At 53.6% G+C, this 125,211-nt stretch overlaps 4 protein-coding genes across 9 annotated transcripts; 3 read left to right on the top strand and 1 right to left on the bottom strand.

The window, feature by feature from the left end:
- The first annotated feature begins 3,699 nt into the window (after positions 1-3,699).
- On the top strand, positions 3,700-53,413 carry PLA2G6 (phospholipase A2 group VI). Of its 6 annotated transcripts, XM_078147329.1 has the most exons (19): positions 3,800-3,970; positions 16,540-16,587; positions 16,706-16,959; positions 29,670-29,885; positions 31,069-31,252; positions 35,589-35,776; positions 37,317-37,413; positions 37,886-38,068; positions 41,598-41,706; positions 42,217-42,258; positions 42,838-42,984; positions 46,415-46,493; positions 46,576-46,739; positions 47,258-47,408; positions 49,224-49,360; positions 49,682-49,836; positions 51,512-51,679; positions 52,059-52,132; positions 52,360-53,413. In XM_078147329.1, the coding sequence occupies exons 3-19, from the start codon at positions 16,751-16,753 to the stop codon at positions 52,502-52,504; spliced, it is 2,448 nt and encodes an 815-aa protein (XP_078003455.1). In that variant the 5' UTR covers positions 3,800-3,970; positions 16,540-16,587; positions 16,706-16,750; the 3' UTR covers positions 52,505-53,413. The 6 variants fall into 6 exon arrangements, with proteins under 6 accessions (XP_078003456.1, XP_078003459.1, XP_078003455.1 ...); XM_078147327.1 differs by lacking the exon at positions 16,540-16,587; XM_078147325.1 differs by having other exon boundaries at positions 16,540-16,959.
- A 1,189-nt stretch (positions 53,414-54,602) lies between these two features.
- On the top strand, positions 54,603-74,057 carry BAIAP2L2 (BAR/IMD domain containing adaptor protein 2 like 2). The gene is made up of 14 exons (XM_020982589.2): positions 54,603-54,796; positions 56,606-56,681; positions 57,725-57,811; positions 58,699-58,760; positions 63,324-63,395; positions 64,163-64,279; positions 66,034-66,180; positions 68,925-69,077; positions 69,394-69,532; positions 70,291-70,507; positions 70,988-71,056; positions 71,336-71,555; positions 73,202-73,245; positions 73,598-74,057. Exons 1-14 carry the CDS (start codon positions 54,746-54,748, stop codon positions 73,671-73,673), a joined length of 1,530 nt encoding a protein of 509 aa, XP_020838248.2. The 5' UTR covers positions 54,603-54,745; the 3' UTR covers positions 73,674-74,057.
- A 3,982-nt stretch (positions 74,058-78,039) lies between these two features.
- SLC16A8 (solute carrier family 16 member 8) lies at positions 78,040-81,464 on the top strand. The gene is made up of 4 exons (XM_020982308.1): positions 78,040-78,256; positions 79,081-79,224; positions 79,784-80,626; positions 81,115-81,464. Exons 1-4 carry the CDS (start codon positions 78,040-78,042, stop codon positions 81,462-81,464), a joined length of 1,554 nt encoding a protein of 517 aa, XP_020837967.1.
- A 4,939-nt stretch (positions 81,465-86,403) lies between these two features.
- PICK1 (protein interacting with PRKCA 1) lies at positions 86,404-106,439 on the bottom strand. The gene is made up of 13 exons (XM_020982581.1): positions 106,002-106,439; positions 104,385-104,473; positions 100,263-100,374; positions 97,843-97,971; positions 96,622-96,688; positions 95,629-95,718; positions 93,335-93,388; positions 92,092-92,154; positions 91,658-91,791; positions 90,361-90,453; positions 89,736-89,786; positions 89,022-89,166; positions 86,404-88,609 (listed from the first exon to the last, which is right to left on the bottom strand). The coding sequence occupies exons 1-13, from the start codon at positions 106,422-106,424 to the stop codon at positions 88,350-88,352; spliced, it is 1,710 nt and encodes a 569-aa protein (XP_020838240.1). The 5' UTR covers positions 106,425-106,439; the 3' UTR covers positions 86,404-88,349.
- Positions 106,440-125,211: the final 18,772 nt, after the last annotated feature.

The following is a 125,211-nucleotide window of genomic DNA, read 5'->3' as shown; positions in this document are numbered from 1 at the left end:
CACATATTTAGACTAATCTGAAATATTTCCTGGTTTGTGACTTTATAGTTCAGGCAATTCCACATTTATGGATATAGGACCAGACCACAGTGCCAAATTTCACTTACTTGGCATATATCAACTATGGGAAAACAGATACTTTCTTTTCTAGAGATAAAAAAATAACTTTTTGTAAATAATCTCCCATTGTTTGAAGGGCAGGTAATTTTTTTTACTGGTCTTGATAGAAAGCACAAGACTTTCCAATTCCTTAAAAATTGTTAATAATAATAATAAACAATAAAATAATAACAAATAATAAAGTAAATATAAAAATAAAAATTTTAATAAATAACTAACATTTACATAGCATCATGTGTAGAATATAGAGTATAGTGTATATATGTATACATGTCACATGTGTATACATAATGTGAATATATCTCTTCTAGCTCCAAATCTAATCCCATAATCCCCTTTTCATATAAAGATATTGACACTAATTTGAGGAGAGATTCAGTATTAATATCCAGCTGGGGATCTGGCAGGGAGGGCTCCTGGAGGAGGTGGTTTCTGACCTGAGCCTTGAAAGAGGATAGCAAGCATGCTGTCCAGATCTGAAGGAAATTTGGCAAAGCAAAGACACAGGGAAGGAAGCAATAACTTAGGGAATGTCGAATGAGAAAAGAGGAATGATGAACAAGTCTGAAAAAATAATTATTATCATAGCTAACATTTACATAGAGCTTTACAAATATGATCTCATTTGATCCCCACAATGGTCCTGGGGAACCATTATTATTATCACTCCCATGCAACTACTATTATTCCCATTTTACAGATGAAGAAACTGAGTCAGGCAGAGGTTAAGTGACTTGCCCAGGGTCGCACAGGTAGGAAGCTCAGAGGAAAAATTCCTCAATTATGCCTTCACCAAAATTTTCAATGCTCCCATCGATCCAAATAATTATAATTTATAGTACTTAAAGGTTTGCAAGCCTCTCTACAGACATTATCTCATCAAAGCCCAAAATAAACCTGTGGACTACAGGTCTTTATCTGCAAGGGATGAAACTACGGCAAAGGTGGAGTGAATTACCCAAGGTCATACAGCTACTAAGTGTCAGAGCCAGGATTTGAGCCCAGGTTTAAGTTTGAACCTAGGTTTCTGTTGACTCCAAACCCAGTGCTTTTCCCACTATGGCAGGCTGCCCCTAGGAGTAACATGTTGGAGCTAGCTTGCTGCTTCATGCTTACACTGCAACATTCCTTTAACCTTATCAGCATGTGGCTCAGAGTTTGATTTCAGGTCATGGTGGTGTGCAAAATAGTGCAAATCGATTTGATAGATAGGACAAGAGCCATTTCTGATCTGCCAATGCAGTTCCAAAACTATTTTGGGTGATTATAGGGTTTAGAGCTGAATGAGATGTCAGGGAACAGGACCAGCTCCCTCACTTGGTAAATTTTTGATAAATCTATAAATTTAATAAATAAAAAGCTAATGCCCAGAAGGGAGGGAGTGACCGACTTAGACCTGGAAGAGACCCTGAGAGGCAGCTTGTCCAACTTTTCATTTTACAGATGAAGAAACTGAGTGAGGCCTAGGGATGTATAGCAACTTGCCCAAGGTCACACAGGTAGTAAGCAATATAGAAGCAGGATCTGAACCCAGGTACTTGAACTCCAAATCCAGAGTTCTTACCCCTGGACCTATGGACCTGCCTCTGTGGTCCCATTTGGTTGTGACATTCTAGGATCTTGTGACCTCCCAGTCTTGCCAACCTCTTCCAAATACTCTCTGATGTGGAGAGCAGGAGAGTTCAGGATGGCCCAGAGTCAGGGCATGAACACACAGAGCTGGAGCGCCAGCTATGTGAGCCCTGGAGCTGAAAAGGTCAGAAGTGGAGTGGCTTGGAAGACAGAAATAGGGTCAGAACAGGAAGGGGTCACAGGCAAGTGTGAGGGGGGTAGCAAGGTCAGACTGCCAGGACGTGGTGGGTCTGTAGGTAGACACAGCTGTGGGGCCCGGGACCGCTCTCTAGAGGATGGGGTGATGGGGGCTGTGCTCCAGGGAGTCAAGAAACATTGGAGTTCCTCCAGCAGGTCGGAACACCTGAGATCGGAGTCTAGTTAGGAAGACAAAGTCATTCAAACTGGAAGCCACCAGATGGCTTGCTTCCTCCCCCTGGTGGCTGGACACTAGGTGAACTTCTCTCTGGCCAGTCCCCACTCTGCTGCCTCCCCTTACAGCGACAGCGTCCTGGTGTCCCCCAGAGGAGTCTCCCCACTGAGGACTTCGCATACCAAGGTCCCAGGTGCTCCCAGAAGGATCCTCCCGCCCGCCCCCCAAAAAAGAGTTACATTGTAGTCCTACCTCTAGCTGCTTCCTCAGGACACACTTTGGGGTTCATAATGCACGTTACAGCTCTGCCACCCTCTAGTTCCTATGGGAACTTTCCCACCATTGCTGCCCTGTGTCACTCAGAGGATTATAGATTTAGGACTAGAAGTCCAACCCCTCTATTTTACAGATAAAAACATCTCTGCCTTCTGGCCTTCCTTTAGCCCCAGCTACAGTCTGACCCGCGGGAAGAAGCCTCCCCGCCCCCCCCCCGGCTTTACTGCCAGCTCCTTTCCCGTGTTGAGGGGATCACCGTTGTACGTGGGTTTTTTTCGTTGTCGCCCCATTACTCCGCGAGCTCCTTGGGAGAAGGGACGGTCTTCTGCCTTTCTTTCTACCTTCAGTCCTTTGCCTAGTGATCGCCCCGAGCAGGTGATTAAGAAAGGCTCATTGACTACCCTCAGCCGGCCTGTCTTTCCAAGGCAGGCTCCCCTGCTCTGAGAAGCACCTGTCCCTCGGACGTGGCTCATGCCCAGAGCTGCCCTCCTAGCTCTGACCTCCTTTCCCAGCGGTACCCCCACATCTGCATCCACCTGCTGGCCGCAGTCCCCTCCCTCCCCCCAGCGCCTGTAGCTCCTCGAGCCAGTCTTTGTCTTTCTCCTCAATCCGTTCCTCTTCCTGACCTCCTCATTCTGGTCAACTGACCACCTTGAAATCCAGGGGTCACCTTTGACTTACTGGCTTTCCTTAGACCCACACCTAATGCCCTGCCCGTTGCATTTCTGCAATACCTCTTGCATCATCTGCTTCTCACCACTGATTCTGCTGCTTATCATCCATGAGACCTTGGACAAGTCACTTCCCTCCTTGGGCCTCAGTTTCCCTCTCTGTAAAATGAGGGGCTTGGTCTAGATGGCCTCTGAGGTCCCTTCCGGCTCTAAGTCTATGATGAGCTCTCAAATCTCAAGAAATGAAATGCAGTCCGCATCTTTTCACCTAATCAAATGCTCTAGTCAGATGAAATCTAATTGGCTTCTGTAGTCAGTCAACAAATATCTATCAGCTGTGTGACCCTGGGTCAACTACTTCAACTTCTCTGTGCCTCAGTTTCCCCATTTGTAAAATGGCCTCTAAGGTCTCTTTAATATTTAAATCTATGCTCCTATAGGAAACTCTTCTCTCGAGCAGCTCAGCTTCTTCCCTCCAACTTTTAGTCTTGGAAGAATGTCTGGATCTGGGGCTGGGGCGGGAAGAGAGGGGGGACCTCAAGAGGTATCCTGTCCCTTTAAGAGGGCGAGGCCTACTGCCCCTCATCAACTAGTCGATTCCCAGGCCCTCATCCCCGCCTCTTCCGCCCTGCACTGACGTGACCGCCCCTTTTCCGGTCACCGCCTGCCTTCCCTCCTCCCTCCCCGCGCTGATTAGGCGGTTACAAAAATTAAAAAAAAAAAAAAGACTCCAGACCACCCCTTCCGGCAGTCCGCTCCCTACTCCTCGTGCCCGAGTCACCAGGCTTCAGGAATCTGCAGAGGGGGAGGCGGGGCGGGGAGGGGCCTGTTTTGATTGGCGGAGGAAGGCGCGGACCCCGTCACGTGAGAGTGAGCGCGTTTTGTTTGCGGAAGTGGAAGGTCGTGAGCCAGGGAGGAGGTGAGTCAGGGCCCGGGCCAGACCGGCCCGCCCCCGCCCGCCGCTCCCGGGCCCTGGGAGGGAGGGACCGAGGAGGCCCGAGCCCGGCCCTGCCCCCAGGCCCGCGTCCTTAAATCACTCGGACCCCGCCCCCCCGCCTCTGTCCCCTCCCCTTCCGCCCTCCTGCCCTTTCCACCCCTCCCCCTCCCTCCCCCTTCCTCACAGCCCCTTCCCACTTCCATCCCCCTTCCCCACCTCTCACCCTTCCCTTTTATCCCTCTCCCCTTTCCATCCCTTTCTCCTCCATCCCCCTCCATCTTCCTCCCTTTCACCCCCCTTTCCCACATTCCTCTCCCTCTCCATCCCTCTTTCCCACCCTGTCTCCCTTCCCCTTCATCCCTCTCCCCTCCTCCTTCATCCCCCTCCATCCTCTCCCCTTTCCATCCCTCTCCCCCTACCTTCCCACCATCCCCCGCTCCTTTCCCCTTCCCCTTATTCCCCTCTTCCCTTCCATCACTGAGAAGACCCTGCCCAGCCTCCTGCCCTTCACACCACCAGCCCCCACCCTTGTAAAATGAGGGACTGGACTGAATGACTTTCCTATCTCAAGGTCCCTTCCAACTCCAAATCCATGATCCAAACCCTGGGCCTCATCCTTCCAGCCTCTTCTGCACTCCTGTCCTGGGCTGATCTCGCTCATCCTACCTGTATGTCTCTTCTCCTCCATCCCAGGCCTGACTCCTCACCCCACCCATCACTCCCAGCTTTCATCTCCTCCCAGATCTCCGACAGTTTCAGGCCCATGTCTTTTCACCAGTCAACAGGTATTAGGTGCCTGCTATATGCTAGGGACAGAAAAACAGAAACAGTCTTTGCCCTCAAGGAACTTAGCTTCTTATACATGTGTATAGAGACATGTACATATCAATAAGCATTTATTTATATTTTGTTTAGTATTTTATTTTTCCCCAATTACAATTAACAACAATTTTTAACACTAGTTTTTTTTGAAATTTCAGTTCCAAATTCTCTCCCTTCCTCCCTCCCCAGCCCCCTCATTGAGAAGGCAAGCAATTTGATATAGGTTATCCATGTGTAGTCATGCAAAACACTTCCATAACAGTCATGTTGTGAAAGAAAATCACACATACACACACACACACACAAACTTCAAGATAAATAAGAAAGTAAAAAAGTCTGCTTCAGTCTATGTTCAGATGTCATCAGTTCTTTCTCTGGGGATGGATAGCATTTTTCATCATGAGTTCTTAAAGACATCTTAAAGACATCTTAAATGTCTTAAATCATTGTGTTGATGAGAATAGCTAAGTTATTCATAGCTGATCATCTTACAATATTGCTGTTAACTTTGTACACAGTACATTTCACTTTGCATCTGTTTCCAGGTTTTTCTGAGAGCATTCTGCTCATCATTTCTTATAGCACAATAATATTCCATCACATTACCACAGCTTGTTCAGTCATTCCCCAATTGGTGGACATCCTCTCAATTTCCAGTTCTTTGCCACCAGAAAAGAACTGCTCTAAATATTTTTGTACATACGTGTCTTTTTCCTTTTTGTTTTTTATCTCTTTGGGATATAGACCTAGTAGTGGTATTGCTATAGCAAAGGACATGCACAGTTTTATAGTCCTTTGGGCATAGTGCTAAATTGCTCTACAGAGTGGTTGAAACAGTTCACAACTCCACCAACAGTGCATTTATGTCCCACATCCCCTCCAAAATTTGTTATTTTCCTTTTCTGTCCTGTTAGCCCATCTAATAGGTATGAGGTAGTACCTCAGAATTGTGTTTTAATTTATGTTTTTCCAGCTTAGAATACCTCCTCTGAAAACTGTTTATATCTTTTGATCATTTATCAACTGGAGAGTGGCTCTTATTTTTATAAATTTGTCTCGATTTTCTTTACGTGAGAAATGAGGCCTTTATCAGAGAAATTTGATTCAACATTTTTTTTTCCACAGTTAAGATTACTAACTGTATTTCCCTCCATCCTATTCCCCCCCACACATGTTTATTCTGTTCTCTCTCTCCTTTCACCCTGCCCCTCCTCAAAGGTGTTTTGTTTTTGACTGCTCCCTCCTCAAATCTACCCTTTCTTCTATCACTCCCCCTCCAAGTCCCCTTCCCCTCCTACTTTCCTGTAGGGTAAGATGGATTTCTATACACAGTTGAATGTGTATGTTATTTCCTCTTTGAGCCAATTCTGATGAGACTAAGGTTCACTCACTCCCTCTCACCTCCCCCATCTCTCCACTGTAAAAGCTTTTTCTTGCCTCTTTTATGTGAGATAATTTACCATATTCTACCTTTACCTTTCACCCAGTGCATTCCACTTTCACCCCTTTAATTTTATTTTTTAGGCTGTCATCCCTTCATATTCAACTTAACACCTGTGACCTCTGTCTCTGTATACTTCTTCTAATTGCCGTAATAATGAGAAAGTTCTTATGAGTTACAAGTATCATCTTCCCATGTAGGAATGTAAACACTTCTACTTTATTAAGTGCCTTATGATTTCTCTTTCCAGTTTCCCTTTTTATTCTTCTCGAGTCTTGCATTTGAAAGTTAAATTTTCTATTCAGCTTTGGTCTTGTCATCAAAAATGCTTGAAAACCCTCTATTTCATTGAATATCCATTTTTCCCCTGAAGGATTACACCCACTCTTGTTGAGTAGGTGATTCTTCATTGTAATCCTAGCTCCTTTGCCCTCTGGAATATCATATTCCAAGCCCTCTGATTCTTTAATGTAGAAGCTGCTAAATCTTGTGTTACCCTGATTGTCTCCACAATACTTGAATTGTTTCTTTCTGTCTGCTTGCAATATTTTCTCCTTGACCTGGGAGCTCTGGAACTTAGCTATATTTCTGGGAGTTTTCATTTTGGGATCTCTTTCAGGAGGTGGTCAGTGGATTCTTTCAATTTCTATTTTACCCTCTGGTACTAGAATATCAGGACAGTTTTCCTTGATAATTTCTTGAAAGATGATATCTGGGCTTTCTTTTTGATCATGGCATTCAGGTAGTCCAAAAAATTTTAAATTATCTTTCTTGGATCTATTTTGCAGGTCAATTATTTTTCCAGTGAGATATTTCACATTGTCTTCTATTTTTTTTTCATTCTTTTGGTTTTGTTTTATTGTTTCTTGATTTCTCATAAAGTCATTAGCTTCCATTTGCTTCCATTCTAATTTTTAAGGAATTATTTTCTTTAGTGAGCTTTTAGTACCTCCTTTTCCATTTGGCCATTTCTGGTTTTTAAGGCATTCTTCTCCTCATTGGCTTTTTGGACCTCTTTTACCATTTGGCCTAGTCTGTTTTTTAAGTTGTTATTTTCTTCAGCATTTTTTTTGTGTGTGTCTCCTTTACCAAGCTGTTGGCTCTTTTCTCATGATTTTCTTGCATTACTTTCATTTCTCTTCCCAGTTTTTACTGTATCTCTTTTTTTGATTTTCAGAATCCTTTTTGAGCCCTTCCATGTCTTGAAACCAATTCATATTTTTTCTTGGAGGCTTTGGTTATGTTGAGTATGTATTTTGATCTCTCTTGTCACCATAGTAACTTTCTATGGTCAGAATTTTTTCCTGTTGTTTGCTCATTTTTCCAGTCTATTTCTTGACTTTTAACTCTTTGTTAAAGAGTTTCCAGGGTGCAGGGCATGCTGTCCCAAGCTTCAGGGAGTTGTTTGGTGTGGCTGTTTTCAGAGATACTTCTAGGGACCTGTAAGTTTTCAGTTCTTCCAAGGTGGGATGATCTAAGGAGAGGTGCTGTACTCCCACAGCCTTCTTGTCAACCCTACTTTCTGTCCTTTCCCTCCCTCCCAGCCCAGTCCATGATGTTTCTGTCCCTCCTTTCATCTTTCATCTTCCCTCAATTCCTTCCTACTCCTTATTCTCCATTTGCAGTCCCTGACTAGGGTTCTCCATCTCTGTTCCCATAGCCTGGGGAAAGCGCCCTGGAGATGGTTTTGGTGACTGGTGAGGCCGGGCAGCCTTGCTGGGAGGGGGACGTGGAGCGGTGTCTCTTGGGGCGGGCCTCCTTAGGGCCTCTTGCCGCTGACCTGGGATCACGTCCTGTTCCTCAGGCTCCAAGGTGCTAGTTAGGAGGGTTCCTTAGGTAATGCTACCTGGGTTGCGCTTACCTCTGAGCAGTCACCCATGGGCTCCTTGCTGTTTGGTGGCTTTTTACTTTCTAAGGTGATAGGGAATTGTCTTCTGTGTGCCGTCAGCAGTTCTGAGGGAGACAAGTCAGTGTCCTGGGAAGGGACTTTTCTTCCCGGTCATCAGGATGGTATAACTGAGGCATCTGAAAAGAAGGTGTGGAAGCCTGCGAACTGAGGGCTCGGGGAGAGCCGTGAAAGGGAAGGACACGGGGTTCCTTCTAATGGGCAGCAAGGAGGGAGGGCTGGTTTTGTCATTCCTAGGCTCCCAGGATTTCTATGTAGAGTTGAAAGGGCCCCAAGAGACCTTATCTGGTCCAGTCTCTTCAGATGACAGAGTTGGAAACCAAAGTTTTAAGACTTAGAATCACTGGCACTGAAGTGAAGGGGACCTCATCTATCCAGTCTCTGCCCAAGCCCTTTAAAGTTTGCTAAGCACTTTTCCAGAGAGCATCTTTCTGATCCTCACAAGAACGCTGTGAGGTAGCTGCTGTCATTATCCCCATTTCACAGACGAGGGACTGAGGCAGACAGGCGAAGTGACTTGCTCGGGGTCCCACAGCTAGTCAGTGTCTGAGGCAGGACTTGAACTCAGGTCTTCCTGACTCCAAGCTCGGCACTGTGCCGCCTAGCTGCCTCTGTGTGAACCCCACCACAGCAGCCTAGACCAGCGGCACCTGGCCAAGGGCTCACTCCCTGAATTAGCAGTCTGCACCCCACTGTGTGTCTGCCCCCGCTCAGTGCGCTGGCCGAGGCGGAAGGACGTCTTAGGGTACCAGTACTTTCTGCAGTCTCGACCTGGCTCATTTGAAGGGCTGGCCAAGGCTCCTCTTTGAAAAGCTCTGGGAATGCAAAGAGCCGAGGGCATCCGGCCGTCCGCAGGCCCTGCTGTCAAGGAACAAAGGCAGGTGCCTGGATCTCCCCGATGGGAGGAGACGAGTCACGGGAGGACCGGCCGGCGTCCCGCTCCTCCTCGGGAATTAGCGTGAGGGGCGCTGGCTCCGAGTGCCCGCGGAGGGCGTCTGCAGGGCCCAGCCTCGGGGAGGCCCTTGGGAGCCAAGAGGGACGGGGACACCCGCGCTCTCGTGTCCCTTGGTGGTGGCCGCCCATCACAGGTTAGACTCTCTGGAGGGTCCGGTCCAAAATAGAGAAGTCACTGAGCCGCGTGCGTTTCTCTCCAGGGGAGCGGAGGCTCGTTGAGGGCCAGGCGCTGCTTCATTTTGTCCGTGTCCCCCCAGCACCTGTCTCAGGGCCCAGCACATCGCGGGTGCCGGTGGAACTGGATGTAATCCGTGGTTTGATGGGGAGGCAGCAAGGGTGTTGAAGTTGGAGGCGGGGGGCTCGGGTCACCACCCAGGGGCGGCCATCTGCTAGCTGTTTCTCGGGGCCGCAGTTTCCTCATCTCTAACATGCTCGTCTCTTGGGCCCTTCCAGCAGTCCGCCCCATGACTGGGTGGGCGGGGTGGAGAGGAGGAGTTCCTGCAGAGGAGCGGTTTGTGGAGGCTTGGGGGTCGGAGGGGGAGGGGGACACTTTGAAGTGGACGGCCTTGAAGGAGAAGCAGGTTGGGTCAGTTTAAGACAAAGACGGGGCGGAGTTTAAAGGAAAGTGAAAACGGTGCCATGAGGGAGGGAGACAAGGAACTGATGCTCTAACTGGGGACACAGAAGCAGCGCACTTGAAACAGTTGGGGTTCAGGCCCTGCCTCTCCCCTGGGGACCATCACTTCTCCGGCCGTCAGTTTCCTCATCTCTAAAATAAGGGGATTGGGCCAGTCCGCCGCCACAAGGCAGATTGCCAGGCTTCTGGGACCTTCGAGAGTGGCTATTGCCGACATGTCCATCCCCTGGTGGCCAGCTGGGTGCTGGAGGAGGCCCCTGGGCCCATAATGCTCTGCCTGTCCCCCAGCTCAAGCCGAAAGCCTCCCAGCTCCTCAGGATGTGCCAGACTGTGGACTTCACTGATAGCCTTCCAGGGTCCCAGGTAATTTCTGCATCAGGATGAAGCTTTGGAGCAGGATTTTGGGTTTCCCTCTGGGCCTCAGTTTGCTCCTCTGTGAAATGGAGGGAAGGTGTTAGACTCTGTGGTCTCTTCACAGCTCTAAGTCTAGGATGCTGTGATTCCTTCCAGTGGAAGAGAATGATAATAATTCAGTTCAAGTCAACGAGCGTTTATTAAGCACCTGCTGTGTGTTGGCTAACCGTGGACAGAATGAGGGCTTGTGCTGCGAAATCCCAGAGGTGAACGCCCTTACTGACCGGGCGGCCCTGAAGGTGCCCCTTCCTCTCTCGGCCTCCGCTTCCTCATCTGTGGACCTGCCAGCCTCTGAGGGCCCTCCCAGTCTGAATCTATGATCTGCAGTACTTTGCTAGTCTGGGAATGCCAAGATCAAAGCAACAGCCCAGAGAGAGTGGGGGGGGAGGAGGCAGGCGGCCCTGAGGTCTCAGCTGTGTCAGAAAGTCCTCATCTGGTCCTTAAACAGCCCCGGGAGGAAAGGAGTCCCGTTAGGGGTGTCCTAGTTTGACAGATGAGGGACACTGAGAGATCAGGCGACTTGCCCAAAGGTCACACAGGGTCTGAGGCAGGGTTTTAACCCTGGTCTTCTGACCCCAGCTCCTGCTGGCCAGCCTGTGAGGATAAAGAGGAAAATCTTGTGGCGTACACAGACCATCTGTGAGGAGGGAGGACAGAGGGAGAGAGGGGAAAAGAGAGAGAGCCAGACAGATGGAGAGAGAGAGAGACAGAGGGAGGGAGAGGATGAGAGAGCGGGAGAGTGAGAAAGAGAAAAGGGGGAGAATGAGAGAGAGGGAGAAGTGGGGGAAGGAGTGTGGACTGGGCTAGGGAGGGCTCTCCGAGGCCTGGCTGTGTGTGCGAGCTCTCTGCACTCCCAGCGTCGCCCGGTCACCCAAGGCTTCGTCGGCAGATCTGATCTGCGGTCTGGACAGCCAACTCTGCCTGCTGCCGGATCTGCTTAGGAGATTGCTGCTGCGCAGCTGGCCGTGAGGAGGCCATCCGTGTGATATTCTGTTGTGTGAGGCAGGGGCATGTTAGGTCAGGATTCCCAAGGGGCTGCTTAGGCATTAGGCCTCCCGGCATTATGCATGCGGCTTCCATTTGACCTGGTATCTGCTTCCCGTCCTGGGCTCCTGTGTAATCTTGTCCTGCCCGTACCAGGCAGCTGTCGCCTCACTCTGGAGGTCACAGGGCTGAAGTCTGCTGAGCTGGGGGGACGCTGGAGGACGTCCAGCCCGATGCTCTCATTTTGTGGAAGAGGAAACCAAATCCCAGCCCAGGTCCTCCTGACCCAGAATGGAGGGCCGTTGCCAGCTGATCCCACTGCTTGGGCTTTGTAGGGGGGTGACCAGGAGGCTTTTAACAGGATTAATTTGATACAGGTCCAAGACTCTTGAGAGCTAAGCATTTCCATTGTGAAGGCTTGCAAAGCCCTTTACAAATATTTCGTTTGATCCTCACCATAGCTCTGGGAGGGAATAAGCATCATTCCCACTTTACAGGTGAGGAAACTGAGGCAAACAGGTGAAGTGACTTGCCCAGGGTCACCCATCAGAACTTAAACACCAGAAGCATCAGGAGTGACCATTTGCGTTCTAAATGGATCACAGACTTTATCAAAGACCAATTTGTAAAAACTCTCTTTGCCTTTTGGGCAAACGTGGTGTCCCATGGACCAAGTCCAGCCTGCGTGGAGCTGTTCCTGGGCTGTTGGGCGAAGCAAGATGCCCTGCTGAAGATCTAGCAGCAGAGCCAGGGCCAGAGCCATGTCTGCATCGATAGATGGAATTCCAAGTGGAGGAAATCCCCTTTTCCCATGCAGGTCGGCACCCTCTCTGCCTTGGAGAGTTTCCCAGAGCCCCAAGAAGCCAAGTGACTGGCCGTGGGTTCCCCAGCCAGGCAGGATGACTGTCTGGGTCAAAAGCCAGACTGGCCTTCAGTCTAACGATCTCGCAGACCTCCTCTGACCCAGACATCAACTGCCTCTCAGTCAGAGTTGAACAGAATCAAATGACTGAAACTGAGAAAATTCACCAAGTGACAGTCCAAAGGTGTCTCAAGATGATGTCTGGGGCACACAGAAAACTCCCTGAGCTGTGGACCTCTGGGGGACATCAGGAGTTTTTCTTCCCAGACTGAATTTTTAGCACAGAATTGTCCAAAAGGACGGTTTCTCCCCAAACAGCTAATGTCATTATAGACGGTATTAAAAGAACAAGGAATTCCTTTGTACTTGGCCCTAGTCAGACGTGTGAAAGGACGTAGTTGGACTCTGGGGCCCCTCTCAGACCTGACATCCCCTGTTCTGGGGCCCCTTCCAGCTATGACATTCCCCTGTTCTAAGGCCCTCCCAGCTGTGACATCCCCTGTTCTAAGGCCCTCCCAGCTCTGACATTCCCTATTCTAAGGCCCCTCCCAGCCCTGACATTCCTTGCTCTGAGGCCTTTCCCAGTTGTGACATTCCATGATCTAAAATCCCTCCCACTTTAGCCCTTCCCCAACTCAGGCATTCTAAGCTCTGAGGTTCTCCTCAGGTCCAATAATCTGTGATTCTATAAGATACTTTCCTGGCCGTTGCGTTCAACTTTTAAAAGGGTAATCAGCCTACTACAGCATGTCTGGAAGAGGCTGGCCAGGAGGATGAAGGGAGCCAGGGCCTCTGAGGGCACTGCCAATGTTTCCACTGGAGAAGGGAAGCCTTGTTGGGATGTGAGGGCCATCCTCACATGTGTGAAGGGCTTGGGCTTGTCTGGTCTCTCCAGGAGGCAGAAGGGAGGCCGGTGGATAAGAAGTCAGAGTGTGGCAGATTTTCACTCCCTGTAAAGACTCACTTCCTTAACCACTGGATTTATGCGAGGTACTAGACCACCTAATGAGGCAGTACGCTCGCGTGGGGGGGTCAGGGGAGGCTTCCTGGGGATGGGGGTGGGGGGGAAGGGTCTGAGGTGATCCTTGAAGAAAAGGATGAAGGGACAAAAGGAAGGTTCCTCGAGGGAGGGAAGAGGAGGGGGCAAGTCTACTTTGTGCAGGGGATTGAGCAAAGATGTGGCAACAGGAGAGGGTGGGACGAGTCAGGGAACTGGTGGTGGTCTGGGCTGGCTGGAGTGTAGATCGCATGAGAAGGCTGGGCCCATGGTCTGGAGCCATATTGTGGAAGTCCTTGAATGCTGGGTTGAGTAGCCATTTCCTCTTTGTTATAAAGGTTTAAGGAGGAGGAGGAGGATCTGTTACCTTCTCTATAGGTGGGGGAGCACCTGGGGGAGGTGATGGCCTCTACTGAGCCTGGGGCCTTGTGGGTGCTCCATGAATGATTGATTGCACCACCATGGAAGGGGTCTGTACCCCCCCCACCTCCTCCAGAGCTCCAGCCGAAGTCTCTGGCTCAGTCCCAGCCAAGCTCCATCCATTGTCTTCCTACTTATCATCTGTGAATGGCTCCCTGATTCAGGGGCAGGGGATTGGCCTTAGTCACAGTGACAGGGTGGGAGCTTCCCAAGCATCCGGCCTCAGCGTCGGGAGCCCACAGCTTGGACCCAAGAGTAGACTTGTCATCATCCCCATCATGTGCTCTCAACCTTCGTGAAAAAGCCTTCACTAAGTGTTAGTCTGCAGACCAGGCAGTCTTGGTCCAAAGCCGACCAGACCAGCATGAACATACCCCTAGAACGCAGGCAGCGAAGGGGCACAGGATAGAGACAAAGCAGGCTGTGACTAGGTAAACTGAAGTCATGGTGTTCATTCCAGGCCAAAGATCAGAGAAGTTCAAGGTGGGGAGAATGATGAAAGGTATCCTCTTACCTGGACAGAAATTGGGGGCAGTTATTATCACAACTGTCAGCAATAACTCCTCTAGGGTTTTGCTTTTCAAGCTTTCCACTCCATACCCTCACCAGGTAAGGTTATGGTTACCCCCGTTTTACAAAAAAGGAAACCGAAGCTCAGAAATAGGAAATGACTAGCTTGCAAATGGTAGGTTCCTTATACACACACCTGGGGCAGCTAGGTTGCACAGTGGATAGAGCTCTGGCCTTGGAGTCAGGAGGACCTGAGTTCAAATCTGGCCTCAGACACTTGACACTTAACTAGCCTTGTGACCCTGGGCAAGTCACTTAATCCTGATTGCCTCACCAAAAAGCAACCACAACAAAAATTAACCCTTACACACATACCCCCCCCCTTCCTTTTTGGTCAGAGAAGGAGCAGTATCTTTGGAGGGCGATGCCTTTCCCAATCCCTTCTACCCTGAGGAGGCCATGGCTGTGTGCCAGCCCTGGCTGGGGCCCAGCTGAGGCCCTGCTGTTACCACTTCCCTCAGTGTACAGAGGTCTCAGTGTTTGTCAGAGCAGAGGGAGCCTGGACCTGGCCTCTGGTTCACATTTCACCTGCAAACTTTCTGATGAAGACAGCCCCTTCAGCAGAAGCCACCTGCCCCTTCCCAGTGCGGCCAGGGTCTCAGTTATCGGCAGAAACAGGGTGAGATGAAGACAAGGCCCCAGGGGAAGCGCTCAGCTTCTTTGGGGGGTGGGGTGGGAAGAACCAGCAAACAGGACTTCACTTTCCCTTTTCTTCTCCGTGGAGGTGGGTGGAGGTGGCGGGACTCCTCGGGGACTGCAGGAAGGATGTCTGAAGTCACCTGCGCTAACCAGAGAGCTCCTCCAGTCCTGGCGTCTTCCAGGTGCCTGGGACCATGCCTTATGGAAAGTGAGGTCCGGGGATGGAAGTTGCCCTAGGTCATTCAGCATGGAGGGTTACAGAGCCAGGCCTAGCACTGCACTCTCCTGATTCACGTGCTTCCCCTATGCCGCCCCACCTCCCAGTCCCCCAAGAGCCCTAATATAAGAATCAGAGCTGGTAGGGCGAGCGTGGGCCGTGGGTCATCTGTCGGGCGACTTACCCATTCCGGCTGGTGAAAAACTGAGATTGGTGCTTGTCTGATTGGTGAGCCAAGACCCCCCTGAGACGGTATGTAACAGCTTCAGAAGACAGGGAGGCATATCATTGCATCTTAGGCTTGGCACCCCAGAGGAGATCTGAGAAGCAAGGTGCCTGACCTCCCATCCTCGTTTTGTGGATGAGAAGGGCTGAAGGACTTTACTGAGGTCACTCAGGCAGTAAGGGAGCTGGCTGGTGTTGGAGTGTGAGGTTCTGCCCTGCGTAGGGTAATGTCATTGAATAAACTTTGCCCTCCCTTTTCCAACAGTAAAGGCTCCTTCCTGTGGCACTTCTCATTCTGTCCACTTAATCCTTCACCCCAGGGTTTGAGGGTCTCAACACAGGAGTGCCCGGGGCCTTCGCGCCTTGTTGGTCCCATAGGAAACCGAGCAGAGTGGCAGGATGTTTTTTAAAGAGACTCATGAAATGTCAGAGCTGGATAGAACTTTAGAGATGATCTCATCCATTTTCTAGATGAGGAAATGGAGGCTGAGAGAGGGCAGATAACCCAGCCAGTCAGGCCCAGCTCCTCCCCAGCGCCTGCAGCCCAGAATCCCTTTGGAGGGGAGGATGCTTCACAGAAGCGGTCTGACTTTAGGAGGTCCTAGGCCTCAGTGGCTGTATGTGCAGTAGTGGCCACTCAGTCCCGACTGGGGACAAGTCATGGTCAGGCCATGGGAGGCCATGGGAAGGATGAGGCCAGCAGGATGGCGCTTTGGAAGGCATTGGTCCTTGTCTTGTGAAGCCAGTAGGCAGAGTTCTTGATGCCCCAGGGACTCCGTTCCTTCCTCTTTAGAAGAGGGCAGGTAGACTTGATTGGCAGTGTGGTCAATGGAGACAGACCACTGGGCTGGGAGTCGGAGGACCTGGTCTCAGGCCTGGTTCTTAACTAGCTGTGTGACCTTGGGTCAGTCACTGCCTTCTCTAGGTCTGTTTACCCATCTGTAAAATGGGAATTAAAATCAAATGGGGACAAGAATTCCTGCATGACTATATGTGGTGTATATGTAGGGCTTTGTAAACCACAGAATACTACGATCCTGAAGGCCAGGGAGCAAATGTCTGCCCGCCCCTCACATTGTTGGAGCCCCTTTCCCCAGGAATTCACTTCCTTGTGGCTTTTAGTATATCTACAACAGAGGGTAAAGCCCGTTTGTCCCTGTTGGAGAAACTGAGGCATAGGATGGGCAGTTGACTGGGTTCCCTTCAAACACTCTGTTCGTGACAGAGCCAGGAGTGGACTGCTGGAGTCCTGGGGCCCTCTTGCCCCCGCCAGCCTGTGCCAACCTCCCTTTCAGTGAGAGCCCTCTCGGGGACCTTGCCGAAGCTCTTTTGCCAGCCTACCTCTCAAGGGCACTTCTCTTTCCTCTCCGTCCTTTTCAGTGCCCTTCTTGGGGGCCTCGCTGACGCTTCTTGTGCCAACCTTTCTCTCAATGCTGTTTCTCTTTTCTCTCCCTCCTTTTCAGTGCCTTCTTGGGGACCTTGCTGAAGCTTTGGAGGACTCTGAGCCCCAAGTTGGTGGCAGAAGCCCTGGTGGGGAGGAAGAGGGACATCCAGGCAGAAGGCCGCAGCACTTGGTGAGGTGGGATGGGGGACCAAGCCCAGCTGACCGCAGACCCCGTTTTCTTCCAGACGGAGGGAGAAGAAAGCAAGAGCAACACCCCCAGCCCTGGGAAGATGCAGTTCTTCGGCCGCCTGGTCAGCACAATTAGCAATGTCACCAACTTGTTTTCCAACCCCTTTCGGGTGAAAGAAGTACCTGTAGCTGACTACAGAGCCTGCGTCCAGCTCAGGGAAGAAGGCCAGTTGATTTTGTTCAAAAACAGCAGTCATCGCACCTGGGACTGCCTGCTAGTGAACCCCAGGTCCCCGCAGAATGGATTCCGGTGGGTGGTAGGCCCCGGCGCTTCTTTTCCTTTACTCCTGATGGTGGTGGCCATAGGGGAATGTGGTCGGTTCGGAGACCACCGCTCAGCTAAGAAACAGAGCTTGGAAAGTCTTACAGGGTCACAGATTTAGAACTAGAAAGGGGCCACGTAGTATGGCCTCCTCATTGGACAGTTTAGGAAACTGAGGCCCAGGGACAAGGTCACACAGTGGTAGGACTAGGATTTGAAACCAGTCCTTTGAACTGAATCCATTGGTCTTCCTGCCGTACCACATTCCCATGTGCTGGGCCCGAGAGGCGGTGTGAGCCGTGGAGGGGAGAACAGTACATTGGGGATCAAGAGACACTTTGGTTCCAATCTCAGTTCTTTCTGGCCCTCTGAGATACTGCAGTCCAAGCTCTCTTCTCCTCCACGGTGGTGGCTGCCAAATCATGTGTGATCCAGGCGGTGGCTCTTCTGTCCGTGAATTCTTGTGGGTGTTTGGGGGGTTATTCTCCCTCTTTTGGGCATCCCTGGTCTCATAATAGTGCTTTATCTTTTTTTCTGTTACCTCATTCTTCCAGCCTTACTTCCTGGGACGTCACGTTAGGGTCAGGCATCGCTTACATTTTGGCTGTTATGGGCTTGTACGGTCTTGGCCTCCCTTGCCTGGGGTTGAGAGGCTTGGGCTAGGGACCGCAGACTTCGTTAGGCCGTGTGCAGCGAGGCTGTGGTCTGATAGCTGAACGCTCCAGTCTGAATCCAGGCCACCTGGCCTCAGACTTGCCCCTGCACTGAGCTCCAGGAAACAGTTGCTGGCCCTTGCCCCTGTTGGCAGGTGTGGACGGTTCTGCAGGTGCAGAGTGAGGCTTCTCCAAACTCTGGGCTGGAGGCCGAGGTCATGATCGTGTGCTGGGGTCAGAGATAAAGCACTTGTGTCTCGTGCCTAGGACCCGAGTCCCTGATCCCTTCTCTTCTGACCCCAGCCCATGCCTGTTCACGGTCTCCGTCCCGGTCACTTGCCTGTGGGTTGCTGTGTGACCGTGGCCCAGGTCAGGCGGCTTGCTCGCTGTTCCACATACACCGCGTTCCATCTCTCCCCTCCGTATCTTTGCATAGGCTGTCCCTTATGCCTGGAGTACACTCCCTCCTCACTGCCCCATCACAGAATCCCTCCTTGTGTTCCAAGCTCAACTCAGGGCCTCCTACCTGAGGCCTTTCCTGTGGATGTCAGTGAGTCCTGTGACCTCAAACTCAGGTGGCGTGTCTGCTCTGTGTCGTAGCCCAAATTTCTTCTGCTACCACTGTGTTTGTCTTTGCAAAGACCTGTTTACCTGATGGCCTGTTACTCTGGCTGAACCAGGATTGCATCCTCGGGTCTGGAGGTCCATAAGCAGCCTATTGCTCTCCCCTCCCCCATTCCCTTGTATTTACTGCGTGCACATCTTGTGATGCAGTCAGTGTAAGCTCCTCAGGGACAGGGAGGGTTTCATTTTTGCCCAGCACAGTGCCTGGTGTGTGGTAGGCTTTTTGTGTGTGTGTGCAGTAGGCTTTTCATGAATGCTTGTGGATGGTTTACTGGGTGTTTGAGCCCCATCATGACGTGGTGGATTGCCCAGATGGCCGGCCTCCGAGTCAGCGAGACCTGGATTTGAATCACCACCTGTGACATGTGTGACTATCACTTCTCAATGTCCTGACAGCTTTCTGAGTTGCAGGCAGGTTGCGCGTCTGTATCAGTGCAGGGTATTTCTCCCTACTCGTGACATTGCAGATCCGGACTGAAAAAGAAACATGCCAGGCCCCATAACTAGCTTTGAGGTGGGGCTGCTAAGAGGAGCGCAAGCCCCCAAGCCCACCATCTGCCCTCCGTCTCCTGGGCACGGGGGCCCGGCTGTGGCGCAGCTGTAAGTGGAAGGTCGTTTGAGGATGGACACTCGAGTGTTTGCAGGTGCCCCAGTAACCACTGCTGCCAAACAGGAAACAGGATTTAGAGTTTGAATTTCCTGGGTAGCTGTGACAGGTCCTAGAATTCTCACTGTCGCGTCGAGTGACATTGCTGGAACCGGGACTGCTTCTGTTTCTTCAGGCTTTTAGGTCTGCAAAGCCCCCTTCTCACCGCAGCCCAGATTATAGATTGGGAGACTGAGGCTCGGACTAGAGAAAGCAGCTCTCCAGGGTCACGCGCCTGGCAAGTGTCAGAGTCAGGCCTCTCCAGATTCCTAGTTCAGGGCTCTCTGTGATGCCACGCTGCCTTCCTCCTCATGACGCTGCTCATTCACGAATGGCCAACAGTAATGATAGCTCACAGATCTACATGCTCTGCCTCTGTGATCCCATCTGATCCTCACAACACCCTGTGAGGCTGGTGCGGTCATTATCACCATTGTATCATTGAGGAAACCTTGAGGCTCGGGGTAATGGAAAGACTGCTGGGCTTAGATAAGGGAGATGCCTGGACCCTAGCCCTTATTCTGGCACTTACTATTGTGTGCCCATGAGCCAGACTTTTGGGGATACCAGCCCTGCCCGCTGCCTCATTGCTGCAGAATCCTTGACAGCCACCTCAGGTCTCTTCAGTGACAGGGGAATCCCTAATGGGGTTGGATGTGACACATTTTAACAATTCCTTCTTTTAAAAATTTTATAATTTTTTTTTGTTTCTACATTGCCACAATTTCTCCCAGGATCTCTTTCCCTCCTCCTCTTACAGAGAGCCATACCATATAACAAACTATATATTTTTTAAATTTTTTATATCTATCTTATCTATCTATCTGTATACCCCTTATCTATCTATATGTATATCTATTTTATGTGTATATATATATATATATATATATATATAGAGAGAGAGAGAGAGAGAGAGAGAGAGAGAGAGATTTTAAATATTTTTTAAAAGAAAACTAAAGAAGTCTAAGAGGAAAACAGTCAGCAGAGCCAGTCAGTGCTTCCCCAAAGTCTGAACACGCCCGCCCTCTTTGGTAGCTGTGGATCGCCCAGCCAGCTCTGTGGAGGAGATTGTTGGGCGGGGGGAGGGAGTCTCTCTCATTTCTTTCTTTGGGCCAAGCTTGAAGCGCTGTGTCATTTTGCAGCATTCGCTTTCAGTCGTTTTGCTTGTGGTGGGTCTTCCCGTTTGTGTGGTTTTAGTTGTGTGTGTTGTTTTCTTGGCTCTCCTGACTTCACTTGGTGTCAGTTCATACAAGTCTTCTGGTGCTTCTCTGTAGTTATCATTTGCCTTTCCATTCACAAACCACTGTATGCTGAGCTGCTCCCTAGGCAGTTACGTGGGGGCTTCCAATTCCTTCTTTATCGTGGTATCAGAAGTCCACAGGCTCTTAGAGATGGAAGGGACTCCCGAGGGTGTCAGGTCCAGCAGTTCTCAAACTTGTTGATCTCAGGACCCCTTTATATACTTAAAAATTATTGAGGACCTCCCATCCCAAAGAGCATTTCTTTACATGGGCCGTATCTGTTGATATTTACCACATTAGAAATAAAAGTGCCTTAGTGTTATTATGGAAAGAGTTTTGGCCTCAAGGACCCATAAAAGGATGTCAAGGATCCCTCCTGTAGTGTCTTCCCCTGTCTGCCCCCTTCCTTGCTGAGGGGGATGTGGGCACAGAGCAGGCAAAGGTGTAAGACTGCAGAATACGGAGGATGATGGGCAGTCCTGCAGACGAGGGGTCAGAAGGGCAGCTTCTGGCCCTGCTTTGGCCACCGACTCACCCATTCTGTGCCCATGGCCCACATCACAGAGCCCCTCAAAGTCTCACTTCTCCCCTCTGCTCAGCCCAGACTCCTCCCAGCATGCCCTCAAACATGCCTCTGGGACCGGGGGCTGTCCCCTGCAAAGTGGTCACTGTGGGAGGCTCTGCATGCCCTTGCTCTGTACCTTGGCGTCTCAGAGCTGCAAAGGGGCACGCTGCCAGAGCATGTCTGAGGTGGCAGAGACCTGAACCCAAGGCCTCCTGGCTCTCTTCAGTGGCATAGTAGTGGCTGGGGTGGATTTTCAGAACTAGTTAGAACTTAGTCAGCACCAAGTCTGTTAATTTGGTGAAAGGTCCTAAAGAAACACCCCCAGTGGGGCCGGGATTAGCAATCACAGGTGATCCCCTTGGGGGAATACCGGAGAAGAGTAGGAGAGCGTGGGGGTGTGGGAAAGTGTGAAAGTGAGACCATGCAGTCCCTAGGCTTTCCTTGTTCCTCCTGTGACCCTTCCTCCTGTGAAGGGCTGTCTCAGAGAGGACCTTGGGTAGATATTGGCAGCAAAGGTTGGCCTTCTGAGGGGGTGGCCTCGAGAGCCCTGCCACATTCTAAGGTCTGTCCCAGCTCCAGATTTCTTCAATTCTGCCTTGACGGGGATAACACCCACGAATATTCACTTAATAGTTGTTGAATGAATGACACGTTTGTTAACTCAGCCTCATCATCACTTTATAGCCACATCTCAGATCTTCTCTTCTGATTTAGAGGAAGGCAGAGAGATGTTTTTGTCCCTGCTCAGTTTTAATTTTTACCAGTAGATCATCCAGTCTAATGGAGGAGACAGCATGCCAACAGCCATGTTCAAACAAGATTTAGAGATGGGATAAATTGGAGAAAATCGGCAGAGGGAGAGCCCTGGAATGCAGGGGGATGGGAATGGAGGAGAGGGGGAGGTGAGAAGAAGAGCATTCTGAGCCTGGGGGACAGCCAAGAAAAGGGTCTGGAGCTGGGAGACGGAGGAGCAACGAAACCGTGTCACCGGATTGTAGGGCACGTGTGGGTGAATGAGGTGTGAGGAGACTGGGGGTGGGGGGACGGAGGGCTTTGGAAGCTGACCAGAGCAGGGGCCAGCGGGAGCCACTGGGCTTTAGTGGGGAGGGGCTGACGTGGCTGGACCTGTGTTTTAGGGAAGTCACTTTGGTGACCCAGTGGTCAATGGGCTGGAGTGGGGGGAGACTTGAGGAAGACTGACTCGTGGCCCACTTAAAAAGTTTGCGCGTTTATAAAAACAAAACAAAATGAGGAGAAATCACTAATATGGTGGCTGACAAAGGTCCTCGCAGGCTAGAACGTTGGTCTGAGTTCAGTCAGGGGGGAATGGAAAGCCCTGGGCTTAGGTTCCAAGAGTCAGTCCCAGCACAGATTGGGGGAGATGTGATGGCCCAACAGTTCTTGCCCAAAGATCTGGGGGGGGGGGTGCCACCTCCCGAATGGCCGCCCAGCCTCCAGGCTCTTGCCTCCACCCAGGTGCTGAACTGCTGTTCCCGTGCCCAGGTCTAAGCATGCCCCACCCTGGTGGTGCTGTGGCCATCTCATGTGAAAGGCCGTGGTGACCTTCTCCAGGCAGAGGCCCCGCTGCTGCCCCACACACGCTCTGTATGCCAACCAGACTGGCCTGCCCACTTCCCTCAGGCCTGGGATACTATCCCTCCTCCCTTCTTCCTTTTGGAACCCCAGCTCAAGAGAGGCGCCTCTATGGAGCTTTTCCAGTCACTGAACATTGATTCTGTATTTATCCTGTATTTACCTGCCTGTGAACACATGGGATCCTCCTGGCAGAATAGGAGCCTCCTTAGGGCAGGGCCCACCTTATTGTATTGTCTTCCCAGCACCTAGACCAGGAACAGGGAACCTGCAGCCTCGAGGCCCTGACCTGGGCACACTAAGGAAGCCAGTTTGGATGTCATGAAAAGTTTCTTACACGTAGTAGGTGCTTATCAATGAATACTGATTGATTGATTGATTGATTGATTGATGTGATGTGGCAGGCCAAAAACCCATGGGATTGTAGACTGCTGAGCAGCCAGAGAGCAGAAGGTGACAGCCCCCTGGCCTCTGCCCTGATCAGGCCACAGCCGGGTGTCCTGCTAACTTCTGAGCACCATGTTTGAGGAAGAATATTGCCAGATTGGACCATATCCAAAGGAGGGTTGTTCAAGGGAATGTAAAAACATTCCATATGTGGCTCAGATGAAGGAGCTGGGCAAGTCTGATCCGAGGAAAAGAAGATGGGGGACATGAGAGGAGACTTCAGATATTCGGAGGGCCATCCCATTGTGGAAGGATTGGTGTGGGTTTCCTTTTCTTAATCTTAGAAAATGCGAGGAGTTGGACATCGCAGTGTGGCCTCTTTCCCCTCCATGTAAAGGAAAGTTTCCTAATGATTAGAATGACCTAGAATAATCTGTTCTAATGGCTTTCTGTTGCAATGGTCTCTTCTCTGTCCTCATCTTTCTCGACCTCTCTACATCTCTGGACACTGTCAATCCCCTTCTGTCCTTCCCGGGTTTTTGTGACCCTGTCCTGGTTCTCTTTCTCCCTGTCAATCCCCATCCTTCTGAATCTTTGCCCATCACCTTCCTTGCCCAGCCCCTGTGGGTGAATGTCCCCTAGCACTCTGTCCTTTTTCCTCTCCCTCTGGTGTCTCGGTGATCTGACCAGCTCCTGTGGGTTCGGCTATGCAGCTGACTCTCAAACTAGCTATTTCCCCCTCCTGAGCCTTCCTTCCAGAGCACCTCATCTCTGGGTGCCCGGCATCTCCACATAAATGTTTCATAGGCTTCTCAGACTGGGGCCCAGCCCTCCTCCCAACTTGCTGTTGGGTCAAAGAGTGCTGGTGCATTCTTGAACTGACGCACCCCTCTTTACTTCCGCTCAAGACCCATGACCGGTCAGTTGCCCTAGCCCATCTCTTTCACCTCCAGACTATTCTCAGACCTTTCCGTATTCTCTTCTCCCCTCACTCTACCTGAGCCTCCATAGTCCAAGGCTATCACAGGAGACTTTTAATTGGTCTTCTGAAATAATCCAGTCTCTCCTCCTCACACTTGCCAAATTGAAAATCCTTGTTTTGTATTTTATTTCTTTATTGACACAGTTTATGATCTCTTCTTCCCAAACCCTCACTCCCAATCAAATGGTTTTTAAAATGTCAAATTCATCTTCCTGAAGCTCAAGTCTGCCCAGGTCACTCCTCTGCCCAGGAAGCTTTAGGGACTCCCCATTGCCCTCAGGAGCAAATACAAACTCATTTGTTTGGTATTTAAAGCCCTTCATGATTTGGCTGCCCTGGCCGACTGCACCCATCGGAGCTGCTGTCCGCACTGGCTGGGAGAGTTGATCAGGACTCTTTAGGGGTGACCAGCTAGCAGTGCAGGCAGGCCGGACCCATCCGGTGGAGGCGCAGCTCACGGAGCTCCTGTTCTGTTCTTTAGGGCTGAGAAGTGATGGGTCTTGGACCTCTGGAGCTGCTGCTATTAACCTTGGGCCTATTTTAAATGTGAATTATGGGGGTGTGGTGGTAGGAGGAAGGGATAAGCCTTCCCCATGATAGCTCTGGTATTTTCTCTTATCTTAGGTTGGGGGTGGAAACAAATGGGGACAGAACTGATGTGAGCTGGGTGGGGCTGCACTCTCTAGCTTGGGCTTGGAATATGACAGCAGATGGCCAAGGAACCTTGGTTCTTGCAGCCTGGGCCATGGGCTGGGGCTGTTTGCATTAAGATAATGCATTAAGATAATGTGTTCCTGATGTGAATTAATAATTAACTTCCAATATTTGATAAGAGCAGACAGTACCTCACTGACATCTCATCAAAATACAGTTCAATGCCACTGATGATTTTTAAGCGCCTTTTTGGGGTGTGGGGCACTGTGCAAGGCAGAGTTTAGGGAAGAAAGAGCCCTGTCCTCAAGGACCTTCCAGTCTGGACTCAGAACTCAGAACACATCAACCTCAGATAACTTCCTAGCTGTGTGACCCTGGGCAAGTCACTTAACCCTGTTTTCCTCAGTTTCCTTATCTGAAAAATGAGCTGGAAAAGGAAATGGAAAACTCTTTCAGTGTCTTTGCCGAGAAAACTCCAAATGGGGTCATGGACATGACTGAAAAAACAACTGAACTGAATGAACCCTGTGTCAGGCCCTAGAGACACAAAGACAAAGCAGAAAGAATGCCTGTCCTCAAGGAGCCTTCCTTCTGTTGGGGAGACAGTGTGAACACATGCACTCAGTAATGTGCACAATTGCTCCGGGTTGCACAGAAAAGCACGTTAGTCACTGGAAGCAGCAGCAGCAGCGTTCTTCCCAGGATCACCACAGAAGAGTTTGGAAGATGGCTAAGGCCAAGGACTGGACCCAGTGGCCCAACGGCCTTTTTGCTGTTGCCCAGTGGGCAGAGTCAGAGACCGATGGATTTGGCTGGCATAGCGCTCCAGAGGCACACCAGGCTGCCGCCCCACCACACACCAGCGAGCACAGAGAAATCCCTTCCCAGGCCATCCCACATTTCCTTCCCGATCACCAGTGGGGTTGAAGTGAATCCAGGCATTTTCATGTAGAAGCCTCCCTCCAGATCTCTGGGGAAGGGCAGAGCATTCCCCGATTGTCCTAGCTCTCACCCCTAGGACACCTTATGTGCTTCTAGCATGCTGGCTCTACATTACTTCTGTTTGCCTTTGTCCATGTTTTATCCTCATTCTAGGCTGTCTTACTGGAAAGAGCAAAATGGGGGGCACAGAGAGCTGGCCTCATGTCCCTGTTCTGACGTTCTAATAACGCCGTGGTTCTGGGCCATTCCTTAGCTGTGCTGAATTGCTGTCCACATCTGTAAGATGGAGATGACAGTCCGGAAAGCCCTTGGTATGATGCAGACGTTGATTTAGTAGGAGTTGAAATATGACTGATTCTTGGGGAAAAATATATCAAACACGTTATTAAAGGGGTGGCTCACGAAGGAAGTGGCGATCGCTCACCGAGAGCCAGTGTGACTTGGTCAGGAATTGGTCACAGCAGATGAGCCTCGTCGCCTTTTCTGACAGGTCACGGGGCACTGTGGTTGCCATATATGTCTGTGTCTGCATCGGGGAGGGGCCAGTGGAAAGACCACCTCCTCTGAGCTGGGTGCACCTGAAGTCAGGAAGACCTGAGTTCAAATCCAGCCTCAGGCACTTATTAGCTGTATGACCCCTGTGCAAGTTGCTTACCTCTGTCTACCTCAGTTTCCTCTTCAGTAAAATGGGAGTAAAAATAGCTTCTCCCTTGTAGAGTTGTTCTGAGGATAAAATGAAATGTTTGTAAAGTGCTCAGCACAGAGCCTGGCACGTAGTAGGTGCTCTATAAATGGCAGCTATCATTATTATTATTATTACTGTTAAGTCTGTTTGGGGTACTCCATTTTAAGAGACCCACTAACAACTGAGGAGCTTTCCTGGGACAGACACTAGAGTGAGAAACGGCAGGGGAGAGTAGCCAGGACCTTGTCATTTCTCGTAACACCTCTGGGCTGTCAGGGCTGGGCAAGCGCCTTCCTGTCTCAGAACTCTAGGCAGCTCTCTGAGACTCCAGATTGCCAAGAAGGGGCTGGCTACCTGCGCTGACAGAGGGAGTTCTCCCGGGAATGCCCTGTAGCTGTGAAACCCCAGGTCCACTCCCCTTCTCCTGCCTCAGAGTGAGCTCTCTCGGGGCAGCAGCTTCCTTTTGGCTTGTACATGGCAGTCCCCAGTTTACAGACAGAGGGTGTCCTGTGAGTTCATATTGAAAAGCTGTGGAAGTCTTAGCTGAGCACAGGGCCAGAAGAGCCAGTGTCTTCATTCAGGATTGACCTGCTGGCCCACGTCAGTGGTCGTTGTTGGGGAAGAATAGATTCTCCTGGTTAGGTTTCTAGGCTAGTCCATCCATCTCAGGTCTCTGAAGCCATTCCACCTATCCCTGACCACCTTTTAAAATGTTTCCATGAGCAAAAGACATTGTGTTCCCAGGGATCTTAGGCACCCATCTCCTCCCCAGATCAGAGATGGACTGCAAATTTCCGTAGCCCCAGTCCCAGGCTCTGAGTGCCGTTAGGAGCATAGAAGGTCCTGGTTCTCCCAGGCTTATCTCTATGTTTGAGAAGGTGTCTCCAGAGATGAAGCTCAGTCTCCGAGGCATTTGAATTGGGGGAAACACACGTGAAATTGGGATGAAGCGGGGGAAGAAGTGGACTTGCAATTAGCCTGTCTTGTCCATTTATAGGTCAAGAGATCACCTCTGTTGAGCTTGTGGTCAGCTCAAACCCCAGATCTTTTCCACCTTTTCTTCCCTGGTTTGCATGTTGGATATTCTCAGAGTTCCTGGTATTACAGACTGATGAAGGCAGTGCCACAGGATAGAGTCAGGACTCCTGACTCAGGAGAGCCGGCCATGGGTCCATCCAGCTCCTTCATTCTGCTCCCTCTCTCAGCCTCTCACGGGGGACAGACAAGCCCGTCCCTCTAGCTCACGTCCACCACCGGTGGAGAACAAGGCTTCTTCCTTCTGGTGGCATGGGGGAAGGGCAGGAAAGGAAAGTGGGAATGAGGAAATGGACTCCAAAGGCCCTCCATCAGCCTGTCTTGGTCAATATTCCAAAATCTCTGGTTTTGTAGGATCAGTCTCTCCTCTCCAGTGCAGGCCAGCGGGAAGTCCCCTGTACCTTCATGGACGGTGTTCCTGATAGCTGTGGCTCTCTGGTGATGACTTAGCTCAGCTGGTCCTTAGAGAATGACCCACAGGGCTTTGCCAGGTCCATGCAGCCAGAAGGACCTGCCAGAGGTTCTACCTCCAGGACCCAATCCCTGCCATGTTGTTACATTGAGGCCTAGGAGGAATTCGAGATGAGATAAGCACCACATCTCTTTAATCTTGGCCTTTCCTGCCCTTCCTCATGTCACCAGAAGGAAGGAGGAGCCCTCCAGGAAGCAGAAGGTTAGCCATAAACATTTATTAAGCACCTACTACATACTGTGCGCTATGCTAAGTGTGTGTGTGTAGGGGATACAGACAAGAAAAAGACAGCCTGCCCGCAGGGAGCTTCCCACACAGAAGGAAGCTAAAAAAGGCAGAAGGTGCCCGGCCCAGGGAGGGCCTGTCCACCCCAAAGTGTACAGCTGGCTGGAAATGAGAGGGCACTTTGTTGGGCACCATGGCTCGCCAGCCTGGCAGGGGGCCTTGGGAAGGGCAAACCCACAAATGGTGGAAGTGGGGGAAGATGCACCTGCTTGTTTTACACTGAAATGAAGGATGGTTTAAAATAGAGTCGCTCATGCCAGGAGAGGAGGGACACAGGGCCCTTCCTGGCCTCTGCGCTTCCTCATTGACCTTCACCAACAGCCCCCGCCTGTGTTCCCCACCTCAGTCACACAGGGATGTTTACTCTACAGATGCTATTCCTCTGCTGCTTTTGAATGAGGGTTAGGGTTAGTATCGAGTACGTGAGGCTTTCCCGAGCCGCCTCCTGATTGTGCGTCCTGCCGTTTGCTGGGTCCTGAGCTGGTCTCCCTGGAAGGGACCAGGCAGGGCATCCTTAGCCTTTGGTGGGGGGATGGGGTGGGAAGCTGGACCAAGTTTGAATGATCACCCCCGGTCCTCTGGAGAAGTGGGGCTTTGGTGATTGGGATGGAATTCCTGGATGCTGTAGTGAATGCTGAGATGGAGAGGAACAGGGTTTATATGAATTTAATGAGGGATTCTACCTTCTTTTTAATCTCATCAAAAGTAAAGTTGTTTTCATTGCTTTTTATGGTTCATGAGGCTCTTATTGCATTCCAGCCCCAAACCCAAATCACTGGGTTGGCCCAAGCTAGGCCTGGCCCAGAATGGCACCCCACCGAGTCTCAGTCAGTCATGTTTGTGAAGTCCACTGTGCCTCCTTGCATGGGATTTGGGACACTCTCTCTGTTCACTGACCACACCTGGCACGTTTGTACATCGATATCTGAGGCCAGGCTTCCATCTTGGATTTGTCTCCTGTGAATCCTCGGTCCCTCTTTTTGCTGTATTTCCTCTACCATCTCCAGCTTGTCAGATCTCCAGGGGAGTTTTTGCCCTCCCCTGCTTCTTCAGTCGAAGGCCCCTTTAATGGACTCCAGCATGTCTATCCTGGTCCTTGTCCTTGTCGGTAATTCTCTGTCCCTTGTCTTCAGGCCACAATTCAGAAACACAAAGCCCTCTGGCAGACGCCATCTTCTCCACTAACTTGTTACTTTCCAAATCAGTGTTTTCCTTTCTTCCTTCCTTCCTGGAGATGGCCATAGAGAGACTGCTGGGCCACCACAATTCCGTGGCGTTGGGGCTCGGGCCCGGGGGCCTCATCGTCCTCAGCGATGCTTCTTTGGTCCTTTCTGGCACTCTCGTTGGTTCCCACCCAGATCAGTCCAAGTGGGCAGTGGGAGGCTTTCCTGGGAAGGAGCACCCAGCCTCTGGTCTCATTAGTTTTGGAAACTCCCAGAAGAGGAGCATCCCTCTACAATGCAGGCTAGCACCTTCTCTGCAGTTTATAGTCTCACTGTTGCCTGGGATAGCTAGGCCAGGGTCACAGAGCCAGTACAGGTCAGAGGCAGGATTTGAACTCAGGTCCACAGGCTCCAACTCTTTTATCCCATACTACCAAGTTGTCTCTTATATATGGTCAAGAGTCCCCTGGGCTTAACCTGTGCAGCAGATGGAAACATGGGGTACACAGTGAAGCCCTGCCATGTCAGACCTCTCCTGCTTTCCCCTTGCCGTGATGTCCCTTTCCTGGAGGGCTGGCCCTTGTCCACACCAAGCTTTAGGGGTTCCAAGGAGGGCATGGAGATAGACTGGTCAGATGGGCAGGAGGAGAAGCGGACCAGAGCCGGAGCGACTCGGGGGGGGCACTCCTTAGTGACTCAGCAGAGAGCGGACTCCATAGAGCAGCAGTGACCAGGCTCCTTCGTCATCCTTTCTCTGTCCCCGTTCCCCAGACTCTTCCAGCTGGACACGGAGGCCGATGCCATGGTGAACTTTCAGCAGTTTTTCTTGGTGCTGCCACCCTTTTATGAGAGCTCGGCCCGGGTGCTGCAAGTCGACATCCTGCAGCAGCTGACTGACTGCATCCGCAGTCACCCCAGCTGGTCCATGGCCCACGTGGCTGTGGAGCTGGGCATCCGAGAGTGCTTTCACCACGCCCAAGTCATCAGGTGAGGAGCTGGGAAGGGAGCCCGAGGGCCCGGGGGGGGAGGGGCCGCAGCCTTGGCAATCTCTGGAGACTCTCTTCCCACTCCGCTTCCTCCAGGGGGAGTGTCCCTGTGGAGCTAAGGGAAGGAAGGCAGGTGACAAAAAGCCCCAGTGAGCATGCCCAAAGAAGTCCTAATCCCCTGCTTGACCGAGATGGTGGATCAGCTTGGCCAGGCCTGGGTTGTCCCTCCCACGTAGGGACTTGAGCTAAACTGTGAGCTGAAACCCAGACAAACACCACTGATTGTTTAGCCTCAAAAAGAGAAACCTCAGACCGGGGGGGGGGGCAGTAGGGAGCCCCCAGTGGGCAGAAAGGAGCAGGTGACATCACGATGACCATCTTCTAGCACTGGGAAGGCCGTCCTGAGGAGGAGGGCTGGAGGTTGTCTTGTTCGGCCCTGGAGGGGAGAACCAGGGACAATAGAAGAGGGAAATGCAGAGAGTCTGATCTCATGTCAGCCTGAGAAAACCTTTCCTCCCACTTAGAGGGGGCCGAAAGTAGCCTGGAGTACCTTGGGAGGAAGAAGGGAGGGAGGGAGGAAAAGAAGGGAGGGAGGGAGAAAGGAAAGGAAGGGAGGGAGGGAGAAAGGAAAGGAAGGGAGGGAGGGAGGGGAGGGAGGGAGGAAGGAAGGAAAGGAGGGAGAGAGGGAGGAAGGGAGGGAGGGAGGAATGAAGAGGAGGGAGGGAGGAAGGAAAGGAGGGAGGGAGGAAGGCTCTTTGGTGGTGTAGCTTTAAGACTCACAAAATGTTCTGCCCCCACACACTGGAGCTCTCCAGCCAAATCCCTGAGGACCGTTTGGTGGGGGTGTTGTAGAATGGATTTGGGGTGACAGAGTGGGGTTGGGGAGGCAAGGCCCAGATGCCTTCTGGGGCCCTTTCCAACTCAGAGTCAGTGCTTCTTTGAACTGAGAGTGAGAAGTTGTTTTTTTTTTAAAGCAAATTGCGATCCAAACTTGGGTTTAGAAAAATCTGTTAAGTGTTTGGAATTGAGGCTTTGTGTTTTTCTGAGACAGTTGGCCCAGAGCCTTCAAAAGCCTCCCAGTTGCCCCGCGGCCAGCAGATACTGTGTTAGGCTTGAGGTTGTCTCGTCTCCGCCCGTCCCTTGCATTGCACCCACTCATGCCCCTTCTCTGGCCTCTTCTGCAGTTGTGCCAACAGCACAGAGAACGAGGAGGGGTGCACCCCCTTGCACCTGGCCTGCCGAAAGGGTGATGGGGAGAGCTTGGTGGAGCTAGTCCAGTATTGCCACGCCCACGTGGACGTCACGGACAACAATGGGGAGACCGCCTTCCACTACGCCGTGCAGGGGGACAATCCGCAGGTGCTTCAGGTGAGGACAGCAGAGGCCTCCCAGGGCCCCGGGACTGGGCTCGCCTCCTTGGTTCTTCTCTGTGCTTTGCTGGCTCCGTGCTGGCCCTCGGGCTTTGGCATTCCCAGCCCTGTGCCTCATTCTTGGGGTACCCAGATCAGTTTGTGATCCCTAAGCCTCTCGCTAAAGAGCTCTGGCTGCTTCTAAAACCACTCATCTGTACCAGCCCTGAGAGGAAATGTGAAGGTTCTGCTGGCCTTCTGATCTTAACCAGTCTGGGATGGGGCATGGGCCCTTGCTTATCTCCTGTCAGGGTTTGGGCCAGGAAGGTTGTAAAGAACGCCTGTCTCTTTAATTGTGTTCCCTTGGGACGTTCCGGAAGGAAAGGGGACCTGGGGACAAAGTAGGGCCTGACAGATTTAGGGCAGTTATTTGTAAGCCGGCCTTGAACCTCACGTTACAGCCAAATCCAGCCCCAGACAGTGAGGGGTCAGTTTGTAAGAAGGCAAGTGAGGAAGAGCTGCTGGTCTGCAGGGGTGGTAGGGACACCTTCAGAGGGCGCTGCCCACATCAGTAGAATCACAGGGGGTCTGCATATGCACACATGCAGATGTAGAAGACACACAGGCGCGTGTAAGAAAAAAGCAGGCTCGCAGACAACTAGCCCTGGAAGGATATTCCAGGTGTCATCGGGTCCCCCATCCCCTCGTTTCCAGGGCAGAGTGAAGCCAATTAGTGCCTGACGGGTGGGGGGCTGCAGATCTCCAGGGAAGCCGATGCCCTTTTTCTGCAGTCTGCTTAGTTCCCTGAGTGTTACTGAGCTCCAATGAGTGCTGAAGCTGTAGCATCTTGCCAATGGTCACGGGTTCACAAGTAGCGGAGTCAGTGCCCGTAAGGGATGTAGGCTCAGAAAAGAAAACGGCTGGTCGTCTGGCACAAGAGAGGGGCCGCGGGAGCTGCGTTCAAGCGTGTCAGTGCTACCGATGTCGTGGTTGAAGTCCTAGGCCTTTGATATGTTGGGCGGATCCATTATGGAGGATTCATGAGTGGGCATAGACAAGAATCATCAAGGGTAGAAGATGTGAACCAGGGGGAGAAGGGGAAGGATCCTTGGAAGGATTCACAGCCTATAGCCCACCCCGAGGTGGGCGGACAGCGTGGGGAAGGGTCTTAAACCACCTCACGTGAAGAACTTCTGAACTAAGTAGGCCTGTTTAGTTTAGAGACTTCCTGGAGGCATCTGGACAAAGAATTCTGCCAACTTTAATGGGCTACATCAATGGCGGTAATATCATTACTGTCGGAGGATTGTAGAGCAGGGAGGTGAGAAACCACTATGACTGAGGCAGCGTCATCCACTTTTAGACAGCTTCTGTTTTATCAGGGAAGTTTCTTCTTATATAGAACCGAAGCATTTGATCCCGTTTTTATCCTCTGGGGCCAAGCAGGGAAAAAAACCAAACCAACCCCCTGGAGAGCCCTTTCAGAACTGATACCAGACTGCTAAAGACTCTCTGTTCACAGCCATTCACCTAATTTCAGATTCACCTCAACATCCCATCGTATTGTGTAGCCCCCCTCTCTCTATGAAACTTATCAAACGTTTTGCCAGAATTTGGGTAAACTCTGTGTCTTTTGAGTTCCCCTGATCCACCATTCTGCTCACCCATTCATGAAAGGGAAGGCCTGTTCTTGACAGAGTCCCGCTGGCCCTTTGGGATCACTGCTTCCCTTTTTAGCTGTTCACCCACCATCCCTTTAATTAGTAATTACATGATAGCATTTTGCCAGGAATAGAAATCAAGCTCACTGGCCTATGGTTTATGGACTCTATTCTACTCCTTTGTTTTGGTAATTGGGACAGCATCCAGCCAGCCAGCCAGCCATCATTCCATCCATCCATCCATCTGTCTACCCATCCATCTGTCTATCCATCCATCCATCCACCCATCTGTCCATCCATCCGTCCGTCCGTCTGTCCATCCATCCATCAATCCATCCATCTATCCATCCGTCCATCCATCTGTCCATCCATCCATCCGTCATCCATCCATCCATCCATCATCTGTCCATCCATCCATCCATCCGTCATCCATCCATCCATCCGTCTGTCATCTGTCCGTTCCATCCATCTCCATCTGTCATCATCTGTCCATCCATCCATCCGTCATCCATCCATCCATCCATCCGTCATCTGTCCATCCATCCATCCATCCATCTGTCCATCCGTTCACCCATCCGTCCATCTATCCATCTGTCCATCATTGATCTATCCATTGTTCTCCAGTTCCTTTTCTCCCTTCGAGGATCACTGATGGCATCTCAGTTCTTTTAGTCTTAAGAAAGTAATCACTCCCTTGGGCCAGGAGACCTGCATTTGTCCCGGGGAGTGTGGTAATCTTTTATCACTGTCTTCGTTATCTTGGGTATTTGTTCTGCCCTCTGCGGTTCAAACATCATTCTCCTTGGAAAAGAAAGCAAACAGAGACCCGAGCAGCTTTGCCTTCTATTCCCAAGCCCATCCCAAAGGGCAGCAGATGCTTCTGTCCCTTTGTCTAGTCTTCGCTTTTCTCTAGGGTGGCTTCAGCCGGCCTTTTTGTGGACCTCGCGTCCCTGCTGGCCTTGGCTCATTTGGCGCGTAGGCCCTCCCAACGCTGATCTGATGGCCGGGTGGTGCCAGGCTGCTGTGGTCGTCCTCCGTCACCCGCTTTTGCTTCCACCCTCTGTGTGGCTTTTTAAAATCTCGGGTGGTTGGTGGGAATCCTGCGCGTCCACATCCGTCTCTTTGGACGGGTCCTCTTTTCCTTTCTCGTCAGAATTGTTTTCTGGTGCGTCCAGCAGTTGATTCTTGATGGCTTTTCGTGCCCTCCTCATCTTGGGCTGACTTCTTCTGTAGGGTTTGCGTCCTCTCCTACCGCTCCTTCCTCTGAATCCTTTGAGATCTTCCTCCCCTCCACCCCCAGCTCCCAAAAGGAGGACTTGCTTTTCCCAGAGTTTCCATCATTTCCACTCCCAGCAGCCTGTTCCCCCCTGACGATAAGAATCAGATTTAGATGAGAATTTCTTCGTGGGGTTCTTCTGCCTTTCAAAGGATGAAAGTATCACGAAGGTAAGTCAAGGAGAGTCAAGCTTCTCAGAAACGGCCTGGATGATGGAAATTTCCCATCGCTCCCGCACTCTCCAGCTTCTGTGCCCCCCTCCTGTCCAGGCAGTCTCTAGTCTATGTCAGTGACACTGTGCCCAGCATGCTTGCCCCCCCCCCCACACAGCCTTCCCGGCTTCTTCGTGCACAGTGTGAGCCTTGGCGGTGCTCGAGTCGGAGTCCCTCGGTCATCGTCCTGGGGGGGATGAGGAATTCATAAATGCCTGTGTTTACTTAGAACTTTCACGTTGGCAAGAGTACAGTATTCCCCCTTCCCCTCCTCCCACCAACACACACACACACACACATAGGTACACACACATTTATACACACACTCACATAGATACACACTCATTCACACACACTCACATATACATACACACTCACATACACTTGCATGCGTGCACACACACTCACATAGGTACACACATTTACACACACTCACATACATACACATTCACACACACATATACATACGCACTCACACTTGCACACGCACACACACTCACACAGGGTACACACATTTACACACACCCTCACATAGACACGCACACATATACATACACACTCACACATGCACATGCACAACACACTCATACACACTCTCACTCAAACACTCACATAGGTACACACACATTTACACACACACTCACATAGATACACACTCATTCACACACACTCACACATATACATACACACTCACGCTTGCATGCACGCACACTCACACATACACACACTCACATAGGTACACACACATTTACACACACTCTCGTAGATACACTCACACAGTTACATATACGCACTCACATAGACACACTCACACATATATATACACACTCACATACACTCACACGCACACACACACACACACATTCACACACATACATACACACTCACACACGCACACTCACCCCATCTGCCAATGCGTCTACTGTAAGATCCCTGCCATACTGAGGCAGAGAGGGGGTGGAGTCACTTGCCCATGGTCATGCCAGAACTCAGACCCAGGCCATCTCTGTCGCCAGCCCATGACAGTCTTACAGCTGTCCAGCTTCCCTAGCTTCCTTCTCCCTCCTGGGCCCTTCCTAGATAAAGATGGGCGGCTGGCAGCTGGAGCCGGGGCAGGAGGCAAGCGCGGGCTGTGCCGTGACGGCCTTCGGGTCTTTGTCTCTTCTGTTCCCCGGCTGTGCCCTGGCTGATCCTCGGATATACCAGCTCCTGGGGAAGAACCCTTCGGCAGGACTGAACCACGTCAGCAATCGCGGCCAGACGCCGCTCCACCTGGCCTGCCAGCTGGGCAAACCGGACATGGTCCGCGTGCTGCTGCTCTGCAATGCCCGCTGCAACATTGTGGGTCAGCACGGCTACCCCATCCACACGGCCATGAAGTTCTGCCAGCGGGGGTAAGGAGGGGCCCCTTCTGGGCAGAGCCAGGGTCCTCCCAGGCCCCCTGGGAGGCCAGGGATGCAGGGAGATTATCCCCATCGTACAGCTGACCAGGCAGCACTTTCCTCAGAACAACCCCGAGAGGTAGAGGGACCGAGATGATTTTCCTTTGATCACCAAGGAAACTGAATCTCAGAGACGTGAAGTGACTTGTCCTTGGGCTCCTAGGACCAGAAACAGAACTGACTAGAGTCACAGGACCTGGGTTCAAATCCTGCCTCTGAGACCTCGGACAGGTCCCTTCATCTCTGTGTGCCTCATTTTCCTCATCTCTAAAATGAGAGTCAGGCCCCTTCCGGTGCTAGGATCCTGGGAATAAGCTGTAGAGCGGCATTCGCAGCAAGGTGTCCCAGATCCTGTTCAGCTCTCTTCCTCACAATGTCCTGTCTCTAATCTGGAACAGGATTCAGTTCAGCAGGACTCTGTTGGGCATCTCCATTGAGCATGCCTGCATGATGTGAAGTGCCACGGGCATGTACAGACAGGCTGGTGTGGCATGACCTACCTCAGAAGGGGAAGACCCGGAGGTGATGTGGGTGGGCCTCTGAGCAACAGAGTGGGAGACTGAGGCCCAGAGCAGGACAGTGGCCTGTCCAGTGTTGCCCAGCTCTATTCAGATGGAGGCCAGACAGAGGGGATTCCTGCATTGGGCCCCCGGCTGGCCAGGACAGTCTCTGAGGTCCCCCCAGTGCTGTGATTCTGAGCAGATGGGATGGGGGCTGGACCGTGAAATAGCAGAGAACAGTGGATGACCAGGCACAGAAAGTAGTCAGTGACACAGAACACAAACCCGCTGTTTAGAGCACGCAGTAGCTAAGGATGCCCCCGGCTTCTTGGAAGGGCATTGGAAACAGTAGGACTTGAGGTGAGCTCGGAAGGCCTAGGAGCCAGAGAAGCCTGAGTTCAAATTGAGCCTAATTGTGTGACCTCGAGCAAGTCACTTCGCCTCTGTCCACCTCAGTTTCCTCATCTGTAAAATGGGGATAGTAACAGCACCTGCCTCCTGAGGTTGTGCAGCTCAGATGAAATCTTTGTGGAGTGCTTAGCACACTACCTGGCATACTTCCCTTTGCCTGGGAAGCCCTGAGCATGGATCCTGTTTACCCTTCAGTGCCCACTAACCAGAGGATGGAGGTGGGGTAGGGGTGTGAGACGGGCATAGACTTGGGACAAGGCATCCAGGTGCCTTGGGCAAGGTTGGAGAACTGTCCACTGTAGGCCGCGAGCTTTCACTGTCACATACAGCCTGCCGTAACGCCATGGAAACCAGAATTTTCTGGCGTGAAATGATGAACATTTGTAAAAAGTCACATTTACAGATGTCTCCCCTGAGTTCCCACCCACCCCGACACACTGCCTGCTCTCCTGGCCCCACTGGCTCAGGACTGCGGGGGCTGCGAAGCAGCAGAGCCCCTGCTCTGTGTACCCAGGGCCCCCGTCCCCAGCACCCACTCACTGTCCCCTTCCTCCCCTCCTGGGGGCCCACTCTCTCCCCAGGTGCGCTGAGGTGATCATCAACATGGACGGCAGCCAGATCCACAGCAAGGACCCCCGATATGGAGGCAGCCCTCTCCACTGGGCCAAGAACGCAGAGGTGGGTGGGAGCAGGGGGCAGGGGGAGGCATGGAGAGGGTCCGGCCGTTTGCCCCACCCGAGGACTCCCAGCAGGGTGTGATGGGGGGAGCCTGGCCCTGCTCTCTGCTGTGATTGCCCACGTGGGCCTTGCCCAGACACCCCTTTCTGTTGGTAGAGTTCCATGTCCCTCGGTCAGAGGGGGAAGAAGGGGAAGGATGGGAGAGGAGTGGGGGCATCTGGCTTGCTCGGCAGGAAGGGTGGTGCCTTGGAGGAGCCCGCTGTTCCTGAATGGGCCGCTCTCCCCACGAGGGCACTGCCGGGGACGGCTGGGGAGCAGGGCGGCCTAGGGCTGAGAGCTTGGCAACCCATGGCATGGAACAAGGAAGGCAGGGGAAGGCGTCACCCCTGCCCCTGCTCCCTGGAGACATCCGGGCCCCTGGGTGGCCGTGGGGGCACCGTGGCCCTACCCCCTCCTCTCTGTCCCCCTACAGATGGCTCGGATGCTGCTGAGCCGGGGCTGTGACGTGAACAGCGTCAGCAGCTCGGGGGACACGGCCTTGCACATCGCAGTGATGCGGGACCGCTTCGACTGCGTCATGGTGATGCTGACCCATGGAGCCAATGCCGGGGCCCCCGGGGAGCACAGCAACACACCGCTGCATCTGGCCATGCTGGTGAGGCCGCCAGGCTGCCAGGCCTTTCCCTCGGGCCGGTCACTGAGCGTTCAGCCTGGGGGAAAGAGCTTTGAATCTCGGGTCTGCCCCGGGCCAGCTGGGGGCCCCCAGGGTCGTTGTGGGGAAGGTTCAGGGCCAGCTTGCGGGAGTGCTTTCTGTCCTGCCGGTCGCTCTGGGCAGGGCAGCTCGCAGGGCCTGGTGCGGGGATGGATAGAAGCAGAGACGGCGCTTTGGAGCCAGAAGGTCCCATTGTTCTCGAGGAGGAAACTGAGGCTCAGGGGTGGGGGCGGGGATTGGAAGACCTGGGTTCGAGTCCTGATTTGGTCGTTTAGCCCCCTGCGCTTGGCAGACCTTGGAATGTGTCTGTACCTCATCAATGCAGTGAAACGAAGGGGTCCCCCTCCGTCAGGGAGCCCTGAAGGCCCGGGAAGCTGTCAGCCCCCGGATTCCTGTGCTGCCCACTGCCGGCTGGTCAGCAAACCAGGACCGGAGCCCCGTTCCCCTGACCACGACTTCATCCAGCGTCCTCTCTCCCTCCCCGTTCTAGACGGGACCTTTTCCCCCAGCAGCCTTACACTCTAGTGGGAGAGAGGCCACACGTGTAGGAGAGAGACCTGTGATAAGGACTTAGGAGGGGTGAGGCCGCAAAGCCTTCTCCCCAGAGGCCGGATTGGCTGACTGCCTTGGCTGGGGCCCAGAGGAGGAGAGTGGCACAGTCCCCAGTTACACAGTGGAGTGGGAGAGAAGGCCCACCCATAATAAACAGTGAAGGAGGTGGGGCGGTGGGGCGTAATGGGTAGAGCACCAGCCTGACCCGAGTAGGACACCTGCATCTCAGTCGAGAGGCCAAAGTCTAGCCTGGCCTTGGAATTGGAAAAGCTGGACTGCAGAGCCCTGTGCCTGCCGTCGCTGCTGGGAGCCCCAGCCTTCTCACCCGGAAACCTCACAGGGTGATTGCAAGTGACAGATGGAAAGATAAAAAAGGCATGTGCAGCTTGAAACCTTTTAGGCGATGCCACTTTGGTTTGTCCAGATTCTTCTGCCACTGATTGGCAGTGAGGCTTCAGGCCTCTGTGGATTTCCTCATCTCTAAAATCAAGGAGCTTAGCCTGGTCTCCAAGGTCCTTTCCAGTTCAGAAGTTACAGTGCATTTGTGTATAAGCTAACATGGGAACACAGCTAGACCTCCCAAGCGTTTCCAGATATGATAATAAGGTGCCAATCATTCATGCCACTCAGATGAGTCCAAAAGGTGTTAAAAAAGAAGGCGTTTCATCTGCCCCATCTCTGGCCCAGCTGCCTGCTCCCTTCCTTTTCCCCCTTCTCCTCTCCTTCCCTGTCTTCAGGTTGGAAGGATGAGAAACTCATGAGACTGAAGTCTACAAAGTCATAATGGGTTTGAGAAAGGCAGATTCAGTCTTTTTTCATCTCAAGAATTAGGTCAGACCCAAAATGTGGATGAATAAAGGGAGCTGGGAGTTCTCCCAGCAGATGGCCACCATTTTGAGGTCATCACCCCCATGGAGCGGCACTGGCTGAAATGATGACAAGAGCATTGAGTGTTGAGCTGGCATGTTGAGGGTGTTTGAGCTGGGAAGGGCCTTGGAGTCCTAGAATGTAGAATGTTAGGGCTGGGAAGAACTCTATAAATTGCCTAGGCCAACCCCGTTGTTTTATGGAGAGTCATCATAACAACACGTAAGTCCTTCTCTGATGCCTCATCATCCATGACCCTGGGTTTTCAAGAAGCTATGCCAATTGAGTACAAATACTGGTAGGTCCTACTAAGCTAGAAAGGCATGGGCCAGTGACAGATTCTGTATCTTGTCCCAGTGACCTCATATGGGAAAAACCAAGTCCTAGGTGGGCTGTGTGGTGATCAATTTTTCAGCCATAGTAATTTTCCAAGACTAGCTACTAAGTTGCAGAAGACTAGCTACTAAGGCCAGCAAACCACGTCCTACACTAAGTCGCAGTTCCTCCAAGTACGACAGTAATCATGTGCTTACTTTTGGAGAGCTCTATGAAGTTTACAGAGCAGTCTCCTCGTAGCAGTCCTCTGAGCTAGAGAGCATATTTGGAATCGTCCCCATTTTAAAGAGGAAGCTGACCCAGAGGGGAAGTGATGTGGCTGCGTTGACATCTCTTAGAGAGGCAGAGCTGATGCCATCACCTCAGACCAATGAGGTCCGCATTCAGTCTGGGAGCAGATCTGTGTTGGATTCTCAAGGGAAGTGTGGGTGTTTGAGGTCACCAGCAGAGGTTGGCGTTAGGGAGGACAGTTAGCTGGTGGCCCAGGAGTAGGACGGATCCTGGGGCTCGTTGGGGCTGTCCTGTCATGGTCTTGCTCTTGGCCATCCAGGCTACTGTACGAGACCCGTGACTGGACCAGCCTCCTCCCTCTTGCTCTAGGTCCCAGGAAGTGATGGGCACACCCTGGGTTCTAGAAGAAATCTAGAGTGAGGGAGTGGAGGGTCAATTCTTCCCATCTCTAGGCTTCAGGTTTGTTTTCTTGACCTTGAAAATGTCCCACGATGCTGAGGAAGGAGACTTCAGAAGGCAGGGATGGCCCAGCTGGGGTAGGGAGCAAGGATAACAAACATTTTAGGCTCTTTCCTTCTACCTCTTCCCCTTGCCCAGGGTTAATAATGAGAGCTCACATTTATAAAGTGTAAGGTTTGCAAAGCACTGTATCTGTAGTCATTTGACCCTCACAACAACCCTGCCCTGTAGGTGCTATTATGACCCCCATTTTACAGATGAGAAAATTGAGGCTGAGAAGGGGTAAGTGACTTGACCAGGGTCACCTGTCTGGGGCAGGACCTGAACTTGGATCTTCCTGTCTCAAGGCCCAGTGCTTTGCCCACTGTGGGACCCGGCCACCTCAAAGCGAGGGCTTTCTGTGGGTCCCTCGACCAAAGGCTCCACGTAGAGTTGCTGTTGGGGGCCTTGCCAGAGCCCCGTAACTGCTGTCCTGGGAGAAGCACGGATGTATGGACTCCCAGAGTGGGACGGGCCGTCCACGGCCACCAAGTCTGACCTATCCCTGAAGCAAGGGTCATACCTCCATGACATCCCTGACAGGTGTCCCTGCCCACAGGGAGCTTGCTATCTATCTGGGAGGGTGCAGCAGGCCCAGGAGGCTGCAGACCCGGGGCCTTGAAGAGCTCTAAGGAGGGAGAGAAGGCTTTCGACCAGGGAGGATCGGAGAAGATGACCCCTGGGGAAAGCTGGGGCAAAGCCAAGTGCCTGAGGGGAGCTCAGATGCCTTCAGAGCTGCCACCAAGTCGTGGGAGAGCTTTGCTCGTGTGGACGTTCTTCCTCATACCGTCTCCATCTCACTTCCATCCACGTGCCTGCCTAGTATTCCTGGGGGGTAGAGGAAATGGGCCGAGGCCCCTTCCCCCTGACAGCCCCTCAGGTCCCCCCAGGGTCCAGTGGCTCCTCTGCTGGGGAGATTCCCCCCTCCGAGCCTAGAAGGGGGCGCAGGAGGCCATCCCCTTCTTGAGCCACCCCCCCTTCCTTACAGAAAGACAACATAGAGATGGTCAAGGCCCTCATCGTCTTTGGTGCCGAGGTGGACACCCCGAATGACTTTGGAGAGACGCCTGCCATGATTGCGTCGAGGATCCACAAAGGTGGGTGCTCATCACCCAAGGGGAGGAGGAGGAGGGCGTGCCCGGAGCCACTGGTGGCTGTGGCCTGGGGGGGCTCCCTCTGGGGCAAAGCCTTCCTGTTCTCCCGGCCTCCCTGCAGGCTCATTCCTTCCCTCAGCAAGCAGATTAGGTACCTAGTATGTGCCAGGCATTCTGCTAAGTGCAGGGGGCGCAGGAGAGCAAAAACAGTGCCTGCCCTCGGGAGCCTCCAGTCTGAGGGTGGAGGCAGCAGTACAGATGTCCATCTGTCAGCCCAAAAGCACCGACTGAAAGAGTCAATCCAAAATGTATAATGAGAAGCCAAGTAGGGAGGGAGACATGCCTCCCCGCCCCCCAGGGCTCCCCAGAGGCCCGTCCTCTCTCGAGCAGGCTGACCCTTAGGGGAACTGCCCAGGCCCTGGTGGCATGCATATGAGTGCTGAGCCCCCGGGGCCACACAAGCCATGACCAACCCATCACACGTACACTTCTCTCTCCACCCACTTACATTAGATGGTCAAGATTCCAGGTCAGAGAGAGACCACAGGATTCAGGGTGACTATGGGTAGGAACCTGAGAGGGTGTGGGGGGTGTGTGGGGGTGGGTGGGTGGGTGTGACAGAGATTGGTTGCTCCCTTTTTGTGATGTGGCCTCCACTTTCCTTATCTGTAAAATGGGACAAACAGACCTTCCCTCACCTGGGAGCCTTAGGGATGAACTCTTCTGACTCTGGAAGGAGCTATGGGATTCAGGGGCTTTGAGAACAGCAGGAAGAAGGAGCCTGGGGGACCACAGGTCATCTCTCTGCTCTGTCACTCGGCTTGAGGGGAGAGGTGGCATTCCCAGAGGGACTGAGTGGGGAAAGTTGCCCGTTGTGGCCCTGCCCAGGTTCTGCCGCTGGCCCCTTGTGGTCACTCTGGCAGCTCCTGTGGCCAGGCTCTTCAGGCTGGGAGTCTTGAGACGGCCCATGATGCCCATGGAGCTGCTGGGGTCAGGCCCCCTGGTTCTCACTCCCCCCCCCCACCACAAACCCAGGAGGCCAGGGTCTGGGGCGGGGGATGCGGTGTGGAACAAGCCTCTCACTTGCCCATTGTCTCGATGCTGCTCGACCTCCCGGCCCTGAACCGTGAGCAGTGGTCACCAGGAATTCGCTCTTGGCTCTGCTGAAAACCATAGGGGCTGACCACCTCACAGCCCCTGGGGCGCCCCTGGAGGTCTCGCAGCCTTCCACCTCCTCCCAAGACAGACCACCTCCCCCACGGATGCCGATGCGCGAGATAGGTAGGCCTCTCCTCCCTCCATCTGCTCTCTCTCCTTTCCTTCTCCACAATTTCTCCAGGTGGCTCCAGGGTCAGCCAGCCTAAGGCAGAAGGAGCCAGAACGGTCTCTGAGGTGGAGGGAGTGGGGTGCCTCCTGGGGGTGGAGGCCTAGGGCCGAATCCCCATGGGATGTGGTGCCCTGGCCTGACACCCACAGGAAGAGAGCTTCCTGGATGCTCCTGGGGTGGACGGGCAAGGAGGGCGGTGCTGGGGCCCCCGATGTCCTTACCAGAGGAGGCAGGAGGAGCGCCTCCTCTGAGGCCAGACCCGGTGGATGCTGCTTCGGGCTGGAATCCCAACCCAAACCTCCGAGCAGAGCCCGCCTGGGGGCCAGGGGCTGCCTCAGCCGAGCTCTCCCTTGGCTTCTTGTAGGGGCATTCTGACTCTTTGGGCGGCCACTGCCATTTGGCACCTGTAGGGGATCTGGGCCTGCCTTGGGGCCTGGGGCAGCACGGGGTCATGGAGTCACAGGGCTTCTCGGTTCTTTGCCTTCAGGGCAGTCTGAGGCCAGCCCTTCCTTCCCCTGTGCCTCAGTTTCCTCCTCTGTAGAAGCAGGAGGCTGAACTAAGTCATCTCTAGTGTGTTGTAGTTGTAAGTCCTTTGACATCCCTGGTCCCAGGCTCATTTGAGAGATGTCCCAGGTTCTAGCTCAGTCTAAGGAACCCTTGAGGGAGTTAGCCCATTTGACCTGGCCCAGGAGGAGGGCTGACCAGAGCTGACCCTGGCTCCTGAGAGCCCCAATGGAGGCATCAGCTGAGATGGACCCAGCACGTAGTCAGTGACCGCAGGCCTGGACAAGCCACACTTACAAGTCCGTCTCCTCTCGTCCTTCACGCCCTGCCTAGAACTGCCCCCACACACCCTTTTTTGTCTCTTGCTTTCACAGGCAGCCACTAAGCCAGGCCGGATGGCCACCCTGCCCCCAGAGGGGTCTGGGGCCCAGCTGCGGACTGGTAACATCCGGGCATAGAGAGGCTGGGAGGCCAATCATGTCATAGGATTAGCTCTAGCACGCACATCCCACCCTACCCCTCCCTCTCCTTCTTTCTTTCCTTCTTTCTCCTCCCTTCTCTCTGTCTCTTCTCTCTCCTCTCCTCTCCTCTTCTCTTTTCTCTGTCTCTGTCTCTGTCTCTCCCTTCCTCCATCTCTCCTTCCCTCCCTCCTTCTCTCTGTCTCTATCTCTCCCTTCCTCCCTTCCTCCCTCCTTCTCTCTGTCTGTATGTCTGTCTCCCTCTTTCTCTCCTACACACACACACACACACACACACGTATACACACACACACATATGTACACACACACACACACACACATGCCCCTCCCTCTTCCCTTCATTCTGCCAAATTTGAAGTCAGAGCATCAAGTTGAAAATGTTGACTCTACTCCTTTTTGTGACCTTGACCAAGTCTTTCAGCCCCTCTAGGCCTTAATTTCCTCTGTAAAAAGAAAGTGTTGGGGGGCAGCTAGGTGGCGCAGTGGATAGAGCACCGGCCCTGGATTCAGGAGCACCTGAGTTCAAATCTGGCCTCTGACACATAACATTCACTGGCTGTGTGGCCCTGGGCAAGTCACTTAACCCTGATGCCTTACCATAGAAAAAAAAAAGTGTTGGCCTTGATCTAAGTTCCCTTATGGCTCTAAATCCTGTGCTCCTAGCTGTCAGCCAGCCCTGTGCTCCCCCTCACTCTCCTCCCTCTTCCTCCTTCCCTTTCCTTCCTTCTGCCTCTTCTTCCTCTCTCCCCCTTCCTCCTCCCCCTTTCCCCCTCCCTTTCCCCCTCCCTCTTTCCTTTCCCTTCACCTCCCTCCTCCCATCCTTCCTACCCCTTTCCCTCCTCTCTCTTCCCCATCCCTCTTCCCCTTCCCCTTTTTCCTCTCTCCCTCCTCCTCCCACATCTCCAGCCTCACAGGTTCTTCTGAGCTTTATCTCACTTTCTCCTGGTGCTCAGCCCCTGGGCCTGCTCCAGGTCCTCCTGGCCAGGATGGAGGAGCCACCTCCTGTTTTCTCCCAAGGGCACTCACTTCTGGGCGCCAGGGTTCGACTGAGGGAATGGCCTGCTTGCTGGGCTCTGGGGGGCTGGGGACGCTGGAGCTAACCACGCAGAGGGGCTGATGCTGCTGTTTGTGTCCATAGAATGAAGCTGATGGCAATCACCAATGCTCTGGGGCTCTTTACAAAGATACAGCTTGTGGTCTGGGCTTGAACCCCAGCCTTACTGCTCTGGCCAAGTGGGAAATGAGTGGAGCCAGGTGTGGGTCCAAGAGGCAGACGAGGGAAGATTAGGATACCAAGGACAGTAGGACAGATCCCCCTGGACAGTGGTCAGCAGAAGGCAGGGGGCATCCTCTCCGCTGTCCCGCTGCCCCTGTGGGAGGGCCGCATGGCTCCAGAGCAACCTTGGTGGGGCAGGGGCTGTGGTAGCAATGGGAGGATGAGCCAGGGCCCGGCAAGGGGTGTGGGGGGGAAGCTTCTGTGTTACTCCGTCCTCCCTAAATAGTAGGAAGAGTTGGGAGGCCAGCAGCGAGCTCCCCTCTGGGGTCCCAGCAGCAAGCTCCCCCAGGGGGCCCCTGGGCGCAGGAAGCCCCATGTTGGAGAGCAGCCTCTGACACCCACTGGCCAGATCAGGCTGGCCAAGCTGTCACACTGCTGAGGCAAAGGTCTGGGGCTTTCATACTGGAAGTTCTCCACACTGATTAAATCTGAATCCAGACCCCAAAATATGCCCTGTTCAGCAGTGGGGAGACAGAGGAAGAACCACGTGGTCCCTGCACTTAGAGGCTGCTGTAGGGAATGCAGCAGATGAGCTGCAGAGAAGGTGGGATGTGAGTGGAGCAAGACCCAGCCTGGGGCAGTGACAGGTCAGGCAACTCTGGATTTTCAAGTCCCTCCCCGCCTCTGTGCCTTGAGAGGCATTGTGGGCCTAGGACACAGGGAGCTGGCCTTGGAGTCAGAAAGACCTGGCTTTAAACCCTGCTTCAGGCCTTAGTAGCCAGGTGACTTTGGGCACATCATTCATCTCTCTGGTTCTCAGTTTCCTAATCTGTAAAAGGCAAGGTCCTGTCCAGCTCCAAACCTAGAGTCCTGTGACTCAGCCGTTTCTGAGGTCACTGCCAACTCAGAATCCCACAGACCTAGAGGTGGACGGGGGAGGGGCTTTTTCCGAGCCTCTTTGCTTTGCCCCTCCTATCTTCGTAGAGCGCTGTTGGCCTCTGGGATTGGCCAGCTACCGTGTCCTGAGGGCTCGCGGAGCCCACGCCCCCCATTTTACAGATGGGGAGCTTAAGGCCCACGCAGGTAAAGTGGCTCATATAGGCAGGAGGCCCCCAAGAGAGCCATAGGCGACCTGCCCTCCCTGGCGGGCTGACCCCTGACCTCCGACCCTTTGTGCCCTCCCAGAGCTGCAGGACTTTGTCCACCTCTCAAGGTCCCGGAAGCCCAACTTCATCATGAGCTCTCTGAGGGATGAGCGGAGAACGTAAGTGTGGGGCAGAGTGGGTCCTGGAGGGAGGCTGGGCCTGGGGCTCAGGCTCCCTCTCATTTCCGCCTCTCCCCTCAAGCCACGACCACCTGCTGTGTCTGGACGGAGGAGGAGTGAAGGGCCTCATCCTCATTCAGCTGCTCATGGCCATCGAGAAGGTCGCGGGCATCCCCACCAAGGACCTCTTTGACTGGGTGGCCGGGACCAGCACAGGCGGGATCCTGGCCCTCGCCATCCAGCATGGTGAGGGGGGTGCCGGGGAGGGAGCAGGGGCCCCTCCGGGGTGATGCAGTCCGGGCTCAGCTCAGTGGGATTCCGCTGCACCAACGGCCAGCAATCGCAGGAGCGTGTGCAGCGCCGCTACAGCCAGGGGAGCATGCTGGGTGCTGGGCTACAGAGACCCGGGAGAGAGGCTTCGGATGGCATGGGCCTCGCTGACTCACCCACTGGAGCCGATAGAGGGGGAGACTCGGCCGTGTAGGACTTAGTGAATGAGGCCCACAGAGAGGGGGGGAGCTGCCCAGGGTCACGCAGCTAGCCAGTGGTCACGGTGGGTCTGGAGTCCGGGACTTCCTGCCTCTGCACTCGGCTCACCACGCGGCCTCTCACCCCGGGGAGGATGCCTCCCCCGCAGCCCCAGTCAGTTCCCTCATCGCCCCACACCCTGGCGGTCTGCCCGTCTTTCAGAGTCGGGCCTGGCTCGGCCCTGCCTGGGCCCTGCCTGAGCAGCGGCTGCTGACCTTCTCGGCCTCTTGTCCCAGGCAAGTCCATGACCTACATGCGCGGCCTGTACTTCCGCATGAAGGACGAGGTGTTCCGCGGCTCCAGACCATACGAGTCGGCGCCGCTGGAGGAGTTCCTAAAGAGAGAGTTTGGGGAGCACACCAAGATGACGGACATCAAGAGACCCAAGTAAGGCCCACCCCCCGCTGGGTGCCATCGCCTGTGGCCCGCCCGGCCGGGCTGCATGGGCCTGGGAGCTGTATCAAGGCCCCAGAATCTGCCGTGGTGCTCCCCGGCCTCCAGCTCGCATTCACTAACTCCGTCCTCAAACCTTGGCCTCAGAAGAATGAAAGGGGGGAGGGAACAAGCCTTATTGAGCACCTATTGTGTGCCAGCACTGTGCTCCGTGCTTTACACATGTCATCTCTGATCTTCACGGCAGCCTCCAAGGAGGAAACTGACACAGACATGGAGTGCCTTGCCCAGGGGCACACAGCTAGTCAGTAGCGTCTGGGGCTGGATTTGAACTCGGGTCTTTCTGACTCCAGACCCAGATCTTTATCCACTGTACCCCACTAGGAGGTACTAGCTCTCAAGCTGGAAGGGACCTCAGAGGCCATCTTGTCCACCCCCTCCCATTTTACTGGGTGAGGAAACTGAGGCACAGACAGATGAGGTGACTTGATGAGGGTCACACAGTGAGGAATCTGTTATTTTCTTACTGATTGGCCTCAAAGCTGCCTCCCTGTGATGGTTTCTTTTGTTTGTTTGTTTTTGTTTTTTTAATGAGGCAGTTGGGGTTAAGTGACTTGCCCAGAGTCACACAGCTAGTGAGTGTTATGTGTCTGAGGTCAGATTTGAACTCAGGTGCTCCTGACTCCAGGGCCGGTGCTCTATCCACTGCGCCATCTAGCTGCCTCCCCTGTGATGTTAATAGAGGTCTTTTCATGATCGCTCAGTGCCACTTCATCCGTGGAATTCAGCATGGCAGCCTGGTTTCTGTGAGGGCTACAGGCTTGCTAGGGGCTAGGCTTGTGCTGCCTCGGTTCTAGGGAAGTCTGGGGCCCTCCCTGAACGCCTGATCTCAGAAGTCCCCTGGGCTCAATTCAAACCCACTGCCCTGAGCTGGAGCTGAACAGGTTAGGGGACGAGGAAGGAAGCTCAGTGGGATCATGTAGGTCCGCACAGGGCCAGGACGTCCCTCTTGAGACACATTTATTGGGAGAGTCTGCACAAGGCACTGTGCAAAGCCAGCAGAGCCAGAGTGCTTGCCCTCCAGAAGCTTCTGATCTGCTTGGAAAGACAGAAGACCTTGGGCAAGTAATTTCTTCTTTTTGGGCCTAGGTTATCTCATCATGAAAATGAGAGTGTTAAATAAGAATTTATAATTCCCTCAATTCTGATTTTTTTTTAGATTTTTTTTGTGGGGGGTGTGGCAAGGCAGTGGGGTTAAGTGACTTGCCCAGGGTCACACAGCTAGTAGGTGTTATGTGTCTGAGGCCGTATTTGAACTCAGGTCCTTCTGAATCCAGGGCTGGTGCTCTATCCACTGCACCTAGCTGCCACCTCCTCAATTCTGACATCCCCTGTTCTAAGGCCCCTCCCAGCTCTGACATCCCCTGTTCTAAGGTCCCTCCCAGCTCAGACATCCCCTGTTCTGAATCCCCTCCTAGCTCTGATATCCCCTGTTCTAAGGCCTCTCCCAGCTCTGACATCCCCTGTTCTCAGGCTCTTCCCAGCTCAGATATCCCCTGTCCTGAATCCCCTCCTAGCTCTGACATCCTCTGTTCTAAGGTCCCTCCCAGCTCTGACATCCCCTGTTCTCAGGCCCCTCCCAGCTCTGACGCTCTCTCAAACTTGCCACAGTACCATATAACATAGTTAGTTCCCTGCTGCCTCGGGATGTCCAGCTGGGCTGAGGCCGCAGGGGAATGGAGGGAGGGTCTTCCCAGGGTGTATGGCGGGTGCTTGCACTGACGGAGCTGTGTGGCTCACTGCCCCCAGGGTGATGCTGACCGGGACCCTGTCTGACCGCCAGCCTGCTGAGCTCCACCTGTTCCGCAATTATGATGCCCCTGAGACCAGAAATGAGCCTCGTTTTGCACAGAACCCTAACTTACTGCCCCTCACCCAGCCTCAAGGTAACTGAAGGTTCCCCAGCCCAGTTGGGATGAGGGGGGTAGTTGAGGGGCACCGGGCAGTGCCAGCCCGGCTCAGGCGACCCCCACCATGACCTCCTCACCTTCCCTTTTGCTCAGGAAAGGCAGCCGAGAGGGCAGGTTGCTTCAGGCTCTCCTGCCCTGTCCTGGAGCCCCAGACCCCTCATCCGTGGAAGGGTCACCCTCCGGCTCACAGTGCATGGTCTCCTCCCTCTCCCCCAGACACGCACGCACTCACACAGTCCTAAGCCCTGGGATCTGGGTGCAGGCCTCACCTTGGAGCCGCCCCTCTGCCTCCCTCAGACCAGCTGGTGTGGAGGGCGGCCCGAAGCAGTGGGGCGGCCCCCACCTACTTCCGGCCCATCGGGCGCTTCCTCGATGGAGGACTGCTGGCCAACAACCCAACGCTGGACGCCATGACTGAGATCCACGAGTACAACCAGGACATGATCCGCAAGGTGAGTCCCGGCCGGCCTGGCCAGGACCCCGCTGCCCTGTGCCAGAACGGGTCAGCTCTGGGCAGCCCCAACTGGCGGGGGACCGGGCCTTGGCCATCGGAGGAGGCTTGTCCTGGAGAGGAGGGTGGGCCTCCGGGAAGATGTGAGCGCCAACAGGAAGGCAGCTAAGGGAAGGGCAGATAGCCTCAGTGGGCAGTGCCAGGGCCCACGGGGAAGGTTTCTGGGAGGTGAATCACCCAGAAGGGGCTGGAGCTGCCTGGGGAGGGAGTGAGCTCCCCACCGCAGTCTGCATGGAGGCTCGGGGGGGATCATGCCCTGGCCTTGGAGTCGTCACCTTGGATGCTTCCCAGCTGTGTGACCCTGGGCTAGGTGTTTAACCATTCTGGGCCTTGGTCTGCTCATCAGTGAAATGGCAGTGGTCTCGGAGCTCTCCTGAGGGAGAGGTGAGGTCACCTACGTGAGGCACTGGTGAGCTCTCATCATCAGGGGCTCTCTGTTCAGGGCCCTCCCACTCTGCAGGCACTGCGGTTCTGCCACGTGGTGAAGGGAGCCTCTCTTGGCCAGGCCTGGGCACAGCCTCTCCTGCCAGCCGTCGTCTGTCCTTATTGGGCTCAGACGTGGGGGGTGTAGGAGGGGAGGCCAAAGATTGGCCTCGGGAGGTGCCCGGCCAGCACCCACGCCACAGACAAGGCTCCCACGGCGTGGTTCCTGTGCCACAGGAGCCAGAGAAGGAGGGGCTGCGGGAAGCTGGGTTCATGCAGGGTCATGGGATGGGGGAAGGGAATCAATCAATCACCATTTCTGAAGCACCTTCCATGCACCCAGGGATCCAGGCAGGGAGAGAAGGCCATGGGGGGCTGTGGAGCCCATTAGCGGGATCAAGACCTGCTGGGCCTCAGTTTCCTCCTCCGTAAGAGCCCCAGCTGCCTCCTCTCAGCTCCAAGTCCTGTGCTCTTCTGCGGATGAGGGAGGGTCTTCATACGAGGGGCCGACAGAGTGGGCCTTAGTTAGAAATGGGCTGGGCTGGGTAGGGCTGTGAGCACGGGGGATTGTGGGGGAGGGGGGTCTTTGCGGGAGAGGCTTGAAGGACTGCCAGAGAGCCAGGCAGGATGCTTCTGCTCCGTCTGAAGGGTGAGTAGGGGGTGAGTGGATGGCCTGCCGAGGAACTGAGGCCCCAAAGTGAGAGAGGGGAGTGGGGTGAGCCAGAGGGCGGTGGGCCTCTGAGCCAGCGGCAGCCCCACATCCTTGTAGATGCTGCTCCGCCGGGCTGAGAACTCCCAGCTGCGTCTCTGTGGGCCCCCCCATTTCACTGACGTGAGCCTCGGTTTCGTCTTCTGTAAAGCATGGCCAGTAATAACAGTGGGAACGTCAAGGTTTACAAAGCCCTTCCTGGGAGCAGCCACATCCCTGCTGCTTTCCAGGAGAGGAGGCCCAGGCTGGGCCTGTAGCTCCTAAGTGCCTGTTTCCCAGGCCAGCCAGGGGCCTTCACTTCCCCAGCACTTGGCTGTGGGGCCAAGTTGTTACAAACCCTACCTGTCCTGGGCCTGGTGCGAGTTTTCCCTACACACATTGGCTCTCTGCCAGGCCTCCTTCCCTGAGCTCTGGGCCATCTCAGAAGCCACCCAGTGAGTCGAGGGCCCCCTGGCCAACCCTGTCCCCGTCCCCATCTCCCCAGGGCCAAAGTCACAAGGTAAAGAAGCTCTCCTTGGTCGTCTCCTTGGGGACCGGAAAGTCCCCGCAGGTGCCGGTGAGCTGCGTGGATGTGTTCCGCCCCAGCAACCCCTGGGAACTGGCCCGCACTGTCTTTGGAGCCAGGGAGCTGGGCAAAATGGTGGTTGACTGTGTGAGTACCCCCCACGCCAAAGGCTTTGCCGGGGAATGCATGCCAGGGCGTGGCACGTCTGGGGTGGGGGGAGAGGGATACTCCTGGCCCTTCCTCTTGTTAAAAATGCTTTAACTGATGCTTTTTGGCTTTTCCTGCCACCATTACTGCCCAGTAACATCGCACCCACCCTTTTAACAGAGAAGATCAGTTAGACCCAGGAAACTGAAGCAGGGATTGCATCTGCACCTCTCAGCACTGGGGTAGTGGGGGAGGGGGTGCCTGGCGCCATCTGATCCCGTGCGCCCGAGAGCAGAGGTCTCCATTGTCAGTCGGTAGGACTTGGGGTGCTCTGGAAGGCGCCTGAGTGCCAGGGTGCTCACCAGGCCCTTTGCTGCAGTGCACAGATCCTGACGGGCGGGCAGTGGACCGGGCCCGAGCGTGGTGCGAGATGGTCGGCATCCACTACTTCAGGTACCGAGGGGCCCCTCGGCCCTGAGCGCCTTCTTCCTGCCTGCCCCCTTCTGGCTCATCTGACCCCTTCGCCCTGTCAGGCCCCATCCTGCCCCGCCCAGAGGAGCCCCTTAATGGACGTTGGTTCACTGAAGTGATGCCCGCCCATCATGGGCACCAGAGCCTCAGTCCTCGCCCCTCTGCCCCTCCCCCCGCCCGCCAGTGACCGCTCTCCCCTCCTCTGGCAGACTGAACCCCCAGCTGGGGGCAGACATCATGCTGGACGAGGTCAGCGACGCGGTCCTGGTGAACGCCCTCTGGGAGACCGAGGTGTACATCTACGAGCAGCGCGATCAGTTACAGAAGCTGGTCCAGCAGCTGCTGACCCCCTGAGGCTGGCAGGGGGGGGAGGAGGGGGCCCCGCCCCTGCCCCAGCCCCGCCCCGGACACCTGGCGAGGAATGATGCTGGGATTTGGACCGCGAGAGCCCGCCTGCCAGGAGGCAGAAGGGAGGAGCTCAGAGGGTGTGGCCGGCTGGAGGGGCGTCCTCTCCCACCCCTCTGAGGGGTTTGGGGTGTTCCTGGCCTGAGGCCTCGACGCCTCCAGCGGGAGGCCCTGCTTCTTGCTGTTACCGCCTTAAAGTGTTGGCCTGAGCCACCAACCTCCTTCTGCCTTATCCCTCCTCCACGTCCTCCGGCAGGCGACAGACCCCAGAGGACCGAGCTAGTGCCCCTCCCCCCTCCAGAGCCACCCTTTGCCAAGCTGGGCCACGGGGGTGGGGATTTCCTGGCAAGAAAACTGGACAGGAATCTGCTGGATTTCTTATTAGGACCTTGGATGGAGGGCCTGGGGAGCTGGGGGAGGCCCTCAGGCCTGGAAGCAGCCTGTTCTCTGCCCCACCTCCGGGGGCCCAGCTGTCATGCCAGGGAGCCAGTGGCTCTGTGGGACAAGACCCTTGCGCCTGCTCCCAGGCTGCAGATTGCCATCAGTCCCAGACTCCACTTCACCTCCCCAAGGGAGAATCCACCGGGCCCCGAGAAGGAAGTTCAGAGCCAACTTTGCCCCCAGTCTCCTGCCCCAGCCCAGGAAACTCTCAAAGTCCATCCTCTGTTGGGTCGCCTACTTTCTTCTCCCCTCCCCCCTCCTCCACTGGCTTGGTTCTTAAACAAGGAAATGTTCTAAGCTGCTCCTTGGGGCCTGGCCCTCGGTACCCCCCCCAGATGATGTGGGCAAGAAGAGGGGTGCTGGGTGGCCCCCCACCTCCACCCCTCCTCAAACTGAAATAAATGGCTTGAGACCCACGCTGCTTGTGTTGGTGTGAGCTCTGGCCTGTGGCTCTGCGGGTGGAAGGAGAGGTTTGAATCTTGGGATCGGATCGTTTAGAGCTGGGAGGGAGGGACCTTGGGCCCAGAGCAGCCCACGGTACAAAAGTCAGTATTTCTCGTGGTTGAACCAAAGAAGCATCGCCTTATTTCCCCTCTGCGCCCCGCTCCTAACGCTGAGGACACATTGAATGAAGGCAATGTGGAATGGCAGGATGGGTCCATTGGAGTGAGGGTGGTCTGCCAGAAAAGGAGACAACCAGCTACATGTAGGTTTCCTCATCACTAAAATGGAAGGGATAAACATGAGGAGCACTGAGGGGGCTCCCAGCCCTCTGCTCCTTCCCCAGACCGAGGTGAAGAGGACCCCAACCACACTCAAGGAAACAGGGAGCCTTCTTTCTGTCTCGGGAGCTGGGGTAGATGTGCTGGTCCTAGCCAAGGTGGGGTGGAACTTGCAAAAGCAACATTGTTTATAAGGACATGGGAGTGAGGGCCAGAAAATGGAGCACCAAGTGTGTCGGGTAAGTCCTGAGCGCAGCTTCATTGGTGCCTCTGGAAGGTATGCCGGGCAGGAGGCAAGGGGCTGGGGTTGAAGTCCTCATCCTGGCTGCCGGACGACATCCTGTTTCTGGGGTCATCGAGGGTTTAGAGCTGGAAGGAGCCTTTGACATGGAGGCAGCTCAGGCCCAGAGAGGAGCGGTCACTGTCCCAAGGCCACACAGGCAGAGAGGATGTTGGAAGGCCTCTGGCTCCAAGTGGAGACCAAAGGGCGCATGGGGGCAGAGGAAGAAGGTGCTCTCCCACGAGGCCGGCTCAGATATTGGCAGTTGGGGAGGGAATTGGGGGGGGGGGTTCTCCCAGCCTGGGCATGGAGCCAAAGGGAACCCCACCAGGTGGCCTCTGGGGCTCCCTCTGCTGCTGCAAACTTGCCCCCCTCGCCAGCAATGGCAGCCTGGAGGGGAGCGGGGAGATGATAGGGGAGTGCGGCTTGCTGAGCCCTCCCAGAGGGTTGAATAATTCAAAGAGAAGGTCACATGAGCCCCCCTCACTGTCCCAGGCTTCCTTCCCACCCACGCCCCACTGGTGTCTGGTTACAGCCCCAGATCAGATTCTGACATCCCGACTGGTGAATAATTAACCTTCCTTCAGTCCTCCATCCCCACCCCAGCACCAGCCCTTTGGAGGGCTCAGGTGCAGTGAGGACGCTGCTGGGCCCACAGCCCCTTGTGTCCAGTCGTGGGATCTCTTGGGAGAGGCCTCAGCCACCCACCTTCCCTGGTCTTCTTAAAGGGTCTTCCCCTCCCTCTTCATGGCCCTCGAGATGGAGCAATTCTATCGATCTACAGTGGCTATCTACAAGGTGAGCATGGTCAGCTCAGTCCCCCAAAGCATGGGAGGCAGATGTCCAGCGAGCTGGCCGAGGCCTTCACCAGGCCCAGGGAGGGTGCTGGAGTCCGCATCTTGGACTTTGAGCACCTCCCATTGAAAGTCAAGGCTACCCCAGAGCCCCCTCTCTGAGGCATACCAACACAGGGCAAGTGGAGGTTCAGTATGTGGGCTGAGTAGGGCTCTCAGAGGGTGAGGGATGGGTCGGGTCTGGAAGAGGAGAGAGAAGGAGGGGAGCAAGCCTTAGAAGACCAGAGCCTAGAGAGAGTTCTGGGGCTGGGGTGGGGGCATAGAGCCCCTGCCCAGCATCAGAAAGGGCAGCCCCTTGGAGCCCCCAAATCCCAGAGCCAAAGGACGTCTCTGCTCCTGGCAGGGCAGGCGCAAAGTGACCTCAGGGGGCCTGGACAGCAGTCTGTCAGCATCTCTGAGGGAGGAGGAACGCAGGTCGCTGCTGGCAGATCTCATTCCTCATAGGGAGGTGCAATCTATGATTATCGCCCATTCTCCAGGGCCAGGGCCAAAGAGAGCAAAGCAAATCCCTCTCACACAGAACCCCCTTCAAAACCTGGAAAACAGATCACCTCCCACTAAGGCTTCTCTTATGGCATGGTTTGAAGCCCTAATACCTTACTGGAGAGCCTCCTGTGGGTGAGCCCCAGCTTATGATGGGGACTGGCCTTCCAGTGTGGAGGGAGGGGAGAATTGCTGCCTCTGACCCCCTGGCTTGGGGTCTTCCAGTGCCGACCTTGAGATCAGGGGCCATATCATTTTACTCCTTGTCCTGGGAGCCCAGCATAGTGCTAGGTATGTAGTAGGTGCTTAATAAATGCCTACTCAGTTGTCTTTGATGTCCCCATCCCACAAAGTGAGACCCTCAGGGCTCTCCAGGACTCTGCCAAACAGGGCCGTCAGTGGGCTCCTGCCAGGCTAGCATGGTGACCATTGTCAAGTCATTTAATGCCTATGAGCCTCAGTTTCTCATCAGTAAAATGGGGTTAATGAATAATCCCTACCTCATAGGCCTACTGGGAGAAAACACAAGAGAATTGGGGCTTTCTCTTATGAAGATAGTAGTCCATCTCCACCCTGGGGGGGGTCTAAGTCATTTTCACCTTTGTTGGGAGAGAAGCAGGGTGACTTCCTCAGGCAGGGTCCTGAGAAGCAGCTCCCACCAGTGTTTGAAGCACCCCTGGGCAGCCCCAGGCAGCCTCCTGGGCAGGTGAGGCATGGTGTCCTGTTGCCCCACAGAGCTGTATTTAGCAAGGCTGATTGTCAGCAATGGTGGGCTTGAGGAGGGGTGGTCTAAAGGAAGGCCACCCACTCTGCTCTCAGTCGACACAGGAGAGAGGGAGGCAGGATTCCATGTCACCCCAAAGCACAGAAAAGGGGGAGGCAGCCTTTGGGGAGGAAACTTGCTCATTAGACTCTCCCAGAATGGAATAGCTGCCCAGTGAGGTAGTGAGCTCCCTGTTACAGGGAATATCCAAGCAGAGGTGGGCTGACTGCCATGAGGGGATGCTGCAGAGTGGTGAGAGTTGGGCTTGGCGACCTCTCAGGTCCCCATCCCAGACTTTCTGATTCTGTGGAGCTGGGGGAGCCTGGAATCCCTAGCCCCTACTCACAGACTGGATATGGGCCCCCTCTCAGGCAGCCAACACCACCTGGAATCTGGAGGCATCACAGGGGCTCCAGACCTGGAGGAGAGGGAGGCGGAGGGACCCTGTTCTTCCTATTAACTTCTCATGTCCCATCCCTTCTCTGATTCCCTGGCCTGGGACCCCAGAGCATCATGGAGCAGTTTAACCCTGCCCTGGAGAATCTCGTGTACCTGGGTAACAACTACCTTCGTGCCTTCCACGGTGAGTGAGGATGCTTACGGCCCTTCCCAGGCCCCTCCCCCCACCTGCTCGACCAAACTCCTCCATCCTGATGGAGGGGAGAGAATAAAAGAGTCACCCTCGGGAGACTTGGCTTGAATCTCCCCTCTGACACTTTCTGGCTGTCACCTTGGGTAGGTCTGAGCCTCAGTTATCCCCACCTGTAAAATGGAGGCAGTGGTGATACTAACACCTCTCTCCAGGTTATTGGAAGGCTCAGATGAGACAGCAGTTGTAAAGTGCTTTGCAGACCTTAAAGTACTCCATAAATGCTGCTGCTATCATTAGTATTATCATTATTGTTACTATTATCATTATTACTAATACTATAATTACTATTATTATCCTCATTATTACTATTATTATTTATTATTACTACTGCTGTTATTGTTACCAGTTGCCCACCGTGGGAGGCACTCTCATAACCATGTTCCTGGCTCTTTGGGAACTAACAGATTAAAGCGATGATTAGTCTGCACCCCAACCCTCCCGTGTCTCCCTCCCAGATGCCTCCTCCCCACATTCACTTCCCCCCACCTCTACATGTATTCCCCACCACATCACACAGACTTATGGGAGAGAGGCCAGAGGGGAGGAAGAGAAGGATGGACGCTGTTGTTTGGGGCGTGGGCTTTGGTCTGGCGGGCTTGGGGAGGGTCTAGATTTGAGTCCAGATCTCATTCATTCAGCATTTATCAGACACATTCTGTGTTCAGAGCCTGGGTCTGGGCACTGGGGAGATGCCAGGATTAGCTAAGGCACACAGCCCCTGCCTTCCTTAGCTTATAGTCTAATGGGGGAGTGAACTGCCCGCCACATTTCCCCGTAAGGGAATTCCGGAGGGTGCCTCCAGACAGGTGTGAGGTCAGAGGGGGATGGTCACTAGGGAGGCATGGGGGACTTTTGGTGGGGGAGGGTGAGCCTGGGTTGGGCTTAAGGAGAGACAGCTGAAGAAAGGACTTGGGAGCAGGGCCCGGGGCTGGGTCACAGGCTGAGCCACTGGCGTCCTTTCCCTCCCTGGGCAGCGCTGTCCGAAGCGGCCGAAGTCTACTTCAGGGCCATCCAGAAGATCGGGGAGCAAGCCTTGCAGAGCTCAACATCGCAGCTATTGGGTAGGAGACCCTGCTCCTGCCCCGCCTCCCCCGCGCCAGGCCTGAGGGGCCAGCTGTTCTCCCACCACCATCCAAATAAGAAGGAGGGTCAGATTAGCCCCTGCAGACGCAGTGCTTTTGTAAGCGCTCCCCAAAAGCCCCATGGTCAAAGGATTATTATTCCCATTTTACAGATGAGAAAACTAAGGCTGTGAGGGGAAATGACTTGTCCATAGTCACACGGTGAACACTGAAGGCAGGATTGGAACGCAGAGCCTCCCGGAGACCAATCTATTAGGGCAAGCCTAGAGCCAGGAAATCTAACTCTGGAGTTAAAAAGCCCCTGATACTGCCTATGTGACCCTAGCCAGGTCACAATCTCTCTGGGCCTCAGTTTCCTCAGCTGAAAAATTGAGGGAGTTGGGCTAGACAGTTTGCAAGGTCTCTTCCAATTTTAGATCTATGATTTTATGATCCTTACTGACTTAGTGACCCTAGGCAAGTCATTGCTTCTTATGGGGACCTCAGTTTCCCCATCTGTTAAAAAAAAAAAAAAGAAGTGGTGATCCTTGCATTCCTTATCTCACAGGGATTTGGGGGGAAGGTACATTGCAAACTTGAAGTTGACCTAGAGTCAAGAGCTGGTGTTAGGGGCCCCTGTGCCCATTGACTGGGCTGGGCAGGTGCAGGATGGGAGGGGGGAGGGGCAGGATAAGGATACAGAAGGCTAATACTTGTGCTTATCCGGTAAGATCTGGAGTCAGGGGCGCTCCAGCCCTGTGAGCTATCTCTGCAAACGTGGACTTTCCCCCAGGTGATTACCTATCATGGGGCCCTGGTGCACTGGGGTGGGGCGGGCCAGCGCACCTGCCCGTCGCAGTCTCACTGTTTCCTCCCCTGTCTTGCAGGTGAGATCCTCGTACAGATGTCAGACACCCAGCGGCACCTGAACAGTGACCTGGAAGTTGTCGTGAGTCTCCAGGCCGACCCGTGGGGGGCAGGCGGGGTGCCCAAGGTGGCCCTAGGAAGGAGTGTGCCCTAATGAATACCCCCAGCCCTTTGGGTAAAAGAGAGGGCAGGCCCTTTTCAGGAAGTGTTGTGGGATTCAAGACACCGGCTGGTAAGGAGGGACAGGAGTGGATGCCAGAATGTGGCTACTGTCCGCTAAACCTGCCACGCCTCTCTCCGTGGACCTCTGGGCCGTTTCTGCGTGGGTTCTTCTGGGATCACCAAGCACCCTGGCTTCCAGTGCTGCTCCTGGCATTTACTGCCTGTGTGACCTTGGCCACGTCACTGCCTCCTCAGTTTCCCCATCAGTGAGATGCCAGGATTGCACCAGGTGGCCTTGAGCTCCCTTCCAGATCTGAGGCCACAAAGCCTTGTCCCAAGTACCTTCTGGTCTTACTATTCTGCCCTCAGGCCCAGCCCTAGAAATACTTGAAGAAGGCAAGGTTCTCTTCCCCAGAAGAAACTTCTCATTTTTTCCAACCAGTCAGTCCTTACATGGCCTGAAATCCCATCTCCATCCCAGGCACCTTCCAATGGCCATCTTCCACCTGGTCCATGTCTTTCCCGATCCTGCTCCCGATGCTGTCGGAACAGGGCTAGGCTCTCACCTCCCTGGTCCTGGCTGCTCCTCCTCTAAGACCACCATATAAGAATAACAAGAAGCCACACTTATGTAGCTCCTACTGTATACCATGCACTGCGCTAAGTGCCGTACATCTCATTTGATCCTCACGACAACCCTGGGAGGAATTATCCCCATTTTACAACTGAGGAAATTGAGGCAGACAGAGAAGGGAAGTGCCTTGTCCAGGGTCACACAGCTAGTACGTGTCTGAGGCTGGATTTGAATTCAAGTCTTCCTGACTCCAGGCCTAGTACTTTATCCATTGTACCACCTAGCTCACCACGAATTAAGACTAGGATGGAGTCTTGTAACTGTGCTTGAGCTGTAGGCCCCACCCCGCCTGAGGATGTGATGCTCTAACTTCTCTGACCTTTCCTGGCCCTCTCCTGCCACAGCTGTAAGGGGGCCATCCTTCTGTGCCTCTCTCATACTGCCACCCGCTATTATCAAACTCAGCCCGGGCACCTCCTTCCGTGTCCTCAGCTCACTTGGAGAAAGAGCTCAGGGTTCGTTTGCTTGTTTCAGAAGTACTTTCCTAGCCCTCGAGGAAGGCATCATGGGGCCCTGGCAGAACCCTGAGCTGTGTGGTGAGAGGGCCTGGGAACCTTGGGCCACACGGGCCAGAGCGGCTGGCGTGAGCTTCCTACGCTTACCCTGTCTCTGTCTCACTTCTCTCTCCCTAGTCTCCATGAATGGCTGGCTGCCATCTTGTTTCAGGAATCAACTCACTCTGAGACCTTTGCAGCTCCATCAACCACGGAGCTATCAGGTCCCTCTTTCGTGGCAGCCTCCCTCCAACTCCCAGAGCCAGCCCTTCCAACTGAAACGGGCCTAGCATGAGGCAGTGGGATGGCAGGGCAGTGGGATGGGGGCTGGACTTGGAATCAGAAGACCTGTGCTAGATTTCCTTGGGTTCCAAAACCCAGCTTCATTTATGTCCACACACCGGAGGAAGTGTGCCTAGACAATAGTTCTAAGGAAAAAGAAGATCTGAGGGTTTTAGTGGACTGCAAGTTCAACATACTAGGAAAAAAATTTTAGCGTCTGGCTGCTGTGGGGGCTGGACGCGTCCAGGGATGAGGGAGGTGACAGTCCCCTTGTCTCCTTCCCTGGTCAGACCATACCTGGAGGGCTTGTGTTCTGTTCTAGGCACTATTTTTTGAAAAGGACATTGATACACCCAAGAGTGCCCAGAGGAGCTCATGTAGCATGGCGAAGGGCCTTGAAGGCCACATCAGAGGAGGATCAGTCAGGGAAGAGCGACCATTTAAATGGCGATTTAATATTTCCAAAGCATTTTCCAAAAGTCAAAATAGGTTCAGGACTTAGATATAAAGTCTGATACCATAAGTAAACTGGGAGACCAAAGCATTTTCCACATGTTGTCTCGTATAATCCCCACAACAACCCTCTGAAATCGAACTTAGGAACCTCCCCCTTTTATGGATGGGCCTCTACAAGGTGGCTCTGCCACTTTGCTGCCCGAGGATCTGAACCACGGGTTAGGCTAGACAGGTGCCCCAACGCATCCTGGGATCCTGCTTCCCGCACAAATCCTCCATTAGTTTGTTACCAGAGGCTTCACCCAAAGTCACCTGAGGCCTCTCCCTTTGCCAGCACCTGCTCCCAGCTGGGCCTCCCTTGGACCCGGAGCCACGAGCCTGGCCAGGAGCCGTCTGTTCAGGGTTTTGGTCTGTCTTTAATCCGTGCCCTCGCTTTGGCTAATCAGGAAATCTGCTGCTGGCAGCCTGGTGGGACCCCAGCCCACAGCTCCAGTGATCCCTAAAGAACAGGAGCTGAACCTCGGCCCAAGGGAAGAATCTCTCTGGAGCTCACCAAGGCATCCTATCTTCCCAATCTGTTCCTTCATGGCTCATCTCCCATCAGGGGAACGGTTTTTTTTCTGGCTTCTGATCCCATCCCCAGACGAAAGTGCAGTTAGGCTGTGTGGGGTGGCGAGAGGGGAAGGGGGTGAGGGGGGGGATCTGGCCCAACCCCTCCCCCAAAGGGGCCTTGCCACACTGGCCCTCACGACCCTGCAGAGAGTGGACGACTCTATCCCACCCCTCCCCCACCCCAGGGGTGAGGTGGGATATTCCCTCCCCCACGTGTACAATAATAACAGCAGCACACATTGCGGGGCACACTTTACATTGTTATGAATTAGTATCTCATCTGATCCTCACAAGAAACCTGGGAGGGGAGGTGCTATTATTATTCCCATTTTACAGATAATAGCAATAATAGCAGCTAGTATTTATATGTACATGATTCACTATTAATTTACTAATTACTAATTAACTAAATTTACTAATCAACTAAATTCACTAATTTATTAATTTATGTTATGGTATTTGCTACTAGTATTTCCTATGTACACTAAATACTTTATAATTATCATCTCATTTGATACAACAGCTCTGGGAGAGAGGTGCTATTATCATCTCATTTTACAGATAATAATAATAATAATATTTATATGTATGCTATTTACTATTAACTTACTAACTCATTACTAATTACTTTTTTACTAACTTATTGATTAATTTATGTGTATGCTATTTACTATTAATATTTACTCCCTCCACAAAGGCAGGTTGCAATCCATCCATAACTTACTAGAAAAAAACTTAGAGAGCTGCCTGAGGCTAACCTGTTTTGTCCAAGGTCAGACAGCTAGTGTCAGAGGTGAGATCTGCAGATAGATTTTCCTGACTGCAGGCTCAGCACTTTATCCACTAGGTCGTACTGCCTCTCATTCTCTTTTCTCAGTGCCAAAATGCCCAGCATTCTTTGGCATCGTCTTTCTCATAGAATTTCCCACAGTCGTGATCAACCCTCCTTGGCATCTGTTTCAACTGAATCCTCCATTGCAGGAAGTACCAGGGGGACCCTGGCCACTCCCTGACCCTGAAATGCTTAGCATTGTTTACCTACCCAGTATCTTCATCAACACCTCGAGACAAAGGAGGCTTTGATTCCCATTTGGAGTTGTGCCTATGGAGTAAAGTCCTAAGGAACCATTAAAGGATTCAAGGGCACGGCCAGCTTTATGGCTCTTGTGCTAACAGTTAGGGCTAGGACTTTGGGGACAGTTACTTTCTCCTCTAGCCCTCAGTGTCTTCACCTGCAAAATGAAGCTTTTATGATTTTATTTTTGAAGTTCCTCCAAATTTGAATGTTCTCTTGTTCTCACATTCCCTGTTCTAAGGCTCCTCCCAGCTTCTGATAGTCTGTTCTAAGATCTCTTCTAGCTTGGGCATTCCCTGTTCTAGGCTCCTCCTAGTTCTGACATTTCCTATTCTAAGGCTGCTCCCAGCTCTGACAGTCTCAGTTCTAAAGTCCCTTCCAGCTTGGATATTCCATATTCTAAGTTCCCTCCCAGCTCTGACATTCTCTGTTCTAAGATCCCTTCCAGCTTGGACATCCCCTGTTCTAGGCTCCTCCTAGCTCTGACATCCCCTATTCTAAGGCTCCTCCCAGCTCTGACAGTCTCTGTTGTAGGTCTCTTCCAGCTTGGATATTCCATATTCTAACCCCGCCCCTCCCAGCTCTGACAGTCTCTGTTCTAAGGTCCCTTCCAGCCCTAACATTCCCTGTTCTAGGCTCCTCCTAGCTCTGACATTCCCTATTCTAAGGCTCCTCCCAGTTCTGATAGTTTCTGTTCTAAGGTCTCTTCCAGCTTGGACATTCTCTGTTCTAAGGCTCCTCCCAGCTCTGACAATCTCTCTTCTAAGCTTCCTTTCAGCTCTGCCATTCCCTGTTCTAAGATCCCTCGCAGCTCTGACATTCCATGTTCTAAGGTTCTCCCTACTCCGTCACGGTGCATGGCAGTGCAGACCCAGGCATGTGCATGGGAGAAAAGAAGGGGCGTCTCCTGATCGCTTGACTTCCTTGCAGGTGCAGACTTTCCATGGAGACCTTCTACAGCACATGGAGAAGAACGCCAAGCTGGACATGCAGTTTATCAAAGTGAGCGCAGCCCCAGCTCCCTGAGCGCCACACCCACCTCTGGTGCTGCGCCCGCAGCTTTCCCTGTGGCCCCGCCCTCTTCCAGCTTCCCCAGCCCTGAGGGGCTTCCATTCTAAAATGGAGGGATTTTCCAGTAAAATCCTTCCCCTAGATTCCTCAAAGGCACGGAAACCAACTGACCTCTGTCCCTACTGCCATGGCCTCCCGCTAGGACTGGAGACAATAAGAATTAGAAAGGCAGCACATTATAGCGAAAGACTTGGACCTTGGAGCTGGAATCAGGAGAAACCTGGGTTCACATCCTGCCTCTGACGCATACTGACTGTGTGACCTTGGACAAGTCCTTTTTCCTCCCTGAGCCTCAGTTTCCTCATTCGTAATAATAATGTCTGGAGAACCCCGCTTACAGGGTTGTTGTGATTATCAAACAAGATCATGCCTGTGGTGTCTTTTGTAAGCCTTAAAGCTATACAAACCTCGTTTGGTGGCCTACTTTGCTTTCGTTCCTGTACATTGTATCCTTTGGGCCTCAGTTTCCTCTCTGGAAGATGAGGCCGTGGGACTAGATGATGTCTAAGGTCTCTTCCAGCCTAAGGCAGGCAAGGCAAGGATGACTATTCCCATTTTAGAGATGAGTATGCTGAGGACCAGAAGGAGACAGTCACTTCCCAAAGGGGATGCACTTAATGAGTAGTTTCACCAGCGCTGCTGACCTCTGCTGCCTTGTTTCCTCCCCCCACCCTGCTCCAACGTCTCCCGCTGTCTAGGACAGCCGCCAGCACTACGAGATAGAATACCGACACCGCGCTGCCAACCTGGAGAAATGCATGTCGGAGCTGTGGAGGATGGAGAGGAAGAGGGACAAGAGTGCGCGGGAGATGAAGGTGAGCCAGGCGGGCAGAGGGGGCAGGGAGCCCAGCCTCCACCCCCCCATCAAAGTCAATCATGCCCACAGCCCTAGCTCACTCTGCTGCGGACCACAAGGCACGGCAGCAGGAAGACCTGAGTTCAAATCCTACTTCAAATGTTTACTAGCTGCGGGACCCTGGTCAAGTCCCCTTACCCTCTCTATGCTTCCATTTCCTCACCTGTAAAATGAGGGAGCTTAGATTCAATGGCCTTTAAGGTCCATTCCAGCTCTAAATCTTTGATCTTTCCCAGGGGACCAGGTCCCTACTTAGTCACTTGTGTGACTCTGCTAAAAGTTCATCTACAAAAACCCAAGGTCCTGCATAGGCTCTAGAGCCAGGAGGGATCCGCTAGGGAGGCAGACATTCAGTGGGTGCTTTCCATGTGCTGGGCTCGGGGTCTGGGAGGCATTCAAAGGCTCAGTGCTAGCTGGAGAGCTACCAGAAAAAATCCTCTTTATAAGGAGACCTCTGTCAGGGAAGACTTCAAGATGGCGATGGTATTTAATAATAATCCATATTAATAATAATAGTGTGGTTTGTAAAGCCTTTTGTATATGTTATCTTGCAATAACCCTGGGAGGCGGATCCTATTATTGTCTCCATTTTACAGATGAGGAAACTGAGGCTGACTTGATCAGGGTCACCTAGCTAGTAAATGTCCGAGGCACGGTTTGAACTCAAGGATAGTACCAGGGGAAAATGAGGAAGCCTTTGCTTTCCTGGGACTTTCTGGAGCTGGGCATTCCCCATACTGTGGAGGTGCTGGCAAGAGAATTAAGATGATGGGCCAAATGAAATATGGAGGAAATGGAAGAGAAATCAGTGTAAGATCTTAAACTGAGGTTCAAACAATCAATTTCATAAGCACAAAGTGGTGGAGGTGGGGGAGGAGGTGTGTCTGGACTGTACAGACAGATAAAGTTATTCCTGCTAAGGTCTCACAAGAAAGCAAGGCTGTCCCTGCCCTCAAGGGGCTTCCTTTCTAACAGGCAAAGGCAACTGCTGAAGGAGAGCTGGAAAGGGGGAGAGGACCCCGGTCATTTTAAAAAAGATCTGGGGGTGGGAGGGGGAAGCTGGGTGTTGAATGCCATCTGAGTGACCAGGGCCAGGGAAGAGAGCTTCCTGCTGCCAGCTGCCACGGTCAGACCCTGGGGCAGGATTGTGTTCTGTTCTGGGCGCCATGTTCTCCAAGGGACTCGGATACGTCGGGAGAGTATCCAGAGCGAGGCATTCATGTTGCAGACAGACCTTGAGGTCACACCGTGGGGGAAGAGGAAGCCCAGGGGAGACGTGGCGGTCTTCATGGAGCCAAAGAGGGCTCAGGCTTGTGCTGCTTGGACCCTGTGGGAGGAACGGGTGGAGATCTCACTAAGGCCAAGGCAGGAAACCCTTCCCAACCACTGAGAGATCTCAGATAGCATTGGCTGCCCGTCTATACCTTATGTGTACATAGCTGTTTGTCTCTTGTTTCCCCATTAGATTTCAAGTTCCCTGAGGCCAGGGGCTAGTCTGCCTTTTTTTTTTTTTTGTATTTCCAACCTAGTACTTAGTAGGTGCTTAATAAATACTCTTTAATTTGTTGGCTAGTGAGTTCCCTTTCCATGCCTAGGGACACTCTAGGGAGTCACTGATTGCAGGAGATGCGCTTTGTTGATTCAGGGATGCAGGACGCCTGAGCCCCCCATCTCTGGTGGAGCTCCTCACTCATCCTCTCTGTCCCCACCCAGGAGAGCGTGAACAGGCTGCACGCCCAGATGCACGCCTTTGTCTCGGAGAGCCAGAAAGCAGCCGAGCTGGAGGAGAAGAGGCGCTATCGCTTCCTGGCCGAAAAGCACCTGCTGTTATCCAACACCTTCCTGCAGTTCTTCGGCCGGGTGAGCCAAGGGCCTGGGCTGGAGGCGCGGGCCAGGGAAGGGTTTCCCCCATCCCACCTTAGCCCTAGAAATCCTAGAAACACACATGTGGGGATTCCAGAAGTCACCGAGTTCTACTCCTCCATTTTACAGATGAGGAAACTGAGGTCTGGAGAGGGTGAGCTGCTTGCTCAAGGTTGCACTGGTAGTGAGTGGTGGAGCCCAGATTTGGACTCAGATCTTGTGACTCTAAGTCCAGTTGTCTGTTATTGACTAGGTAGGAAATGCTGGAACCGGTGCTGGAACCCGGGGCTTTCCATTCTGAGTCCAGAGCTCTTTCTAAGGAGCCAGGTCCCTCCCTCCCTGCCTTCTTTCCTTCTACCCTTCCTTCCTTCCCCAGATAAATAAATAGATGTAGATGGGGGCATGTGGGGCCTTCAGGGAGGACTAGAACCTCCAGTGTGAGGGCTGCTCATCCACATTTGGGGTCCACCTATCACCCAACTCTCAAATGTGACTCCAAGAAACTGTAGCACGTGCAGAGACCACACTCCGGTCAGCCTTCTCACAGATGGACTGGGCTAGGTCGAGGGTAACCAGTGGGCCTCAAGACTGTCAGTGAGTTAGGGTGGGAGAGGGGTCCCACCCCACGCATGTGAGGACTTCCCCTGGCAGAAAGAGCAGATGAGAACAATTTGTTCCACTGGCTACAAAGGCGGCTGAAACAGGCACCATGCAGCACCTAGAACGTGGTCAGACGTCAAAGATGCCAAGATTATCCACTGCATCCTGGGCCACTGACAGTAGTTTTTGACTTTTGTCCAGCCACTGGACTTCGATGAGTAAGGAGGACAGAGTGAGGCCAGTGACTTTGTGCGACTCTGCCTCACGTAAATCCAATGGATTCACAATTCAAGACATCACCCGTAATGTCACTGGTCATCTTTGAAAATGAAGGACAAAGAACACAAGATATAGATGAATAATTTCTACCTACCTATCTGTCCGTCTATCTATCTATCCATCCATCCACCCATCTTTCTGTCTGTCTCCATCTATCCATCCAACTATCTATCCAACTATCTATCTGTCTGTCTGTCCGTCCGTCTATCTATGCATCCATCCATCCATCCATCTATCTGTCTGTCTGTCTATTCATCCATCCACCCATTCATCTGTCTATCCATCCATCCATCCATCCATCCATCCATCCATCCATCCATCCATCTGTCTGTCTATCTGTCTATCTATCTATCCATCCATCCACCCGTCTTTTTGTCTGTCTCCATCTATCCATCCAACTATCTATCCAGCTATCTGTCTATCCCTCTGTCCGTCTGTCTATCTATCCATCCATCCATCCATCTATCTGTCTGTCTATCTATCTATCTATCTATCTATCTATCTATCTATCTATCTATCTGTCTGTCTGTCTGTCTGTCTGTCTGTCTGTCTGTCTATCTATCTATCTATCTACCAGAATGACTGGAATGGTGAGGAGGGGGATTAGAAATGGATTGAAGGAACTGGGGATACTTAGCTCAAAGTAGGAGATGAAGAACACATTCACTTTTCCAGTATTTTCTAAAATTTCAGTTAGAAAAAACCTCAAAGGGGTGTGTGTGTGTGTGTGTGTGTGTGTGTGTGTGTGTGTGTGTGAGAGAGAGAGAGAGAGAGAGAGAGAGAGAGAGAGAGAGTGAGAGAATGGTGAGTCCAAGAGAATCCCAAGATGGCACACCTGGATGTCTGGAAGGCTGATGAGGGCCTCCAAAGGGGTAGGATGCTTAGGGAGGGGGAGGATAATTTGGGGTGGCAGCAGGGGGAGGATAATGAAGTCTGTTTTAGATATGTCAGACTTGGGGTGCCCATAGGGCACCCAGGCTGATGACATGTAGGACCAGAGACCAGGAGAGAAATGGAGGCTAGGTACATGGGTTTGGGAGTAATTGTGTGGTAAGTCTACCTGGCAATATCTGACTCCTCCAGGCCCCTCATTACCCCCTGTGTAGGTTATTACAATTGCCTTGTGAGGCATCATTCTAATCTATTCTCGGTATTAATGCCTATGTTTATTACATTATGGTCTAAAAAAGATGTTTCACATTTCTGCCTTTTAACATTTATTTTTAATGTATTTCTGCCTCAGCACGTGGTCTATAAAAGCCAGTCTATCCATCAGCATTTTAAAGTGCTTACTATGTGCTAAGCACTGGGAGTATAAAGAGAAAAGTCCCTGCCCTCAAGGAGCTTACCTTCTAATGTGGGAAATGATACGCTCCCATATTGACATGTCCAAGACAAATACAAAGGATTTTAGAGGGAAAACCAGGAGATTGGGGTGAGGGGGAGGAGAACAGGAGAATTCAAAGGTAGGAAGGCGCTGCTTGAAATGAGCCTTGAAATAAACCAGGGATTCCAAGGAACGGAAAGTATTCTAGGCATAGGGCACCGTGATAGAGGGTTGAGTGAAGAACAGAAAGTAGGCTGGGAGGGACCGTCCTAGAAACCAAGGAAGAAGCTGATATTCAGCAGAAGAGACCTAGAATGGGGAATGTCAGGGCTGAGAGGGGCCCCAGAACAGGGGATGTCAGAGCTGGGAGGGGGCCCTAGAACAGGGGATGTCAGAGCTGGGGGAGAAGCTTAGATTCCACACCCTCATTTTCTGACAAGCAAACTGGGGCTCAGATGGGGCTTCTGATTTACCAAAGGTCATGGTGAGGACCCATCAGGGCCAGGACTTGAACCCTTCTCTCCTCCTCTCCTAGGCCCGAGGCATCCTGCAGAACCGAGTTCTCTTGTGGAAGGAGCAGTCTGAAGCCAGCCGAAACTCCTCTCGTGCCCATTCTCCAGGCCTGCTGGGCCCTACCCTGGGGTCAGCCTACCCATCAGGCCGCCTGACCCCCACCCGCCTGGAGATGGTGAGCCCCTGGGAGCTGCCGGTGCCACCTTTCTCACCCCCCCTGTACCCACCCCCCACCGTGCCCCTCTCTCCCTGGGACTTGAGGCCCCCATCCTGGGCGATCCTCCCCCCTAGAACCTCAAGCTTCCGAGAGACCCTGTCCTCCCCCTACCTCCCCCCCGGGGTCTCCCCTCCACCTCCTCTGTGGCTTGGGAGGAGGCTACTGAATCCCTATGGGGAGCCCTGGGACTGGGGGTGGGGGGCAGAATAGGGTGGGGGGCAGCCCTGCCTCTTCCCCCCCTTCCCCACCCTCCCCTGCCCGTCTCCCCTCGCAGCCCCAGAGGCCTCTGGGAGACTTCAGCTCTCCCCGGAGCCGGCATAGCTCGGGCTCCTATGGCCAGGAGCCCAGCGAGGGGAGACCTGTGTCCCAGCTGGACCCGGATCGGATGTCCCTACCCCGGACACCGTCTTCTAGTGAGTCACAGGACAGACCCCTCCCCACACAGAAGTTCTGGGAACAGTCCTTGCTCACCCCTCCCCACTCCCCTGGCCAATACAGACCCTCCCTTGGGGAATCCTGTTTCCTTCCCCAAAATGAAAAACAATATTTTCCCTTCCCAAGAAGACCCAGCACTATTAGGATTGGGAAGGACCTTAGAATTTGGAATGTTAGACCTGGAAGGGGCTTTAGAACAGGGGATGTCAGAGGTGGGAGGGGCCTGGGAACAGAGGATGTCAGAGTTGGGGACTTAGAACAGAGAGCGTCAGCAGAAAGAGAAAACTTAGAACAGAGGATTACCTAGCTAGAAGGGAGCTCAGAGCAGAAAAAAAATCAGTTCTAGGAAGGGCCTCAGAGCCTAAATGGGAATGTCAGAGGTAGAAGGCTCCATAAGGACCCCCACTGTATCCATCCAGACATCCCTCTTCCTTCCTCCCCCAAGCCAAGAGCCACATCCCTTCTCCCAGGGAGTCCAAGCACCCACTCTACGCCCCCCCCCCACTGCTGCACAGCCCCCACCCCCATCCCTTGGGAGGAGTCCAGGGTCCTGACAGCCACTCCCACCCCACCAGTCTTACAGCTGATGGCATCCTCACTGGGACCAAATCTGGGCTTAGCCGCTGTCCACTCGGGCAGAGCAAGAGGAAACAGGAGGGATTCTTGCAGTGACCTGTGAGGGAGGGCACGGGCCTGGTGCACGGACTGACCCTGCTCTCGCCCACCCCCTGCACAGCCTCCTTGTATGCCAGCAGCACCCCACGGTCCCGCTCCAACTCGTTCGGGGAGCGGCAGGGCAGCGGCAGGGGCCCCCAGCGAGCTCGGGCCTTGGTATCCCACTCGGAAGGCGCCAACCACACCTTGCTGCCCTTCTCAGCTGGCGACGTGGTCCTGGTGCTGGTGCCTGAGGCCCACAACGGCTGGCTGTATGGCAAGCTGGAGAGGTCATCCGCGTGAGTGGGGGACAGGCAGGAGGAGGCTACCTGGGTTCCTGGGATCACAGATCTCTAGCTAGGAGGAAGCTGAGAGGTTGTCAAGCCCAATGCCTTCATTTTTACAGAGAGGGAAACTGAGGCTCAAAAAGGGACTTCCCCAAGCCAGATTGGGGTCCCAGATCAGCCTTATGCACAGTGTGATCTCAGCAAGTCACCTCTTCTCTCTGGGCCTCAATTTCCTCATTTGCAAAATGAGGAGGTTGGATGGACTTGCCTTGAATGTCTAGAGCTAGGGTCATGTAGCTTGAGCCCTCCAGTGATGAGGAACTCCCAGGCAACAATAGCATGGTTCATGAATGATATGCCTGCCTCACCTAGAGGAGGCCAGGAGAGGACCTGGTCTGAGGGCTTGGGGATGGTCACCGTCAGCCTGGGGAGGGGAGGGGAGGGTGAGGCTCTGGCAACCTCTGATCATGCCCTCCTTCCCCTGCCCCCCAGGAGCGGCTGGTTCCCGGAGACGTACGTGAAGCCCCTGGAGGATCTGCCCACTAATGAGCTGCCCTCCAGGTAAGGGCAGCAAGAGGGCTGGGGAAGGAGGGGTGGCTGCCAGGGCCAGGGGACTGACTGGCCACACAACTGAGTGCACTTGGGGAGAATGGCGGGGAAGAGCCCCAACCCTTTGAGTTACTGAGAAAGCTGGAAAAAAGGCCTCCCCGCGCCGGCCAAAATCCTCTACCCTGCCGCCAAGGTCCAGCCCTCCGCCTCCAGTCGGGTTGGCCCAGGCACGTCTCCTCGGCTCGCCGTGGGTGGGGCAGGGGCTGACCTCTCATCACCCTCTCCGCTCAGGTCCTACCCGCTTCGGGGCACTCACAGCCTGGACAATCTCCTAGACCGCCCCGTGAGCATGCCGGCTTCCTCAGAATACTGGGACGGCCGTTCCCGGCCCCACAGCCCCAGCAGGACAACCAGCAGGGCCACAAGCCGAGCCCCCAGCCCGCCCCCGCTGCCCCCCGACAGCAGCCGCAGAAGCAGTGTGGGCAGCACGGGGGGCTCCAGCGATGCCAAGGTGAGCTCTCCATGCCCTTCGGTGCCCTAGAGTGAGTCAAGAGACCCAGCCTGCCTCTGACCAACCTGGCTACCTCCCGCCGGCCATCTGGGCTCTCCTCTGAGAGGAGCTCCTGGCGGTCTCCCCACTCATGGATCCGAGGGCTGGGAGGAACCTCAGAGGTCATCTACTCCAACCCCTTCACTGTACGGAGGAAGAAACTGAGACACGGAGAAGTGACTCATGCAAGATCAAAGAAGGGTCAGAGGGAGGATGGGAAGCCAGGCTCTTGGAAAAGAAAGAGCAAGCGCTCCTTCCACTGGACCACACTGTCTTGCTGTGCTTCTAGCCCCGACCTTCCCTGTTCTAAGGCCCCTCCCAGCTCTGATGTTCTAGGTTCCCAGGCCCCTCCCAAGTCTGGTGTTCTAAGTTCTCAGGCTCCTCCCAGCCCTGACATTCCCTGTTCAGGGGCCCCTCTCAGCCCTGACATTCTCTGTTCTAAGGCCCCTCCCAGCCCTGACATTTCCTGTTCTCAGGCTCCTCCCAGCCCTGACATTCCCTGTTCAGAGGCCCCTCCCAGCTCTGACATTCTCTGTTGTAAGGTCCCTCCCAGCCCTGACATTTCCTGTTCTAAGGCCCCTCCCAGCCCTGACCTTCTCTGTTCTAAGGCCCCTCCCAGCCCTGACATTCTCTGTTCTAAGGCCCCTCCTAGCTCTGATGTTCTAGGTTCTCAGGCCCCTCCCAAGTCTGATGTTCTAGGTTCTCAGGCTCCTCCCAGCCCTGACATTCCCTGTTCAGAGGCCCCTCCCAGCTCTGACATTCTCTGTTGTAAGGTCCCTCCCAGCCCTGACATTCCCTGTTCTAAGGCCCCTCCCAGCCCTGGCATTCTCTGTTCTAAGGCCCCTCCTAGCTCGGATGTTCTAGGTTCTCAGGCCCCTCCCAGCCCTGACATTCTCTGTTCTAAGGCCCCTCCCAGCCCTGACATCCCATGTTCTAAGGTCTCTCAAAGCGCTGAAGTCCTTAACTTCTGAGTCATGGCTCTGACACTTCTCAGCTGTGTGACTCTGGACGGGTGACCCCTCTCTCAGACTCAGCTCCCTCATCTGTAAGGCAGAGAACATTCTTGTATTTCCCAGCTCACAGAGCCCTCGGGGGTGGGGGGGCAAAGACCTAGAACACTGTGAATTCTGCTTCCTTTTCTTTGCCTGTGAAATGTGAAGCTGGGCTTCCCTCTAGGTCCCCCTTCTCTGCTCCCTCCCACCATGGACTCTGTAGTTAAGGCTCAAGGCCTCCTTTGGACAGACAGTAGCTGCTCAACATTCAAACTTCTCTGGGGGCAGAGAAACATTGTCCTTTTCACCAGTGTGGTGGACAGAATGCTGGAGAAGTCCGGAAGGCCAGGATTCAAATCTTGCCTCAGACACTTAGTAACTGTATGACCCTGGCCAAGTCCCTTACCCTCTGTTTGCCTCAGTTTCCTCCTCTGTTAAATGGAGATCATAATAGCTCACAGAGCTGAGGTGGAGATCAACACTGACGTTTATAAAGTGCTATAAATGCTCTCTGCTGCTGTCTAGCTGTTAGTGGGAGAGGGCTCGATGGACAGACAGGGCCAGCTCCGGCTCTCCAGCCCCTCCCTTCCACACTAACTAGTCCCTCCTTTGCAGAAGCTGATGGCCTGGGAGCAGCAACCCCCAGAGCTCTTCCCCCGGTGAGTGTGAGACCGGCCAGACAAGGGCAGCCTGGGGTGGACTGAGCAGATACCTGGGGAGGGTGGCGGCTGGGCCCAAATTTCCCCTTGCCCCGCCCTGATGGGAGCTCCTGGACCAGTTGGGAGGGACAGACTTAGAAGATTCTGGAACCCAGGTCAGAGCACGCTATCTGGTGTCCATGTACGAGGGGCCGTGAGCCTTCTCTAGATCTCCCTCCCCTTCTGGAGAGGCGATCTGAACCCCACCTCAAGCCCTGCGTGAGTCTGTGGGGAGCCATGCCGCAGTCTCACTAAGATTATGGAAGGTCGCCCCTTATTTTTTCTCTCCCTCACTGCCTTTCTCTCCACCCAGAGGCACCAACCCCTTTGCCACCGTGAAACTTCGTCCCACCGTCACCAACGACCGCTCGGCCCCCCTCATCCGCTGAGGACCCCCTGGTCTGGGGAGTGTCTGTCCCCAGACTCGGCCTCACCCAGCATGCACGCAGAAGCCCCAGAAAGCACCTGGAAGCCTCTTGTGGGTACCCGAGCAGAAGATTCCAGGGACATTGGGGTCCATGGCATGAGCCCTCTGCCCGCTCTCTCTTCCCAGCCGGGGAAGATTCTGAAGCAAGAGAGACTCTGTGCTTCCTGAATGAGACAGGGTGACACCAGGGCCAGGGGACCAGACTGCCAGGGCCTCACTCCAGGGAGAAGGCCAGCGGGGGCTCTCTCCATCCATCCCTCCTTCCCTCCATCCATCCATCCATCCATCCCTCCATCCCTCCATCCATCCCTCCCTCCCTCCCTCCATCCATCCCTCCATCCCTCCCTCCCTCCCTCCATCCCTCCATCCCTCCATCCATCCCTCCCTCCCTCCCTCCATCCATCCATCCCTCCCTCCATCCCTCCCTCCATCCCTCCATCCCTCCCTCCCTCCCTCCATCCCTCCCTCCCTCCATCCCTCCCTCCCTCCATCCCTCCCTCCCTCCCTCCATCCCTCCCTCCATCCATCCATCCATCCATCCCTCCATCCCTCCCTCCCTCCCTCCATCCATCCATCTCTCCCTCCCTCTCTCCCTCCCAGAGGGCCAGACGCAGCATAGTGAGGGACTTTCCCTTGCCTGCTCCATCCTCTCCCACTGTCTCCCCCAGAGGCCAGAGAAGCTCTCCTCCCTACCCCCTCCCCGGGCTTGGAAGCAGCCAGTGTTTGATTGTATAAATGGGTGTGAATTAAAGCAGATGGTTCCAAGGCAGAGGAGCAGCTGAGCAGGGTGTGTTTGTTGGGATCGTGTTGGGGGGAGCTGGGGGACCCCGAATCGAGGGCTCCGACTGACCGTGGCCCAGTCAGAAGCCAGGCCTGTTTGATGCTCCAGACAACGCTGTTATTCCCAGCTTCCCCTTGGCAGGTACTTTCTTGAATCTGACCTGCATCTTGCTCTGTATCCCCTGCCCCCCAAACCCCCATCTCGTCTTGTCCACCCCAGCTTGGGACAGTAGGCTGGTCACTCCAGCGCAATCTGAGTCTGGCCCTTCCCCAGTCTTAGGAGCTGTGTCCACACCCCCATTCGGGGCCCCACCTTGATTGAGGAAGGGGTCCCGACTGCCCAGAGCCTAAGACAAGGCCAGTTTTGTTCCAGAGTGCCCCCCCAAGCCAACAGGCCTCTGGGACTTAGCTGCAGAGGAATGCCTCCCCTGGGCACCAGCCTGGGCTAGGCTCCTCCCTGGAGGTGTCCCCACACCAGGAATGTGACCCCAGGCAGAGGGGCTAAAGTGCTTAGGAGATTAGGGGGCCTTCCCTTCCTGGGGCTGGGCTCTAGATCGTCTATGACTCCTAGGATTAGGAGCTGAAAGGAACTTTAGAGAAGGAGTCCATCTGCCTGGTTTTTCAGAGGAGGAAACTGAGGCAGAAAAAAGTGAAGGAGAAACTTGTTTACAGTGACACAAACACTAAGCCCAGATTTGAACTCGGGGCCTGAGACACGAGATGGCATTGTTCTTTTCACTACCCCCATGCATCCTCCTGGACCTTATCCTGTTTGAGTGAAACCTAAAATTGTTTTATGTGGGCTGGCTGTGTGGTGTGCCCTGAGTGGCCCAGTGCACAGACCTAGGTTCAAAGCTGGCCTCGGACACTTAACTTGGTGACCCTGGGCAAGTCACTTCACCCTGTTTGCCTCAGTTTCCTCATCTGTAAGATGAAGCCAGAGAAGGAAATGGCAAACCCCTGCAGTATCTCTGCCGAGAAAACTCCACATAGGGTCACGAAGAGCTGGACACGACTGAGACAACTCGATAACAACTGAAAAGTTATTCCCCCCCACCCCCCATCGTGCCTAGGACAGTGTCCTGAACCGAGGCTCAGGCCATGGCAGTGACTGGCTGTAACCAGCACCACTTTCTTCTCCCACCTAAGCCTCTTATCAGGGGGACGCGTAGAGGGACGAACTCGGGTTATAAGCCTGGTCTCCACCCCGCTCCCCACTCCCCACCTGTTCCTTGTCCTAGCTGCAGCCAGCCCCAGCGGACACCCAGCAGTCAGGGAAGGGGGAGGGGCGCTTTAAAGCTTGATCGGACTCCTAATCCCTGGGGTCCAGTTGGGCTGTGGGGGAGCCCGTGTGACTGAGCCTCGGAGGGTCTGAGCCCAGCAGCATCGGAAGCGCCTGGTGGAGGTTGGCACAGAGGGGCCTCAATAGGTGGGAGCGGCCGGAGAGGCCCAGGTGGGTAACCCCTGGACCCGCACGCAGTTGGGGGAGGCTCTCTAAGGCTTGCAGCTTGGGAATGCCGAGCAGCCCTGGCCTGGGCAGGCAGCCTGAGAGAGGCAGGAGCAATGTTGGACCAGGGACCAAGAGACCTGGGAGGCTTTGAATCCTGCCCCGCGCGCTGACTGACTGTGTGACCCTGGGCAAGTCTCCTGAGACGCAATTTCGGATTGTTTTAAAAGTAATCGTTTTTATCCTGAACTTGACAAACATCAAACAGAACAGGCATTCGCACTTGAATTGTACGCAGAGCTGCTGGTCTCTACAGTGGACAGCCTGCTTCCCTGTTCTGAATTTACTACGCTCAGCCTGGAGCTTTCAAAGATGCATGCTTGAGGTCCCTTCCAGCTCAGAGATGCCGCAGTTTGGTTCATCTTCTGGCCTTTCTTCTAGTCTCTTCTCTCCTTCCAAAAAAAAAAAAGAGGTCTCCCTGACCCTCTCAGCTTTCTTTGAGCCTCAGTTTCCACCTCTGTAAAAGGGGAACGATAATTTTTCATCTCTTTACGTATTTATAAGGCAGCTGCGAGTGGAGTTGTAACTAGGAATTCTGAAGCCTGGGACAAATCCCAGGGAAAAGCCGGGGGAGAGGTGGATGTCTGTTACGTCTAACTATACTGTGGCTGGCAGGTTGGAGACAGAGTTGGGGAGGTAGAGGAACTGGGGTTCAGGGTGTTCGCAGGGGGCTAGGGCTCAGGTGAAGAAGACTTTGAGCAGGCACGGAACAGCTAGGAGGCTGGAAAGGTCCAAAGACACCAGAAATGAGCATCCCCACAGGATGGAGTGAGCCTGAAGGGAGGACGGGATTGCCAAGTGATTATGGCTGAGGGAGATGCTGAAGGTGGATCCCAGCGCTTTCTGTGCGCCTGGGCTGACTAGGTGTGGCAGGAGCGGCTGGCTTTGGAGAAGGGGCCAAGACGGGTGGGGTCTTCAGGAGAAGCCCAGCTCTCAGGGAGCACAGGAAATGGAAACAAGGCAGGATGGAGGGGAGCTCCCGAGGGACCAGAGGAAGGCAAGGACCGAGCTGGAGGGGGTGAGTGGGGAGCAGTTATGGATGGAAAGGGGTGCCCCTTCCCACCCCCTGCTTCCCTAGCCTCCAGCACCAACTAGCTGCTCCCTTGCCCTCTCCCCCCAAGTCCCCCAAATCCAGGAGTAGCTGGAGCAGGTGCAGTGTCAGAGGCTCCCCCACAGTCCCTGCCAGCACCCCGCTTCTCCACCCTTTGCAGAGCCCAAAGGGATGCTGGACCAGGAGGCACCAGAGCAGTAGCAGCCCCACCGGGGCCCCCAACCCCAGAGGGCGGCGCCTGGAGAAAAACTCTGGATGCCTCACTTCAGCTGTGGTTCACATTTTGAAGGGAGGGGTTTGCAAACTTTGAACACTCTAGAAATAGAAATTAGAATCAGGACCCAACCGGATACATGTGAGGAGGACACAATGTTTTTAGAGCTAAAGGGATCCCAGAGATCATTAAGGCCAACCCCCTCATTTTACACATGAGGAAACGGAGGCCCAGAGACAGAAGGCAAGTTGCCCAAAGCCACGCTGCATGTTCATGCAGAGGCATAAGTAGGACTCGGTTCCCCAGCTTGTATCCTGAAAACCTTTCTGGAGCCAGGAAAACATTTCAGGGAAGCAGAGGTCACGTAGTCTAATTCCCTCTTTTATAGACGGGGAGAATCAGGCTTAAAGAAGGGAAATAACTTTGCCAAGGTCACACAAGTATTCGGTGTCAGAAGTGGCATGTCAGCCTCAGCCCCGAGGCAGCGCCCTTCTGGGTCTCTACAATGTGCCTGACGTCAAAATCACCTTCTGATTGGGAAGGGACTAGACAGGGGTCAGAGAGGGTTCTCAGCTTTTACTGCAACCCCCCCATCCCCCAAAGTACTTGGGAGAGGAGAGGATGAGTGGGGAAGGTATCTCCGCAGACCCTCCCCACTCATTCTGGGCTCCCCCCAAACTGAAGGCTTCTCTTTTCCATGGCCCTCGGTCCCTGCCTCAGTTTCCCTGACTCACTAGTGCCCTCTCTGCTTGCAGCCCTCCGCTGGCCAGCTGGTGATGGGGGCCGGTGGTCCCTCTGGGCGGCCTGGGCCAGCTCCCGATGGCGGCTGGGGCTGGGCGGTGCTACTTGGCTGCTTCGTGGTGACGGGTTTCTCCTACGCCTTCCCTAAGGCGGTCAGCGTGTACTTCAAGGCTCTCATGCGGGACTTCGGTGTGGGTTACAGCGACACGGCCTGGATCTCCTCCATCATGCTGGCCATGCTCTATGGCACAGGTCCGGGGAGGGGGTCGGGGGTCGGGGGGCAGCCTGGCCCCATCTCCTCCCTCCCTCCCTTCCATAGCCCTGTCTGTCCCTGGGTCCCCTACCCCCAGTGCCCTCCTGGGGACCCCCAGTCACAAGACTCCAACTCCTCCTCTTCTGCCCTGCGCCTGATCCTGGGGACCCCTTCCCCCAGCCTTCTCTGGGGAACCTCCTCCAGACAGCCCTGCTCTCTAGGCTCCTCACCCCCTTCTGCCCATCCCGGTGATCCCTCTCCTTTCTTCCCCAAGCCCAGCCTTGCGTCTCCTCGTCCTCTGCTAGAACTCCCAAACCTTTGAACATGGGCAGACTTCTGCCCTCTAGCCCCCAAGTCCCTTCTGGGGACCCCCACCCCTGATCCAAAGCCAGAGAATCGTTGCTGTCCCCTCAACCCTGCCCCCACTCGAGGTGTCCCCGTAATCCCGGCCCCTCCCCAGGTATGGTCTCAGCCCAAGGCTGGGCAGCCCTCAGCTGCTCTTGGGACCACCCCGTCTGGGGCCTGAGGACTCACTGGCAGTCAGCCACAGAGGGGATCTACTGCTGCCTGAGCTAACCTCGGGCTGTTTTGTTTTCCTTTCTCAAGCCTCAGATAAGAGCAGTTTTATAGCTAATATGAGTCCTGAGAGCTGAGGGCCATCTTCACCCAGACCTCCGCTCACTGCAATACCCTAGGATCCGTAGTGGATAAAGGTCCGAGTTGGCAGGAAGTGCTGAGTTCTAATCCTGCCTCAGACATCACCTGGGTGACCCTGACCAAGTCACCTCGCAGACCTCCCCTGCCCACCCCTCTCACCCTGCAGGGCCCTTGTCTAGTATCCTGGTAAATCAGTTTGGCTGCCGTCCTGTGATGCTGTGCGGGGGTCTGTTGGCCTCCTCTGGGATGATCCTGGCCTCCTTCACCACCAGCCTCGTGGAGCTGTATCTGACGGCCGGAGTGCTCACAGGTCAGACTCCGGCCCCGACCCCCTTACCAAGGTCTTGGCCAATCTTCCCCCCATCCCAAGTTGTGGCTCTCTCCACGGGTGGGCTGTGACTGTGGGCGAGGAGGAGGAGGTTGGACAGGTGACCTCTAAGCTCTAAGCATGTCAGAGTCAAACCTGCGCTAAGCTGGGAGGCAGGCGCCCTGGGGTCTACTCTCTACTGTCATCTGAGCCTTCTGGGCTTCACTTTCCTCATCTGTAAAATGGGGGCGTTGGGTTAAATGATCTCTAAGAGCGGGCCCTGTGAGGCTCAGCGTGGGGCCTGACACACCGTAGGGGCTTGATAGATGCAAGGGTACCTGACTTTCAGTTCTATGAAGCCCAAGCCCTCCCACGCCTCTCACCTTCTCCAATGGCACCCCTAATCCCGCCCTCTCCGGTGTTCACCTCCCTCTCCTTCCCAAGCCTCCTGGCACAGACAGAGGAAGGTGGCGTGTCCTCCCCCGGCCTCTCACACAGGCTGGACGGCCCTCGAGGAGCCCCGTGTCCAGCCTGACCGTGACTCCCCCCTCTCACCCCTCAGGCCTGGGCATGGCCCTCAACTTCCAACCCTCACTCATCATGCTGGGCCTGTACTTTGACCGCCGGCGGCCCCTGGCCAACGGACTGGCGGCGGCCGGCAGTCCCGTCTTCCTGTCCGCCCTGTCTCCTCTGGGCCAGGTCCTGCTGGAGCACTTTGGCTGGCGGGGGGGCTTCCTCCTTATGGGGGGGCTGCTTCTTAACTGCTGCACCTGCGGAGCGGTCATGAGGCCCCTGAGCGGTGGCCCCGGGGCCCGGGGAGGGGCCGGGCCTGAGGAGGAAGCCAGGGAGATGCTGCCTCTGGAGCAGGGAAAGAAGACGGCGGTGGGGAGCGTCGGCGGGCAGCAGCGGAGACGGCGGCGGAAGAAGCGGCTGCTGGACTTCTCCGTCTTCACCGACCGGGGCTTCGTGGTGTACACCATCGCCAAGTTCATCCTGGTGCTGGGCCTGTTTGTGCCCACCATCATGCTGGTCAACTATGCCAAGGACGCGGGCGTGCCCGACACCGACGCCGCCTTCCTGCTGTCGGTGATCGGCTTCGTGGACATAGTGGCCCGGCCGGCCTGCGGGGCGCTGGCCGGGCTGGCCAGGGTCCGGCCCCACGTGACCTATCTCTTCAGCCTGGCCATGCTGGCCAACGGGCTCACTGACCTGTGCAGTGCCCGGGCCCGCTCCTATGGCGCCCTGGTGGGCTTCTGTGTGGCCTTCGGCCTTTCCTACGGCATGGTGGGCGCCTTGCAGTTCGAGGTGCTCATGGCCACCGTCGGAGCCCAGCGATTCCCCAGTGCCATCGGCCTCGTACTGCTGGTAGAGGCCGTGGCGGTGCTCATAGGCCCGCCCTCAGCCGGTAGGTGACCCCGGCGGCGTCAGGTGCACATTCTGGGGTGGAATCGTAGCCCCCCCTTTTACTGGAGGCCTGAGGACCCCACCCCGAAGTGAAAGAATTAGATCATCTCCAATGCCCTTTAGGAGTCTATGATTCTCCCAAATGACTTGGACGACCCTCAGTCCCGAGAGCTGTGGTCCTTTCCTCCCTCTGACCCCTTTGCATCCCCAGCCTCGTCCTGGTCTGTCCAGGACACTCCTGAGGAGCAGATTTAGAGTCTGAAGGTGGTTTCAAGCTAGCTCTGCATCTTAAGTGCATGCTGGGTGACCACCTCTGGGTCTCAGGTTCCACATCTGTAAAATGAGGGGGTAGCCTAAGGGTACCACCTCTGACCTTGTGACCTCTCTGGCCCCAGACTCATCGGTAAAATGAAGGGGCTGGGGGAGACAGCCCATCAGGTTTGATTGGGTCACATGTCGCCATCCTCCTTCATGTCCTACCTCCTGCAGGTCGCCTGGTGGACACCCTTAAGAACTACGAAATCATCTTCTATCTGGCCGGTTCTGAGGTGCTACTGTCCGCTCTCTTCCTCTCCACGGCCACCTACTGCTGTCTGAGGAAGCCTCGAGGCCCAGAACTCACCCCGGACCCTCCCACTGGGGCTAAGGACACAGAAGAGGCTGAGTACGACAGTGACCCCAGCCCCGGCGCTGCTGCTACGGCTACCACCCAGCACTCCGAGAACCACGTGGCCCCCGACATGGGGCAGGCTGAGGAAGAAGAGGAAGAGGAGGGGGAGGAGGAGGGGAAACCTGTCCTGGGAGGCTCTGCAGAGACTCTCAGCAAAGGTGGATTCTAGCCTCCAAGGTGCGGAGGGCGGGGGCTTTGGGAGCACAGGGAAGAATGCTTCAGTGGTGCGTTTTCATCCTGGGAGGGGGCTCTCCTCTTCCCAAGGGGGGGCCGCCAAGTCCGTGAGATGGCTGCCTCCTCCTGCTGCGGACAGAGCAGCGTAGCAGCCCCGTTCACTGTCATCCTCCAGCGGCCCACCTCTTCTGGGCTGAGCTGCCCTCCATGGGGACTGAGGGTCACCTGCCCCTGTAACTGAGAGCCCCTCACATACCAATAGGACACTGGTACTAGTTCTGTGTGCTCCAACCTGCCCTCCCCCTCATCGCCAGGCCTAGCTTATTGTCCATCTGTGGTGCCTGTCCCAGATATCAATACACACTGATGGACTGACTTGATGGACTGCCCATTCAACTCCACGTCACAGTTGGTAATGCATTCTTCATCCATTTGGCTCTTCCTGTATGGATGGCCAGAATGATTGAGTTATAAGACTAAGGGGTGGGGAGAGGGGATGAACCACATTAATGACAGAATCATGGGGGCATAGAGACATATAATCTAGGGCTATCCCACTCCTCTTTCCCTCAAGAAATTCTAAGAAGCAGGACTCCTAGGTTCTCATCCCAGTGATCTGGCATGTAACATAAGGCTTGTCCCTTGTACCTTCTTAGATCTAGAAGTAGGGTAGACCCTAATTAAGCAAGGCTGTTTGCTTAGCCTTAATGCCCTCCGTAAGAGAGTGAGAAGGTATGTGTGTGGGGCAAGGGGGAAGCCATTTTCCTTCCATACCTCACCCCATGGTGGAAATAACATTGAGAGCCACGAGACCTGGATTCCTTCCCTGACATGACACTAGCTCACCATGTGAGCTTGGGCCAATCAGTCCTCCACCCTCAGGCCTCAGAGCTGAAAGGGATTCCAGTGAAGCTGGTCCAACCCACAGCTGAACAGGAATCCTTGAAAGAAGTCAAAAGCCCTTCCCTGCTGCTGCCTAAACCAGATTAAAATGTAATTGGAAATTAACAAAATTAATAAAAATGCAATAGGACATAGATGTTAGTGCATGGTCTTCTAAGTCCATAAGCTGCCTGCTGGCATCCTTACGTACGCTGTAGTCATCAACTTGTATTTCAGTTTGACACCGTTGGCCCAGCACATGGCCGGCGGGCCTCCAGCGACAAGGACCCATGCTTGTCAAAGCAGTTCATCCACTCTTGGCCAGCATTGATTGGTCATTTTTTTCTTCCATTAAGCCTAAGTCTCTCTCTCTGTAACTCCCCCCCCACCAGTCGCTCCTGGGGAGCCAAGCAGAACACGTTTTTCTCCTCCTATGAGACCCCTTCACATGCTTGGAAGATGCCTCTCCCCCCGTCCTGAATAGGATGGTCTCCACACCTGACCACCATCCTGTGCACGGGGAGAGGAGTGCAGCGGGTGAAATGCCTAACAGGAGTGAAGACAACCTGGCTTCAGCGTCTCACCTCTGACTCCAGCTGTTTGACTTTGGGCAGATCACTTCCCTCCATTTGCTTTGCTGTAAAATGGGTTTGGGGGGACTTCCTACAAGGACTTTTTTGAGGCTCAAATAAGTTAATAACATCAAAGCACTGTGCAAGTTCTAAGGGGCTGTGTGTCCATTATTATTGTCCTTGCCAAGCTGTGGTGCCCAGAACTGAACACGATTCTCAAGCTCCATCTGACAAAGTCAGGGCACTCAGGGACACTCATGGCTCCAGTTGACCACCATGTTCCTCAAAGGCCCATCTTCTGTCGTCTCACGTTGACCTTGTAGTTTAGTTTACCAAAAACTTTGGCTCATTTTCACACACACACACACAGGCACAATAGGAACAGCCCCAATTCTTGCAGTCAGAGGACCTGGCTGCACATGCCGCCTCTGAAGAGGACTACTGTATGGTTTTGACTCTCCCTGGGCCTGCTTCCTCATTGGGTAAAACGAGGCAATTGCATTCCCCAAATGATAAATGGTTCCAAAGGTTAGGAACTGTCAGTGTTCAGAGGAAGAAAACCAAACTACCAATACCCACGTGAAAATATGCTAAGAATCACTGCTAGAGAAATGCATCTTAAAACAAAAATGACGAATGCTGGTGGTGCTGTGGGAAAACAGGGATATCAGACACAGTGGTTCTTTTTTTCTTTTTTAGGCAATTGGGGTTAAGTGACTTGCCCAGGGTCACACACCTAGTAAGCGTCGAGTGTTTGGTCTGAGGCCGGATTTGAACTCAGGTCCTCCTGACTTCCGGGCTGGTGCTTTATCCACTGTGCCACCTCGCTGCCCCCTCAAATACACTGTTGATGGAGCAGTGGGCTGGTCCAGTTATTCTGGAAAGCAATTTGGATCCATGCCCAAAACACTACTAAACTGTGCCTACCCTTTGACTAAAGAGACCAAAGAATGGGGGAAAGGACCTATATTTATAGCATACTTACAGCAGCGCTGTTTTCTGTGGCAAAGATAAAACCAAGGGGATGCTCATCAGTTGGGGAAAGGCTAACCCAGTTCTGGTGTACATGATGGAATACTAGTGTGCACAAAGGAACAGTGAAGGGGGCAGTTTTAAGAGAAACCTTGGAAGACTCCTGTGAGCTGATGCAGAGAAGTGAGCAGGACCAGAACAGTCTGTAGAAGAGCAGGCGCAGGAACTCTGCTCAATCAACCAAGTGCCTACTATGTGAGCAGCCACAATTCCAGACGAATCATGGTGAAACAGGTCATCTCCCTAGCTCCTAAGAGAGGGGATGGACTCGAGTACTGATTGACACATGGGGGGGACGCAGCAGGGGAAACACGGGAATTTATTTTGCTTCATCATGTGTGTTTATAAAGTTCTTTCTTGCTTTCTCAGTAAGGTAGATTATTTGAAAATAAAAAATCATACAAGTAATTGGGAAAAAATAAAAATTTAACTTAAAAAGAGGCTATCAGATGATCTCTGAGGTTCCTTCCAGTTCTACAGTTCTGATCCTACAATATCATTGGCTAACTACACATCCCCCATTCTATACTACTGTGGTTGATTTTGGAACCCAAGGCTAAGATCTGACATTTATTTATAGCCATGGAATTTCATCTGATTAGACTTGGCTCATTTTCCTGTTATATTTTTTTCATCCTGTCATCCAGAATATTAGCTACCTCTCCCAGCCTTGTGTCATCCATCTGCAAGGGTAAAAATACTGTTACTTTATTTATGAAAAAAATGTAGGTCCCTGAGGCCCTCCAGTGGAGACCCACCCCCTGCCTGTTGACATTCAACCGCCAATCCTGATTTGGGTCCAATCATTCAATCCACTCTGAATTCGCCTAACTGGATGACCACCTGGCCACCATCTTTCCCTCTTGACCACCAGGACAGCATGACTTCACTGCTAGCTCCAAACCCAAGGTTCTCTCCACAGTGCCATGCTCTGTTCCTTCCTATTTTAGGCCTCATCTCCAGGGTTCTCTTCACCAAACCTTTAACTACTCGGCATTGCTGGCCGAGCTGGGTGACACAGAGAACAACGGGAACCCGGGTAGGAGGACCGTGCTGGGATCAGCCATTCAAGGGCATCAGGTAGGCAGTGGCCATGGACAGCGGAGTCAGGGTTAGGTTTGAGCTAGAGAGCTCGGCTTGGGGTCTGTGCTCCTCTCCTCCAAGTCTGGGATCTAGTTCTATCTCATGCGGTGGCCTGATAGAAAGAAAGGTATAGTGAGGAGAGCCTGGGAGTCACACAGCCAGCTTTGCTCACGACCAGCTGAGCGTACCATGTTAAGTCCCAACCACCGGGGCCTACTGCCTTCTCTATAAAGTGACAGTTGGACCAGACGATCTAAACCCAATCACAAGACCACAGACCCAGAGCTGGGACCTCAGGGATCATCCAGTCTACCCTTTCATTTCACAGACAAAGAAACTGAGTTGCAGAGAGGTCAGTAACCTGCCCAAGGCCGCAGAGGGAGGAAGTGGCAAAACAAGGACTCAAACTGCAGTCCCAAGGCTCCAAGGTCAGTGGCAAAGTGCAGCGCTTTTCTAAGGACTTTCCCCAACAGAAATCTTAGGAGGCATCTTGGGAGTGGGGGCTTGTGGGTTACAAGTGAGATGACGGGGGAGACTTTCACTGTTAGGTTTCCCTTGAAAAGGGAGGTCTGATAAACAAATTGTGAGATGCAAATCAAATGTAATATTACTGTGCCATGAGAAATGACAAATCTGAATTCCCAGAAGTAGGGAAAAACTGGTATTATTGACTGATGCTGAGTGAGGTAAGTAGAACCAGGAAAATATCATCTACACTACAACAACGTAGAAGAACAGAACCCAAAACCAGACACTGACCTATTCAAAGTAAAGGCTGAGGTAGATTAACAGACCAGACTAGATAACACAGACTCAAACAGCGGAATTCAGCAACTCAAGCGTTCAGTTAACCTGAAAATACAAATTCCCCCTATGTGAGAACTGCTGGGAAAACTACAGAGCAATCTGGCAGAAATCAGGCACAGGCCAAAATCTTACACCACCCTCCCCAATACATTCTAAATGGAAACGTCACCTTAGTATTAGGGATCATATTAAAAAATCAGAAGGGAAACAGATCGCGTACCTTTCCCAGCTACTGGTAGATGAATTTTTAACCAAACAGAAGATAGAGGCAATTACAAAAGACAAGGTAGATTACTTTGGTCTGAAAGTGAAATGCTTCTGAAAAAACAAAACTAATGTACCTAGAAGAAAGAAGAAAAGCAGTGAAGTGGGGGGAGGGGCTTTATACCAAATTTTTTTTTTGATAAGCATTTTTTATCTTTTATGTAATTAGTGCATAAATATAACCAAAAGCTGTCCCCCAAAAGACAGGTAATCAGAAGATGTGAACAGTTTTCAGAAAGATTGCCAGTCCTCAACAACCACAAGTAAGAACGCTCTGAATCATGACAAGAGAAATGCAAATCAAACAACCCGAAGTTTTACTTCACACCCAGAAAACCGGAAGAAAGGTGGAAGATGGGAAAGGTCAAGGCTGAGGAGTTAGGGGAGACAAGCACACTAGGCCACTGGCCGAGCTGTGGATCCGTATAATCACCCTGGAAAATAACGGAGACTTCTACAACTACAGTGACGGAAACGTTCACCCTTGACCCAGAGATTCCGCTCCTACGTTTTATTCATAAGGCCGTCAACAATAAGAAAAATCCCCATGAACACCAAGATGTTTACAGCAGCACTTTCTGTGACGGCTAAGATTTGGAAACAAAGGAGAGGCCCATCAAATGGGGACCGGCTAAAGGAATTCTCTTAAATGTATGGGAATGGAATGGACTGTGACCGTGCTGTAGGAAACGTGGGTGGATCAATGCCGAGAAGCCCGGGAAGATCTGAATGAACTGATGCGGAGGGAAGCGGCAGGGCCTGGAAGATAATCGACCCAGCGACCACGGCGTAAATGGAAAGGACCACAAACAGTCCAAAGTGAAGGCTGCAAAATCACAAACAAGACCCCAGTGGGGTGTGGGAGGGGAGACCCCGGGGGAGGCAGGTTCTCAGCTCAATTACTCTGCCTTTTTCCTCTTCTTCTTGTCTTTAAAAAGTTCTCTGTTAAAAGAATGGCTCTCTGGAGGGGAAGGGATGCTAGGGAAGCTCTGGTGACACAAGACACATGAAGGACACTTAAACATTTAAAAACAAGCCATGGCCACGCTGGGTCCTGAGAGTGGAGGAAACGTGGCTCCCTCCTTCCGCGACACAGTCAGAGGGTGCTGGCTCTCCTGAGACGCTTCTGATTAACAAAGGAGAGCTCCACGGGGAGGCGAATGGGAAATGAAGGCAAAAGGCATCAATAAAAACTTTTTTTTTTAGAGATGTGCTCTGGCCCCTGGGGGCAGGCTGTTGTTGCGGGGGTGTGGTCAGCAGATGGAGCCCTAACAAACATTCCAATCTGGAAAGAGAGGCAGGTACAGTGAGGGAAAGGGGCAGGACTGCACCTGGTCTAGAGCTGCCTCTGCAAGGAGGCCCGCCCCAGGTCTGGGCGGCAGCGGGGGAGCGTGGGAGGAAGCAGGGCAGGCACCAGGTGGGGAGAGGAGAGGTCAGTTTAAGGGGGTTTGTGGCCTTGAATTTCCAGCCTCCCTCACTTAGCCCAGAAGGGGCAGTCACTGAAAAGTCACAATCCAGCTTTCTCTTTATTAAAGTACAGGATTCCCAACCCCCCTCCCCGGACCCCGACCCCCAGCCTCAGCCCAAGGCACCAGAGCCCCAGAGCACAAGCAGAGGGGCAGGGAGAGCTTAATAAATAAGGGGCACCCCTGAGTGTGAGGTCTGGTCACCCCCCTACCACAGTGGAACCTTGGGGGGCTGGCCCACTTTCAGAGCAGAGGGGGAAAGCTAAGCGAAGCTGCCTCCCCCACCCTCCCAGAAGCAAGGAGGCTGGGAAAGGCAGCCCTGGCCCCAGCAGAGGAGGGGTCTGGCCTCTACTGACCCCCCCACTCCAGCCAGGAAGGATTAGAAACCGGAAGGGGGGTGGCCAGATTAGGGCAGAGAGAAGGGAAGGGGCCCCTCCCTGAGTAAAGTTCAGGAGATTCAAAGGGGGACCACGGCACGGCCCCACACCCACCCTCACCCTTGGGGACGGGTCTTTTCTCTCCTTCCTTCTCCCCCCCCCCAGCTGGGGAGGAGACACTGAATGGGTAATGACTAGGGGCCCAGGGGGATGCCACAGCCTGGCAGTGGGGGAAACTGAGGCTGGGCCCCTCAGCTGGCCTGGGACAGAGGCAGAGATGAGACGTCAGCCCCCACACCAGCAGTTCTTTATGAGTTGCCTTGGGCAGCGGGCCCATGTCTCCCCTCCAGGCCTCCCAGCCCTCACCAGCCCTGCACCCCACCTGGGGGCGTGGGGGTCACTCGGGCATGTCAATGAGCTTCTCCCCATTCTCCTCTTGGCAGCCTCGTGGCCCCTGGGGCTCCCCCGCAGCGGCAGCCCCCCCCTCCTCATCCTCATCCTCGGTGTAGAGGTCCTTCTGGCCGTAGGCCAGGGTGGTCCGGGCCAGGTCCACCTCGATGGGGAAGACGTCCGCGTCCCGCAAGGCGGCATAGCAGTCGTCATAGTACTTGGACATGGTGGAGACGAAGCGCTGCAGCTGGAACACGATGTCCTGGACTGGGGGGCCGGGGAGGGGAAGGGGGCAGGGTCAGCTTCCTGATGGCCGTCCCGCCTTCCCTTCCCGCCCACCAGTCCTGGGACAGAGGCAGAGGCTCCCAGCAGCCACGTGCCCAAGGTCACCCCCAACCCAACAGGGCCCAGGGGCTGGCTGAGGGTCCATCTGCGGCCCGAACAAGGCCAGTGACCTGCCCAGGGGCTCCGACTTCAAGCCAGGGTGCTCTGTTTGCTCTGCACCATCCTATCTTGTCCACCACTGCCTGAACAACTCTACAGATGGGGAACTCACTACCTGACAGGCTGCCCCGCTCCCTCATGAGGCAGCTTTAACTGGCACAGAGCCTTCCCGACTGTCCTTGGCTCTAACACCTGGGGACCTTTGGGCCCCACCCACCTCCCCCATCCCATTCACCGTGTTTCTGGTCCAACAGCTCGATCTTCTCCAGCACATCCTTCCTCATTTTGGCAAAACGTGACCGGGCCTCCTGGCGGCATCGCAGAATGAGGCGGTACTCATAGTTGCCAGTGCTTACGCGGTACAGGGGCTCCCCAAGAGCCTGCGGAGGCGACGGGTGCGAGGGGAAGACAGGTCAGGGAGTGCAGAACAAGGAGGACACATGGGGGCCCAGGACGGGGGACAGCAGTGAGGGCACAGTCAGAGGGGAGGCTGTGGGCCAGGTCCTGTGGCTACCCTGGTCAGTGACTCTTTCCACTGTCCACCAAAGCCGTCAGGACCCGTGTGCCCCCGACCTCATGAAGCCCCTCCCATCTGGGATCCTGGACCTCAGAGCCCCTCCTGTGGTGGGCAGGGAGGCCGCCCATGATCTCTTTAAGCGTCTCGCGCCCACCCTCAGCATGCTGTGGGCAGGACAGGCCGGGCCAGGCATCCTACAGAGGAGCGCAAGGTCCAGGGGACAGTGCCAGGGGGGCCCCGCATTTTACCGAGGGGAGATGGAGCCCAAAGCAGGGAAGAGACCTGCCCGAGGTCATCTGGGCAAGGCCCAGGCTCCATGCCAGCCTGGGAGGCAGTGCGGGGCAGCCATGGTGGAGACTGGGAAAGATCGAGGGAGTGGACACAGGGGGTGGACACACGGGGGTGGGGGGGTTGCGCCGTCCAGGCACTCACAATGCAGCTATACTCCTCGTCATCCATCTCTTTCACCTTCAGGCAGTAAGACTGCAAGGGAAAGAAGCCAAGGGCAGGGGTGAGGGGCACGCCCGCACCCTCCGGAGGCCCCAGGGCAGAGGAGGGCAGGTTTGGGGTCAGTGCTGAGCAAGAGCTTCTGCAGAGCTGTGGCTCACACAAGGTGCTCCAGTAAATGTCTGCTTCCAGAGCGCTGGACAGCCCAGGGCAAAGCCAGCTACAAGGAGCCTGAGAGACTGTCTGCTCCGACTCTGGCCTCTCCAGGATGGGCAGACCAGGCCCAGACTGTGGAAGTCACAAAAGGCTAACGCCCGGGCTCGCCTTTCCTGGCCCCTCCCAGTTACAGTCTGGGTTCCAGGCCCCTGGGGGGGGGGAAGCGCTGCCCTGGCACTGGGGGGTGGGCAATGAGCTAGGCCCAGTGAAGGTGCCAGCCACTGCCAGGTGCTCTTGGGCTACTCTTGGCCCTGGGGTCTGTGTGCTGGCACAGGGGCCACCGCGTGACCCCTCACCAGGAGCCTGGTCCCCAGCACAGGCGTGGTCTGTCCCGGGCCAACCCTCCGGGGTCCCCTTTCACAGAGCCCTGGGTCACGTGTTTCACGTCACTCACCAGGTACTCAAACTTCACATCCAGGTATTTCTTAATGGTGAGGCGGGTGTCAGGGATGGCTTTGTTGAGGTACGTGTTCAGATCTGTCAGCATCTGCAGGGGATCAGGGGCCTTGTGTAAGCAGCAGATCCTGTCAGACCCGACTAAGGGCAGGGGGCCTGAGGCCTGGGGTCACACCCTGTGATTGTATTCATCTGTGCAGGCAACTCCCAGGTTTCCAGAGCTGCCCAGGGCCCACAGAGGTCAAGGGTGACCCTGGCTGGAGGCTGGACGGGAGGTTTTCAACATTCACTTCCACAAGATTCTGAGTTCCAAATTTTCTCCCCATTTCATCCCTCTCCCCACTCCAAGATGGCGTGCATTCTGAATGCCCCTTCCCCTGATCTGCCCTCCCTTCTATCTCTCCCCTCTTCTCCTATCCCCTTCCCCTTCTATTTTCCTGTAGGGCCAGATAGATTTCTGTACCCCATTGCCTATACATCTTATTTCCCAGTTGCACATGCAAACAATTTTTAACATTTGTTTTTAAAACTTTGGGTTCCTAATTTTCTCCCTTACTCCCACCCCCACCCTCATTGAGAAGACAAGCCACTCAATACAGGTTATACGTCTGTAGTCATGCCAAACACTTCCACAGTGGTCTTTCCAACCTCTAGTCTCAAGATGTCCCCAGAGCACAAGGGGTCAACCTGCCCGAGATCACTCCCTGGAGTTATCAAAAGCAGGATTCCCACCCAGGGCTTCCTGACTCCTGCTAATCCCCCAGAGGAGCATTCCCCACTTTTCAAAGCACTGTCCTCCCAGAGACACTGCATGGGGAGAAGGGTCAGGGAGATCACCTCCCTCAGACAGAGAGGGGGGCTGAGGCTCAGAGAAGCAAAGCAGGCTCATCAATCTGCCAGTCAAGGAGCACCTCGGGGGCTCCTGGCCAGGGTGAAGTCAGGGCTGCCTCAAGGAGGGCCCCGAGGCTTCTGCTCCCTCTTCTGCCCCAGGGCAGGACTCACACAACAGGCACCCACTGGCTCGGTCCCCCCAGCCCTCCTCCGGGTCATCACGACATGCAGGGGATCCCTGGCGCCCCCACACTGACACACACAGACACATACACACACACATTTACTCACTACCCCCCCCCAGACATACACACAGACACACACACACAGACACAATTCACTTACTATCCCCCACAGACAGACAGAGACAGACACAGACACAGACACACACACACACACACACACACAGACACACACACACCCACCCACCACACTCCACACCCCCCAAGTCAGGCCAAACCTACGGGTTTGATGGTTTTCAAGAGCCGGATCCCAAACTTCTCGATATTACGGTGGGCTTCTGCAAACTTCACAAAGGCCTCGCTGGCTGCTGGCTGGGGCTCGCGGACCCCAATCACTGAGAAGACGTCTCCAAAGGCTGCATGACAGGGATGCCGTGATGGAGCCCCCTCCCGGGACCCCTGGGAGAGAGCATGGCAGAGGGAGGGGGTGGGGGTGGTAAAAGCAGGCCCCTTGCCCCCCAGGGCTGGGTCAGCTAACATCAGTGCGGGGACCAAGAAAGCAGGGCCAAGCATCTGGCATTAATTGGGGATGGAGGATGCGGGCGCTTCCTAAACACCCGCTGCTGACTGGGCACCTAAGCTGGCGTGACCAGGGCTGTGCAACACTAGGATCCCCCACGTCCCCCAGACCGTGGGAGGCGCCCCTCCATCCTCACCTCGGTGCGTCTGGGACAAGTCAAAGAAGGCTCGCAGAAGGCTCTTGGTGTGCTCGGTCATACCTGGCAAAGGACAAGGAACACTACCCCTCACATGCTGTGCAGCCCCTCCCCTCACACACACACTACCCAGAAGCCTCCAGCCATCCCCAGCAGTCACAATCTGATCAGAGGCCAGGGGAAGAGGGGCACCAGAGCCTCTCCCAGGCCCGCTGTCCTACTGTGGCAGAAGCCAGGAAGGGGAGCACGGCGCTCAGACAGGGGAAGCCAACCGGACACTCATGGGGGGGAAGTTGGGGCATTCTGGCTTCACAAGCCCAGAGCTGAAGGCCAGGTGTGACCAAGGCACCAGGCCCGTAGAGTGGAGCTCCATGCACCGAGAGCAGGAAACCACCTCAGGGGCCGTCACAGAGGAGGAAGCCGCGGCCCAGGGGAGGGAGTCAGAGGCAGCATTGAACTTCCCTGCGTAGAACCCTTTCCTCACTCCCTGCTTGGGAGGAAGGCGGCTTTCCAGCGCGATGTCCCCGGCTTCCAGGATCAATGCCAGGTCCTGCACAGACACTGGGCTCTCTACCAGATTTTCTTCACTAGTCCCAGTGTATGTGGCCCCAGCAAGGGTATTTTTACTCGAGTAAAGGATCTCCAAGGATCCCTCGTCAACACGCACAGACATCCTTTGTTACGTGTGTAACTCTCCTTTCCCGCCTAAGTCAGCACCCATTCTCCTAAGATTCAACATACAGGCGGAGACAAAAGGAAATGGAGAGCAAGGACCTGGCCACGGCCACCCCGTGAGCAGACCCCGATATGGGGCCTCCTCGCACCTCTCACTAACCCACCGGGAAGGGGGCAAGAGAGGGCGTTGCGCCCAAAAGGGCTAAAGGCTAGTCCTCAGTGCGGCCTTTGGACTGAGTCCAAGGTTGACAGAGCAAATCCTTCTGTGAAGGGGATCCGTGTGGCCGCAGACTCCCCACCCCCACTGCCCAGGGACTCACCACCTGCAGGGAGCCCTCCTGGACTATGCCCAACCACGAGCCACAGCTCAGTTTTCTATGCAGCTTTACCTTAACAGAGCACAGAAGAGAAAACTGAGGCCCTGACAAGGGAAGTGCCTTGCCCAAGGTCACCAGCAGCGAGTGCTGGAGACTGCGTTAACCTCTGCCTTGTGGCCCCACGTCCGGCAGCCCCAGGACAGAGGGCCGGGCAGCGATCAGTGAGGGGGTCAGCTGGCCAGGGCACTCACCTTTGTACAGCTCGGCCGTCCGCTCCAGCTCTTCTAGCCTCTTCACCAGACCATCTGAGGAAAGAGAGCCCGGCAGGGCCGTCAGCCCAAGCCCAGCATCGCGGGCAGACGTGGGCAGGGGCCCCACATTCAGGGCCAGCTTCCTGCTTGCACTGGTCTCCCTATGTGCAGCCTCTCCCCTCCCCCACTGTCCTCGGCACAGCGGTCAAACGGAGGCCCCCAAAGGAAGCAGGGGCAGGACCACATCGCTCCCCTGCTCAAGAACTCCCCAGGGCTCCCTCTTGCCTCTAGGCTAAGACACAAAGGCCTCATTCTAAGCATGGCCCACTCTGGGTCCAGTCCATGCTTCCAAACTCCAAATTCCACATCATTCTCCCCTTTCACCAAAGCTCGGCTCAGCTGGAAAGGCTGGCCTGCCTTTCCCTGCCCACGCTGCTGCCTCTTCCTCCTCACTCCACACCTTGGACCCTCAGCTCTCTTCAAGGGCCTGCTCCTTCAGGAGGCTTCTCCTGATTCCCCTGGATATCTGTTGCCCCACCCCAAATCAATCCTCATCTCTTCTGTACATAAGCTCACTGGAAGTGGGGCAGGCCAATTTCCCTTTTGCTTTTGTCCCCTGGCACACAGTAGGTGCTTAGTGAACACCTGCAGGGTGACAGGTAATGCAGTAGAGGGAGAGGGCCTGGCTTCAACTTGACTCCTCACTCCCTGTGTGACCTGCGCCTCAGTTTCCTCCTCTGTGGTTTCCTCCAGAGGCTGGGGCAGGGCTCGTGCTCCCTGACTGTCTGCATGCAGCGCGCCCTCAGGCTCTGGGCTCACGGGGTCTCACTCCGTCCTGGGCCTCCTGGGCCTCGGGGACCTCACAGAGGCAGCAGCTGCCCTGATGCCCCCCCCATCCCCGGCCTCGGTCTCCCCGGCAGCGTGAAACGAGGGATGGGAGGGCAGGACGAACGCCACGGCCTGGAGCCACGAAAGCGCCTCAAGGCTGTTTTTAGCTCTGCTGGGTCATGGGACATCATGACAGCCTCCTTTTAGAAGCTCTATTTTGGGGGGGCAGGCAGAGGGGGAAGAATTGGCAAGTTTAAAAAAAAACAACAAAAACCAGCCCACAACAACCAGTTCTAATTTTGCCCCAACTCCACGGTAACTACAGCAACGAGGATTTATAGCCAGAAGAGGTAAAAATAGCAGCATCCCGTTTAGACGGCATCTGGCACAGGCTCCGTCGCCAGCCCGTCCACGAAAGCCGAGCGTCTCTGGCCAGCTGAGCCTCTCACCGCCGCGTGTATTTATAGCAGGGCCCACCCTGCCACGGACAGACCTGCGCCGGGCTATGTATAACTCAGGCTGGGGATGGTGGGCGGCGGCCACGCCGTCTCACTGGGTACACTTGAGATTTTATATAGACATAGATGAGAGAAAGAGAGACAGAGGCCACAAGAGAGGAGAGAAACAGAGAGAAAGACAGAGACAGAGGCCAAGAGAGAAGAAAGAAAGGAACACAGGAACAGAAACACAGAGAGAAAAAAACAACAGAGGCTGAGAGGAAAGAAACAGAGAAACAGGGAGAGAAAAAGAGAGATAGGGACAAAGAGAGACAGAGTCCGAGGAGAAAGAGAAACAGAGAGAAAGACAGAGACAGAGGCCAAGAGAAGAAAGAAAGAAACAGAGAAACAGAAACACAGAGAGAAAAAACGGCTGAGAGGAAAGAAACAGAGAAACAGGGAGAGAAAAAGAGAGACAGAGACCAAGTGAGAGGAGAGAAAGAAAGAAAGAGAGACAGAAATTCACAGAGACAGACAGACAGAGTGAGTGGGAGTGATGGTCGCCCCCTCCCCCCTGGGGGTGGACAGATGTGGGCCCAGCTGGGGCTCCAGCATCATCAGGCCAAGGCTCGAGAGCCCAGGGTCTTAGGGAAGGACCAGGGAGACCCCAGGCTGCACAGACTCCAGCTCCTTCTCGTCCACCCCACAGGTGAGCCTGACAAGATCCCAAGGAAACACGAGTTTGTAAGATGATTTATGCACATTATCTCAGCTGAACCTTTCACAACCTTGGGAAGTCAAGTACAAGACACAGTAGCGATGATAAAATAGGCTCAGAGGACAAGGGACTGACTCGGGATCCTCCATCTAAGGCCAGAGAGGAGGAGACTGAGACACAGAGGAGTTGCGCCTGGCCCACGGTCACCCAAGAAGGCCATGAGTCCTGGCCCAGGTCCAGACGCCAAGCCAGGAAGGGTCAGAGGCAAGGATCTGAACCCAGGCCTCTGTGCCCCCGGGTCCACAGCTCACCATTGCACAGGATGGCCCGGCTCAGGCCCAGAGCGTCCGCTGTGCCCGAGCTCATGTTCTCCACCAGCCGGTGTTTCACCTTCTTCAACACTAGAGATAGGAAGGAGGTGATTAGCACTTGGTGGCCCATCCCCCCCAATCCGGACCGGGGGGGGGGGGGGGGGGCGCGGCACCTGAGGGACAGAGAAGGACACAGGCCCCCCAGGGAGTGACTTGCCCAAAGTCACACAACTGAGAAGAGGCAGAGCTGGGACTCCGGGCCAGGCACCCCGCTCCGCAACAGCGCAGGGCATGGGCACCAGGCTCTGGAGTTGCCAACTGGCCAGGTCAGACCTCACCTATGCAGTCCAAAGACCCGAGTTCAAGTCCCAGCTCTGCCCTAACTCACAGGGATGGTCTTGGATAAGACCCCTGCCCTTTGAGATTTTCATCTCCTCATCTGTCAAACCTCTCCCAGGTCTGCTATTCCCTCATTCCCATGTAGCCATCAAGGCCAAGGGCTTTGGGGAGGGGACGGGCTCCACCACAAGGTCTGCTCCCCAACTAGCCCCGCCCTGGGCAGCCGGGAAGGCTGAGGCCACGGCTGGTCAGGGAAGGGACCGCCGCCAGGCTGGCCTGGAGCTGACGCCGGAACCATCTGAAGGGGCCTGGGACTTCAGGCTGGGCCAGAAGTCAGAGGCCTCAAGAATAACCAACTAGGGGGAGGGCAAAACGGGGGCTACACTAGAGTATTTCAAATTTGGGGACTGGGATCGCTAGAAGAAAGGGGACAAGGGAGTCTGCCCAGGGAGCACTGAGGCAGGAGGAGTCACACTCCGAGAGGGAGGGTGCCCATCCTTCCTCCCCAGGCAGCTTCAGAACTGTGAGCGTGCCCAGGGGAGCTCAGGGATGGTCTGGGAAGGGCACAAGCAACACGGCTGGGGGCTATTTCTGTTTCCTGCTCTTGACCCTCGGCGTGGGTCACTGGAGTGAGAAGAGGAGTGGGCCGCTCACCAATGTCCAAGGACTTGCCCTGCTTAGGGTCGGCTTGGAGCTTGTTGTAATGAATCGTCACTTCACCCTGGGAAGAGCAAGACGGAGGGCCGGGTCACGGGCCTGCGCGTGCCACATCTCTGCGCCGCCCCCGCAGGGCTGCTGCACGTCCGCCTGGTTGGGGTCAGACCGGGAGCTCCCGGGGCGCGGCACTGGGCTGCCTGCCTCTCCTCGTATCCTCAGTGTTAGCATGGTGCCCCGCACACAAGAGGGGCTTTGTCAATGCTCCCTGCCTTCCCTGGATTCTGGGGCGGGTCATTCTACATGCCAGCCCTTCAGACGCTGGAAAAGGGCCCTCAGGCCACCCCCCACCTTCTCTTCTCTGCTCCAAGCTACACACGCTCAGTCAGGCCCTCGTTTCCTTGGTTTCGCATCTCAGGAAGGTGGAAAATCTGTGAAATGGGAATGGTGCTTCCTCCCGGCACCAAGAGCTACTGTGTGCGAGGGAAGGTGAACAGAGGACTCAGGAGCCCCTTGGGAAGACGGGGTGGAGGCGGGGGGAGGGAGCTGAGAGAGACTGCAGTAAGAACCCTTGGTCAACCCCCCAAAGAAGGGGTGCCTGCTTCAGGGATGGCAGGGAAGGGGAAGACACATTGTAACCTATTCTGGGGGGTTCCCCCACCCACCACCCTTGGTCAAGAAGCAACTGTTCAACCAGCGAGCATTTATTAACCACCTACTACATTCCTGGCATACAGAAGCACTTAAATGCTTACTGATGATTTGGTATGGAGAAAAAAATAAAACAATCCCTGCCCTCAAGGAGCTTGCGACCTACCCAAAGGAGGAAAGGTAACAGAGGAGCCAGGGGACCGGTGTCTAGGCTGTACAGACAAAGGGACGCTCCAGGACAGGGGCGCAGAACCCCTCTAGGTCCTCAGGCTCCCTCCCCAACTCTGGGGCTCTCCAGCGAGCCTCGGGCAGCCTCCTCTCCCGCTCCCTAGGCAGGAGCGAGCTCCTGAGGACCACGAGTACATTCTCATCTCTTTCCGTGCTGCTGATCTCCCCTCGCCCGTGCCCAAACTCCAGCGGCGAAGACCCGATCAACATTCGCTGGTCGCTGGCCGATCTCAGGCCAGCTGCGCTGGTCATCCCTGGAAGCCATAGGCTGAGGGCTCTGTGTGGCGTGTCCCCAGGCGGGCGCCGCTCGGGCCTGACGCCTGGACCCCGGCCCTTCCTTACCTTCACGACCTGGATCATCTTGGCCACCTCCACCTTGGTCTTCCCCTTGACCGATCTGCCATTGACACCGGTGATCTCATCGCCAGCCGCGACAGTGCCGTCGATGGCTGCAGGGGTGTTATCGAAAACCTGAGGAGGAGGGGGACGATGGCCACTCTCTGTCGTGGCACTTCAAGCAGCTCTGCGCCGCTCCCCCCGCCTCCCGTGGCTCTGGGAGAGCCCCCTGCCCAGTGAGTGCCAGACAGAGCCTCAGAACGCCAGGCACTAAGGAAGGGAGTTAAGCAAGATCAAGTTCAAAAGGGAGAAAGGTCAAATCCTGCCTCTGCGTCCCCAAAGTCACCGTCACCCGTGTCCCGGGACGGGGGCGGCTGGGGCAGGCAGCCATTTGGGCGACAAAGACGGGGGAGTTTTTGTAGTGGGCTGCAAGCTCGAGATAAGATGAAAGCACACAAAAACAGAGACACAAGAGTAGCGAATAAAGGCTAACACTTATACAGTGACCACTGCATGCCAGCCAAGTGACCTGCAACCACCATCTCACAGGCTCCTCACACAACAACGGGGGGGGGGGGTCCCATTTTACAGAAAGGGAAACTGAGGCAGGCAGCAGTGAAGGGCTTTGCCGAGGGTCACACAGCTCATCAGGGTCCAAGGCAGGATTTGAACTCAGGTGTCGCTGACTCCAGGCCCTGACGCTCTACCCCCTACCTGCCAATAGCTACAAGTGGAGGGGTATAGAACCTGGCCCAGGACCAGGAAGGGAGAGCTTGATTTGAGCCCTCCTGAGGCCACAATGCGTTCACTTCCAGGTGCCACATTTCAAGGACACTGAAAATCCAGAGACCAGTTACCACATCGGCAAAGGGTATGGGCCGTGTGAGGCGTGGCAAAAGGAGCCAAGGACACTTCTACTTTGGAAAAGGGGAGGCCTGGGGGTGGGAGGGAAGACTGGCCATCTGCAAGTACGTGATGGGGAGTCGTGGGACAGAGCGATGAGACTGGCCTTGCCTATGGAAGGTAGGACACCCCCCCCCCCCGCAAAGAGGTGGCAGCCACGGGGCAGGGGCAGGCCTGTCTGCAGGGGGGCGAGGGGAGCGCTGCCTCCCTGAGGGCTGGAAGGGCAGCAGCCCCTTCTCACGCCCCTCTGATACCCTCATCTCCTCTCCCTGAAGCCTCACTCCTCACCAAGGAGGGTCACTGCAGCGCTGACGGCTACAATCAGGAGGAGCTAACATCGGCCTTCTGTTCTCTCAGCTAACTGTCTTCCATTTCTGCCTCTGAATTCTGTCCCCTGTCCCTTCTGGACACAATGTCCTTCCCAAAACCTCATCATCTCGCGGCTTTGGCCTGTGAGCTGTCATCATGCCTCTGCTTCCAGGCCACCCGGCCTCACGCCATCTACCACCCTCATCCCTGGGCTGCTCCTCCCACCCGCCATCACCACTTTCCACCTCTGCCTCCAAGAACAGCCACCGCGTCAGCACCACCAACGCTCCGTGATTCCCCCCGCACGTGAGCTCCTTCCTCAAGGCCACGGCCTGTTTTGCTTAGAGCACCGGCCCAGTGGGTGGCATTTACTAAGTGCTGAAGAAATGCCTTTTCACTCATTCATTCCTGCCATCTGACCAAGGCCAAAGCCAGTGGGAGCACACCCGTCCTCCTGGGCTTCTTCTGTATGATCTAATAACAAATCGGCTTTGGAGGGCAGTCCCCTCACACTACTGTGGCTGGTAATGAGCTCGCAGGACAGTAAGATTCCCCAGTCCTGGCACTGTAAAGTAGACTATTTGGACCCCGGGTGTACAGCTTTCCGTCTGTCCGGACTATCCGTCACATGGTTCGTGTCAGCCAATTCTGCAGGCCTATGACAGCTTTGGGGCCACCAGCCACACCACTAAGGATCCCAGAAGCCCCCACCCTTCCACAATATCCCCCATCATCCGGCCCCTCCCTTCTTCCAGGCATTCAGGTTTTGCCGTCTATGAATCTGACCAGCATGTCCTCTGTGCCTTCATCCAAACCACTGATTCACCATGCTGCCCATCGTATCCCCAAGGGCAGACGCCTGTGGCACGTCACGAGAAACCTTCCTCAAGGGGAGGCATCTGCCAGCATGTGGCCTTGGTCAGGGGATGGACAAGGGGAGAGGGTATGGATGACCCACCGTCAATCTGTCTCTACTCCTGGAACAACTCCAGGTCTACGGGTCCCAAAGGTAACCTCATACGTGATGTAGCATCATTTCCTGGTTTAGTGCTTACAAAATGCTTGGGGGGGATTGGGAATCTTAGGCAGGAAAAAGGTCCTGAGCAATAAAGAATCATTCCCAATCATTCCTGAATGAGCCCTTCCTCATGGCTGCCCTCCTTTTAGGGGACCCCAAGAAGCCTCCCTCTCTCCCTACTCCCAAGCCCCCATACCTGGACAATGTAGAGGCAGGGGCAGTACAAAGCCCCTCCCCCAATGCTGATCCCGATCAGGTTCTGTGAATCCTTCTGCAGCGTCACGGTCCCAGGAACTGTGGGGATGCCGCTAGAGCACAGGAAAGGAGAAGGGGGTAAGGGCAGGAAGGAGCCAGAAGACAAAGGGTAAGGAAGAATCCGCCAAAGCCACGGGCACCTGACAGCAGAGGAGAGGAAGGAGGGGGGCACAGGGGAGGCCACTGGAGAGAGTCCCCCTGCCCAGAACATCCTCCCTTCTAACCCAAATCCTAGACCATGTCTTCCAAGAAGACCGTGAGGACAGCACCACACAGCTCTACAAGGAGGCTCAGGTGACAAAGGGCTTTCCTATCTCCCAGGTCACGGGACCGACACAGGTGAGGCAAGGATTTAGTTAGCCCCATTTCAGAGATGAAAAAGCCAAGGTCTAGAGAGGAAAATTGGCCTATGTGTGCCAATGAGGGACAGGGGAGCTCGGTGCTCTTCCCCTCCCCCCACATGATGGCATCCTCTGCTTCTGGCTGGTTTCCTCACTTCCACTGACCCAGAGGCTCCTCGAAGCCTCCTATGTCACGGCCCTTATCCGTCCCGTGCGGTGCCAATTGTAAAGCAACACCACGTCTCGCTCGCTACCAGACCAAAGCAAGTGGCAGGCAGTGGTGGAGGAGCACCAGTACAACACACTAGAATGAGCTCTGAGCCGGGGCGTCAGGACCTCTGGCTTCTGGTTTTCCCTCTGACTCTTCCCAGGCGGTCTTGGGTCACTTCTGTACTTCTGAACCTCAGAGCCCCCCCTGAAATGGAGGCGATCCCCTTGGGCCACCCGCCTCAACAAGCTGTTGTGAGTAAAAGACTTTGCTAATCTTAGAATCCCATGGTGATGCGAGATGCTATTACGATTCATCTTTGTACCCTCTGACCCTCCAGCCCAGAGTAAGTGCTGAGTGAATGCTTGATGAGGGCTGGCAGCTAGCAATCGATCAATCAATCACCAGGCACTGGTGAAGGGTCCGCCCTGTGCCCGGCCCTGGGCAGACAAGCCCCAAGACTGAAATGGGCCCCGGCCTCACAAAGCCTGCACTCTCACAGGGCAGACAAGGGTCTCCGTCACTGCAGAGAGGACGAGGCAGGGCACAGGCAGCTGCTGGGGGCTGGGGGAGCCCCCGGACAAGTGAGGGGGAGGACCGAGGCCATTCCAGGCAGGAGAAACAGCCCAGGGGCCTGAGTGAGGCCAGTCTGGCCACCACTGCCAGCCTTAAGCTACCACCTCCTGGTTCCACAGACCTCAAAAACCCTCGGGTCAGGGCCGGCCCTGAGCTGATAGGGACATGACAGCCACATCCCCTTCCCAGGCAGAATAATAGTAAACAATAAACAAACGCGTCTCAGGCCCGTCGGATACACCGTGCCCTATACTTGGTAACATTAAGGCCACAGAGACAGTGCCTGACTCCAAGGAGCTCAGCTTAGTTCAGGGGCTCAGACAAGATTTCGAGGATTGCTCCTGAACCCCATGAGGGATTGGAATGTGCTGAGAATCCAAGATGCTGATGGGGGAGGCAAGGGAGGAGAGGAGAGATGTTGGAATTGATGCCCTCCCCGGGAGGACTCCCTGAATCTTGGGGACAGAGGGTCTGGTCGTGGCTAAAATGCTATCTCCATCTCACAGATGAGGAAACTGAGGCTTGCAGAGGTTAAGTGACTTGCCTGGGGTCACAAACATACCTGGTGAGGGCCTGAAGGAGGATTCAAGCTCAGGTCCTCCCAACTCCAAGTCCAGCGGCCCAGGTTTCCAAACGTACTGGGTAAGGATCTGGACTCACCCGCGGATGGGGCTGGGGCCCCAGGCCTCACAGGGCCTGGATTCCAGTCCTAGCTCCTAGGCACAAGGCCTGAAGGGCCCTGGGCAAGTCACTGAATTGCTCAGTAAAATGGGGGAAACGCTTCGTGCTCTGCTCCCCTCAGAAGGTCACTTTGGGGATGTAAAAAGACAATAACAATGCAAGTTATTACTAAGGATAAAAAGGCAACCCAATCAGCAAGGGCTTTGTAAGCGCCTACTGTGTGCTGGGCTCTGAGCCCTCAGGAAGCTTCCATTCTCCGGAAACAACCCGTGCAGAGCTCGGCAGTACGACCTCTGAGGTCACAGGCCACTTCCTCGCTCGCTCCCCCTCCTCAGACCAGCAAGGGGCAGGCCTCGGTGGCACCCGCTCGGGGACGCCTGAGAGCCGGTGTTTACTCAGCTGGGCACAGCCCTCGGGGGGTATCCCGCGCCTCCAGGGGAAGGCGAATGGCTCGGCTCGGCTCACCCTAGAAGACCCTGGCTCCTCCTGGGGGCAGAGGCAGGCGCAGAGCCAGACGAGGAGCCAGGACCACTCCACGGCTGTGAGGAAGGACACTCTCCACCTCCAGAGAGAAGCTGGGAACCCTGAGCGTGCGCGGAAGCTGACTCTTCTTCCTTTCTTTATCTTTCCTACTGTGCGTGTGTTTTCTTCTGCAACATGGTTCACACGGAAACACATTTTGCACAGGTTCACAAAGATAAAGCACATATGTGTGTGTGTGTGTGTGTGTGCGTGTGTGTATATACATATATATATATATATATACATATATATATATACATACATATATATATATATACATATATATATATACATACATATATATATATATACATATATATATACATATATATATATATATACATATATATTATATATATATATTAATATATGTATATTATATATATATGGCTTACCTCCTCAAAGGTTGGGGGTGGGGTGGGAGGGACAGAAGTTGGAACTCAAACTTTCTTTCAAATGAATGTTAAAATGCTTTTTACATGTAACAGGGAAATAGTTAATGGATAAGTAAAAACATATTTTTAAAAAAAGATTTCGCGTTAGCAAAGATGATCTAGCCCTCCTCTGTTGTACCAGGAGGATGATGATGTACAGAGAAGGCGCACTCAGGAATAAGCAGCAGAGTGGGACCCCAGACTCCAAAACCGGCATTTCTGCTAAGCCAAACTGGCAAGGAGGCAGTGCAGTGCCAGGGATAAGGACGTGGGCTGGGGGAGCAGGAGGGCTTGATGGAAATTCTGCCTTGTATACACAACAGACAGGAGGGAAGGGCATGTTGGGCAGGCAGGACATGTAACCTCCTCTGAGACTTGGTTTTCTCATCTGTAATATGGGAGAAGAGGGCAGCTAGGTAGCACCACAGTGCAGAGTGCTGGGTCTGGATTCCCTAGTTCAAATCCAGCCTCAGACACTTACTAGCTGTGTGACCCTGGGCAAGTCACTTCAGCCTGCTTGCCTCAGTTTCCTCATCTGTAAAATGAGCTGGAGAAGGAGACGGCAAACCAATGCAGTACCTCTGCCAACAAAACCCCAAACGGGGTCATGAAGAGTCGGACATGACTGAACAATGACTCAACAGCAGCGGCGGGAGAGCAGCTCTCACACTACTGCTACCTCAGGCTCGTGAGGACACCGAAGCGGTCATCTTAGAGCATGACAAACAGGGGACGGGCCTGCCTCCAGCGCCCTGCCTTCCCCTTCAAGCATTCCACGCCGACGGCCACAAGGCACACTAAGGGATCTGGGAGGACCAGAGCCACGCTGGAGACAGTCTGGGGCTCTCCAGGGTCCGGGACTCGGAGACCTCAGTGGCGTCCGGACTCACAGCCTCTACCAGGAGACCCCCAAGGAGTGAGTCCCAACCTCACTCACAGGCGGCCGGCCAAACTGTCAGCCAGCCTCCCCTGACATCAAACCCGAAGGGATGTCTCTCAATCTTTCCCCCCAGCGCTGCTGGTGCTGCCCTCTGGGGCCAAACAAAACCAATCCAATGCTTCCCCTGAATAACAGGCCTTCAGACATGAAGGAAGCTGGCCTGGCTCCCGGGCCTTCTCCAGCCTGCACGTGTCCCGCTCCTTCGACCAGGCCCCTGGTGAAGCGGGCTCCGGGCCCCTCCCCACCCTGCTTGCCCCTTCTGGGTACTTCTGGTTTATCCATGCCCACCTCAAACACAGGTGCCCAGAACCCTCCATCACCTCTCAAATCCTAGAAGAAAGTGCTCTTTAGGGATACTCACAGCTTATCCTCCTCAATGTCATAATCCATGTCAGCAAACATGATTCCAAGGTTGGGGACAGGCTGGCCTCGAAGGCCGATTGTCCAGTCCTGCACGGGAAGGAGGACAAAGGTCTCAGAGAACTCAAGTGATGATGGAAGGAGGTCCTGATATTCTGTCCCTTTTCTCTCCCCTGTACCTGCTGTAGGTCCCGGCTCCTCACCCTCCCCGGAGGGCCAGGTAGGGAAGGAGGAATACCCAGATCAGCCCCTGACTGGAGAAGAGAAGTCACAGCCCCTTCCCTTCTCGTCACATCTGTATGCCTGTGGCCTATTCCAGCCCCTTCCTTCCTGCACAACTTTATTTAAGATGATTTTGAAAGGAAATGGACTTCAGAGTCACTTCTAGTGACTAGAATCCAGTCTAAAAACCCGATTTCACTGATAAGTTCAGAAATGTTAAATGACTTGTCAAGCTACAGGTAGAGGGTGGGTATCTAAGTATAGGAGGGCGCTAAGTAAGCAAAACACTTATTAGGCCCCCTACTACATGTCCAACACCAGGCACTGAAAAGTGCTGGATTTGGTATCTAGAGGCCCTGCTTTCAAATCTTCACTCTGTGATTTACTCTCTATATGACCTTACTCAAAAAGCTTTATTTGCTCTCAAGCAAATGGGAGCCTCTTATGGAAATTTGTAATATAATAATTATGTGAAAGCATTTTTTGATCACTCCCATTTCATAGATGAAGAAACAGAGGCTAAGACTTAACCAGGGCATAAGGCCATCAGAACCACGATGAAAATCTAGTGCTCTCACTAAACCTGGGGCAGGTCCTGGCTGTCCCCATCTCCCATGGCAATGACCCTTATCACCCCTCCCCCACTCTATGAACATCCCAGCATCCCCCATGTCACGATCCGAAGTGTGTCAGGGCTTCTGTCCCTGGCACCCCTCCAGGCCCGGAGCTAGGGAATGGCTCACGATGCAAAGAACGTTCATTAAGTGCCTGTAGCGCGCACAGCACTGTGCTAGGCCTTTGGGGAGAAACCAAGTTTTGTAAATGGGGGAGGGGAGAGGGATAAGCGTCTTATCTAGCACCTACGACCGTGCCAGGCACTGCGCTCGCCTTCCGAGGGAAGTGCCACTGTTATCCCCACTGCACAGTAGAGGAAACTCAGGCAGAAGTTAAGACAGCCTGTGAGGCTGGATTTGAACTTGGGTCCAGGAAGTATTCACTTCCCCACCCCGCCCAAACTGCCACACCCACCCTCCCAACCTCAGGGTGGGTGTCAGAGGACTGAAGAAGGTGGGTCTCAGAATCTGTGCCCCCTCCTTCAGCCCCGCCCAACCATCCCAGGTCCTCACCCCTCTCAGCTCCTGCCCTCAATTCCTAAGCCCCGCCCCCTAAGTCCCCGCCCCTGCAAGTTTCTCCCCCGGGTGCTATAGCTCCTTCCTCCCTCTCCCCATCAATCACTTGGCCCGGCCCCTCACTAAAGCCCCACCCAGTAACCCCTCCCTTCCGGCTACAAGCCCCGCCCCTGCTCGCGCCTTACGTTCTAACCCTCATCTGCCACTGCATGGACGCCCCGCCCCCTCGCTCTCAAGTCCCGCCCCCCTATTTCCCCTTTTCTTACCACGTCGGAGATGATGAACTCGGACCTCTGCCTCCTTTCGCCAAACAGGAAGCTCACTGCCCCCGCCGCCGGCCCCCGGGGGCCTGTCCCCGGAAGCGGCGGCCGCCCCGGGGCCCGGGCCGGGTTCGGGCCGCGTCGGCACTTGGAGTCACCGGCCGCTCTACCTGCCTGAGGCCGCGACTGTTGCGTCACTTCCCGGGAGGAGCCGGAAGTCCCGTCCCCTTCATTCCAGTACTTCCCCCGCCTCCTGCCCTGCTCATTTCCGGTTTCCTCTCGAGCTCTCCGAGCGCTTAAGGGAGAGGACGTAGGGGCGGGAGTTCCACGTCGCCGTGGAGACCAGCTGAACGTGGAAGCCAGTGATTGGATCAGAGAGGCATGGCTCCGCCCCCCGTCTTTGCACCCAATCCTCCTGGCCAGCGGCATCCTTACGCTCTCCCAAAGGCTTCGTGCGGGCGCTGGGGCCGTGGCCTCCTCCCGTCACTGCCCGTCGCGGGGAGGGCGCGCGAGGTCAGCCGGCGCGCCCCCCATTGTGCAGTCGCGGGGCAGTGGCGGAGCCAGCCGGGGACCTTGGCCAGCGGGGGTGGGAGGGACCGGGAGAGATGCCCCCCCCCCGCCCCGGGGTGGGGTGGGCGCAGGGAGAGACCCCCGCCCGAAATGGGAGGGGCTCAGAGAGAGACCCCAGCCCGAGGTGGGGGGGCGCAGAGAGAGACCCCGGCCCGAGGTGGGGGGGTGCAGGGAGAGACCCCGGTCATTTTTCACCTCTGGGCCTCAGTTTTCTCGTCTGTAAAATGGGGCTTTAAATTCAAACTTGATCAGAAGGGGCGGTGGAGCATCTCCTCTGTGACCTCCAACTTCTACCTTCCAGAGCAGCCCCTTCCCACCTCGGGCTGGTTCTCTTCCCATCAAGCCAGTGTCTACTTCTTCGAACCCCTGCCAACAGTTGCATAGGCACTGGACCACCTGGGCAGTGTGATGGTCTCCAGGGGTACAAAGGCAAACAGGAAAGGCCCCAGTGCTCTATTGAGGGACCCAACATCTGCCCTTAGTGGTATATAAAGATAGGAACCAGTACTATCAAACACAAAGAAACCAATACAACCACCGTACTGATTTAAAGAACCACAGATTAGCATTATGTTGTATTTTTATTGAACATCCCCCCCCCTTTAGATTTTAATCTGAAGTTTCATTGGCAGCTCTGCTATGAGGCGCTAGCAGGTGAGGAAATTCCTCTGACACATAGAATCATGGAGGAGACAGCATTGAGTGGTTGAATGAAGCGCTCAGGTTAAGCCACCCGTATGTCAGAGGAAAGACTTGAATCCACTTCTTCCTGGCTTCAAGGCCAAGTCTCCATCCACTATGGCAGGATGTCTTTCCACATACTAGTTCATACAAAGTTTTCACAGAGGAAGACACTGGCAGGTGGGGGAAGGGGGATTGGGAACAGCCTCATGCTGAGCTCAGCCCTGGAATTTGAAGGATATTGGGGATTCTAAGATTTTAAGTGAGGAGGGAGTGTATTCCAGGCATGAGCTTCAGCCAAGGCAAAGGCATGGAGATAGGAAATAAAGGTTGTGTGAGGAAAAGCCAAGAAATCCAGTTTGGCTGGATTGTGGAATGCATCTGGAGCCAAGCAGAAGAAAACAAACCTTCTTCCACATGCCTGCCTTAGTAGATCGTTGTTGCATCCGAGCTGTCCCAGTTCCTTCACTTCATCCAAATAGAGCACGAACTCCAGGCCTCATCTGGTCACCCTCCTCTGGATGCTCAAATATGGCACCTAGAACTGAGCACATTAGGGCAAAGGGCAGCAGGACTGTCGCCTCCCTTGGTCTGGACACTGCCTCTTGATAAAGCCTGTGATCACGTTAGCTTTCTTAGGTGCCCTGTCACGCTACACTGGTGTTCAGCTTGTACTCCACTAACACCCACATACCTTCTTCAAAGGAACCGCTCTACAGCCACTCCCATATTGTACTCAGGAAGCTGATTTTTTTTTTAAGCCCACTAAAGATTTCACCTTTACCCCTATTCATTTTCATTGCATTTGACTTGGCCCTGTGCTCTATCTGGTCAAAGTCCTTTTGAACCTGACTGTAATCTAATGTGTTAATTATTTTTTAGTTTTGTGTAATCAGCAAATTTGATAAGCGTGCCATCTGTACCTTTATCTGAGTTATTAACTAAAGGACTAAATGACAGGACAGGGCCAAGCCCTGGGAGACCTTCCAAGTTGTCGCTGAACCAGAATGACCGCACTGTCCGGCCAGTCAACCAGTTCCATACTCATCCTTTCCAGTTTGGCCAGAAGAATAGCATGAGAGAATTATTACATCCTTTCCTGAGTCTAATACCTCTGTCAAAAGGAAATGGGGGGCCGCTAGGTGGCACAGTGGAGTAGAGCACCAGCCCTGAAGTCAGGAGGACCTGAGTTCAAATCTGGCCTGAGACCAAACACTTGACACTTACTAGCTAGCTGTGTGACCCTGGGCAAGTCACTTAACCCCAATTGCCTAAAAAAAAGAGAGAAAAAGAAGAAATGGGGTTAGGTTGGCATGACCCGTTGGTGAAGCCATGCTGGCTCTTGAGGATCGCTGTTTCCATATCTAGACGTTATTAACCATCTTTTTAATAATTCAACCTAGCTTAACTCTTAAGAGCTTTTTCAGGCCTGGCATTCTATGAAATAACTCGTGCTTTTATAGCCAACGCACTCTGCATACATTATCTCATTTAATTTTCACAACCGTAAGGTAGGCACTCATTCACTCATTGACTTTACAGCTTAGGAAACTGAGGCAAACAGGTTAAGTGACCTGCCCAAGGTCACAGCTATGAAGTGTCTGAGGTCAAATCTGAACTCAGATCTTCTTGACTCTAAGGGGCCATCTCCGGTTATCCTGGTTTTCATCTCACCACTGGACCCATATAACTCCAGAGAAGACAGTGAGGCTGGTGACTCTGCACAGCCCTCCCTCACTTAAATCCAATTCACTTGCAAGTCATGGCGTCTTCCTGATGTCCTGGTCCTCTTGGAGGAAGCAAAGGACAAACATCAATCTTGACTCTGAATCCAGCTTTCTCTCCTTTGCGCCACCTAGCTGCCTATTCCCTCAATCTATTCTTGTTTAAAGATAGCCTTTACTGTGAATGAGGATAAAAATGAAAACTAATAAATAAAAAATGAGGCAAGTCAGTAAAAAGTTACAATTCATAACAAGAATATGTTTCATAATAAACATAAAGGATTTTAATTTTTGATTAATTATTGAGCTTTTCAGCTTCAGTTATTGAAAGAATACATAATTTCTTGAACTTTTGGTTTGAAAAAAAAAACCATGTGCCCTGATTCCCAATGTAGTATAACAGCCTGAAAATTTGAAAGATGAAACAATTTCAAACTTTTTACATAATAAAAAAATATACCATATTGGTCTGAAGGTAGGTCTCACTTCCCCCCGCAAATCTGCCTTGTGTAAAACCTGTATGACCTAGTCAAGGGTCAACGGCACCCAGATCTGATTGTTTAAGTTTCATCGTGAGCATCTACACCTCAGAAGTCAGCAAGCACTCCAAATCAGAGTTTGAATTTATTGTTTTATTGACTGTCTAAACTTACTAAGGTGGAGACAGTGTTAATGCAGATTAAATTTAAGTGTATCCTCCCTGCAGTTTTGTTGAAGAGTCTTGGTTGTTAATCATTTACGAGGACACCCCTGCCTAAACTTAATGTTATTCTTCAGTGTATATATCTGTTTATGTTTCCCTTTCCAAGAGATCCAAGGTGATCTTTGAGATTTCTGCAAATCTGAATCTGTCTGATCACCAATTTATAGAGTGAAGTCTAAATGGTAGAGGTGTCTACTTTACCTGCTTCCTGAACAGTGACCACCAGGGCCTTAGAGTCTGTCTTCTAGCCAATTCCCATTTCTCCACATTTTTATGTAGTATTCAAGTCACCAGATAAATGAAAGGTCTTGCTTGAGTTACCTTCAAGCACCTGCACATTCAGAATGGTACCACCCACAATCTGAATTAGTGGAATCTTGTCAACCTTCTTTCTCAATGAGGAAAGGCTTTCATACCTCTCCTTGCAATAGAGAGGAGCCATCTCCTTGGGCCTCTCCATTTCTTTTGTTCTGGTTTGGATTTCCATTCTAAATGTCCCTTAAAAATTCATGAATTAATGTTTCCTTGAGATACAAAATATTACTGGCGGGTTTTTTTGGGGGGGCTATTGATTTGAGATTCTTATGTATCCGTGAAAAACATGCAAATATTCCTTTGTTTTCTGTTAAATGTTAAATGTTAAACAGTACATTCATATAGAAATTCACGGTCTAATTTTGCTGTACACAGGTAGAGAGCTAAGTACTCCTAACATCCCCTTACAAGGATTGTGTGAGTCTTAAGTGAAATAGTAGATATAAAGTACTTTGCCAGTTTCAAAGCTGCACTCCACAAATGCCAGGTCTCTTTATCCTCTTTCTGTTTAATTCTGAGTCCAACTTGTCTGTGTCAAATCAACAGACATGTACCATATGCCAGGCACTGTGCTAACTTCTGGGGATACAAAGCAAAGCAGACTTTTTTTTTTTTGGCTAGGCAGTGGGGTTAAGTGACTTGCCCAGGGTCACACAGCTAGTAAGTGTTATGTGTCTGAGGCTGAATTTGAACTCAGGTCCTCCTGACTCCAGGGCCCATGCTGTATCCATTGCACCACCTAGCTGCCCCCAAAGCAAAGCAAAAGAAGGATAGCTCCTGCCCTCAAAATACTTCCATTCCAGTGGAGGAAGATGGCACATGAAAGGGAGCTGAAAAAAGGAGACTTCAGCGCCTTCCTCTTTCTCCTTTTTTCAGCTCCCTTTTATCTTAGGTATGAGGAAGCTCCCTCCACCAATGCAGGTAACACACCTGCTCTACAACTCATCTTGGAGAGCTTCCTAGGCCCAGGGTCACACAGCTAGGATGTGTCAAAGGCAGCATTTGAACCCAGGTCTTTCTGACTCTGAGGCTGGCTCTCTATTCACTGTGCAGCACTGCTTCTCCTGTTTAATTTGCTAATCTGATTAAATTATTAGATGGCATTGTCAGTCCTATGGGCTCTGTCTTTGAGGCTCACTACTCCTGGGGCTCCCTTGGAGTCCGGGACGGCAAAGCTTGCGCTCACCCAGATCTCAGAGATAGGACTGGCTGGCTCCCTTGGGGAGGTAAGCAAAGGCTTTGCAGGAGCACCCTTCATTCCTGGGGAAATGCTGCTACCTTGTGGGCACTGGGGGAAATGTCACAGCTGGGATCCCTTCACCAGCACAAAGGGGTGTTACTGGATCTGGCTAGGGATGGCGAGAACCATCTTCCAGTCAACATGGACAGTGGTCACCAAGGGCGTGACCTGCACAGTGAAATGTGAGAAAAGCCAATTAGCATCTGTGTGATGTGGTGGCATCAGAGGACCCGGGTTCTAATCCTGTCGGATGCTTCCTACCTGTGTGACCTTGGCGAGTACTCCCCTCCCTAATTCTCAGTTTCCTCCTTTGTAAAATGAGGGCTTGGGCTAGACAGCCTCTGAGGTCCCTTTCTGGCCTTCTAGAGCATGGTCCTCTGATCCCCCCCCACCAGGCAACCTCAGAAAAACCAGAAAGCTAACGAGATCCCTTGCATATACCCCCTTGATCATAGTCTTTTCTTTTAGCCCAACTCTTTTATTTTATTTTTTTAAATGATTTTAAACACTTGACATTTGCTAGCTGTGTGACCCTGGGCAAGTCACTTAACCCCAATTGCCTAAAAAAAAAAATTTAAAAAAAGGAAAAAAACAATTTTAAATAATTTCATTTTTTGGTATTCCACACTTGACAAACACCAATTAACGTGAGAATTTTTGTATGCAAAAAGAACAGTAAAAAGAAGATTGTATACTGACATCTTTCTCCAAACTCACAGGTCCTTTATAATCAATTCAGTCAAGTCATTGATTGAGCACCTGGGACAGCCCCTGTTCCAGACGTGGAAAACGTAGATAAAATGTGGTCCGTGACTTTATGCAGTTTCCCGTGTAATGAGACAGGTAATACATGTTCATGGATGTGTTAAGTACATAAGAGGACAAACAAAGCCATACCATTATAATCCCCCAAACCCGCCCCTCTTCCCTAGTTCTGTTCCTACCAAGGATGACAGCATCTTGATAGGCACTTAGGCTTGCAGCCTCAGAACCATGGACAGGTGGGTCTGTGCAGGAGCCTGGCCTCTTGGGGACTGGCCCGTCCAGTTTTGGACCACTCCCCTTTGCCACTGTCCTTCTGACTTCTCCCTGCTCACACTAGCCAGTCAAAAAACACGGAAGTGCTTACTCCGTCCCTGCCCTCAAGGAGCTTACATTCTGATAGAGAAGGCAAATGGAAAAAGGGAGGGGAAGGTACCCTGTGTGTGTGTGTGTGTGTGTGTGTGTGTGTGGGGGGGCGGGGCTTGATGGAGAAATCCAGAGGAGTGCAGTGGCCCAGTGGGAGATGAGATGGCTGCCCTACATGCCCTACCTGAACAGAGGTTCTTGGATGCCCCCCCACCCTCCGATCAGAGGGAGGGGCCCTGGGGGCAGTGGGTGCTTCTGAGGCATGAATTCCGGGGCTAAAACTGAGGATCCAGGGTGAAGAGGATGCGTGATGGAGGAATCGAATGGTACAGCCTGGTGGGAAATGAAATGAAATCCTCCATTCCTGGAATAGGGTCCCTAGGTCTTCCTTGCCTTCAAGGCCCAGCTCAGGGGCACCTCCTCTGGGCAGGCTTCCCTGATTTCCCTAAGTGAGCCCTCCCTCCTCCAAGGCCTCAGAAGACCTCACCTGGGTCTCAACTTAGGGCTCGGGGGGAGTCCACTTTAGGCCTCAGTTTCTTCATCTGTAAAATGAGGAGCTCAACAGAAAGGCCTCGAAGGTCCCTTCTGGCCCTAAATCTAGAGTCTACCTTCATTAGAGTTATTCGTGTTTATGCTTATACCCTTGTCTCATTAACCTGTCAGGGCTTGAGAAAAGGGAGTCCATGTGGCTTTCCCTTTTTCTGATCTCAGCCCCTATCATTCCTGCACATAGTAGGCACTTAATAAAGAGCTGTGCATTCAGTTAGTCAGTCAGTCATTCACTCAACAAACAGTAAGTTCCCACTACATGTCAGGCCCTGGGCACCAGACACATGGATTTGCCAGTTTCCAGATGACCCCACAACCAGCGTGACCTCCTCTGAGGGCCTTCCCTCGCAAAATAGGGATGCCACAATTGCCCGGCCCCTTGCTTTTCAGAGACAGGCTAAGACAGGAGAGTCAATGGGACCGGTGCCTTCCACCCTGTGCTGTCCCCTTTCCCCCTCTCTATTTCGGGCTGAGCTTGGCGTGTCATAGGTTTGACCCCTTGACCCTTCCGTCCTCCCAAGCCTTTGCCCTGAAGGTCAGTGATGAAAGCGGATGGAAGCCTCCCAGCAAGGGATGGGAGCCGGGATGGGGGAGCGTGGTATTTGAGCTCTGTCCCCAGGGACATTTGCTAAGGGACAGTACCCCATTGTTTAGGGTCTCACCCGTCTCTGAGCTGTGCCCCCACTCCTTCCCCAGCTCAGACTCCACGGACCAGGGAATATATCATAGGATTTCAATTTGGGGGAGGGGAGGAAAGCTCAAGGCTCTCATTTGACAGATAAGGAAACTGAGGCTGAGCCAGTTTAAGCAATCCCACAGCTAGTAAGGAACACAACTAAGGTTTGACCCCAGGTCTGTCTGTAGACCCTAAATCTGAGGATCTTTTCCCAACAGACCTACCAGGGACTCCCCCTTCTCTGGCTCAGTGTATAGGAAGCTGCCAACTCCCCTGGCCCAGCCCAGACAGGGTGAGGAGCCTGCCTGGGACGGGGGTCCCGCCATGCAGCCCCTGGGGCTGGCCGTCACGAGCATGGACTATTCCACGTCTTGGTCCCCTCGGTCCTTCCCCCGCAGCCTCCCCACTTCCTGCCCTTTATTATCCCTCTCTATTACAGAAGGGCCGTTCCACTCTCTCTTCCCTTTACCCGGAGCCCCAGCCCAGAGTGAAGGAAGCGGATGAAAGAAGCCAGGGTCAGGGGTTAATGAGGCCATTGGGCCTCGAGCTGATGGATGGACAGAGGCTGTCACTGGGGGAGCTATTAGCAGGCCCCCCAAAGAGGGTCAGGAGTGCTAGGAATCCCCTCTGCCTTTGGGGGAGTGGCTGCGGGCTCCTTTGATACCCTCTGAGAGGCGCAGGCCCCGGGGAAGGGGTGACAGAGGCCGTTTGTGAGTGAACAGGAGCAGAACCCCGGGTCTCTCTGGCTGGGGAGGGCTGGGGAGGCAGCCTCTGTCCCCGGTCACATTCAGGTTGTGTGACCTTGGCGAGGTCACTGGAACCAAAGAGCTGATAACCAGGTTCTTCATTTTACAGATGGGGAAACTGAGACTTAGAGAGGGTGATGTGCCCAGGGTCACACTAGGAGGCAGTAGCGGGATTCAAAATTAAATCTGATGCCAAACCCAGGGCTCTTTTCACTTTGGAATGTTGCCTCACCTAACCTCTCTGAACCTCAGTTTCCTCATCTGTACAGTGGGAACCCTCATGCTTGTGTTCTCTAACTCACGGGGTCATCGTGTGCAAAAGTACTCCATGCATCTTAAATTCAAAATGACCCAACTTGACCTTGAGGAGGAGATGAGTAGATGCACCTCCTTCTTCTTCGTAGATGTGGGGGGCTGTGGGGTTGGACCACAGCACCTTGTTTGATATATTGGCTACCTTTGCTTTTTTCCCCCTGCTATCTTTTTTTTTTTGGTTAGGCAATGGAGTTATGTGACTTGCCCAGGGTCACACAGCTAGTAAGTGTTATGTGTCTGAGGCTGGATTTACACTCAGGTCCTCCTGACTCCAGGCCCAGCGCTCTGGTGCCCCCTAGCCACCTCCAACAGCAACAACAACAATGATTTATTGTGCGTTTCCCCAGCTGCCTCTGATTGGGGGGATATGCTATTTCTCCCAGAGGAACGTAAGCTCCTAGAGGGCAGATCCTGTGGTTCTGTATGTGCTGTGGAGCACGGCACCGTGCAGTGATGGCTTACATTGAACTGAATGCTGGGTCCCATTTGCCGTCCACAACTTTCTAGCCCAAGCTCCCAGCAGAGCCTGGGGTCGGTGCCACCCACAGGTGGGCAGGGGGAGGACGGAGAGAATGGGGGGAGGGGGATTCCAGGGGAAGTGCTCCTGCTTCTTACGGACTGTTGCTGAAATCTTATACAGTCAAGTCCATCAAAGTCATATCAGATGAGAGAAGTCAGAGACAGAGAGACAAAGACAGAGATAGAGAGAGACACAGAGAGACAGAGACAGAGAATCACAGAGACAGAAAGAGAGACAAAGAGAGAGAATCAGAGACAGAGACAGACACACAGACAGAGACAAAGAGACAGACAGAGAGACAAAGACAGAGAGAGACACAGAGACAGACAAACAGACAGACAAAGAGAGAGGCACAGACAGACAGAAACATGTTCACCTACAGAAAACCTTCATCCAATTCAACAAGCATTTCTTAAACTGTCCAGCCCTATGTTGGGCACTGGGAATGTGAAAACCAAAAACTCCCCACGGTCCCTGCCCTCAAGAAGCTTACATTCGGCTGACTGTGTTTGCTTCCCTCATGTGCTGCTTCCTTCTAGCTCTCATCTTCCCATCCATTTAACCATGCCTCCCCCATCAGAGCCATAACTAAGGTGGGGGGATCCAGGCTCTGTCCCGAGGCGCTGAATTTAGAGGGCATTGAACGTTTGGCAATATAGAAACGACAGAGCTTAGCAACTAGGTCACCAGAATCATGAGTTAAAAATGGGACATAACCAGAAAGAGCAGTGAGCCTCTTCTTCTCTGCCCCGCCCTGCCTGCTATGGTCACTTCAAACAGGTGTGTCCATATGGACTCTGTCTCCCCGCCACTGTTACCGTCCTGGCTGCCACAGCCTTCCGCTGAGGGCTCCTGTTCAGCTGCTTGTCCCAGGCACACTTAGGCACTATTGCCCCAGGTATAAAGAATTCTGAGTGATGAGATGATTCTGAGCTCCATTTCCTCCATCACTCTCCAGCCCCCTTCCCATTCTCTCTTTTTTTCTTTAGGCAATTGGGGTTAAGTGACTTGTCCAGGGTCACACAGCCACTAAGTTTCAAGTGTCTGAGGCCAGATTTGAACTCGGGTCCTCCTGACTTCAGGGCCCGTGCTCTATCTACTGTGCCACCTAGCTGCCCCTTTTTTCTTTTTTTTTTTTCTCCCTCCCCATTCTTGTCAGCCCTGGTGAGCCATCTTTTCTAGGCTGCTTCTTCCATGATCTTCCCGCAGATCCTGTTTTCCTTCCTTCCTGCCTTCTCTCCCTATCTATCTATCAGTCAGTTGACAAGCATTTATGAAGTACTTCGTAGGAAGAGAGGGGAGCAGCTAGGTGGCAAGGTGGATAGAGCACTGGGCCTGGAGTCAGGAGGACCTGAGTTCAAATCTGGCGTCAGACACTTACTGGTGTGACCCTGGGCAACTTCACCCTGTCTGCCTCAGTTTCCTCATCTGTAAAATGAGCTGGAGAAGGAAATGGCAAACCACTCCAGTATCCTTGTCAAGAAAACTCCAAATAGGGTCATGGAGAGTTGGGCATGACTGAAAAGACTCAAAAACAAAAATGACACGAGGGTCAGAGCTGACCTCAAAGCCAGGAGAACCTAGGTTCCAGTCTTACCCCTGACACATATTGGTTGCATGACCCTGAGTTAATCACTTACCTTCTCAGTGATCTAGAATGTTCTCTTAAATGCTTAAGTTTTGGAGAGGGTCCCAGCCCATATTGGCGGAGGGAGTTTCCTCACCCAGGTATTCTGTACCCCAGTGAAATCACAGCTCTCGTCCCTATCTCTGTCCCTCGCTATGAGCCATGCTCCGCTAAGTGCTGACAATCTATAAAGAAAGGCAAAAACAGCCTCTGTCCCCAAATAGCTCATATGAGGGAGACAACGTGTAAAAACTGGGTAGATACAGGACATGGACAAAGTAGATGGAAGGTTAGATACGGGACATGGACAAAGTAGATGGAAGGTTGTCTCAGAGCGAAGGCACTATCTTTGGCATGGTCCAAGAGAGGCTCTGGGCCATATCTTGGCATCCTGGGACCTGAGGGATGGCTCAGTCTCCTCTCTCTCTCTATCTCTTCCCCATTCTCTCTCTGTCTGTCTCTGTGTGTGTCTCTGTCTCTTCTCTCTGTCTTTCTCCTCTCTCTTTCTGTCTCTCTTCTCTCTCTCTCTCTCCATCTCTTCCTCTCTCTGTCTCTGTCTCTGTGTGTCTCTGTCTCTGCTCTTTCTGTCTCTCTCCTCTCTCTGTCTCTCCCTCCCTCCCTCTCCCTCTCTCTTCTTCTTCTCTCTTTCTGTCTCCTTTCTCTCTCTTTCTCTCTCTCTCTCCATCTCTTCCTCTCTCTCTCTCTGTCTCTGTGTGTCTCTGTCTCTGCTCTTTCTGTCTCTCTCCTCTCTCTGTCTCTCCCTCCCTCCCTCTCCCTCTCTCTTCTTCTTCTCTCTTTCTGTCTCCTTTCTCTCTCTTTCTCTCTCTCTCTCCATCTCTTCCTCTCTCTCTCTCTGTCTCTGTGTGTCTCTGTCTCTCTCTGTCTCTGTGTGTGTCTCTGTCTCTCTGTGTATGTCTCTGTCTCTTCTCTCTGTCTTTCTCCTCTCTCTCTCTTTCTGTCTCTCTTCTCTCTCTCTCTCTCTCCATCTCTTCCTCTCTCTGTCTCTGTCTCTGTGTGTCTCTGTCTCTCTTTCTCTCTGTGTGTGTCTCTGTCTCTGCTCTTTCTGTCTCTCTCCTCTCTCTGTCTCTCCCTCCCTCCGTCTCCCTCTCTCTTCTTCTTCTCTCTTTCTGTCTCCTCTCTCTCTCTTTCTCTCTCTCTCTCTCCATCTCTTCCTCTCTCTCTCTCTCTCTCTCTGTCTCTGTGTGTCTCTGTCTCTCTCTGTCTCTGTGTGTGTCTCTGTCTCTCTGTGTATGTCTCTGTCTCTTCTCTGTCTTTCTCCTCTCTCTCTCTTTCTGTCTCTCTTCTCTCTCTCTCTCTCCATCTCTTCCTCTCTCTGTCTCTGTGTGTCTCTGTCTCTCTGTCTCTGTGTGTGTCTCTGTCTCTGCTCTTTCTGTCTCTCTCTTCTCTCTGTCTCTCCCTCCCTCCCTCCCTCTCCCTCTCTCTTCTTCTTCTTCTTCTTCTTCTTCTTCTTCTTCTTCTTCTTCTTCTTCTTCTTCTTTTCTCTCTCTCTCTCTCTCTCTCTCTCTCTCTCTCTCTCTCTCTCTCTCTCTCTCTCTCTCTCTCTCTGATGGGAAGGATGAGAGGCAGGGGTATCAGGGTGGAGTGGGAGAGGCCTGGGAGATCCAGAAAGAACCAGTTCTTCCTTGCTCTCTAGCCAGAGCAGAAGTGGGCAGAGCCCTCCAAGGTCCAATGACTCTGCCCTGGAGTCTGGGCTGGGTCCCAGGGTGAGTGGGCATCTGGAGAGCCAAGGGACCAGGGAGGGAGGGCAGAGGGGGGAGAGAGGCACCAAAAGGGGACAATGGGACCTGTTCCTGGTAGGACAAGGGGAGCAAAGCCAGAGGAAGGACAAAGATGGGGAGGGGTAACCAAGATCTGAGCCTGGAAGACAACAGGGAGAATTTGAGGAACAATGCAGGGAACAGAGGGTCGGACCCAAAGAGCAGGGCTCTGGGAGAGAAATGAGAAGGAACGTGGGGAAGGGAGAGGCAGAGGAAGGAAGTGACCATGTCTGGAGGCTTGAGAGGAAAGGGAAAGGGTGAAGATGGAAACAGAAAAAAACAAAGTGGGGGGGGAGGGGGTAGAAGATGGCGAAAGGACATTGGAGAGGGGGAGGGAGGGGCAAGGAAGGCATTGGAATCCACGATCCTCAAGGAAGAAACCACAGGCTGCCTGTCTCCTGCCTTGGGTGCCCACTGGCACCCCTACACCCGCGTCTGGAACATCGCTGCCGTCTGTGCCCCATTATGCCCCAGTCTCTGCCCCCTCCTCCTCATCCCATCGGTGCAAGTCATCGGTGTGTCAGATCAGTGGGTGTTGTGAGGGGGGTCTTTGCCTTCCCCTCCTTCAGTGTGAACATCATGTTAAGGAGCACCCAGAAGTGATGGGAAGGGGGCATGATCCTACTGACCACGACAGCCCCTCCTCCCAACCCACCACCCCCATCCCCCCCTCCTCCCCACTCCATCAATGGGCTCCTTGTCGTCCAGAAAAGGGAATGAGTAGAGCAAATGACAGAGACAGGACATGTGATCCCAAGGACTTTATTTAGCTGCTTTCCAGGTCTCCTCCCCCAACTCCCCTCACCACCTCCCCTTCTGCCCTGGGTTGTCAACTCCTCACCACTCAGCAAAAGTGAGAGTGGAAAGGGTGGGGGGGGGGAGGGGGGCTCCAACCCAATGCATGCCCAAGCGGACCCTTGGAGCAGTTGTTGCTGGCCACAGCCCCACCCCATCCACAGAGAGAAAGGCCAGAGATGAGGTGACCCTCAGTGAACCCTTGTGGATGGCCTGTGCTATGGGAAAGCAAAGAAATGTCAATTCTGGTCTGCAGAGTCGTGGGAGAACTTTGGGTGATACGAACAAGGAGGGGGAGAGAAGGGTGCTTCTCAACGGAGTCACTAGGTCCCAGCTGCCACCTCTTCTCCAAACCCACTCATGGCAAGGCCATAAAGATGTCCTTCCACCTCGACAGCCTGGGGAGTCTTGGGGGGAGGAGAGAGGGACCTTGGCCTTGATGGGGAAAAGAACCATGCCTCCGTGAAGGAAAAGGAGTTCAACACGGATTCTGACCAAGAGTCCATTCCTCACCTCTCAGTCTCAGCATAACCTCCAGGTATCCCATCATGTCTCACAGAAACAAATCCTGGCTGCTGAATCTCCACTGAGGAGGGGGGGGTGGATTTCTAATCGATCTGTGAGTAGGAGTAGTTGCCCCACTGGGGACCCAACTGGCCAGTTCCAGTCGGGCAACACAGCTCCTTCCTTCCCTCCTTCCTTCCTTCCTTCCTTCCTTCCTTCCTTCCTTCCTTCCTTCCTTCCTTCCTTCCTTCCCTCAGTCCTCTTCCTCTGTCCACATAAGGAATCATACCCTTACCTGTGGGTGCTCTGCCCAAAGGAATTAAATTTTGATTGCTGAAACCTCACAAGATATCTTGGGATTTATTGGCTAGATCTCTTTTCTGAGGACCAGGCCTTAAATCCAAATCACTCTGTCTCCCATTGATTGGCCAACAACAGGTCGCAGCCCAAGCCTCACCTGGTCATTGTTTGGGCCATGTTGGTTCAAAGTGAGTAGACATAGTGATGTTTTTGTTTTGTCCAGAAACCCTGAGGGTCTTCCCCTCCCAGACTGATTTTGGCTTTGTTTTTTGACTAAGTAAAAGAGGCCATTTTTTGCCTCATTTCTTACCTAGCTTTAATCACTGAATAGGTATTGTCTCGGTCAAACTTGGGAGACTTGGGACAGACCTTTCCTTAAAAAGGCCAAGGTCTCCCACTGTATCCAGGGCCATTTCCTGATCTATAGTCATCCTGATCTCTATCTTTCCACCCAGATGCTCGGGAGGAGAGAGTGAGACTGGTGACTGCACAGCCCTCTCTCACTTAACTCTAATTCACTTGCAAGTCATGACATCACCTTCCTGATGTCACGGTCTTCTTAGAGAAGGAAGGACAAACAAAGAAGGAGTCCTGGTTGAGAGCTAGAGCCACACCCGACCATGTACAGTGCCTGCACAAGGGTGAAGAGGGCTGGAAGTAATCCACCCAGCCCCAGGAGGGAGGCAGAAAAAATAAGAGTGGGGAAAGGGAAAGGGAAGACAGAGATGAAAGATATAAATAAAAGTATCTTTTTTTGAAAAAACCAAGAAATAATCATTTTAAATTAAGCCAAAGCAGACTTGGGTTCAACTTTGGCCTCTGTCAATACCCATGTGACCTTGGGCAAACCATTTAATGTCCCTGAACCTCCATTACAAGCTCTGTAAAATTAGGGACTTGGATCGGAGGCCTCTAAGGGCCTTCCCGGCTCTAAACCTGCATCTACATGGTGATCTCCTGGTCCCATGGTCCTAATATCTAAAAAGCACTTAGATGGATTTTGACCATATGTGTACCGATACCTAGGACAAGCTTGGAAAAACAAATTGATTTTTTTTTTACAAAATCTTAATTTCCAAATATCTTTCTCCCATTTCCTCCTCAAAGAGCCATCTTTTGATGCTTTGTAATATAGGAGAGGGAGAGAGAAAGAGAGAAGGGGGGGGGAAGAGAGCGAAGGGAGGGAAAGAGGAAAAAAGAGACAAAGAGAGAAGAGAGAGACAAGACATAGAGAGGACAAAGAGAAAGTGAGAGGGAGAGAAATAGAGAGAAGAACAAGAAAGAGAGAGGTAAAGAAAGAGAGATAGAAAGAGGGAGAAAGAAGGAAGGAAGAGGAAGAAAGAGAGAGAGGAGAGAAAGAGAGGGGGAGAAATAGGGAGAGAGAGGGAGAAAGAGAGAGAGAGAAGAGAAATAAAAAGGAGAGAGGAGAAAGAGAAAGCAAGACAGAAAGAGACAGAGAGACAAAGAGACACAGATAGGGAAAAAGAGAGAGATAAAAAGAGAGAGGAAGAAAGAGAGAGAGACATAGAGAAAAGAAAAAGAGAGAGAGAAAGACAGAGAGAGGGAGAAAAAGGGGGAGAAAGGGGGAGGAGAGATAGAGGAGAGGAGAGAAGGAGAAAAGGAGAGAGAAAGAGACAGAGAAAAGAGAGAGAAATTCAACTAAAGTAACCAATCCATTAACTGGACCTTGACTACCTAGGCTAGGACATTGCCTGAATGGAACACAAACTCCCTCAGTACAAGGACTGTTTCATTTCTGTCTTTTCTTTTTTATCTCTAGTGCCTGGTATACAATTGGTGCTAAATAAATGCTTACTAAGTGATTTATTTGGTGTTCCACACCCATAGTCTCCCTCTCTTCTGGCTATGATGAGGTATGCAGCAGACGCCTTGTGTATTAGATCATACCCATGACCACTGACTAAAATGGAAAGGCAAAGTGTTTCCTAGACAATTTAGGAGGAAAAAACCCACTTGGCTTCAGTTATTGGGATATTTCAAGCAGAAGTGACTGAGAAAGGTTTGACATCTCCGGATAACTGCACAAAGATGGCTGCTTTCCAGTTTTTCTGTGGTGGGGACGTGACAGACACCCCTCCTCTTTTCTCCCAGGAGCCCTCCATGATGTCCATTTATTTCTTTTGTTTAATTCACGTTTCCAAACCTTTCTCAACACCCCCTGAGATCGCTGAAGACACCCTGGGGACAAAGCTTGCAAAACTCATTGGTGTGTAGACATGGCATCAATATAAATATTTCCCATTGGAAACAAAAAAAAGAGGATTCCTCCTGGGCCATTCACAGAGCAGCCTGCCCCTCTCTCAAGGATGTACCCTGGTAGTAAGAATGTCAGTAGATAGCAGAGGGAGGTGTTTGAGGGGAGGAGATGCTGAGGCTCCGTGACTGGGTCAGCTCACAATAGAGAGAGATGGAGCCTTGGTCTGTTTTCTACCTTTCCTTTAAGCACCTGGGGTTTGGGGTGTACTGTCCACATACACATACATACATCCACATGCGTATAGCTAAACAATCCCAATCCCATTCAGCAATGGGGGAAAAAACAAGCATCTCTGAATGTCCAACTCATCATCCACGTGTGCGTGTCTGTGTGCGTGTCTGTGTGATACAGAAGGGACAGAATGGGACCCAAGTGGCGGGGAAGGGGAATGATTCAAAATGGCGGCCATCTCTATCAGGCCAGCTCAGGAGAGAGAGGGAACCATGACCGAGCCATGGTCATTTCTTGCCCCTCATCAGTCATTTGGCAGTTAAGGAGCGTGGGGGTAGCCAGAAGGAGGGAGGTGAGGCTGGTGGGGGCTGGGGTGGAGTGAGGGGGGGGAAGTGCAGAGACAGAGAAAGGCAGGGAAAGAAACAAAAGGTTCCTTTGTAGGATGGAGGGGAGAGGGAGAAAAGGGAGAGCATTACCAAATGCCCAGAAGCCATGTTTGAAACAAGAGAACTATTCTCTTCCATCACTTAGAAAACAACTTGGAGCAGAGAGAAAGAGAGACAGAGACAGAGAGAGGGAGGGGAGAGAGATGGGGAGAGAGAGAGAGAGACAGAGAGAGACAGAGAGAGAAGAGAGAGAGGGAGAGAGGGAGGGGAGAGAGATGGGGAGAGAGAGAGACAGAGAGACAGAGAGACAGACAGAGAGAGAGAGAGAGAGAGAGAGAGAGAGAGAGAGAGAGGGAGGGGAGAGAGACAGAGACAGAGAGAGAAAGGGGAGAGAGATGGGGAGAGAGATGGGGGAGAGAGAAAAGAGAGAGAGAGAGAGAGAGAGAGAGAGAGAGAGAGAGAGAGAGAGAGAGAGAGAGAGAGAGAGAGAGAGAGAGGAAAAGAGAGACAGAGAGAAAGACAAAGGAGAAGGAGGAAGAGGAAGAGAAGCTGGATGATTTAACCCCATGGGCACAGGCACAGGGGACTAGAAATGGATCTGCTAAGAGAAAGGTGATGGGCTAATTGATGGAGAGAGTGGGACAGGTCTAGGCCTGAACTAGGGTAACACCCTTTCCCCTACCAAAGGTCAGTTAGCCTATTCCAGGAAGGCTTTGCAGGCTGGGCCGGTCAGGGGTTAGGAAACCAGAGAGTTGCCCTTCTAGCTATTCCTGGACCCACTGTGACTCCCACTCACAACCTTATTTGGCCACTTCCTACCATTCTGCTCTTCAGTTTTCCTTCCACATTCTCCTCTAGTACTTCACCACAGACTGGAAGTGACATTGGAGAAGAGAAGGTTCTACCAGAGAAATGCAAGCTCAGGAAGTCCCTATCAGGACGAAAAGCACTAAACTGGGTGTCTACTGTCCAAGCATCAAGGTAGCTAGGATCAGAGGCTGCCCAAGGTCAGACAGAGACTCGACACTCAGCTAGCCCCAGCCATGGCAGCTCTCAAGAACTGTCTACCAAGGTACAGAGAGGCTGAGGCTCTATTCTGGAGATGAGAAGATTCACCCAGCTAAGTGTTGGGTCTTTAAGGGGACAAAGGAAAACATTATCTAAGCAGCCCCTTAGGGCAGCTGGATGGTGAAGTGGGGAAGTCAGGAAGACTCATCTTCCTGAGTTCAAATCTGAACTCAGACACTTACTAGCTGTGTGACCCTGGGCAAGTCACTTAAGTCCGCTTGCTTCAGTTTCCTCATCTGTAAAATAAGCTGGAGAAGGAAATGGCCAACCACTCCAGTATCTTTGTCCAAAAAAATTAAAAAAAAAAACACCAAATGGGGTTCCAGGGAGTCTGACATGACTGTAATGACTGTGATAACAGGACAACAGCTCTAGATGGGAAGGGGACTCAGAAGCCATCTAATTCAATCCTCTCGGTTTACAGAGAAGGTAGCTGAGGCTGAGTGAAGTCAAAATCACGGGGGCAGAATTATCAGTTCCTTTCCCTCCAGAGTTTCTCTCCCTCCCTCCCTCTTTCCAACACGTCTATTCATGGGATTATAGCTTTGGGGCTGGAAGGAACCTGCCATCTAGTAAACAGAAGGTCCATGGATGAGAAAGGACATCTAGTCTGTCCTCTTTTTATAAATGAAGAAACTGAGTCACTGAGAGGGAAAGTGACATAGGCTGCAAGCAGCAAAGCCAGGCTTCTACCTGCCAAGTTCATCAGCTCCTCACAGTTGCCAAAGCTTCTTTCCTGGCTAATTCTGCTTCACTGGTGCTTGGGAAGCATGATAACTGGTTGGAGTTGGGGATCTTACCTTATTTGGTTGGGACATATCTACTTTGAATTTAGATTGGAAGGGTAGGGAGGGCAGGGAACGAAGTCCTCTTGAAGGGAAATCACAAAGATCTCTTCAGTGCAGACTGTCACCTGAGAGTAACCCGGGCTGCCTTGACAGGTAAGGAGGGCCCCGTTACTGGAGGTATTTGAGCAAAACCTGGCTGACCACTCATCAAATATGGTATGTGTGTGTGTGGAGGGGAATTCTTACTCAGGAGTGGGTTGATTGACTGGTCACCCGAGACCCCACAATTCTATCATCCCCCTATACTCTATTTTCCACAATCCTATTCCATAGGAGTTTGCTTTATGAATAGGC

This window comes from Phascolarctos cinereus, unplaced genomic scaffold (assembly GCF_003287225.1).
Source record: "Phascolarctos cinereus isolate Bilbo 61053 unplaced genomic scaffold, phaCin_HiC Scaffold_1;HRSCAF=81, whole genome shotgun sequence".
Taxonomy (NCBI): Eukaryota; Metazoa; Chordata; class Mammalia; order Diprotodontia; family Phascolarctidae; genus Phascolarctos; species Phascolarctos cinereus.
Note: the sequence above shows the minus strand (reverse complement) of the source record. Positions and strands in the feature narration are given on the sequence as shown.

Coding starts and splice junctions, on each gene's coding strand:
- SLC16A8 (XM_020982308.1), top strand. CDS start 78,040: ATGGGGGCCGGTGGTCCCTCTGGGCGGCCTGGGCCAGCTCCCGATGGC. Junction 78,257..79,080: donor GGCCATGCTCTATGGCACAG/GTCCGGGGAGGG, acceptor CTCACCCTGCAG/GGCCCTTGTCTAGTATCCTG. Junction 79,225..79,783: donor GACGGCCGGAGTGCTCACAG/GTCAGACTCCGG, acceptor CTCACCCCTCAG/GCCTGGGCATGGCCCTCAAC.
- PICK1 (XM_020982581.1), bottom strand. CDS start 106,424: ATGCCGCTGGCCAGGAGGATTGGGTGCAAAGACGGGGGGCGGAGCCAT. Junction 91,792..92,091: donor CTTGTCCCAGACGCACCGAG/GTGAGGATGGAG, acceptor CCTGTCATGCAG/CCTTTGGAGACGTCTTCTCA. Junction 90,454..91,657: donor TCTTGAAAACCATCAAACCC/GTAGGTTTGGCC, acceptor GATCCCCTGCAG/ATGCTGACAGATCTGAACAC.
- PLA2G6 (XM_078147325.1), top strand. CDS start 16,661: ATGGGGGACCAAGCCCAGCTGACCGCAGACCCCGTTTTCTTCCAGACG. Junction 42,259..42,837: donor GAGAGACCACAGGATTCAGG/GTGACTATGGGT, acceptor AACCGTGAGCAG/TGGTCACCAGGAATTCGCTC. Junction 51,680..52,058: donor GCAAAATGGTGGTTGACTGT/GTGAGTACCCCC, acceptor CCTTTGCTGCAG/TGCACAGATCCTGACGGGCG.
- BAIAP2L2 (XM_020982589.2), top strand. CDS start 54,746: ATGGCCCTCGAGATGGAGCAATTCTATCGATCTACAGTGGCTATCTAC. Junction 70,508..70,987: donor AAGCTGGAGAGGTCATCCGC/GTGAGTGGGGGA, acceptor CCTGCCCCCCAG/GAGCGGCTGGTTCCCGGAGA. Junction 71,556..73,201: donor GGGGCTCCAGCGATGCCAAG/GTGAGCTCTCCA, acceptor CCTCCTTTGCAG/AAGCTGATGGCCTGGGAGCA.